The 144,179-nt window shown below is 45.8% G+C and overlaps 1 protein-coding gene across 4 annotated transcripts; it reads right to left on the bottom strand.

Annotated features, from left to right (window-relative positions):
* Positions 1-24,997: 24,997 nt before the first annotated feature.
* Positions 24,998-109,595, bottom strand: ZFP91 (ZFP91 zinc finger protein, atypical E3 ubiquitin ligase). 4 transcript variants are annotated; one of them, XM_073560919.1, is made up of 12 exons: positions 109,516-109,595; positions 108,965-108,996; positions 101,944-102,126; positions 101,667-101,706; positions 101,484-101,572; positions 101,275-101,389; positions 95,148-95,264; positions 52,282-52,332; positions 27,811-27,889; positions 27,584-27,698; positions 27,412-27,511; positions 24,998-26,940 (listed from the first exon to the last, which is right to left on the bottom strand). In XM_073560919.1, the coding sequence occupies exons 1-12, from the start codon at positions 109,578-109,580 to the stop codon at positions 26,535-26,537; spliced, it is 1,392 nt and encodes a 463-aa protein (XP_073417020.1). In that variant the 5' UTR covers positions 109,581-109,595; the 3' UTR covers positions 24,998-26,534. The 4 variants fall into 4 exon arrangements, with proteins under 4 accessions (XP_073417020.1, XP_073417018.1, XP_073417017.1 ...); XM_073560917.1 differs by lacking the exon at positions 109,516-109,595 and adding an exon at positions 109,251-109,509 and having other exon boundaries at positions 101,275-101,373; positions 101,483-101,572; XM_073560916.1 differs by lacking the exon at positions 109,516-109,595 and adding an exon at positions 109,251-109,509.
* Positions 109,596-144,179: the final 34,584 nt, after the last annotated feature.

Genomic DNA, 144,179 nt, shown 5'->3' with positions numbered 1-144,179 from the left:
TAAATCCCAGGGGGCTATTCTGAGTATTGGGATAGGCCTAGCCCTATGGCAGGATTTAATGAATCTGGCTACCCATCTATTTGCTGCCAAGTTACAGTTGTAGAGCGCCCCTAGTGCAGACACCTGAACTTTAAGTGTATTTACTGCTAACCCCAGCTGCAACCCCGATTGTAAAAACTCCAAGATGGCACTAATCGGGGGTTCTTGTTCTAAAGGCTTACCTAGGAACTGTAGGAATTTATTCCATGTTCTGCCATAGATGTTAGTCGTCACCAGTTTCCTACTCTTAAGCAGGGTGGCCACCAACCCGGGGGAGAACCCTCTATCCATTAAAAGTGACCTTTCAATTTCCACGCTGTCAGATGGAATCCTTTGACCTGAGCGTGGAATATTGGGCCTTGAGCTAGTAGGTCTGGGATTTCTGGCAGAACCCATGGATCAGAGAGGGACATTCTTTGCAGTAGAGCAAACCAGGTCCTTTTTGGCCAAAACGGAGCTATTAGAATCACTCTGGCTTGACCGTTCCTGATCTTCTTGACAACTGTTGGGATCAGAGCCACTGGGGGGAACGCATAGGCTAGCCTGAAGATCCACTGAATGTGCAATGAGTCCACTGCCCATGGATTTTTCCTCGGGTTTAGTGAGCAAAACATTTTTGTTTGCCTGTTGTGCTTGTTGGCAAAGAGGTCTATCACTGGTTTCCCCCAAAGCTGCGTTACTTTTTGAAAAATGGACCAATTTAGAGCCCATTCTCCTTGCCTCAGAGTATTGCGGCTCAGGAAATCGGCCTCTATGTTTTCTGCCTCTTATGTGTAAGGCTGTTAAGGAGTGTAGGTGTTGCTCCGCTCTGCCAAGAATGTCGTCTGCTGCCTTCATTAGGGAGTGTGATCTTGTCCCCCCTTGGTGGTTGATGTATGCCACCGTTACTTTGTTGTCCGACATGATGCGGACACTACGACCCCTGAGTAGCAGAATGAAGTGGCTTAGGGCTTTGTTCACTGCCCACAGTTCTCTCAGGTTGGAAGATGCCCCCATTTCTTGAGGCGTCCAGGAACCCTGACCTACGTGATCCCTTAGGTGTGCCCCCCACCCCGAGGAGTTTGCGTCTGTTAGAATCACGTCTGTCGTCTGTCTGTCCCAAGGTATTCCTGAGGCCAGGTTTGTACTATCCAGCCACCAGTTGAGTCTCTGTCTCTAAGGAAAGCTCCAGCCTTCCTTCTAAATGCCCTCTTAGCGATCTTTGTTCTGCTAGTATCTCCCACTGGAGCTGTCGGGTGTGAAATTGAGCCCACCTGACCGCCGGAATACATGACGTCAGGGTACCTAGTAGAGACATCGCCTTTCTCAATGTCATATAAGGTTGGTTTCGGGCAGCCAAAGCCAGGTTCTGTACCTTCTCTATTTTGGCATCTGGAAGTAGACACGCCTGCTGTTCTGAATCCAGGATAAATCCCAGGAAGGTCTGTTTTTTAAGGGGTTGTAGTTTTGACTTTTTGAAATTTATTATCCACCCTAATTCCTGTAGGGTGTCGGTCACGCGGCTCACCTGTGCTGTGCAGTGGTTTTCTGAGCTGCCAACTATAAGGAAATCGTCCAAGTAGGGTATTATGACCGTATCGTGAATCCGGAGGAAGGCTGTTACCTCGGCTATGACTTTGGTGAAAACCCTCGGGGCTATAGATATGCCAAATGGAAGAGCTCTGAATTGAAAATGCCTCAGTACACCTTGGATATAAAGAGCTACCCTCAAGTATTTTTGGTAATCTGGATGGATAGGGATGTGATAATATGCATCTTCAAATCGACTACGGCCATAAAAAAATTTTGATGTAGTAGCTCTATGGCCGTAGCCACTGACTCCATCTTGAAGGTCTGATTCTTTATCCACCGATTAAGCCCTCTGAAGTTTATAATCGTCCTGAACGATTGATCCGGTTTCTTTATCAGAAAAAGGGGTGAATAGAACCCCCTTCCCTCCTGTGTACCTGGGACTTTGTAAAGGACCTGCTTGTCAATCAGGTTCAGGATCTCTGCTTCCAAAGCCAACTGTTCTTCGGTCGCCTTCCTGATAGGGGTAATGACAAATACGGCTTTTGGCTGTCAAACAAAGGGGATTCTCAGGCCTTCTCTTAAGATGCCCAGGATCCAGGTATTGGAGGAAGTCTTTTCCCAGGCCTGGGAAAAGAGTGCCAATCTCCCCCCCCACTGGAATATTGGCGTCATTGTGGTGATTTCTTTGAGGTGGAGGTGCCCCCACCAAATATAAATCCCGACTCTTTTTTCCTCCCATCTTCTCCTGTCAGCCGGAGGATGCCCTCTATTGAATCTTCCCCTCCGAAAGGGCTGTCTTCTCTGTTCTGTCGGGAACCTGGGGAAGCCTTTTTTCCTATCGCTTGCCTTTTCCAGGATATCGTCTAAGTTCTTCCCGAATAAGAACCGACCATCGCAGGGGAGAGAGCACAGTTTAGCTTTAGACTGCAGGTCACCTTGACAGCCTTTAAGCCATAACGCGCGTCTGGCTGCGTTTGATAACCCTGCCGCCCTAGCTGTCAACCTCAGAGTCCGCTGAGGTATCTGCCAAAAAAGCTGCTGCCCCATGCAAGAGATACATATCCGCCAATATCTTCTCTCTTGGGACCTTTGATACTAGCTTCTCTTCTAACTGCAGCAGCCAGATCATCAGGGAGCGTGCCGTGCAGGTGCCTGCTATCGCCGGCTTTAATCCTCCTGCTGTCGCTTCCCATGCATGTCTCAAATACGAATCCGCTTTTTTGTCTAGCGGGTCCCTAAGAACCCCTGAGTCTTCCAGGGGCAGGGCCGATCTTTTAGAAGACCTGGATACTGCTGCGTCTATTTTTGGGACCTTGTCCCATATCTCCGCATCTTTGTGCTCAAAGGGGTATGTCTTAGAGGTGTGGGGAAGGGCCCTTGATTTTTTTGGGTTTCCTCCACTCTCGCTCAATAAGCGCTTGGATCTTTTCGTTCACTGGAAAGGTCCGTTTTTTGCTCTCCTGACGCCCCCCAAACATAACATCCTCTAGGGTTTTAGCCGCTTTCTCTTCCTGTAGGCCCATTGTGGTTCTAATGGCCTTCAGGAGAGCATCCGTGTCTTCTACAGGGAAACATGGCTTACCCCCCCGTGTCACTGTCTGGGGAGTCTGAAGAGGATGTCTGTTCTGTTTGAGATGAGGCCGATGAGGAATCTGAGGGAGAACTAGGGGGATTCTTCCTACCTTTCCTCCCTTTTTTCAATAGGGTCTTAATTGAACCCTCCATTTCCGACCTAAGGGCCGATATCAGATTAGCTGCGAAACTAGGTGCTTCCTCTGCCATGGTCCGCTGAAAGCAACTGGCGCAGAGGTCTTTCTGCCAGTCTCTTGCTAGGGGAGTTTTACATATAGCACAGTCCCTATTATTCTTCTTACTTCACGCTTTTTTGCGCTTTTCCTACGGGGTGAAACATACAACAGAGAATCCCTATTAACATAAATGCTAGCATTCACAAAGATGACTCACCACCTGTAAACAAGGGTACCGGACTTGGAGGCTGCGTCAGAGCACGTGACCTGTGCTCTCTGGACCTTGAGGAATCTCCCGACCTGCGGCTGGGGCGGCTGCTGCTTGAGCGGCTTCCATGTTTGTGGCTGGAGGGTTGTGAGGGAGGCAGAGACAAGGACTTCTCCTGCTCTGACTCCATTTTGCCTGCCTGCCCTGCCGCTGGTCCTCGTTTAAATGCGGCCTTCATCCTGGTTGGTGTCTCCTTCCCTCCCCCCTGCGACCGCCCGCTTCAGATGGCCGGCGTCACACCCGGCGCCATGACACCGTCGCCTCTTGCTGACGTCAGCCGGCGCACCCACAATCATCTGCGTGTTAAATGAACGCGATTGTGCGGTTTTAACTGTTTTTATAATTGCACTACATGTTGTTTGTTTTGGATGATTAATAAAAAGTTTATTATCTTGTATTTTGTTATACCTTATTGGTGATCCCTCCTCTTTACATGCCTCTTTTCTGGTTTATGCTCTTGCTGACGTCAGCCGGCGCACCCACAATCATCTGCGCCGCCGATGTCAGCGTCTATCCCCTGCCAGATGCCTCGGGGATCGAAATGCGGGCGCGCGCGAGGGGAGGGTGGCACGGTGGGGGCTCCCAGGAGCCACCGGGATCCCACCTGCGCCCACACGAACCCAGTGCCAAGGGGGACACCGGGGACTGTGCCTCCAGTACCCGACGGCCGGCGCTACAGGTAAGATACCTGTTCTTCCCGCGCCGGGACGGGCCTGGGTCCCTTTTTTTTTTCGTTCTTCGCCCATGACAGGCACCGCCGACAGTGGGATTCCTTCCAGGACAGGAACCCAACTGAAGCGGGGGAGAGGTGCCGCCCCTTATATCTCAGTAGGTTCCTGTCCTGGCGGGGAGGATCCCTCTCTCTCAGGTGTGCTGTCATGGGTGAAGGGAAAAAGGGAATTATCACCCACTCAAAACCAAGCAACAGTGACAAATAAATCCACCAACCGTCTACTCAAATAACGGTCAGCAATAACCTTCAACCATGCAGCAAAAGCTACTCTGATGATGTGGGTTAGCCAGGGCCCAGATTATATAGGGGATGGGAGTGGCTAACAGTGAACAGCTGAGAGCTCTCAACAGAGCAGATTAACCCCTGCACTGCTCAAAGAAATTTAGACCATTCAATATGCAGGTGAAGTGCTTCTATTCAGCACAGGAGTAGGAGAAATCAGACACTGTGGTCTTCTGGCTCCTCTGTCGCGATAACCCCGTGACACTTATAAGTGAGGATTAGCATTAGGTTAGGGTCCTGGAAAATGAAGAACACCTTACCATGGCTTCCAGGTACACATAAATTGGCCATTTTATGCGGTAACCTTTATCAATTTTTCATATTTCTAATGCAGCAATGCAATTCATTTTTCATATTTCATGTTTGCATGCTATGGCGCTACAGTGTGCTTCCTTTTTTGTTTGAAAGATTAACAATGTGTCTCATATAACTCAGATTAACCCTTGGTACTGGTATAGTACTCCCCCTATAGAGACATCTAAACAAAACAAGAGATATATACACAATACACACCATATGCCATTTGGTGATCAAACCACACTACCCAGTACTCCAACGTGCGTTTTGCGTGCAGCTTCGTCAGTGGGTACTGGAGCAGTGTTGCTTGCTGGAAAATAAGGTATATACTATGTTCACATCACTTTAGGTCAATCCACTTTAATGGGCGCATGCCAGCTGTCCATTGCTCTGTCACCCGCCGTGGCTTGTCCCGGAGTTCGGATTGGATGCCGGGCAGGAACGGCAGCGATGCACAGTGGACATGTGCACCAGTGGGAACTCTAAAGCACCTTTTTTTAAGTGGCCTACATTGCAAATAGTCCGGAGTATCCCCTTTTCATCACAATACAGTGTTCAAAAGGCCTAGATTACTTCCATCATACTGATAATAGTGTTATTATGCTTTATTGTGTATATATCGCAGTATTATGATTTTTTTTTACTTGATTAGAGAAAAGATCACCATTTAGAGTGTCTATTAAATATTACAGCTATTGTTTTATGTGGATAAATGATAAATATTTTTTATTATTCATTATAACAAAATTAATAAAAATATATATAGATGATACATAAAAATAAGAACAAAAATATAAAAAAAAGTAAAATGAAAAATAAAAACAATTTATAATGAAAACAAATAAATAAATATAAATACAAAATATAATAATGCTAAAAAAAAGTTTTTGTATTATATGGAGAATCAGAATAGAACCCTTAAACTTTACATTCAATGGAGGTAAGTACCCAAAATTAGATTCATTACATTACCAGAACCTAAAACTATACTAAGTAAGAATCTCCGATCCAGCCTATAGTTCAGAAATGCAGCCCATTCATCGTCCTATTCTCATATTCTATTATATAATGATACAAAAAAGCATTAATCCAAAATGTCTCAGTAATGGCAATGAAAACTATGAACAACATAAACCCAAACATCCACAGCAATGTCAAGAATCAAGTAAGGAATGGAGCAAAGTTCACAAGCTCGTTAAGGCCTTTTGACTTGACGGTATGCGGAGTAATGATCCATTTGAATTCCCTTTGCTCCACTAATTTTTTCATATTACCGCCTCTGGCTTCCAAATGCATCTTGTCAATTTCTCTAAAACGTAAGAGGTGCCAATTACAGTTATGATGTTCGTTGAATTGTTTCGGGATATTTCTTAATTTTTCTATTCATCTGCTTTTGCTGCATTTTTAATTTCCCGTTTATGTTCCAAGATTTTAAGTCGGATTTCCTGAGAGGTAAGTCCAATATAAATAAGCTAACATGGGGAAGCAGCCCAGTTAAAAATGTCCATAGACTGACAGCTAAAGGGATGGAGAATTTAAAAAATTTGTGAATTTGTGGAATCACAGAAATCAGTGTCCCGGTCAATTTATGGAGAGGCACCACAAGGGCCACATGAGTAGCAGCCCTATTTTGCAACTGGGAATTTTGAAAGAAAGGTCTGTGAAGGAGGGGCTTGCAAATAGTGCATAGATCCCAATCCAACGAGCACTTCATCGCATTCAAACAGTCCCTCACTACTTTCAAGGCCACACTCGCTGCAGCAAAACAAACCTACTTCTCATCTCTCATTTCCTCCTTATTCAACACTTTCAATTCTTTCCTCCATTCCCCAGCACCTCCTCCCTCGCCACTCATCTCAGCTGAAGACTTTCCCTCATTCTTCCAGCAGATTGATAACATCAGAGAAAGCTTTGGCCTACAGTCCCCATAGACCCTCCTCCTCCAAAACCAACTTCTCCACCATAACAGAAGATCGACTCTCCAATCAACTCCCAAGATCACATCTCACCACCTGTGCATTTGACCAGATCCCACCCCACTTCATCCCTAACCTCACCACAGTCTTCAACCCAACCCTAACCATCTCATCAACCTATCACTAACTGGTGTTTTCCCCTCATGCTTCAAACATGCCTCAATCACACCAATCCTCAAAAGGCCTGCTCTTGACCCATCTTTTGTATCTAGCTATCACTTCTCCCCTATGCCTCAAAACTACTATAACATGTCCGTCTTGAACTGTCCTCCAGCCTCTCTTCCTGCTCCCTCTTCGACCACTTAAAATCTGGCTTCCGACCGCATCACTCCACTGAAACTGCACTAACTAAAGTCACCAATGACCTATTAACCTCCAAAACCAAGCGATACTACTCTGTCCTCCTCCGCCTCATGGACCTGTCCTCTGCCTCTGATACAGTGGACCATTCCCTATTAACACGCAGTGACAGTTTCGTGCCGACAGCGGTCACAGACAGCTGACAGACACGGCAAGAGGTGCGGGGACCCATGTTGTCGGTCCCCGCACCCAGAACGCTGTGATTGGTCAATCTGACTGACTGATCACAGCATGAAATGCTGAAAATTCAGCATCTCCCACCCGGTCAGTGCAGGAGCTCAGTGCTGCGGTGGCTGAGCTTCCTGCACTAACAGCCAGGAGCGGCATCCACGTCCGTCCCTGGCTGTTAACCCACTGATTGCTGTGATCATGCATGATCGCAGCGTTCAGGGGGGAGGCAGAGGGTCGGGGGTTCCCTCTGTCTTCAGATCAGCGTCCCCGCGATGTAGTCGCAGGGCCCGATCTCTGCCATGATGACCCGGGGTTGTCATGACAACCCCCGGGTCATCCAGCTACGGAAAGCCTCTGACACCATGCTTACAGCATGGTCTCAGAAGCATTCGGCATAGGCATAATACATTGCAATGGAAATAGTGGAATAAAACGCGATAAAAAAACGAATGATAATAAAAATAGTATCACTGAATGCGCCATCTTGTCCCACAAAAAACAAGCCGCCATACAGTTCTATCAGCGGAAAAATAAAAAAGTTAAAGCTCTCAGAATAAAGTGATGCAAAAATATTTTTTCTATAAAAGTTTTTATTGTGTAAAAACGCCAAAACATAAAAAAAATAGAATTAGACTTACCGGTAATTCGGTTTCTAGGAACCTTCCACGACAGCCACCTTGGAGGTTGTCTCCCCGCCCTAATAGGGTACAGGAACACAAAGAGGTTAAATAACCCTCCCCTTCCTGCTACTTCAGTGTTTTTTCTGACATACTAGCATGAATAGTTACCGCCAGTAAAGCAGGAATCATCAGTCAAATATATCATATAGGGAGGGAAATTAGTGCTGTCGTGGAAGGTTCCTAGAAACCGAATTACCGGTAAGTCTAATTCTATTTTCTCTAGTCACCTTCCACGACAGCCACCTTGGAGTAATGCCAACGTTAATTTTTTAGGGAGGGACTACGGCTTGCAAGACGCGTCTGCCGAACGTCAGATCCCTATCGAAATCCAGTCTATAGTGTCTGGTAAAGGTGTGCACAGAGGACCAGGTGGCAGCTCTGCATATCTGCTCTGACGACGTATTTCCTCTTGCTGCCCAGGACGTAGCGACTGATCGAGTGGAGTGGGCTTTTAGCGACTCTGGAGGAGAGATATGCTTTGAAGAATATGCCAGGGAGATGGACTGCTTGATCCAGCTATCGTGTTCTTTGCCGCTTTCTTCCCTTTGCTTCTTCCCGAATACTGAAGGAACAGGTTCTGATCGATTCTCCAATCCTTGGTTGCTTCGAGGTAGTGGAGAACCACCCTGCGAACATCCAGGGTATGAAACCTTCCCTCTTTCGGATTCGAAGGATTTGGGCAAAATGAGGGCAACACAATATCCTGGCTTCTATGAAAATCTGACACCACCTTGGACAAAAAGGAGGGTTCTAGATGCAGTACTATACTGTCTGAATTGAGTAGGAGGTAAGGTTCCTGTACTGAAAGGGCCTGTAACTCCCCCACCCGTCTGGCCGATGTGATTGCTACCAGAAACACCGTTTTGAGTGTAAGTATTTTCAATGAGATTTCTGACAGGGGCTCAAACGGGGCCTGTGTTAGGCTATTGAGTACTAAATTAAGATCCCAGAGGGGAACCCGATTAGGAAGTGAAGGGCGAATCCTGTCTGCCGCTACCATGAACCGCTTGATCCAGCGGTGTCTGGCTAGGTCTTGGTCAAAGACAGCACTAAGGGCAGATACCTGTACTTTTAACGTACTTGGAGTAAGCCCTAACTCTAAGCCCTTTTGTAGGAAATCTAGTATTTGGGCAATATTTGGATGGAAGGGGTTAGGGGCCCCCGGGAGGCACCAGGAGCAAAATTTCTTCCATATCTTGCCGTAAATTTCATTTGTCACCGGCTTTCTGCTTTTTTGAAGAGTCTGAATCACCTCGTCTGATAACCCTTTAGCCTTCAGAATATTGGCCTCAATAACCAAGCTGCTAGATGCAGCTTGGTCGGGTTCGGGTGTAGTAAGGGACCCTGAAACAGGAGGTCGGTGTTTTGGGGTAGGAGCAAGGGACCCTCTTGGGCCATGTCCAACAGAGCGCTGTACCAGCTTCGTCCTGGCCACATGGGAGCCACCAGGATCGTTGTGACTCCGTCTGCTCTGATCTTTTGTAACGTCCTTGCCAGCATCGGGATTGGGGGAAAGGCGTAGGCCAGTCTGAAGACCCATGGATGGGCAAATGCATCCGTCCCCCGGGCTCCATACGTGGGACTGAGGGAAAAGAAGGTCGCCGTCTTTGCATTCTGCGCATTCGCGAACAGGTCGACTTCTGGGTCTCCCCATCTTGAGGCTAGGGATTGGAAGACCTCCTGGTTCAGACACCATTCTCCTGGATGGACGTCTTTCCTGCTCAGGAAGTCTGCTTGGATGTTTTCCGACCCCTTCAGATGTATCGCGGAAACGGATAATAGGTTTTTCTCTGCCCAGAGGAAGATTCTTGCTGCTACATTCTTTAGACTGGCATACCTTGTGCCCCCCTGGTGTTTGAGATATGCCACCGTGGTCACGTTGTCGGAGTATATCCGAACATGATGGTTCTTGACCAGGGCCAATGCGGCTTTCAGTGACTCTTCCACTGCTGTCAATTCCCTTAGGTTTGATGATCCGGATTTTATGTTCTGGGGCCACTGCCCCTGAAAGTATGAGTCTCCGACCACCGCCCCCCAACCTCTCAGGCTGGCATCGGTACATAGTACCTTTAGAGGAAGTTGATCCCAACTTATTCCTCGTCTCAGGTTCCGGTAATTCAGCCACCACCAAAGGCTCGTTTTTACATGTCCTGGAAGAGGTATCCTCTTTGATAGGTTGTTCGGATACTTTTTCGCGTTCATCAGGACATATGATTGGAGGACTCGCGTATGAGCTTGTGCCCAAGATACCGCCTGAATGCACGCTGTCAGGGAACCCAAGATGGACATGGCGTCCCTCAGTGTTGGCGCCCTCTGGTCTCTAAACCGGATTATTTTCTGCCGAAGGTCTCTATGCCGCTCTTCGGGGAGATAGGAGGTTATTTCTGCTGAATCCAAGAGGATCCCCAGGAATTTCCTCCTCGGGGAAGGATAGAGGGCCGACTTTTGGAGATTCGGTATCCACCCCAGGCCTTCGAGTATTTGTAGGGTACTTGATACGTCCTGCTTTAGCCGGATTATTGATGGTGCGACGATCAGCAGATCGTCTAGATACGGCACGATGCATATCCCTTGAAGTCGGATAGAGATGACAGCTTCCCTCATTATCTTCGTGAACACCCTTGGTGCTGGGGATACCCCTAACGGCAGGGCGTTGAACTGGAGGTGATGGATTCCTTGGTTGTGGGAGATCGCGAACCTCAGGAGCTTTCGGTGGTCTGGATGAATGGGGACGTGATAATACGCATCCCTCAGGTCTGTCGTGGCCATTTGCCAGTTTCGTCCAATCAGCGGAATCGCTGAGCTCACAGATTCCATCTTGAACCTTCGGTACTTGATGAAGTGGTTCAGGGGCTTTAGATTTATTATGAGCCTGTGTTTTCCTGAAGGTTTTCTTATCAGGAACAGGCGAGAATAATGCCCCCTGCCCTCCTCTTGCGGAGGTACATATGAGACCACTTTTTCCCGTAGAAGTTCTTCTATCTGATGCATCAATATTTGCTGCAGAACTGAGGACTGTGTCGGAGTAATTCTTAGGGCGTGGGGGGGGGGTGCTCGAACTCCAGCTTCAGCCCATACTGTATCGTGTGCAGGACCCACTGGTTTGAAGTCGTGGCCTGCCATTGGGCGAGAAACTGTGTGAGTCTACCCCCTACCCGGGAGTCACTGCTTCTCCGGGGACTGCTGCTGTTGGGGCACAAGGATGTTTCTCCCTTTACCCCCTGTCGGGTAGCTCCATCGACCCGTTTTGCCCTTTCCCCTGAATGGCCTCTGGGAGGTCTGCTCTCTTGAGGGACGAAAAAAACGCCTCTTGGTGGATTTCAGTTCCGGCAATGCTTTATTCTTGTCCGAGGCTTTCTCTAGAATGTCATCTAGGACCGGCCCGAACACGTGGTGTCCTTGGAAAGGGATAGCACACAATTTTGTCTTGGAGGTGATATCACCCCCCCATGACTTCAGCCACAAGGCTCTCCTGGCCGAGTTTGATAGGACAAGGGACCTTGCTGCCACCTGTACCGTTTCTCCTGAGGCATCCGCTAAATATCCTGTTGCCTTCTGGAGAATTGATAGGGAGTCTAGGATTTCCTCTCTTGGGGTACCCGCCGATATGTGGTCTTCCAACGTGCGTAGCCAGAAAAACAAAGATCTGGCTACGCAGGTGGATGCAATATTTGCCTTGAGCAGGTTCGTGGAGGCCTCCCAGGACTTTTTAAGATGGCTCTCTATTTTTCGATCCATCGGATCTTTTAATTGGGAGGCATCCTCAAAGGGTAAGGACGTTTTCTTAGTGACCCTAGACACTTGAACGTCTATTTTAGGGATCTCCCAAATAGAGCTATCACCCTCTAGGGGAAACCGTTTTTTTAGCTCAGAGGGCACCGTAAGTGTCTTCTCGGAGGAAGACCACTCCTGAGCTATTAAATCCAGTATGACCTCATGAACCGGGAAACCCCTTCTACCTCTGGGTTTTAACCCTCCAAACATCTCATCCTGGACTGAGAGTTTGATCTCCTCCTCCTCTAATCCCATGGTATTTCTCACCATGGATACTAACTCCTCCATATCCTCCGAGGAGAAATAATATTTTTTAGCATCATGACTGGAGGTGGACGTGGAGCCCTCATTTTCCCAGACATCCTCCGATCCGGACGAACGGACCTCTCCCGAGTCTGAGTCAGCTTCCACAGGTGCTCTCTTCCGCTTTTTTGGGGCCGGGCCCTGGGCCGCGGGGGTCTGGGCTGCTATGGAGGTCTGCACCTCCTGTCTGATGAGAGTCTTTATGCTGTCAAACAGGGAGGGTTGCTCGGTACGCAGGATATTTTGCGTACAGGGTTGGCATAACTTCTTCCTGTAGTCAGAAGGAAACCTGGCACCACAAATACCACACTTGCGGGGATTTTTAGGGACCGAGGCCTCGTCTTCCTGCAAGAAGAGAGGCTCACTCAGACCTGGGCCACCATAGTTTGACAGAGAAGGGACCAGCCCTGCTACTCACTGTAGGAGGGGGAACGCTGGGCTCCGCAGATGCTGCAGCTGAGGGTTCACCATCCATGCTGAACACACCACAGACACACTGCGCTTACCTGGAGCTGCTGCACCCTTTTGAGGGTGTTGCCGGCGTTCCATCCTGTGGTGCTCCTCCCCTGTCCCTGGGGAGGACGCTGGTCGACCCCCGCCGCCATTGGAGGCTTTCCCCGGGTCCCCCGGGTGCCAGCGCGCGTTTCCCCCTTACAGGACGCCGGAGGCCGCAAACGGGAAGTGCACGTCACCGCAACTTCCGGTTCACTGCCCGCCCCCTCTGGCACGCGCGCCGGCCTCCTCCTGCAGCGCTGGAAGGAGGGAGGATACCGGGGAGCTGTGCAGGACCCCGCAGGCACCATACCGCCCCGCTTTACCCCGGAGGGCGCGGGAGGGGCGGCAATGTCCCGAGTCACACCGCGGTGGAGACGGGAGCAGCATAAGGAGGAGGAGAGGTGAACCCCACGACCTCGGCTGCCCAGCTTCAGTGAGTATCCAGGGCTCCGCTCGCTGGTCATGGCAGCCCCTTGAGACCTCTTCATGCCCCGATAGGGGACAGCAAAAACACTGAGGTAGCAGGAAGGGGAGGGTTATTTAACCTCTTTGTGTTCCTGTCCCCTATTAGGGCGGGGAGACAACCTCCAAGGTGGCTGTCGTGGAAGGTGACTAGAGAAAAACTATTTAAATGAGGTATCGCTGTAATCGTAGTGACCCAAAGAATAAAGCTGCCTTATCAATTTTACCACACGCGGAACGGAGAAAAAAAAACAATTCCTGAATTGCTGGTTTTTGTTGATTCTGCCTCCACAAAAATCAGACTACAAAATGATCAAAAAACATCATATGCCCAAAAATGGTACCAATAAAAACGTCAGCTCGTCCCGCAAAAAACAAGCCCGCACATGACTGTCGGCCGAAATATGGAAAAATTATAGCTCTCAAAATACGGCAATGCAAAAACTTCTTTCAAAAAATTCTTACAAAAAAGCGTCTTTTAGTGTGTGACAGAAGCTAAACATGAAAAAACTATACAAATCTGGTATCGCTGTAATCGCACCGACCCGAAGAGTAAAGTCGCCTAATCACTAATACCGCACGAGGAACGGCGTAAAAAATAAAACCAATTCTTCACCTTCTGTGGATTTGTTAATTCTCCCTCCCAAAGATCGCAGAAAGGCGATCACAGCGGTTTACCCCCACATCTGGGGTATCAGCATACTCAGGACAAATTGCACAACAACTTTTGTGGTCTAATTTCTCCTGTTATCCTTGGGGCAAAAAGATCATTTTTGTGAAAAAAAAAATGTTTTTTTTATTTTCACGGCTCTACATTATAAACTTCTGTGAAGCACTTAGGCAATATGATGCCCGCAGACCATTCCATCAAAGTCTGCATTCCAAAACGGCGCTCCTTCCCTTCCAAGCTCTGCCATGTGCCCAAACAGTGGTTCCACCCCACATATGGGGCATCAGCGTACTCAGAACAAATTGCACAACTTTTGGGGTCATATTACCCTTGGGAAAATAAAAATTTGGGGGCAAAAAGATCATTTTTGTGGAAAAAAATTATTTTTTAACTTTACGGCTCTACGTTATAAGCTTCTGTGAAGCCCTTGGGGGTTCAAAGTGCTCACCACACATTTAAATAAGTTCCTTGGGGGGTCTAGTTTCCAAAATGGGGTCCATTATGGGGGGTTTCCACTGTTTAGGTGCATCAGGGGCTCTCCAAACGCGACATGGCGTCCGCTCTCGATTCCAGCCAATTTGACATTCAAAACCTCAAATGATGCTCCTTCCCTTCTGAGCACTGCCGTGCACCTAATGACTGGTCTTCCTCCACACATGGGGTATCGGTGTACTCAGGAGAAATATTGTGGTTCATTTTCTCCTGATACCCTTGACAAAATAAAAAAAATTGTGTCCGAAGTAAAAAATTTTGGAAAAAAAGCTTAATGTTCATTTTTTTCCTTCCACATTGCTTCAATTCTTGTGAAATACCTAAAGGGTTAATAAACTTCTTGAATGTGGTTTTGAACAACTTGAGGGGTACAGTTTTTAGAATGGTGTCACTTTTGGGTATTTTCTGTTATATTGACTCCCCAAACACACTTCAAATGTGATGTGGTTCCTAAAAAATGGTTTTGTAAATTTTGTTGGTAAAATGAGAAATCGCTGGTCAACTTTTAATCCTTATAACGTCCTAATAAAAAAATTATGTTTCCAAAATTATGCTGATGTAGAGTTGACATGTGGGAAATGTTAGTTATTAACTATTTTGTGTGACATCACTGATTTAAGGGTACAAAAATTAAATGTTTGGAAATTGCAAAATTTTCAAAATTTCTGACAAATTTCCGTTATTTTCATAAATAAATGCAAGTTATATCGAAGAAATTTTACGACTAACATGAAGTACAATATGTCACGAAAAAACACTCTCAGAATCAGCGGGATCCATTGACGTGTTCTAGAGTTATAACCACATAAAGTAACAGTGGTCCGATTTCAAAATTAAGGCCTGGTCATTAACCTACAAAGTGGCTTGGTCCTTAAGGGGTTAAAAACCCTAACCATAACATACAAAGCCATCCACAACCTGTATCCTCCATACATCTGCAACCTAGTCTGCTGGTACTTACCTGCAAGCAATCTCTGATCCTCACAAGATCTCCTTCTCTACTCCCCTCTTATTTGCTCTGATCCACAATCGCATACAAGCTTTCTCCCGCACATCCCCCCTACTCTGAAACTCCCTACCACAACATATCTCTCGCCTACCATGGAAACCTTCAAAATGAAACTGCAAACCCACCTCTTCCCACAAGAGTATAACCTGCAGTAAACACCAGTCCTCTGCACGACCAACTCTACTCTCATCTACTGTATCCTCACCCATCCCTTGTGGATTGTGAGCCCTCTCTCCTCCTGGACCAGTCGTGACTTGTATTGTTTAAGATGACTGTACTTGTTTTTATTATGTATACCCCTCCTCACATGTAAAGCACAATGGAATAAATGGATCTATAATAATAAATAATAATAGCAACTCCAGTAGGTCATTAAGTTTTTGACCTTCTAGGTGTGATGGAAGGATTAGGAGACAAAATGTTATTCAAGGTGGCATCCAATAAAAGAATTGGCCAATATGGTTTACAAATATCCGTCATTTCTTTCCAGTGTGCATGGTAAGGTATAATTAATCTTACCTGGTTGTTGATGTTATGTTGGGCTGGTCTTAGAAGCTGGTTTCTTGGAGTGCCTTTTGCTCCTTCAAAGTCATGCTGCATAATGTCATTTTTGTAATGCCTGTCTTTTTAATTCAGATGCTTGATCATCAAAAAGCTTGTCCGTTGAGAAAATACGATGTGCTCTAAGGAACTGTCTTGTTGGTATTGATTTTAATACCTGTTGAGGATTAAATGACCTTGCACTCGGTAATGCATTGACTGCTATTTTTTTGCCTATGAATATCGGTTTTAACCCCTTCCTGACATCCGACGTACTATCCCGTCCATGGGACCCGGGCCCCTATGCCCATGGACGGGATAGTACGTCTACCGCGATCAGCGGCGCCCACTTGGTGAGCGCCGCTAATCGCGGCCGGGTGTCAGCTGATTATCACAGCTGACACCCGGCACAATGTGTCAGGGGCGGTCACGGACCGCCCCCCGACACGTTAACCCCTTGCACACCACGATCAAACATGATCGCGGTGTACCGGGGGTTAAAGGGAAGCATCGGCAGGGAGGGGGCTCCCTCCGTGCTTCCCTGAGCCCCCCACGGCAGCGCAATGTGCAGCGCTGCTGCCGGGGGCTCCTTTCCTGCAGGCTCCCGAATCCAAGATGGCGACAGGGGCCTTCGGGGGCCTGCAGGAAGCTGGCTTCCTCAGTGCCTGCAAAGCACAGGCATGAGGAAGCCTTGTGCACTGCCTGTGACAGATCGCTGATCTGTCACAGTGATCTGTGATGTGACAGATCAGCGATCTGTCACAGAACAGTGATGTCCCACCTGGGACTATTTAATAAAGTAAGAAAATAAAAATAAAGTGCTAAAACAATTTAAAAAAAATAGCCAAATAAATTACAAAAAAAAAAAAAAATATTCCCCCAAATAAATCCATTTTTTGAAAATAAAAATAAAACAAAACAATAAAAGTACACATATTAGGTATCGCCGCGTCCGTAACGACCCGCCCTATAAAACTGTCCTATTAGTTAACCCCTTTAGCGAACCCCTTAAAAAATAAAAATAAAAAACAAAGCAAAAAATAATGATTTATTATCATACCGCCAAACAAAAAGTGTAATAACGCGCGATCAAAAAGACGCATATAAATATCCATGGTACCACTGAAAACGGCATCTTGTCCCGCAAAAATCGAGCCGCCACACAGCATCATCAGCGAAAAAATAAAGTTATAGCTCGCAGAATAAAGCGATGCAAAAATAATTATTTTTTATATAAAATAGTTTTCATTGCATAAAACCGACAAAACATAAAAAAAGACCTAAATGAGGTATCGCTGTAACCGTACTGACCCGAAGAATAAAAACGCTTTATCAATTTTACCGCACGCGGAACGGTGTAAACGCACCCCCCCAAAAGAAATTCATGAAACGCTGTTTTTTGTTCATTCTGCGTCCCAAAATTCGGAATAAAAAGCGATCAAAAAATGTCACGTGCCCGAAAATGGTACCAATAAAAACGTCAACTCGTCCCGCAAAAAATAAGACCTCACATGACTCGGTGAATCAAAATACGGAAAAATTATAGCTCTCAATATGTGGTGATGCAAAAACTATTTTTACAATAAAAAGCGTCTTTTAGCGTGCGACAGCCGCCTGTATTGTAAGGGCTCCAATGGATTGTGATGAATAAAAAAAATGCTCACACAAGAATTGAATTTACTAAATTGATTTACTTAATAAATGATAAGATTAAATAATAAATAATATAAAACTATAAATACAAATGCATTAATCAGAAACAAGCATTATTCATACGTTACATTATTCAGATAGACGTCAACCAGTCATCCTCCATGAGCCAAGAGAGAGAGAACATGTGTCCTAGTTCTTTTAAAATGTCCAGCTAAAAGGTGTGTCCAGCCCCACCATATGGGGAATGATGTCACAAGTCTATTGTCCATTGGCTATAAACACATCCCCTCAATACCTGTTTTAACCAGTATATAATACAGGAAGCTAGAAGGGGCCTCATGTGTGCCACATGGCAGAAATACAGCAAGCTGGAGGAGGGGATTCGGAGCACAAGATAACCTAATTATGGCAATGAAGGTCCTTTGTTGGTAGATAAGTGTAAACCAGTTATTTGCTCTGCTTGGACAATTTGACCATCTGGTTGAAACAAGTTTCAATGACCTTCTTGGAAGGTTCAAAGAGCTGATTGAAACTATATCAATAGTTGGTATTAATTAATTGGAGTGTTGAAACCATTAAAAATAACTCATAGTATACACCGCCAAACATAAAAACCGCCATAAATAGTAAATCAAACCCCCCGTTATCACCCCCTTAGTTAGGGAAAAATAATAAAATAAAAAAAATGTACTTATTTCCATTTTTCCATTAGGGTTAGGGCTAGGGCTGAGATTAGGGTTAGGGGTGTGTTGGGGTTCGGGTTGGAGTTAGAATTGGGGGTTTCCACTGTTTGGGCACATCAGGGGCTCTCCAATTGCAACATGGCATCTGATTTCAATTCCAGCCAATTCTGAGTTGAAAAAGTCAAATGGTGCTCCTTCCCTTCCAAGCTCTGACATGCGCCCAAACAGTGTTTTACCCCCACATGTAGTGTATCAGCCTACTCAGGACAAATTGCAAAACAATTTTTGGGGTCCAATTTCTCCTGTTACCCTTAGGAAAATAAAAAATTGGGGGCAAAAATATCATTTTTGTGGAAAAAAATGTTTTTTTTATTTTCACGTCCGAGCGTTATAAAATTCTGTGAAGCACTTGGGGGTTCAAAGTGCTCACCACACATCTAGATAAGTTCCATGGGGGGTCTAGTGTCCAAAATGGGGTCACTTGTGGGGAGTTTCAATAGTTTAGGCACATCAGGGGCTCTCCAAACGCACATGACACCCGCAGACCATTCCATCAAAGTCTGCATTCCAAAACGTCACTACTTCCCTTCCGAGCCCCGACGTGTGTCCATACAGTAGTTTTCTCCCACATATGGGGTGTCAGCGTACTCATGACAAATTGGACAACAACTTTTGGGGTCCAATTTCTCCTGTTACCCATGGGAAAATGAAAAAATTGGGGACTAATTGATCATGTTTGTGGAAAAAATACGATTTTTTTATTTTCTTGCCCGGGCATTATAAACTTCTGTGAAGTCCTTGGCGGTTCAAAGTGCTCACCTCACATCTAGATAAGTTCCTTAGGGGGTCTAGTTTTCAAAATGGGGTCATTTGTGGGGGGTTTCCACTGTTTAGGTACATTAGGGGCTCTCCAAAGGCAACATGACACCCGCAGACCATTCCATCAAAGTCTGCATTCCAAAACGTCACTACTTCCCTTCCGAGCCCCGACGTGTGCCCATACAGTAGTTTTCTCCCACATATGGGGTATCAGCAGACTCAGGACAAATTGGACAACAACTTTTGGGGTCCAATTTCTCCTGGTACCCTTGGGAAAATAAAAAAATGGTGACTAAAAGATCATGTTTGTGGAAAAAATACGAATTTTTTATTTTCACGCCCGGGCGTTATAAACTTCTGTGAAGCACTGGGGGGTTCAAAGTTCTCACCACACATCTAGATAAGTTCCTTGGGGGGTCTAGTTTACAAAATGGTGTCATTTGTGGGGGGTTTCCACTGTTTAGGTACATCAGGGGTTTTCCAATCGCGACATGGTGTCCGATCTCAATTCCAGCCAAAAACGTCAAATGGCGCTGCTTCCCTTCCGAGCTCTGCCATGCGCCCAAATAGTGGTTTACCCCCACATGTGGGGTATCAGCGTACTCAGGACAAATTGCACAATAACTTTTAGGGTCCTGTTACCCTTGGAAAAATAAGAATTGAGGGTGAAAAGATCATTTTTGTGGAAAAAATATGATTTTTTAATTGTACGGCTTTATGTTATAAACTTCTGTGAAGCCCTTGGGGGTTCAAAGTTCTCACCACACATCTAGATAAGTTCCTTAGGGGGTCTAGTTTCCAAAATGGTGTCATTTGTGGGGGGTTTCCACTGTTTTGGTACATCAGGGGTTTTCCAATCGCGACATGATGTCCGATCTCAATTCCAGCCAAAAACGTCAAATGGCGCTGCTTCCCTTCCAAGCTCTGCCATGCGCCCAAATAGTGGTTTACCCCCACATGTGGGGTATCAGCGTACTCAGGACAAATTGCACAATAACTTTTAGGGTCCTGTTACCCTTGGGAAAATAAAAATTGGGGTGAAAAGATCATTTCTGTGGAAAAAATATGATTTTTTAATTGTACTGCTGTACGTTATAAACCTCTGTAAAGCCCTTGTGGGTTCAAAGTTCTCACCACATATCTAGATAAGTTCCTTGGGGGGGGTCTAGTTTCCAAAATGGGGTCACTTGTAGGGGGTGTCCACTGTTTAGGTACATCAGGGACTCTCCAAACGTGACATGGCGTCCGATCTGAATTCCAGACAATTTTGCATTGAAAAAGTCAAACGGCGCTCCTTCCATTCTGAGCTCTGCCATGCGCCGAAACAGTCGTTCCCCCCCCACATATCAGGTATCAGCGTACTCAGGACAAATTGCACAATAACTTTTGCAGTCCAATTTCTCCTGTTACCCTTGGTTTTTACCAAGGGTAAAAAAATTGAACCTGAAGTACTTTTTTTGTGAAAAAAAGTTAGATGTTCATTTTTTTTTTAAATATTCAAAAAAATTCCTGTGACACCCCTAAAGGGTTAATAAACTTCTTGAATGTGGTTTTGAGCACCTTAAGGGGTGCAGTTTTTAGAATGGTGTCACTTTTGGGTATTTTCTATCATATAGACCCCTCAAAGTGGCTTCAAATGTGATGTGGTCCGTAAAAATAAAATGGTGTTGTAAAAATGAGAAATCGCTGGTCAACTTTTAACCCTTATAACTTCCTAACAAAAAAAAATTTGGGTTCCAAAATTGTGCTGATGTAAAGTAAACATGTGGGAAATGTTAGTATCAAGTTTTTTGTGTGCCATATCTCTGTGATTTAAGGGCATAAAAATTCAAAGTTGGAAAATTGCGAACTTTTCAAAATTTTCGCCAAATTTCCGTTTTTCTCACAAATAAACGCAAGTTATTTGAATGAAATTTTACCACTAACATGAAGTACAATATGTCACGATAAAACAATGTCAGAATCACCGGAATCCATGGAAGCGTTCCAGAGTTATGACCTCATAAAGGTACAGTGGTCAGAATTGTTAAAATTGGCCCGGTCATGAACGTGCAAACCACCCTTGGGGGTGAAGGGGTTAATAGTACCGTCATCATCCTTTAGGATTTCCACATCCAAGAAGTAGTGATGAGCGAGTATACTCAATGCTCGGGTTTTCCTGAGCATGCTCGGATGTCCTCCGAGTATTTTGGCGTCCTCGGGGATTTAGTTTTCGTCGTCGTCTCAGCTGCATGATTTACGACTGCTATACATGAGTGGAATGCTGTTTGTAAGGGAATTCCCACATGTATTCAGCCTGCCTACAAGTCGCAAATCATGCAGGTAAGACAACAATCTCCGAGCATGCCAAAATACTCGGAGATCACCCGAACATGCTCGGGAAAACCCGAGCAACGAGTATACTCGCTCATCACTACCAGGAAGTCAATTTCTACAGGACTTGATGTATAAGTTAAATGGATGTTGCGTTTGACATTCAGCGTTTGGAAGAAACGCTCCAGATGATGTTGTTCCCCTTGCCAGATAAGAAAAATATTGTCTATGAAACTAACCCACATATGGACTGCACCCTGGCCTCCTTTGCAAAATACTGTTTTTAAAGGTTTTATATGGGGATCGTTTTATGTATTTTTTGTAGTGTTGTGTCTAATTGATGTAATAAAGATTGAAATTATATATTAAATCGATTTGGTAGATATTTATTGTATTGCTTGGTGGTAAAAGACTTGAAGCGTCCTCCCCAGAGCCTAGAAGAGGTAATTTACATGAAGTGATAATTATTTATCCACAACACCACATCTGATATGAGACATAGGCAGGACTGTTTTCAGCAGTCTATAGCATGTATGCCAATAGTAATGGTTTACATAGGTCAGATGTGTTGACCAAACGAAAGTGCAACACTTTCTAGAAGTAAAATATCAGATATACAGTTATATTAAAAGCCCTTCTGATTACACAGACGAAAAATGTGTGCAATCTAGCAATCTGCTAGAAAGACAAAACATGGAGTGGTCTGGTTCTGTAGAGAGAGGCGAATACACGTGCAACTTCTTTCTCCCTTAGTAAAAATATAAGAACCCCTCTATACCTGATAACCAAAGAGCACGAATCCTCCTTGGTTGCACAGATGATTGATTTTTTTTTAAATCTAAACGTTCAAAATCTTGCGTGGATTAATATATCTATATACCTTACATTTGGTTGTGTATACTGTTACAAAATCTCAAAATTCCCAAGATAAAATTAAATAGATATTTTTAACCCCTAACCTAAACTCATAATTCCTATAGCTGCTCTTCTTCCTTTACTTCCTGTGATGTTTCAATCGTAGGGAGTCTCAAACAAGATGTCATCAGGAATAAGGCCCTGAAAGCACTTGTCCCTTTTATCACCTTCTCCACCCCCAGAACAGATTATTAGGGGGTTGTACCGAGGTCACTTACTACTGTCCCCTGATGACATCTGGAATCAGTTGCAGTCACCACCGTGGCCGGTAGTTTCTCTGAAACAGGATGTCATCAGGAGGCGGTGGTAAAAGCAGGGCAAGAAACATCGACACTGCCTCCGATGACGATTAGTTTCACGGCGGTGATGGAAGCCTTGGAGCAGCGCTAGTGTGACTCACCGTGACTATCATATAAAAGCAAATAACAAAAGTAGTTAGCGATTAAAAATAGATCTTGATAAATAGCATTTTAGGTATCGGCCAACCGCTTTAACATGCTAGCTACTAGCAGCCACCAATAAAAAGGGTCTATGGTGTACTGCTCAGTAGTAATAAAGGATACAGTCAGCAATTTAATTAGATTCTATGGCTATACAGAGAACTTGAAGCTTAGTTTCAGAAAATCAGAGTCTTAGAACATTTCCAGGTCATGTTCTATCTTTTTGCTAAGTGAGTTTTATAGAGAACCAGTCACTGGATTATTACATGTCAACCAGAACACATCCTCCAGTTGTGCGGCAGCACTGATTCTAAGAGTTAGTCTTTTTCTTTTCCTGTCCCACCCAATTTCTGGATCCAAAGTAATGGTGATTCAGCCAACTGGGCATATACAGTTGTGGCCAAAAGTATTGACACCCCTGCAATTCTGTCAGATAATACTCAGTTTCTTCCTGAAAATGATTGCAAACACAAATTCTTTGTTATTATTATCTTCATTTAATTTGTCTTAAATGAAAAAACACAAAAAGAATTGTCCTAAAGCCAAATTGGATATAATTCCACACCAAACATAAGAGGGTGGACAAAAGTATTGGCACTGTTTGAAAAATCATGTGATGCTTCTCTAATTTGTGTAATTAACAGCCCCTGTAACTTACCTGTGGCACCTAACAGGTGTTGGCAATAACTAAATCACACTTGCAGCCAGTTGACATGGATTAAAGTTGACTCAACCTCTGTCCTGTGTCCTTGTGTGTACCACATTGAGCATAGAGAAAAGAAAGAAGACCAAAGAACTGTCTGAGGACTTGAGAAACCAAATTGTGAGGAAGCATGAGCAATCTCAAGGCTACAAGTCCATCTCCAAAGACCTGAATGTTCCTGTGTCTACCGTGCACAGTGTCATCAAGAAGTTTAAAGCCCATGGCACTGTGGCTAACCTCCCTAGATGTGGACGGAAAAGAAAAATTGACAAGAGATTTCAACGCAAGATTGTGCGGATGTTGGATAAAGAACCTCGACTAACATCCAAACAAGTTCAAGCTGCACTGCAGTCCGAGGGTACAACAGTGTCAACCCGTACTATCCGTCGGCATCTGAATGAAAAGGGACTGTATGGTAGGAGACCCAGGAAGACCCCACTTCTTACCCCGAGACATAAAAAAGCCAGGCTGGAGTTTGCCAAAACTTACCTGAAAAAGCCTAAAACGTTTTGGAAGAATGTTCTCTGGTCAGATGAGACAAAAGTAGAGCTTTTTGGGCAAAGGCATCAACATAAGAGTTTACAGGAGAAAAAAAGAGGCAAAGAAAAAAAACATGATCCCTACAGTCAAACATGGTGGAGGTTCCCTGATGTTTTGGGGTTGCTTTGCTGCCTCTGGCACTGGACTGCTTGACCGTGTGCATGGCATTATGAAGTCTGAAGACTACCAACAAATTTTGCAGCATAATGTAGGGCCCAGTGTGAGAAAGCTGGGTCTCCCTCAGAGGTCATGGGTCTTCCAGCAGGACAATGACCCAAAACACACTTCAAAAAGCACTAGAAAATGGTTTGAGAGAAAGCACTGGAGACTTCTAAGGTGGCCAGCAATGAGTCCAGACCTGAATCCCATAGAACACCTGTGGAGAGAACTAAAAATGGCAGTTTGGAGAAGGCACCCTTCTAATATCAGGGACCTGGAGCAGTTTGCCAAAGAAGAATGGTCTAAAATTCCAGCAGAGCATTGTAAGAAACTCATTGATGGTTACCGGAAGCGGTTGGTCGCAGTTATTTTGGCTAAAAGTTGTGCAACCAAGTATTAGGCTGAGGGTGCCAATACTTTTGTATGGCCCATTTTTGGAGTTTTGTGTGAAATGATCAATGTTTTGCTTTTTGCTTCATTCTCTTTTGTGTTTTTTCCATTTAAGACAAATTAAATGAAGATAATAATACCAAAGAATTTGTGATTGCAATCATTTTCAGGAAGAAACTGAGTATTATCTGACAAAATTGCAGGGGTGTCAATACTTTTGGTCACAACTGTACCACAGAAGTTGTCTTTCTCCTTTATGACAGAAGTGGCATAACTTTGGACAGAGAGGCTCAGAAAAAAAACGAAAATGTTCCAAACTCAGTTGAAATTGAAGGAGGCACTCAGATTAAGGCCAGAGTCAGAAAAGCATATCAAAAATTGTTAGGATTTCCATCCAGAAAATATTACAATATTCATCCACATTGTCATCCGTGTGTCCATGTTTATGCCCATGATCCATTCGTTTTTATACATCAACAGTTAAACTGTACATGATTAAATGCAATTTCCTTGGTTAATAATGACAATGTATCCATGAGAACTCTGGGGATACGGGACAAAAACAGAGCAATTCATGTTGGTAGGTGCTTTATTTTAAAAAAGAAAAAAAAAGAAAAGAAAAAACATGCACAAACCTTTGCCTGGGTTTCTTTAAGATAGCAGAGTAAAATGAATAACAAATAAAAACCAAAAGGGAAAAAAAAACAAAACTTTGCACCTTGCAAGTGATAAATCAATACTTTAATTATACTGATCATTTGCTTCCTAAAGCTCAAATATTTCATCAGACTATGGTGCATTTTTATTGTATTCAATACATACAGAATACAAAAATTGTATGGCATCCAAGAGCCAATCAAAAAGCTCTAGCAGCCAGCTTATATCTTCAAGTAGTCAGAAAGAGGGGCACTTTTCAAAAGAAGGAAACAACTTCAAATTTTTACAACAGTTTTTGGCGCTCACAGTGCCCGAGGGTTACCTATGTGGCCGAAATGACGTTCACTTTTCTATTTTTTTTTGTATATACTAATATATATATATTTATATAGATATATATTCAGACATGACCATTTTCTCTGGATTTTTACATGCCTGAATTTCAACTCACACCCATTCAGGACACAATAATCTGAGAACAATAAAAGCAGACACACACCACCAGCTCCAAACGAGTAAAATACTCAAACAAGTAAATCAAATCTATTTTTTTTTTCATTTAAAAAGTGAACAGGAAGAGTAGGTTTAAGTGCAAGGTGTGAATGGAGGATGAAGAGGATGAAAATGTAAAAGTGCTGAAAAAACAAGTCGCCAAAACACAAACTGATAAATTGTGTCTAACAAGATGGGCTTTGAGCTATGTTGCAACAGCGGCTCTTGATTAGACAATGTGAACTAAATGAATACTGTGCAATGTACAACTTTTCCCCTCTTTATAAGGGTTCAATGCTTCTCGAAGCATGAGGTGTCCTTTCTGGGCAAATAACTAAAATGGAAAGGACATTTATGGATAAGTGCAAGCAAGCAGATAGGATAGTGAGTGGGATAGGACCAAAAAGAACCATTTTAGGCAAACTACCCTCTTTGAATCATTCTAAAGTGCAAAATTTCACTTGTATGAGGGACAAAAATTAACAAGTGAATAAAAAAGAATGGACAATGGGTCACAGATTACAAATAGACCGCAAGGAGCGCTCTAAGTAACACTAGCAGCTTTGCTTGGGGGAATAGGGCTCCATTTAGAGACAGAAGAGCTCTTTTTTTATTCTTTAAACATATTATTATGTACAGTGAGAGTGCACAGCACAGCACCTGAGGAGGGAGGTCAGAACGGATGGGGAAGAAAAACAAGTAAAAATGTGCTACATGGGCAGAAACAAGCAAAGAAAATGAAATGATGTCAAACCAGAAGAACAAAACCAGACCATCTGAAAGATGAAGAAATTAGTTGAAAACACCATGGGCAAAACTTTGAGCCCACCATTCGTGTATGCAAATATTACAAGGACATATAGAAAGCACTGAAGGGATGAAACAGCCAGCCAGCTGGGGGGAAGGGCAGAGGGCAGGGAAACAGTCTAGGTGCTGTGAAGGGACCATATTCTCCTGCTCTAGGGTCCTGCAGAGTCCGAATCCTCAATAAGAACCTCTGTTGTAGTACTCAGTCCTGCTGCTGGCCGGGTAGTGCAGGGGACAAGAACCTTTGAGCCAAGAGTAGAGAGAAAGGTTTGGGCGGGAGCAAGGCCGTCTTGTACAACTGAGGTTGTAGTAGCAGGAGCATCTGTCACCAGCAGTTCATTGTTGGTGGTGATGAGAGAGCCAGAGTTGGCCGCCAGGGCTTCAGCTATGAGAATCTCAGGATGACTCTTGGCTTTGTGGGCCACAACACTGTCCTTCTTTTCAAACTTCTTCCCACAGATTCCACAAGAAAACTGGTAGAAAGAGTCAGCGTCATGTTTCTTCATGTGCCAGTTCAAGGAGGCTTTCTGTCTGCAGGTGAAGCCGCAGAACTCACATCTAGAGATGGGGATGAGTGAGAAGACAATAAACATATGCAGCTATAGGTCAAAGGGGATGAATCATTTAAATGGAATCTGTCACCAGGTTTTGCTACCGAATCGGAGAGCAGCATGATGTACAGGCCGAGAGCCAGATTACAGCATTGTGACACTTACTGGGCTGCTTGCTGTATTTTTTTTAATAAAATCACTGATTTATGTGCTGCAGATCTACCAGTTCTGACCCCGAGCTCTGTATAACCCTGCCCACATCACTGATTGTACACTGTGCATAGGAAGAAAGATGACCACATGACCACAGGACTACTAGTCCTCAACTTATAATTCCCTGCTGATAAAACAGTGATTTTATCAAAACTACAGCAAGCAGCTCAGTAAAAAACACATTACTGTGCCTCTACATCATGCTACTCTAGATTAGGTGGTAAAATCCTGGTAAGAGATTCCTATTAAGGGGCCAGTAACTCACTGCAAGGGTTTTTCTCCTGTGTGGATCATTCGATGTACAGCCAGGTTGTGGGAGCTCTTGAATGCTCGAGCACAGTATTCACAGATATAATCCCTCTGGTCTAATAACAGAACCAGTGTTAGAAACAGAAGTACTCGGTATCAGATTCCTCCATTGTACAAAAGCTATTTACCTGTATGATGCTTTGCATGTCGCATCAGTTGTTTCTGAAGGCGAAAAAGTCTCCCACATGAGGGGTGCGGGCAGACATATTTCTTCTTCAAAAGGTGCTGATATTTAATGTGGTGCTACAGAATAAAGGAAAAATTCTTACTAGACACCACAAAGCACGAGCACGGGTTTCATTGTCTGCTGCATGCTGCAGGTAGTAGACCTTGTTCCCCAAAGATCCGATCTTACTTGCAAGTATCTGGGGTGCGCCAATACTGTTCCGCATCCCTCCATCTCACAGCGCACGTACTGCAGAGGAGGTTTCTTCCTGAGAGACAAATAACAGAAATCAGCAACTATTTATCTGCAATTATTAAGGGGATTTCCCACTGCTTGAACAAACCCTTCTTAAATACTATATTCCCCCATATATGTATATCTGCAGCCCATTATAGCTCATTCCAATGAGGACCAGCTGCACTACATGTATTTTACTGCATTTTTTGAGTATGTTTTTATCCAAGGAATATGTAATCAGAACATGTGAAATTTGTCATTTACATACATTATGTTAAGAGACCGCTATTCATGCAGAGAAACACTAATATACCTTATAACAATGTCTATGAAGAGGAAGCCAGCAGGGAACCTGGGAAGCATTGGGAAGGGAATGGTGAGGACCAATAAGATATCTCTTTAGTTTTTTACACCATTCTGACCTTTATTTTATGTTTTTATTGATTCCAAAGAGGATAATTCCTTTACCCTAGAACAGAAGCCTTAACAGGTCAGAACCTCAAATAAAAAGGAATCGACATATTATCACTAATGCCTGCAGAAAAGTAACTGGGATTGAGCTGTGTCCCTTAATAATAGACTTAGTGACAAAGATTTTACAAGCCATACAGAAGGCCACAAGACATCCAAAAGCAATCACTGGGGACAGGAAAGGAATGAAGAAAACACAATCAACCATCTAACTATCCTCAAAGTTCCAACCATTTGAGGATACAAGAGTGTGCACCCTATAAAATTTGGTAAAGGTGTGGAGGTCAGACCAGATGATCCCTTTATACACCAGGAGAGAAGAGGACCAATAGTGCAGCACCCAATAGCTGCTCAAATGCTGAACCATATTGCAAGGTAGATAATGGTGGTAGCATTGGTGAGAAACTGGAGAGTCTGTCAGTGGTAGTTATCCACTTGTTCTTAAGATCTTTGAGAAAAGATAGAGCCAGCATTTGGAATGGAAATTATACCTAATTTTTTCCACGGTTTATAGCAGACTTTGTCACAGTCTGAAGGATTGAAAAGGATTTTGGCATTTTAGCCCTACAAAAGTGAACCAGAGTCCTTAACCTGTTTCCTAGACTGCCACAACAATTGCTGCGATAGAAGCCATTTTGCAACTCTATTTGGGCTCAAGATCTAGATTAGAGTCTGAGGCCACCCAATCAGATAAATCCTTTTCCTATTCAAAAAAGATGTCAGACCAAGAGCGAACTTCCAGATGAGAAGACAAATAAGATGGCAACAAAGAGTGGAGGCAGTGATCACTGAACATGGGCCTTGTTCTGAGGTCTGCAATTGGTAGGTTATCAAACTGAGGTTCTGTTAGAACCTCAAGGAACGCGATTGCTTGGCTAGATAGTCAAAAATTGCATAGCATGGATCTTAACATATTATGGTTTGCTTGTAGCCAAATACAACACAAATGGAACATTAAAAAATGGAATAATAAAAAAAGGAACTGATCAAAAAGACTTACAAAGTACAGATACCTTAATTTGCTTTAGTTTGGATTCCCCAGATTATGAACATAACTTAAATGACTGTCCTTCTGCCTTTTCTTTCTGAGGAGCTTGAAAGTCCAATTCCAGCTTTTTTTATTTCACAATTTGTTAGCCATCATGTATGTAGAGTGTGTACATTAAAATACTTAACGATTGTGGTCTTCAGCCATTTCCAGGGCTACCCCGGTCCCTCTACTGCATCATGTGACTGTATCTCTTTGTTGCAGGCTCACACTGCAGACTTTTATTTATTTTTTTAATGCAAGTCTATGAAAGCCTTCTTCTGGGTCTCACATACTTACATTGAGAAAGTGATTTCCGATCCACACAAAAATTCTGTTGAGAGCAGGGTGGTCACAACTGCAGTCACATGACTAAGGAGAGGACCGCAGCAGTGCTGGAAATGACAGAAGACGACGAGCATTAAGTATTTTGATACACACTGAACACGTGTTACTGATAGCTAAAAATGGACAAATTAATAAAAACACTGAGGTGGGAAATTAAATAAAGTGGCATTTCATAAGGTGGGGGCTGGCGCAAGCAGACAAAAGGGCCATGGCTGGGCAAGTAACAGAGGAGCTAAATGGCTCTGTTCCACTTTTCCTTATTGGAGGAGGGAAAGGTAAAAAAAAAAAAAAAAACAGCACTGTTTAGCCTCCCCATAATAAGGAACATGAATATCAACACTGTTTCCTACCTAAAATGGAAAAAAGAAATAATTCATTAAAATAAAAAAAGAGAACAGAATTCTGATACTTACAAATTCTAACCTAAAAAGTGACCAACTCAGTATTTACAAGAGCATTACAATCTGCACAGAAGATGCTAACACTTTAAGTTAAAGTGAACCGGTTATCAGGATTTTGCCAAGTAAACTACAGCCATAGTTAGACTGACGCTGTTATGCTGATTAAAATTATACCAGTGGTAAAGAAATCCATCTTGCAGTTCTTGTTTAATCGGTGTTTGAAGTTTTGAGTTAATGATATGTTCATGCTTCGGGGCGGTCTGTAGGCAAGGCTTTTTTATGCTCTGGCTTCATCATTATTCTGGGCTTAACTCTTAACGACCAGTGGGATTTTTGGTTTTGCATTTTTTGCTCCCCTTCTTCCCAGAGCCATAATTTATTTTTCTGTCAATATGGCCATGTGACGGCTTGTTTTTTGACGGGACGAGTTGTACTTTTGAACGACACCATTGGTTTTACCATGTCTTGTAACAGAAAACGCGGAAAAAATTTCAAGTGCGGTGAAATTGCAAAAAAAGTGCAATCCCACACTGTTTTTTTGTTTGGCTTTTTTGCTAGGTTCCCTAAATGCTAAAAGTGACCTGCCATTATGATTCTCCAGGCAAGTACAAGCTTATAGACACCAAACATGTCTAGGTTCTTTTTTTATCCAAGTGATAAAAAAAATTCCAAAAGTTTGCTAAAAAAAAATTGCGCCATTTTCAGAGACCCGAGCGTCTCCACTTTTCGTGATATTGGGTCGGGTGAGGGCTTATTTTTTGCATGCCGAGCTGACGTTTTTAATGGTACCATTTTTGTGCAGATACCCGTTAACTTTTTTTTTTCCAAAAATGTTACTTTAGACCCAAATTTTTGCTATTTTCACAAGGGTAACAGGAAAAAATGGACACCAAAATTTGTTGTGAAATTTCTCCTGAGAATGCCGAATATGTGGGAGAAAACCACTGTTTGGGCACACGGCAAAGCTCAGAAGGGAAGGAGCACCATTTGACTCTGACTGTAATATGTGCTAGAATAATTAGCAGATGCCATGTCAAATTTGGAGAGCCTCTGATGTGCTTAAACAGAAGAAAACGCTCGCAAAAAAATAAATAAAATCACATTTTTCCCAATGTTCCATAGCCCAATTTTTTTTTTTTTTTCACAAGCGTAACAGGAGAAAATAGACCCTAAAATTTGTTATGTAATTTCTCCTGACTATGCCGGTACCCATATGTGGGAGAAAACTACTATTTGAGAGCATGGCAGGGCTCAAAGGATGAAGTGACAGAGATTTTGATGGAATGTTCTGCAGGTGTCATGTTGCGTTTGGAAAGCCCCTGATGTGCCTAAACAGTGGAAACCCCCCATAAGTGAACCCACCATTTTGGACACTAGATCCCTCAAGTAATTTATCTATATATGAGGTGAGCGCCTTCAACTCCCATGTGCTTTACATAAGTTTATAACGTTGAGCTGTAAAAAAAAAAAAAAAAAAATTCCACGAAAATGTTCTTTGGGCACCAAATTTTTATTTTCACTAGGGTAACAGGAGAAAATGGACCTCAAAAATTTTTGTGCAATTTCTTCACCAGTACCCCATATGTAGTCGTAAACTACTTTTGAAGCACAATGCAAAGCTCATAAGTGAAGAAGCGCCATATTGGAGTTCAGGTTTTGATGGACTGGTTTGAGGGTGCAATGTCACATTAGTAGAGACCCTGAGGAGATAGAACAGCAGAACCTCCGATAAGTGACCCCATTTTACAACTACACATCTCAATGAATTCATCTAGGGGTGCAGTGATCATATTGACACCACAGATGTGGCACAGAATTTTATACCATTAGGCAGTAAAAAAATAATTAGCCCCAGATTTTACATTTTTACAATGGGAAATGGGTAAAAATGGCACCCAAATATGTCCCACAATTAGCCACACTGCGAGACTCAGGGACGGAAAGCTATTTGCCTCCTAGAGTTCATATTTTCCTAGAATAGTTTGCAGACTCCATATACACAGCTCCTAAGTGCTAGAAGAGCAGAATCTCCCTTCAAGTGACCCCATTTTTGAAATTATACCCCTTTGGGAGTTTATCTACAGGTGCAGTGACGATTTTGACTCCAAGGGTATTTTCCAGAAAATAGCAGCAGCGGATGTTGATGAGTGCAAGTTGCATACTTCCATTGCAGGGACCAGTATATTGTAGTCACCAGTACTTTGTAGTGACTAGTATGTTCTGGTGCCTAGCTCTGGCTTCTGGATACTACAGAAATGACAAACATGTGGACGGCTAAATGTGGTTTATACACACTGGGGCTCAGAAGGGAGAGGGGCATTTGGATTTGGGAGTGCTGAATTTCTTTTGGTGGGTGAGGAGCTATAGTGCTTTTACAGAGCCTTTGTACTACCAGTAACGTAGAAGGAATGTATTTCTATTGACAGATGATGGCACTGAGTGGGGACTTGCTTTTTTGTGGACAGAATTGAAGCTTTTGTTGGGAACATTTTACATAACATTTATTATCACATTTATCCGGCGCTCTACGCTGAGCACTTAGGCTAGTTTCACACTAGCGTTTATTCCACGCAGCGCACGGCGCCGCTAATCCCCGCCCCCTGCCAGCTCCCTGCCCGCTCTATCCGGTCATCGCCGCCTACTATCGCACATGGACGCTTGCGATCTGCGCACCGTATCATTAGCATAGGGTGCGCAGATCGTGCGCTGGCCATGCGCTAGTAGGATTTTGGCATGCGCTGCGCACTTTTGAAGGTGCGCCGTGCACGCCGAAATGCAACATGCTGCGTTCGGCGCACACGGGCGCACCTTCAAAAGTGCGCAGCGCACGCCAAAATCCTACTAGCACACGGCCAGCGCACGATCTGCGCACCGTATGCTAAAGATAGGGTGCGCAGATCGTAAGCGTCCATGTGCGATAGTAGGTGGCGATGACCGGATGGGGCGGGCAGGGAGCCGGCAGGGGGCGGGGCTTAGCGTGGAATAAACGCTAGTGTGAAACTAGCCTTACATCGGGGTTTAAATCTAAATGTTCAGATGAAACCCCCGAGGAATCCATTCACTATAGTGAGGCAGCAGAGTTACGTTCGACTCAGTCTGTCCTTTGTTCAGTGGTGTCCTTCTTATCAGAAGTGCACAAAACTGTGGCAGACGGCACTTTTATACATGTTTAAAATGACACTCACTGCTGGTCTACAGGTCAGACAAAGTCTACAGTGTCTCCATCGGCCTCATAAGGAATCTTCCAACGGGAGTTCCATCTAAAACACGTTTTTCAGATAACTACACGGAATCTAATGTGTAAGCACTCAGACAGCAGGATACATGTGAGCCAGGCCTTACTGCGATCTTTGGGAGGCAGAGTGAAAAAATCAACAGCAGGTGAAGAATTGGTTCTATTTATTTTTTATTCCGTTCCTTGTGTGATATAAGTGATTTGACTATTTTGTACTTCAGATCGGTGCGATTACAGCAATACCAGATTTATATATATTTATGTTTGGCTGCTGTCACACACTAAAAGACGCTTTTTATTGCAAAAACAATTTTTGTATCCTGTAATTGCAGAGCAATAAATTAGCGTCTTACATGGAGGGAGGAGTTGTGTAAGCTCCTGCTCTGAGCAGCGTCCCTGGTTGATCCCGTTGCCATCCTTCGGTCACCATGGGGACTATTGGGCACAACGCGAACGAAATCGCGTTGTGCTGATGGGAGCTACACTCAAGAAAGGGGAACCACCCACCTATGTGTGAAGAAATAGTTAATATTGTAAAAAGACTAATTTTGATGTCAAATGCATGAGAGGACGGAAAACAATCACGTTTAAAGTCAGTATTTACAAATTGCAGTAAAAAATATATAAAACAGAGCAGATAGTGACTGTTATATATTTTTCATATATATATTTTAGAACAGTCATTACCTGCTTTATTTTATATATTTTTTACTGCGATTTGTAAATGTTGACTTTAAATGTGATTGTTTTCCTTCCTGTCATGTTTTAGGTCTTAACTACCGTATACCTTTTGATTTTTATGCCAATATTAGCATTTTACAATAATAACAATTTGTTCACACCCAGGAGGCCAGTTCCTCTTTTTTAAGCGTTTGTGTTTTTTCCTTAGTATTTAAACTCCATTTCCCGGTTATACTGATTGTGCTGTGTAGTTTGTTTGTGAAAAAGAGCTCGGTTCGAGAACAAATTCCAAAAAAAATAAAAATTACTATTCCACTTCGGAACGGCTTCCTTTATACAGCAGCGCAGTCTATTCTAAAACGTCAATAATCTTTTTCTATTAACCCCTTCCCGACCTTTGACGCCACATAGGTGTCGTGAAAAGTTGTGCCAGGGGGGCTTTGTACTTCACCACAGGGGGCGTGGCTTAGCCCTCACATGGCTACGATTGCTCTGATTGGCTGTTAAAAGTGAAACAGCCAATCAGAGCGATTGTAATATTTCACCAATTAAATTTGGTGAAATATTACAATCCAGCCATGACTGATGCTGAAATAGCATCTGCCATGGCTAGAGACACCGATCAGACCCCCCATCGACTGACGGTACCGATCGGCCACTGCCACCGACTGACGGCGCCGATCGGCTGCCGTTGTCATGATCTGCTCCCCGCCTTTCCTCCACACCTTCTGATCACCCCCCTTACACTGCACAGTGCCTCTGAAGTCCCTCTGGCCGTCCCAGATCATGGAGGCGCCATCCTGGAAAATGGCGGGCGCATGCGCAGTGTGCCCGCTGGAATCTGCAAAGCTGCAGATTCATTCATTTATTTTGATCACTGTGATAAACTCTCACAGTGATCAAAATAAAAAAAAAGTAAATCACCGCCCCCCTTATTACCCCCCCATAGGTAGGGACAAAAAATAAAATAAAGAACATATTTTTATTTTTCCATTAGGGTTAGAATTAGGGTTAGGGTTGGAATTAGGGTTAGAAATAGGGTTAGAATTATGGTTACTGTTGGAATTGGGGTTACGGTTGGGATTAGGGTTAGGGTTGGGATTAGGGTTAGGGTTGGAATTAGGGTTAAGATTAGGGTTAGGGGTGGGTTGGGGTTGGGATTAGGGTTAGGGGTGGGATTAGGGTTGTGGTTAGGGTTATGATTAGGTTTGGGATTAGGGTTAGGGGTGTGTTGGGGTTAGGGTTGGAGATAGAATTGAGGGGTTTCCACTGTTTAGGCACATCAGGGGGTCTCCAAACGCGACATGGCGCCATTTATTCCAGCCAATTTTGCGTTCAAAAAGTCAAACAGTGCTCCCTCTATTCCGAGCCCCAACGTGTGCCCAAACAGTGGTTTACCCCAACATATGGGGTATCAGCATACTCAGGAAAAATTTCACAAGAACTTTGGGGGTCTAAATGTCTAAATTCTCCTGTTACCCTTGGTAAAATAAAAAATTGGGGGCTAAAAATTATTTTTGTGGAAAAAAAAATTATTTTTTATTTTCACGGCTCTGCGTTATAAAGTTCTGTGAAGCACTTGGGGGTTCAAAGTGCTCACCACACATCTAGATTAGTTCCTTGGGTGGTCTAGTTTCCAAAATGGAGTCACTTGTGGGGGGTTTCCACTGTTTAGGTACATCAGGGGCTCTGCAAACGTAACACGACGCCCACAGACCATTCCCTCAAGTCGGCATTTCAAAACGTCACTACTTCCCTTCCGAGCCCTGACGTGTACCCAAACAGTGGTTCCCCTCCACATATGGGGTACCAGCGTACTCAGGAGAAACTGGACAACAACTTTACGGGTCCAATTTCTCCGGTTACCAATGTGAAAATAAAAAATAGTGGGCTAAGAAAATAATTTTTTAAGGAATAAAAAAAATATTTTTATTTTCACGGCTCTACGTTATAAACTTCTGTGAAGCATCTGGGGGTTCAAAGTGCTCACTATGCATCTAGATTAGTTCCTTAGGGGGTCTAGTTTCCAAAATGGGGTAATTTGTGGGGGAGCTCCAAAGTTTAGGCACACAGGGGCTCTCCAAACATGACATGGTGTCCGCTAACGATTGGAGCTAATTTTCCATTCAAAAAGTCAAATGACGCTCCTTCCCTTCTGAGCCCTGCCGTGCGCCCAAACAGTGGTTCCCCCCCATATATGGGGTAACAGCGTACTCAGGACAAACTGGACAGCAACTTTTGGGGTCCAATTTATCCTGTTACCCTTGGGAAAATAAAAAATAGCGGGCTAAAAAATAATTTTTGAGGAAAAAATAATTTTTTATTTTCATGGCTCTGCATTATAAGCTTCTGTGAAGCACTTGGGTTTCAAAGTGCTCACTACACATCTAGATAAGCTCCTTGGGGGTTATAGTTTCCAAAATGGGGTCACTTGTGGGGGGTTTCTACTGTTTAAGCACATCAGGGGCTCTGCAAACGCACATGACGCCCGCAGAACATTCCATCAAAGTCTGCATTCCAAAATGGCGCTCCTTCCCTTCTGAGCTCTCCCATGCTCCCAAACAGTGGTTCCCCCACATATGGGGTATTGGTGTACTTAGGACAAATTGCACAACAACTTTTGTGGTCCAATTTCTCCTGTTAGCCTTGTGAAAAAAAAAAATACCGGGCTAAAAAATCATTTTTGAGTGAAAAAAATTATGTTTTATTTTCACTGCTCTGCGTTATAAACTTCTGTGAAGCACTTGGGGGTTCAAAGTGCTCACCACACATCTAGATAAGTTCTTTCGGGGTTCTAGTTTCCAAAATGGGGTCACTTGTGGGGGAGCTCTAATGTTTCGGCGCACCGGGGTTCTCCAAATGCGACATGGTGTCTGCTAAAGATTGGAGCTAATTTTCCATTCAAAAAGTCAAATGGCGCTCCTTCCCTTCCGGGCCCTGCTGTACGCCCAAACAGTGGTTTATGACAACATATGAGCTATCGGTGTACTCAGGAGAAATTGCCCAACAAATTTTAGGATCCATTTTATCCTGTTACCCATTTGAAAATGAAAAAATTGATGCTAAAAGAAAATTTTTGTTGGAAAAATTAAAATGTCCATTTTTTCCTTCCACGTTGCTTTAGTTCCTGTGAAGCACCTGAAGGGTTAATAATCTTCTTGAATGTAGTTTTGAATAGATTGAGGGGTGCAGTTTTTAGAATGGTGTCACTTTTTGGTATTTTCTGCCATATAGACCCCTCACAGTGACTTCAAATGTCAGGTGGTCCCTAAAAAAAATGGTTTTATAAATTTTGTTGTAAAAATGAGAAATTGCTGGTCAACTTTTAACCCTTATAACTTTCTAACAAAAAAAAAATTTTGTTTCTAAAATTGTGCTGATGTAAAGTAGACATGTGGGAAATGTTATTTATTAACTATTTTGTGTCACATAACTCTCTGGTTTAACAGAATAAAAATTAAAAATTTGAAAATTGCGAAATTTTCAAAATTTTCGCCAAATTTCTGTTTTTTTCACAAATAAACGCAAAAATTGTCGACCTAAACTTACCACTAACATGAAGCCCAATATGTCACGAAAAAAACTGTCTCGGAATCTCGTTAGGATGCGTTCCTGAGTTATTACCTCATAAAGGGACACTGGTCAGAATTGCAAAAAATGGCCTGGACATTAAGGTCAAAATAGGCTGGGTCATGAAGGGGTTAATTGTTGCATGTTATATAAATGACAGGTATATCTGAAGATGTGGTGTAGATATAGATGTTTGTCTAGCACACGTAAAGGACAATTGATGCAGTTTGCACCAGAGAAACTTATGGTTGCTCAAAAATTCTACAAATTTGACATTTTAATGCCAGCTCCACCAAGTTTTGAAAATAATCTGCAGCTTAATGGGGAGAAAAGCATCAAGTTCAGGTGACAAATTCATCCTAGTTTAAAACACAAAATTGGTGTATATTACAAAAGAAATAGAACACAATACTTATGCTGATACATGGCAGCTAAAAGATGTGCTGAATGATTACAACGGGCTCTTACAAAATTGGTATGCAAAATGTCAGTTTTGAAGAATCAGCCCATTAATGTATCCTGAGCCACAAAGTCGTGGACTATAAACCTGCTACTATAGAGTCAAATATGATGTAGAAATACTTGGCACTCATACAGTTGTGCTCAGAAGATTGTATATCCCAGCAGAATTTTTTCCTTCTTGGCCTTATTTCAGAGAATATGAATGATAACACCAAAACTTTTTCTCCACTTCTGGTTAGTGGTTGGGTGAAGCAATTTATTGTCAAACTACTATGTTTTCTCTTTTTAAATTACAATGACAACCCAAAACATCCAAATGGCCCTGATCAAAAGTTCACCTACCCTGGTGATTTTGGCCTGATAACATGCACAGAAGTTGACACAAATGGGATTGAATGGCTACTAAAGGTAACATCCTCACCTGTGACCTGTGACAAATGCCAGCAAAATTGTTCGGGATGCATAGAAAAACCCACAAATAACATCAGCTGAAATACTGAACTCTCTGAAAACTAGTGGTGTCCCTGGTCCAAGATGCACAAAAAGGAGGCACTAGAAGAAAAATGGGTTGTATGGTTGAGTTGCCAGAAGAAAGCCATTACTTCGCAAATGCCACAAAGTATCTAGCCTACAATACACAAAACAACACAGAGACAAGCCTCAAAACTTCTGGAACAAGGTAATTTGGAGTGATGAGACCAAAATTTAACTTTTTGGTCACAACCATAAACGTTACATTTGGAAAGAGGTCAACAAGGCCATTCCTACTGTAAGCACGGAGGTGGGTCGCTGATGTTTTAGGGATGTGTGAGCTACAAAGGCACAGGAAACTTGGTCAAAGTTGAAGGAAAGATGAGTGCAGCACGTTATCAGCAAATACTTGAGGCAAATTTGCAATCATCAGCCCGGAAGTTGCGCATTGGATGTACTTGGACGTTCCAACATGACAACGATCCAAAACACAAGGCCAAGTCGACCTGTCATTGGCTACAGCAGAACAAAGTTAAGGTTCTGGAGTGGCCATCCCAGCCTCCTGACCTCAATATCATTGAGCCACTCTGGGGAGATCTCAAGAGCTGCGTTCATGCTATACAGTCTAAGAATTTACAGGAACTGGAGGCTTTCTGCCAAGAAGAGTGGGCAGCTTTACCATTTGGGAAAATAAAGAATCTCATCCACAACTACCACAAAAGATTTCAAGCTGTCATTGATGTTACAGGGGGTAATACACGGTATTAAGAAATGGGGTATGTGAACTTTTGATCAGGGTCATTTGGCTTTCTTCTGGCGAATCAACCATGCAGCCCATTTTTCTTCAAGTGTCTCCTTATTGTGCATCTTGAAACAGCCACACCACTAGTTTTCAGAGTATGTCAGCTGATGTTATTTTTGGTTTTTGCATCCTGAACAATTTTGCTGGCATTTGTCACAGGTCACAGGTGAGGATGTTACCTTTAGTAGCCATTCAAACCCATTTGTGTCAACTTCTATGCATGCTATCAGGCCAAAATCACAAGGATATGTAAACTTTTGATCAGAGTCATTTGGATGTTTTGGGTTGTCACTATGATTTAAAAAGCAAAAACACAGTAGTTTGACAGTAAATGGCTTCACCCAGCCAATAACCATGAGTGGAGAAAAAGTTTTAGTGTTATCCTTCATATTCTCTGAAAAAGGCAAAGAAAGCAAAAATTCTGCGGGGGTATGTTAGCTTTTGAGCACAACTGTATAGGTGTGTTCAAGAACTTATTTATTGAATTAGGAAATTCCAGAAAAATGAGACATTTCGGTCAATACCTGACCTTCATCAGTCATCTAGATAGAGGAGATCTGTGTGGAAGCGTGCTGTGTGAGGGTCTGCAGTGTCCACTGCTAAGGCAGGAAGCGCAGCAGAGTACCAGCTAACACAGCAATGAAGTAAAATGAAATAGGTAGCTATACTGATGTAGATGGCAGAAGATACATTTTGGCTAGCAGAGTTGTGTACAAGAGCATGCAGTGCACAAAAGAATAGAGTGAATTCTACACTTAGATTAGCCAAATATGTCAACTATATGTGGTGCATGCAGTTGAATTATCAACTTAAGCATTGTAGGGCTAGTCATTAACACACAGGACAGGGAGGGACGGTTTGCAGCACTGAAGAAAAATTGCCATAGGGAAAGGAAAAGGGAGGACTAGAATGTGAAATAAAATATAACCTTTAATGGTAAACACTAAAATAATGTGATTAAAACCAAAATAACTACAGTGTATATCTTCAAATGGTGAACATTAGAGTTGAGCGACTTTGGTCGGATCGGGTTTCATGAAACAAAATTTGTTTCAGATGAAACTGGTCCGACTAGGGCAAAAAAAAGTCGGAGTTTCGTCCGAAACCCGACCCCAATGCAAATCAATGGGAAATAAAAGTCGGCATTGAGCGGATGACATTCATCCACTCAATGCCGACTTTTATTTCCCATTGACTTGCATTGGGGTCGGGTTTCGGACGAAACTCCGACTTTTTTTTGCCTTAGTCGGACCAGTTTCATCTGAAACAAATTTTGTTTCATGAAACCCGATCCGACCAAAGTCACTCAACTCTAGTGAACATATATATTGGACCACTATTATGTATCATAGGTAAGAATTTATAGTGACAGGAGATTATAATTCATTCCTGTCTAAATGGAGATTTGGTCAATGTCCCTTAATTGAATGATCATTAATTCCATATGGACAATCAGTGATTGTGGAAACGGTGTATGTATCTCCGAGTGTGAAAGGTACAACTGGCCAGTATCTGGATACGCTATCCTGATGCTTGCCCTCTCTTGGTTAGGCCCCCTTCACATGTCCGTTTTTATGTCCATATGCGATCCGTTTTTTTAAGAACCACAAATACGGACACACGCACACCCATTCGATAGTGGTGCGCATGTGTCAGGTTTTTCAAATGGGCCGTTTGTCCATGTGAAAAATTCACAGACATGTCAGTTTTTGGACAAAATGGGTGCTGCACACGTGCACACTGATGACAAAAAAATAACGTAGGGTCCACCTATAAATTCAAACCAGCAAAGGTAAACAGACAGCTATGGATTGATTTTACTAGCCTGGGAAGGGATCAGAGATATTGCTTCCACCCCCCTACCAGGAAACCAACATCAGTCCTCAGTCTCCCCAGAAATAAAATGTGCCAAGTGGGGTAATAGGGTTGAGGTTGATGTCAGCCTTGTATTATCAACTGACATCAAGCCCCAATAACTAACCCGATAATAAATTTATTTCCAAGCACACAGCAAGATTAAAATCCTTTATTTGAAATAAAAATTAACACCGTTTTAGAGAGTTATTTAAAAATAAAAAAAACAAAGTTATACGCACCTTACACCTATTTCATTCAAGCCCCTGTCCCTTGTAAAAGACAGAAAATAATAAACAGCCATAATACTAACCTTACGTCAAACACTAGAAGTCCCAGAAATTTCAAGCTCCCCCCTGAAGTCCTGAAAGAGGGTCAAATGACCCTTATGGGGGTTTTACACTAAGCGATATCGCTAGCAATATCGCTAAAACGTCACTGGTTTTGTGACGTTATAGCGATATTGCTAGCGATATCGCTATGTGTGATACTTACCAACGACCCGCTCCCCCGCTGTCCATCGCTGATCGCGTGAGATTGGGCGGCTCCATTTCTCGTCGTCAGCTTCCTGCTGGGGCTTCCTGCTGTGACGACAAGCGACGCGTGGAGGCGGGCGGGAGGACGTCAGGATCGCTTTGTGTGAAAGTTGAGTATCGCGCGCTGCATCGCTGCTGCATCGCTGTGAGATCTTTCTGTGTGAAAGCTCACTAGCGATCATTTAGCGATGCACCAGCGATCCTGACCGGGTCGGATCGCTGGTGCATCGCTAAATGTAAAAGGGCCTTTAGTCCAAACTGACAACTCTGATGGCTCCAATTAGCATCCTTTCATTTTTAAATGTGGCCATTGCCTGAGGAATCTGCAGGGGGCAATTATGTTGATCCACCTCAACAAAGGTCTTGTAAGAGAGTGCAAACAAAAGAATGTAAGCTGCTCCTGAGTGTGTCTGCCCACCCCCCAGCTGCATTGTCCTTTTGTGCTGTGGGGGATAGATAGGTGACTCCTTCACCTTTTTTGTTCACAAGAAACAAAATGCAGAGAAGGCACACCATTCAACAGGCATTGGAACTGATCCTGAGCAACACCAACCCTTCAACCGGATTCGGACTCTGAGATGTCTTCAGGTTAGATTTTTCAAATTACCTATTTATTTCCTGACCATCTTTTTTATTTATTATTATTATTATTATTTATTTATATAGCACCATTGGTTCCATGGTGCTGTACATGAGAAGGGGTTACATACAAATTACAGATATCACTTACAGTAAACAAACTAACAAACACAGACTGATACAGAGGGGAGAGAGGACCCTGCCCTTTCGGGTTTACATGCTACAGGATGGTGGGGAGAAGGTAGGTTGGGGGGTTACAGCAGTTCCAGTGATGGTGAGGCGGTAGGTCCAGTAGTGGTGAGGAGGCAGCGGGGATCACTGCAGGCTTTCCTGAAGAGGTGGGTTTTCAGGTTCCATCTGAAGGATCCAAGTGTGGTTGATAGCCGGACGTGTTGGGGCAGGGAATTCCAGAGGATGGGGGCTATTCGGGAGAAGTCTTGGAGGCGGTTGGGTGAGGAGCAGAGCCTTGGGGGACTCCAACAGAGAGAGGGTGGGATGAGGAGGTAGTGTGGGAGTGGGAGACGCTGAATGTGCGGTTTGAAAGGTATGAGGAGATCCAGGATAGGGCTAGGTCTTTGATGCCAAAGGAGGAGAGGATCTGTAGTAGGAGGCAGTGGTCAACTGTGTCAAAAGCAGAGGACAGGTCTAGATGCAGGAGTATAGAATATTGTCCGTTTGCTTTGGCTGTAAGTAGATCATAAGTGATTTTGGTCAGGGCTGTCTCAGTAGAACCAAAACAAAATGTTAATTTGAAATTATTTATCTTGCAGATGATGAGACTCCTCCTCTACCAAAAAAGAGAGCTCGGTTGGCGAGTGAGCCGACAGAGACCGCAAAAGATGGCACAGTGTGGCGTGAAGTACAAGTGGGGAAACGTCTCCATTTCACCCCAATAGAATCATACCCTACAGATGGAGAGCCAAGTGCTAAGGCCAGACAAAGTGTCCGGAGTCGCCTTCAGAGCTTCCTCTGTTTTATCACTCTTGACATGCTTCGTAGCATTCAAGAATGGACTACTCAACATGCACGTCACACGGAGCAGGTGGATTGGTTCATGGGTCTCCCGGAACTAATGGCATTTATTTCAGTCATTATTTTGCGGGGGGTGACCAAGGTTCCATCACTACGTGACAGCTGGTCAGCAAACCTGGCAAACCCAAGGATCATTGCAACCATGGCCCGAAACCGCTTCCAAGACATCATGCAACACCTACGCTTTGATGACATGTTCACATGCAGTGAGCGAGCGGAGACCGTCCTACAACCCTGGTCGACACATCACTATTGATGAACAGCTTTTCCCGTCAAAGACTCGCTGCTGTTTTCTGCAATACACTGCAACAAAACCAGACAAGTTTGGCCTCAAGTTTTGGGTTGCTTGAGACTTGAAATCAAAGTACATCTGTAATGTCCTCCCATATCTTGGCAAGGACCCCAGTCGTCCCAGCGGGGAGAGACTGTCCGAAACTGTAGCGATGAGGCTGATGGAACCATTCATGGACAAGGGCAGAACTGTAACCACGGACAATTTCTTTACATCATTGTCACTTGCACAACGACTGCTTAGCCGGAAAACCACTATCCTCGGCACAGTCAACAAGAGTCGCCGGGAAATTCCTCAATCTGCTAGACAGATGGACCGCACTGAATTCACCACTCAGGTGTTTTCAACCACTGGTGCCACACTGACAGTGTATGCACCCAAACGAAAGAATGCCGTCTACATTCTCAGCAGCATGCACAGCGTGGTTGAGACTGAGGATACCAACAAAAGGAAGCCAAACACGGTCACACAATACAACCACACAAAGTGCGGTGTGGATGTAATGGACCAAATGGTGCGGGAGTACAGCGTGCGTGTAGGAACACGGAGATGGCCAGTCACCGTGTTCTACAACATGATTGACATGGCAGCACTGAATGCGCATGTTCTTCTGCAAAAGAGTTGGTGGCTCTCATGTGAGTGAAAAGAAGGCACGCCAGGAGAAACTCCTTCGGCAACAACCTTCCACACCCAGCCCTGGCAAAAGGGCGAAGTGTCAGGTCAACCATCGATGCACGAACAATTGTGCAACTGAGAGACGTGTTGACTGCTACAAATACACGTGTGGCAAATGTACCAGGGACATACCCAGGCAGTGCCAGGTATGTTCCGACAGTGCAGACAGACTGCTCGGTGAGTGCTGAAATGCTAGTCACACAAGAAGGACATGCCACTCACACACACACATGCAGCCCCGCCACTGTAGCCTATTGTAAATATGTGTGGAATTGTTTTATTCCTTGTATTTTTTTATTTTTATATAAAAAATAAAAAGCATGGAGACAAATAACAGTTGTTCTTTTGTATATTTTTCACACTGAAATTTCAGTCCTCTTGACTTAGACACAAATGCTTCTGGTCATTACTCACAGCTGTACCTTGCTCTAAAATTTCTAATTCTCTATTTAAAATATATAAAAAATGATTCATTGTTTCAGTGCTTTTTTGCTCAAATAAAACTAAACTAAATACAATATATATATATATACATATACACACACATAGCTGTGTGACTGTGCACTATATGGTGCTACAGGCCCCTCATAGCAGTGTGACTGTGCACTATATGGCGGTACAGGCCACCCATAGCAGTGTGACTGTGCACTATATGGTGCTACAGGCCCCTCATAGCAGTGTGACTGTGCACTATATGGTGCTACGGGCCCCTCATAGCTCTGTGACTGTGCACTATATGGCGGTACAAGCCCCTCATAGCTCTGTGACTGTGCGCTATATGGCGGTACAGACACCTTACAGCTGTGTGACTGCACTATATGGCGGTACAGGCCCCTCATAGCTCTGTGACTGTGCACTATATGGCGGTACAGGCCCCTCATAGCTCTGTGACTGTGCACTATATGGCGGTACAGGCCCCTCATAGCTCTGTGACTGTGCACTATATGGTGCTACAGGCCCCTCATAGCAGTGTGACTGCAGTATATGGCGGTACAGGCCCCTCATAGCTCTGTGACTGTGCACTATATGGCGGTACAGGCCCCTCATAGCTCTGTGACTGTGCACTATATGGCGGTACAGGCCCCTCATAGCTCTGTATATATATAAAAAATGATTCATTGTTTCAGTGCTTTTTTGCTCAAATAAAACTAAACTAAATACAATATGTATAGTCTTTATATTGTCAAATACAATAAACTGAATAGAACTAACTAGAAACTAAATGGTTAAACTCAATGGAAAACAACCTCCTGTGGTACTACAGTAGTGGCCTTAATTACATAAAAAAGACGGTGATTATAGGATGTTAGATAAAATCCTTCAGGTCATTCGACCCGTCTCTGGGTTCCAAAGGTAGAAATGTTAAATGACCCCTCTCTGGGACTTCTAGTGCTAATCCATTGAAGCATTGTCCACTGTAAAAAAAATAAATAAAAATAATAAACAACCATATCTCTCACCTGTACGAAGTGAAGATTAGCAATACTGACCCACACCGTAATCCATCTCTGTGATATCTGGTTTACAACCTGAACGGTGGCATGATGTGACCATCTAGGTAGAAAACCACGAGTGGTTTCCAAACTCAGTTCCCTGTGAGTTGGGATAATGAACTGAGTTGACCTCAATAAGATCACTGTGAGAATTTTCTCATGTTGCTTGCGGTGATCTTATTGAGGTCACCGCAGTTCATTGGGCCGGTCACAGTGATATGTCGGTGGGAATGCACCTTCAGTGATTGGCAGTAATCACTATGATGTAACTGCTCGTCAATGAAGCTGTGCTCGCAGCACCTCATTAACTCAGTTTTCTGCCTGGATGATTGCATCATGCCACCATTTAGCTTGTAAACCAGATATCGCAGAGATGGATTACGGCTTGTGACAGTATTGTTACTCTTCAATTCAGGTGAGGGATAAAGTTGTTTATTATTTTTGTTGTTTTTACGGGGACAATGGCTTTGATGGATTAGGAGCAAGAAAACGATTATGGTTGTTTATTTTCTGTCTTTTACACGGGACAAGGGGACAAAATAGATTGTTGATTTTTATTTCAAATAAACACATAGCAAGAATAAAATCCTTTATTTACAAACTTATTATAGGGTTAGTAATGGGGGCGCTTTATAGACGCCTCTCCATTACTAACCCCTGGGCTTGATGTTAGCTGGGTTGGGCTTGATGGCTCACATCAACCCCAACCCTATTACCCCACTTACCACGGCCACAGGGCAAGTGGGAAGATCGAGGCAAAGCACCAGATTTGGCACATCTTAATAGCCTGGGAACCTTATGGGATATTGTCCCTTACCTCAGATTATTAACATCTGCCCCAGCCATGGGTCTTCCCTCTGCTGGTTATTAAAATTGCACGGGAGCCCACACCGTTTTTTAATTTACTTCTTTATCTTACATAGGAGTTAAGGGCCCGTCACACTAAGCGATATCGCTAGCAATATTGCTATAACGTCACTGGTTTTGTGATGTAGCAGCGATATTGCTAGCGATATCGCTATGTGTGATACTTACCTCCGACCGGCTCCCCCGCTGGTTAGCGCTGATCGCGCGAGAACGGCCTGGGCCGTTTCTCGTTGTCTGCTTCCTGCTGTGGAGACGAGCGACGCGTGGACGCGGGCGGGAGGACGTCTTCATCGCCTCGTCTGACAGGTAAGTAGCGACCGCCGACCGCTGCTATGGCGCTGGTGAGATCTGCCTGTTTGGCAGCTCACTAGCGACCACTTAGCGATGCACCAGCGATCCTGACCGCATCATATTGTTGTCGGGATCACTGGTGCATCGCTAAGTGTGACAGTACCTTTACACAGTTGCTGCTAAATACAACTCCCATCATTGTTGCTTGGTCTCAGAGCAAGGAGACAATGATGAGAGATGCCTTCAGCCGCCGGCGCCTAGGATCAGAAAAACTGATCTGCTTTTCCCCGGCACAGAGTAGATGTCACACGGACGGCACACAGATGTGACACACAGACAGCAAACTGATACACGGACATGGACCACGGATCTCACTAGTGCTGTTTTTTTCTGTACAGGAATTACCAGAGCATGGGAAGGAGTCCTTAAGCTGACAGTCCCTCATAATCCTTACACTATAGATTCGATACAGAGCCCCTGTGACACGTTTCGCCGATGGTGTTGGCTTTTTCTAAGGGCGGAGTCGGACACCTAAGCAGTCTATTTATGCACAGTGCAATGATTGAAAGGTAAATTAAACAATGTGCAATGTTCCTTATGTAGAATACAGTGTAATAATTCTAACAGCAACATTTTTTACATAAGGAATATTGCAAATTGGCACATTACTGAGATCGCTGCTTCTTCCACTCATTCACTCTCAGACTGACAGCCTGGCACCCTGCCTGTGTTATATTGCAGGGATCCTTATCTAACAGAGCAGCATGTCACTGAGATCTCTGCTATGTTTACTCTTTCACTGCCAGAACTATCAGGGCATTGTATGAGTCTCAATATGGAGCACAAATGAGAGGAACTTCTAAATATATGAGACCCACAATTGATTACTATTCTAAAAACTGGTTATATTAATTCATGAACTATATTAAATATTTCATCAGGCAATAACTGTATAGGTAGTCATATGATTACCAGCTATATTATTCCATACTAGTTAGTTCTATTATGGAAATGATATAATACATTGGTACTCATAGACCAACATATAGGTGCATCTCACAAAATTAGAATATCATCAAAAAGTTAATTTATTTCAGTTCTTCAATACAAAAAGTGAAACTCATAGATTAGATAGATCACTCTGTTTGTAATTACTCTATTTCAAGTGTTTACTTCTGCTAATGTTGATGATTATGGCTTACAGCCAATGAAAACCCAAAAGTCATTATCTCAGTGAATTAGACTACTTTAGAACACCAGCTTGAAAAAAATGATTTTAAAATCCTAAATGTTGACCTACTGAAATGTATGTTCAGTAAATGCACTCAATAATTGGTTGGGGCTCTTTTTTTTTATCAATTACTGCCTCAATGTGGTGTGGCATGGAGTCGATCAGCCTGAGGCATTGCTGAGGTGTTATGGAAGCCCAGGTTGCTTTATTTTTCTAATTTACTGAGATAATGACTTTTGAGTTTTCAGTGGCTGTAACACATAATCATCAACATTAACAGAAATAAACACTTGATATAGATCTGTTTGTAGTGACACTATGTAATATATGAGTTTCACTTTTTGTATTGAATAACTGAAATAAATTAACTTTTTGATGATATTGTAATTTTGTGAGATGCACCTGTATATACTTGCCCTAAAAATCCATTACAGTGGGATGATTGTCCATATGGAATTAATGACCATTTAATTAAATGACATTGACTAATACCCTATTTATATAGGAATAAAATATAATTTCTTGTCACTATAAACGGCTTATAGCAACTATGGCTTTTTTGGTGGTGTGGAAAAACTCTTTAGGCATTAAATAGGTTTACTGCACACTCTAGAACTGAAGAAAAACCTAGTGCTGGGAAATGTAGTTATAGACGATAAGAACAGAATTCAGCTATGTAAAGCTGGATGTACAGAAGGGCAGCTACACACATGGTCAAAATTGATGGTACCCCTCGTTTAATGACAGAAAAACCCACAATGGTGACAGAAATAACTTTAAACTGAGAAGAGTAATAATAAAACTATGAAAATGAACAAATTGAAGTCAGACATTGCTTTTGATCCACGCTTCCACAAAATTTAAAAAAAAAATGAAATTCATGAAATAGGCCTGGACAGAAATGATGGTACTCCTGAAAATAATGTGACAAAAGGGACATGTAGGTGTGTCCACTAATTTGCATCAAAGGTGTCTACAATACAAGTTGTCTCAGGAGATTAGAAAGAAAATAGCAGCTTGATGTTCCTGTGACTACAGTTGCACATATTATTCAGAAATTTAAGCTCCATGGGACTGTAGCCAACCTCCATTGACGTGGCTGCAGGAGGAAAATTGATGACAAATCAAAGACAGATAATACAAATGGTAACAAAAGAGCCCAGAAAAACTTCTAAACAGATTAAAGGTGAACTTCAAGCTCAAGGAACATCAGTGTCAGCTCGCACCATCCATCGTTGTATGAGCCAAAGTGGACTTTCATGGGAGATGACCAAGGAGGACACCATTGTTGAAAAAAAAATCATAAAAAATCCAGACTGGAATTTGCCAAACTACATGTTGACAAGCCACAAATGTTCTGGAAGAATGTCCTATGGACAGATGCGACAAAAATTGAACTTTTTGGCAAGGCACAACAGCTCTATGCTCAGAGATGGAAAAATGAAGCATATCAAGAAAAGAACACTGTCCCTACTGTGAAACATGGAGGAGGCTCTGTTATGTTCTGGGGTTGCTTTGCTGCATCTGGCACAGGGTGTCTAGAATCTGTGCTGGGTAAAATGAAATCTCAAGACTATCAAGGGATTCTAGAAAGAAATGTGCTGCCCAGTGTCAGAAAGCTTGGTCTCAGTCGCAGAGCTAAAAACTCCAAAGAATGGCTAAGAGGAAAACATTGGACTATTCTGAAGTGGCCTTCTATGAGCCCTGACCTATTGAACATCTTTGGAAAGAGCTGAAACATGCCGTCTGGAAAAGGCAACCTTCAAACACGAGAAAACTGGAGGAGTTTGCTCTTGAAGAGTGGGCCAAAATACCTGTCAAGAGATGCAGAAGTCTCATTGACAGGTACAGGAATCGTTTGATTGCAGTGATTGCCTCAAAAGGTTGTGCAACAAAATATTACGTTAAGGGCACCATTATTTCTGTCCAGGCCTATTTCATGAGTTTTATTTTTTAAATTCTGTGGAAGCATGGTTGAAAATCAATGTCTGACTTTCATTTGTTCATTTTCATAGATATTTGATTCAAGTTATTTGTCAGATTCAAGTTATTTCTGTCACCATTGTGGGTTTCTCAGTCATTAAACGAGGGGTACCAACAATTTTGACCACGTGTCTAGAGATGAAAAAAAAACCAAAAAGGTACAAAAAACTTTATGCTGGACTTAGTTACTATTTACAATAGGAATGCATTTATTTTGATTTGTTAAATATAATTCAAATGTGGGATTAATGTTTTAATTCTGTGCTAAACCAGCAATCCTTCCATACACTATCTGGAGGGAACAACAATAGACGAGATAACCTGTGACTCTTACATTCTTGTTAGGCTCTTCATTCACCATTCATAAAAAATAAAAGTGACAGTTCATATGTGCTCATTTATTGAATATTGTATCAAGCAGTCATCTGACAAATTGCTGAGAAAATTCCACCACTTTAAACTCTAATTGGGCTATATTAGCTTATTTGTAGGATAGTCAGTATTTTATCCACACTCAGCTCAGCCTGTATTTCCAGCATAGGCCGCCACGTTGATTAACCATGTAGTCAGAAGGCACAACCTAAGGATCCTACTTAGCTTTGCTGCATTCCCTATAAAGTTAGACCACATTCCAGCTCTACAATTAATGGTTCAGGAGAGCAGGAAGGGGTCAGACTTATGGGGGAAGAGGAATTTCAAGCAATGTCAGCCTAAACCAAAATAATATTCAATATAGCAAAACCAATATAGAAGGATGCTGTCACGCCGTTCCGACATACTCACCCGGCCTCCACTCCCACGCCATCTCTGCATACTCACCCGGCCATCGCTCCCACGCCGCAGCCCCTCGCCGCTCGACAGCCACGGCGGTCACCTCTGAAAGGCGCGCGGCCGACGGCATCTTTGCATGCAATATGCATGCGCCATAGGCCGTGGCCACGCCTCCCTTCTGCTTCTTGTGCTCCTGCTATGCCCTGACCCGGAAGCACCCCCTGACCAATGGCAGACCAGACAGGGGCATATCAGGCCGCTTCCCCCTGAGGGAGGCGCCTGATCGTTGTGTTTCCTAGCACACTGGGCCTCGCTTCTTCGTGTGCTCTCTGCAGTCTCACAGTCCTGTTCTCGTGTGCTCCCTGCAGCAGCCTCGCAGTCCTGCTATCCGTGTCCCCTGCTGTACTCCGCAGTCCGACTCCAGTGCTGCCTCCGGTGTTCCTGTTCCATCCAGCTCCAGTCCTTCCGTCCTACTCCAGTTCTGCCTCCGGTGTTCCTGTTCCATCCTGCTCCAGTCCTTCCATCCTACTCCAGTCCTGCCTCCGGTGTTCCTGTTCCATCCTGCTCCAGTCCTTCCGTCCTACTCCAGTCCTGCCACGGTGTTCCTGTTCCATCCTGCTCCAGTCCTTCCGTCCTACTCCAGTCCTGCCTGCGGTGTTCCTGTTCTAATTCTGTCTCCTGTGTTCCTGCTCCAACCATCCTTCCACGTTCCAGTCTACAGTCTTACTCCACTCCTGTCTCCTGTGTTACAGCTCTGTCCTGTCATCTACACTTCAGTCCCACACTCCTACTCCAGTCCATCCTGAATCGCCCCTCTCGGTACCGGCTATCGTGGTACTCGATCCCCTTGGCCTGCTCCTAACGGTCCATGTATAAGGGCCGGTTCCACCTGGCAGCTCGCCCGGGGCCCCTCGGTGCCACGGCCCAGAGGGTCCACTCCTGGAGATTCCGGCTCCAGACCAGCCACGCTAACACATGCAAGTGTGTCCTAAGCCCAGTTCAACCAGTTGGGTTCCTTACAATATCCAAAATAAAGTTCGCCATCCTCCAGCATGAAGTTTCTTTTTATTGATAATGCAATTTATCCCACACAATGTTGTGAATAACATATGGGCCAGTTTTTTCAATTGAAAAAGACCCCATTGTGTGGTTTGAAACTTTGCATGGGATACGTAATTTTAAAATCAATAAAAGATTTTTTCCAAATAGGGGCAAACTTTAGTATTTTGTTCTATGTAGACTGAAAAAGCAGAGAGTGATCACTCCGTGACAAAAACACAACAAATTAAGGAATTAAAGGGCAATTCAATGAAATATAATGTAATTCAATGTAATGTAAGAACCTACTCACCGCCTTTTTGGTAGTCTTGGAGTTTTATCATCTTTGCGCCGTCGTCCTCGCCTTCATAAAAAGGGAAGAAAAAGAAATACAATGCAACGGCTTGATTATAAAAAAAAGAGTTCAGATGAAAAGTGATAAATGTATTAGGATACAACTGAACAGCAACAACTGAAATGCCAGCCTTTTTTGTTACTTGTATTCCAAAAGTCAAGTAAATGAGAGCTGGACTGCGGTATCTAAATATAGCCACTTCAAAGTGTACAGAACCATGTAAAACTTTAGCCACCTCTGGTTAACATGACACATTTGTGCATGTGTCTCTGAATAGTAGACCAATGTACCACAACTTCAGAGTCTGCTAAATATTTCTGAAGGGTTCAGATTTGCATCTCCAGCATGCCTACGAGCATCTCTTACTGAAATTTTTTCTGGTCTTTCAGACCTTATCTTGACCTCCAATGTTCCAGTGAACTGCCATTTCTTAATTACATTTTGAAATGAGGAAAGGGCAACTTGAAAATGCTTTGCTATCTTCTTAGCCCCTACTAGATGTCAGTGGACAGTGTTAAATTATGCAACCATTTGACGAACATAACTGTAACAGGAAAATTGTGCATTTATGTAAAAATGTGATTGGATATATTTTACTGAAAAAAGTGGGCTCCAGCTGTCTATGGTAATTTGGTTCATTAAGAGGCATCAATAATATCATGCTAAGGAGGTATTCACACGTTGTGGATGCACTTTTCAGAAATTGCAACATAGCTGCAGCGTGTCACGGCACAGTAGCAAGTGTGGTGTAGTAACCACTATGTCCGCTAGGGGGCGCTGTGTGGAGGTTCCAAGGAAGAGGATGAGTGGCAGAATCCTGAAGGATGGTTGTGTATCTCAAAGTGGGTGGCTTTGAGATGGAGACTTAGTTATGAGTAATGATCAGCAATGGTATTGCTGAGGTGTTATTTCAAGGTATAAGGGAGAAGTCTCTAGGTAACTTGGGAGTTGGGCGGGCCAGTTACCTACAAACCCACCCAAGGGTGTGTCTGAAAACGCCTGTTGTAAAAGGCTATGTGAATGCCTGAAGGACCTGTGATGAGGTCATAGTCACGTGACCCGGTGGGCGTGGCTATGGACCATATAATGTGGCCAGGGTAGGTCACATGTGGTGAATGCTGGGTCCCAATCAGGTCCTGATTGGTCCAGTTTGGAAGGTCTCGTGCAAAGAGATGTCTGTCTTCCTAACAGCACGTGTGGTCGCTGTGTAATGGCTGTCAGAGCCTGAGAGTTCCCTGGAGGGATATGGACATCTGCAGCGTGAATGAAGCAGCCGTGAGAGAACCCTGACGGGGTGAGATAATACTGAGGCTGAAGGGCCTGTATGCTGGACATTTGCATAACCTGTGATATAAGGATTACAGAGTGAAACTCTATGGACGCTATGCAGTTGTTATGAAGTTATGTTGCCTCTATGATGGTTTATGGTGTTTAATAAACCGCATGGACTGTGTTATGGCTTATGAAGACCCGTGCTGGATCTGTTTTTGTTCGCTGCAAGCGAGAATCCCCTAAGTAAATGACAGCGCTACCTCACACAAGATAAGCAAGATATCCTGGGGCTAGAGGCTCCTTCCCTATCCCTAATGCTAGGGGTACTCTAGTTATCCCTGCTCCCCGGATTACTCCTGATGGTGAAGACGCTGGGGCTACATGCCATACTGAGCTTCTGAATCAGCCCTTATCTGTCCCCTCCCCCACCCAGGGAAGTGGGGAGTAGTTGTGCATATGAATACTCAAAACCAGACTAACATGAGAAAAAGGAACAGGGATAAATGAAATCATACAAATATGCACTCACAAATAACAAAGTGGAACACCAGGAAGTAAAGGTAGGAAAAACAACTAGGAGAGGATGCGGATATGTTCCCAGACAAATCACCATACAAGTGTCTCCTGAAAACACTACAAAAATGCCTCCACAGAGAACCAATATCTCCAACTCCAGGCAGTATAGTACAAACTCTGGCAATGCCAGCTTGCCAGAGGCGAGTACAGTATTTTTTGGACTATAAGACGCACTTTTTTCCTTCAAAATTTTTGAGGAAATTGGGGGATGCATCTTACAGTCCGGATTTACCTTATGTGGATGAGGGGAAAGGTGGGGTAAAGCGGCAAAGGAGGAGGTTTTAGGAGTCAGGAATCCACAGCAGTCACGTATGCCCGCTATTAAAGAGAATAAATATTCACTGCTCTCCATGTCCATAGTCCCTCCCACCTCTATGCATTGAAACCTGCACAGTAAGGTGGGTGGGACTATAGAAGAGGAGAGCAGTGAATATTCATTCTCTTTAATAGCGGGCACACATGATCACCCAGTCACTGCAGGAAGTCTGTGGCTGCGGCTAACAGTATGCCTGCTATTAAAATATTCACTGCTCTCTACTCCCATAGTCATGGGTGTGGGGAGCAGTGAATATTCCGGCAGCTGACCTCTGTGTGTGGGGAGGGCCGGCGTTAAGGGCAAGCAGAAAAGACAGCTACCTAGGGTCCCCGCTCCTCCAGGGGCCCCCAGCCAGTGGTGTGCTGTTAATAGCGGCGTACCACGCGACCTCTATGGAGCCTGTGAGCAAGAGGGGCCAGGTGCGGCCCCACCCCTTGCAATCAACTTGTCCAGTTGAAAGTAGTGGTGGAGGAGAGAGCATCAGATCACGCTCCCTCTCCCATCACTCCCCCACTGCCTCTGCGTGTGCCAGCAGTGGAGCTGATGAGATGCTCTACAGAAGCCAGAGCAGCAGGGGAACGAGGAGGAGAGTTAAAGGGGTTGTCCGGGCTTTTCACATAATCTCAGTGCATATCTGGGCTGCAGAATGCTGACAATAAGTAATTTACTTTACGTCACTAGTTTGCATGGTTTTGTAGATATTTTTAACAGAACGTCTAAGGCGGGGTGTGTTATGACATTGAAATGACAACTGGTCGTTTCCTCCTACGCTACTAAAAACATGTCCTCTGTAGCAACAACCCCACCCTCCATAGCTACAGGCCCTCCCTGTCCACATAAAGAAGCCCTCCTCACACAGTAACAAATCCTCCCCGCCGCTCCATTCCACCCCCTTCCCCCCAGCCGCTCCATTCCCCCCCACCACGCCAGTCCGTCTCACCCGGTCTTCACATTGCCGGTGAAAGTGCAGCAGGGAAGGGGCGGGTCATGTGACAGGCTCTGTGCACGTCACTTCAGCCTGCCTGTCACATGACCCGCTCACTCCCGGCTGCAGCTTTCACCGGCAATGTGAAGACCGGGTGAGACGGACCGGCATGGTGGTGGGGGCAATGGAGCGGCAGAGAGGGGGGAATGGCGCAGAATGGAGCGGCGGGGAGGATTTGTTACTGTGTGAGTAGGGCTTCTTTATGTGGACGGGGAGGGCCTGTAGCTATGGAAGGTGGGGTTGTTGCTACAGAGGGCATGTTTTTAGTAACACAGTAACATAGTTATTAAGGTTGAAGGGAGACTTTAAGTCCATCTAGTTCAACCCATATCCTATCCTAACTTGCCCTAACATGTAGCGCGCAGGAGGAAACGACCAGTTGTCATTTCAATGCCATAACACACCCCGCCTTGTACGTTCTGTTAAGAATATCTACAAAACCGTGCAAACTAGTGACATAAAGTAAATTAGTTATTGTCAGCATTCTGCAGCCCAGATATGTACTGAGATTATGTGAAAAGCCCGGACAACCCCTTTAAGTATTGTGTGTGTGTACGCGTGTATATATATACACATTATAGTATGTGTGTGTGTGAGGGGGGGCTGCACTGTACTGTGTGCGTAGGGGGGGGCTGCACTATACTGTGTGTGTAGGGGGGATGTACTATACTGTGAGAGAAGGGCTGCATTATACTCTGTGTGGGCTGCATTATAGTGTGTGTGGGGTGCTGCACTATGTTGTGTGGTGTGTTTATGTGGGGAGGCTGCATTATAAAGTGTGTGTTGCACTATACTGTGTGTTTGGGGGGGCTGTATTATACTCTATCAAGGAACATGGTCAGTGCATTCTACTATATGTTCTATATGGGCCCTGCTGTATCAAGGACTATCTGTACCCATCATTCTTCCTCAGCTGGTGTAAAGAGGCAGGGAACCAAGCTTCGAACGACTTCAATATTGTCAATCACGCTCATTTAATGGCCTGCTTACAAGCTAAAATCAGCTGCTTGCATCACAACAGAACACCACGGTGCGAGGGAGTGGAGGGAAGGTAAATAGAATTGCTTATTTCTTTTATGTGTGCAGCCTGATCGGGGACATATATACCATGTTGGGGGACCATATATACCATGATGGGGGAGTGCATGGATACCAGGATGGGGACCATGTATATCAGGATGGGGATGGGTGGGTCATGTATACCTGAATGGGTGGGTCATGTATACCTGAATGGGTGAACATGTATACCAGGATGGGGGTCATGTATACCAGGATGGCGATGGGGGGCCATGTACACCAGGATGGGGATCATATATACCTGCATGGGGACATATATTTTATATATACTGTGTATATATATACAGTGGGGAAAAAAAGTATTTAGTCAGTCAGCAATAGTGCAAGTTCCACCACTTAAAAAGATGAGAGGCGTCTGTAATTTACATCATAGGTAGACCTCAACTATGGGAGACAAACTGAGAAAAAAAAATCCAGAAAATCACATTGTCTGTTTTTTCTTCATTTTATTTGCATATTATGGTGGAAAATAAGTATTTGGTCAGAAACAAAATTTCATCTCAATACTTTGTGATATATCCTTTGTTGGCAATGACAGAGGTCAAACGTTTTCTGTAAGTCTTCACAAGGTTGCCACACACTGTTGTTGGTATGTTGGCCCATTCCTCCATGCAGATCTCCTCTAGAGCAGTGATGTTTTTGGCTTTTCGCTTGGCAACACGGACTTTCAACTCCCTCCAAAGGTTTTCTATAGGGTTGAGATCTGGAGACTGGCTAGGCCACTCCAGGACCTTGAAATGCTTCTTACTAAGCCACTCCTTCGTTGCCCTGGCGGTGTGCTTTGGATCATTGTCATGTTGAAAGACCCAGCCACGTTTCATCTTCAATGCCCTTGCTGATGGAAGGAGGTTTGCACTCAAAATCTCACGATACATGGCCCCATTCATTCTTTCATGTATCCGGATCAGTCGTCCTGGCCCCTTTGCAGAGAAACAGCCCCAAAGCATGATGTTTCCACCACCATGCTTTACAGTAGGTATGGTGTTTGATGGATGCAACTCAGTATTCTTTTTCCTCCAAACACGACAAGTTGTGTTTCTACCAAACAGTTCCAGTTTGGTTTCATCAGACCATAGGACATTCTCCCAAAACTCCTCTGGATCATCCAAATGCTCTCTAGCAAACTTCAGACGGGCCCGGACATGTACAGGCTTAAGCAGTGGGACACGTCTGGCACTGCAGGATCTGAGTCCATGGTGGCGTAGTGTGTTACTTATGGTAGGCCTTGTTACATTGGTCCCAGCTCTCTGCAGTTCATTCACTAGGTCCCCCCGCGTGGTTCTGGGATTTTTGCTCACCGTTCTTGTGATCATTCTGACCCCACGGGGTGGGATTTTGCGTGGAGCACCAGATGGAGGGAGATTATCAGTGGTCTTGTATGTCTTCCATTTTCTAATTATTGCTCCCACAGTTGATTTCTTCACTCCAAGCTGGTTGGCTATTGAAGATTCAATCTTCCCAGCCTGGTGCAGGGCTACAATTTTGTTTCTGGTGTCCTTTGACAGCTCTTTGGTCTTCACCATAGTGGAGTTTGGAGTCAGCCTGTTTGAGGGTGTGCACAGGTGTCTTTTTATACTGATAACAAGTTTAAACAGGTGCCATTACTACAGGTAATGAGTGGAGGAAAGAGGAGACTCTTAAAGAAGAAGTTACAGGTCTGTGAGAGCCAGAAATCTTGATTGCTTGTTTCTGACCAAATACTTATTTTCCACCATAATATGCAAATAAAATGAAAAAAAAAACAGACAATGTGATTTTCTGGATTTTTTTTTCTCAGTTTGTCTCCCATAGTTGAGGTCTACCTATGATGTAAATTACAGACGCCTCTCATCTTTTTAAGTGGTGGAACTTGCACTATTGCTGACTGACTAAATACTTTTTTTCCCCACTGTGTGTGTATATATATATATATATATATATATATATATATATATATATATATATATATATATATATATACACACACACACACATACAAGGATGAGTGATGTCAGGACAGAATTGGGGAACAATCCCCCTATAAGGGTCAGAAGCAGATAACCCTCCTCCCATAACAGCGCTCCACATTTTTTGCTTCAATTTTTTTTTTTTATATTTTCCTTATCTAAAACCTAGTTATGCGTTTTGGTCCGGTGCATCTTATAGTCTGAAAAATACGGTATATATATAGCAGAGGGGAGTGGCCAACACTGAACTGCTGAGAGCATCAAAGGAAAAAAGCCTACAGGAGCTCTCCACACAGAAGATTAACCCTTGCACTGATAGGAGAAACCTGCACTGTTTAACCCCTTTCGAACAGATGACGTACTATCCCGTCCATGTGCCCTGGGACTTAATTCCCAAGGACGGGATAGCAGGGCTGTGGAGTCGGAGTCGTGGAGTCGGAGTTAGTTTTGGTTGGAGTCGGAGTCGGTAGAAATGTACAGACTCAGACTCCAGCTTTGAAAAAAATGTATTAATATTTCATAATTGAACTTTCATATAAATTTTATAAATGTTACTCAAATATATATGTTCTATCAAACTATGAACAACAGTGATAAGCAGTTCTGCTGGAGATAGAGACATTTCTTACTTCTTGTGTGTCACTGTTCTCCACTGCCCTTATCTAATCTTATACTTGGTTAACCTCATGCTGCCCCAACCCCCCAACTTACAATGTATGAAACTGAAAGTGAAAATGTGTTGCAAATTCTTAGTAGTAAAGCTCCTCCTCTAGACTAGATCATACTAGGTGTGCGTCTTCCAAGCATCTCACAGCTGCCTGCTACTCAGAAGAGGAAGACTGTAAGAAGTATTATCCTTTCAACAAACTTTGCATCAGTTAACTGTGAGTACATGAGGAATAATAACAGTATTACTGACCACTATATCAGTTGTACGACCTGGCAATAATTTTGTACAATTGTTTTTAGGAAAAACAATTGTCATTTGGATTGTGAATGCAGAATTAAAAACCTGAGAATGTCAAACAAGCATCACATTAAATCAGCTGTATTTGAACATTTCACCATCACTCAAGATAGAAAACATTATGTCTGTCAGTGTATGACAAATGATCCAGACGAAAACAAATGTTGTGAAGCCAAGATTCAGGCATTCATGCATATTCAGGCAAAGATAAAAATGCTCCTTCCAGAGCTTCTAATCTAAAGAGACATTTACAGCGCTTTCATCCAGAAGTACTGAAAGCAGTGGATGAGAAAGACTGCATCCAAACCAATGAACCAGTGCCCAGCTCTTCCAGCCAAACAAAGGAGCAGAGAACTTTGCAGCCATCAGTTGCAAGATATTTTGTCAGTGACAAAGTTACTGTGACAATGACAGTAGATACATTTAAAAAACAGATCATAGAGCTTGTTGTAAAGGATAGTGTGCCTATTTCATTATTTTCACGACCAGCTTTTATGTGTCTGAATGGGGAAATGGCCCGCAAGCTTGGTGTTTCTCTGGAGAGAGAGAGTATTAGAAAATTAGTAATCGAAGAAGCTTTTAAACAAAAGGAAGAACTTAAAAAAAACTCTCAAGGGACGCTGTTATGATTGAGTCACCGTAGGAGGCAAAAACAGAAATACAAGCTAAGTCCAGAAAACCAGAGAAGTTGGCAACTATCAGATTGCAGACCCCTGAACCTATCAACACAACTAGCAGTAGCCGTGGGGGGTTCCTACGATGCCCTAGACCCCTCGATCACAGCCGGAGAATTAAATAGGCCTAAAGAAAGAAAGGGGAAATCTAAACTGCCCCAGAGCAGACCCCAAAGCAATAGGCAGCCCCCAACATATAATGACGGTGAAGCAAGATGAAAACACTAACACAGACAGAAAGATAGACTGAGCAAAGTCGGGGCCCAAAACTACCTAGATAGGAAAGGACAGGAAGGCTGCTGTCTGCAATCTGCCAAAACCCTATCAAAGACAAAGCCAACAAGCTGATATGAAAAAGACCCTGAAGCAGCTAGGCTTCAAAAACTAAATCAGCACTCAGGTATTTTCAGAAGACAGAGCTAAAGGAATTCAGCACACCCCAGCAGGGAATGGCAGAAATCCAGAAAAACAAAGCAAAACAAAGTCAGAGCACAAATGCAAAAAGCCGAGCAGCAAACTTAGCTTTAGAGGAGCAGGAATTCAGACTGGTCTCCAAGGATCCCACAGAGAAATCACCCGCAGGGCAGAAGGGTGTCGTCAGCCTTATATCCAGTCAGTAACTCCACTCAGCCAATCATCATCATCAGCCTCAGGTGTTTGATAATCAGGCTCACTACCTTTCTTTACCAGAAGAGGGAGTTCCTCGGGCCTCAGTAGTGAAGGGGAAAATGAACTCACAACAGGACGCTTTCTGTTTCTTAAAATAGATGCCTGCACACGTCACAGAGTGAACTATTTTGCCATCAATGTCCGATTTCTTTGTGACAAAAATGAAATAGTTACCAAGACATTGGCAGTAAAAGACACCAAAGCTCATCACACCAGTGAGTTTCTCCAGGTCTTGGTGGAAAAGGTTCTGCAAGACTATGAACTTAAAAAAGAGCAAGTTCTTTCTGTCGTAACTGACAATGCTTCAAATATGATAAGTACTATTAAGCTAATGAATGAGAGTAATGATGGTGACCAGCAGCTAGAAGAACATTCTGGGTCCACAGACACAGAAATGTTTGAAATAGAGGAACACAGTATTGTAACTGAGGAGCAAACTGAAGTTGCTTCAGATGAACAGCAACATGATAGTTTAGATGATCTTGTTGAAACTGTGTCAATATGTTCTTTCATTCATCACATGCGCTGTGTTGTACATACGCTACAGCTGGCTATAAGAGACAGTCTGCAAGAAGGACATGCTGCTGCACTGATTGGCAAGGTGAGAAAATTGGCTACTGTTGCCAGAACCCCTAAAGTTGACTCAATTTTGAAGAGACGTGCTGGAAAAGGGGCAATTATTGATCAAGCCACACGATGGGGCAGTACTTACTTAATGATTCAGCGCTTGGTTGAACTGAAAACCTTTCTTGAAGACATGGCTAACCCTCAACTGACGCTAAATGAAAGTCAGTGGAATCAGGTGACTGAGCTGGAAAAATTGCTAGAGCACCCATTTACAGTGACTAAAAAATTACAAGCAGAGGACTTAACTCCAGGTATTTTCTTAAAGGAGTGGAAGAACCTGATGTTTCGCCTGTCCCAAAGAGGAGGGTTAATTGCAAGTGGCATTGCTACATCAATGAAACGGAGAGAGGAGCTACTATTACAAAATAACATTCTTTTGGCAGCTGTTTATGTAGACCCAATGCATCAGATTCTTCTAGATGATCAACAGCTAAGTAAAGGAAAAGAAGCTCTGTTTGAAATAGCAGTAAGGATGAAAGGGTTGCAGAACAGTCAGGAGGAACAAGAAGAATTTGGTCGTCCTGCCACATCTTCACCCTCATCATCAACTGAAGAATTTAATTTCGAAAAATATTTGGATCACAAGGACCGTGCAAAGCGTTCCCGCATAGAAGAAGAGTCATCCCCATCAAGGAACACAGCCAGTACATTTCAGCAGAATTTTTCATGTGCACTAAAAGAAATTGAGACATTTGACCGTTCATCAAAAATAACAGTGCAACAAGCGATTCCTCTGTATCCTGACATTGTCAGAGATGTTGCCCGAGTGGTTACTGCTTTGCCACCAACACAAGTTAGTGTAGAGAGGTTGTTCTCTGCTCTCAAAATAATTAGATCAGATTTGAGGGCATCCATGAAGGAGGATCTGACAGAGGCAATACTTTTTCTGAGGACAAATGTATAGATTTCTTCTTATTAACTGCATAAAAGTGTTTATTGCATATTTACTTACAGTTTAGAAAAGTTTATAAAAGTTATTTGCTATATTCTAATTGTATTCTAATAAATGTAGTTTTTGCTCTAAGTGGTCTGATTACTTATATGATGGTGAGAAACTGAATAAGGACGATGTTTAATATTTTACAACAGTAAATTTGTTGTAATGAATTGGCCATTTATGAAGGAGTCGGAGTCAGAGCCTGATAAAATCCAGGAGTCGGAGTCGCAACTGTGGCTTACCGACTCCACAGCCCTGCGGGATAGTACGTCATCATAGATCAGCGGCGCTCACGGGGGAGCGCTGCTGATCACGGCCGAGTGTCAGCTGATTATCACAGCTGACACCCGGCACTACGTTTCAGGAGCGGTCATGGACCACTTCCGGCACATTAACTCCTGGCACACTGCGATCAAACATGATCGCAGTGTACCGGGGGGCATAGAGAAGAATCACGCAGTGAGGGGCTCCCTGCGTGCTTCCCTGAGACCCTCGGAGCAACCGATGTGCTCGCCTTGCTCCGAGGGCCTCCTACCTGCAGGCCCCCGGATCCAAGATGGCCGCGGCGGCCTTCGGGGTCCTGCAGGGAGGCGGCTTTCTCAGTGTTTGCTGAGAGCAGGCGCTGAGAAAGACTCCAGCAGTGCCTGCTTTTTAAATAATAAAAAAAAAACAATAAAAGTATACATATTTAGAATCGCTGCGTCCGTAAAGACCCGCCCTATAAAACTGTCCCACTAGTTAACCCCTTTAGTGAACCCCTTAAAAAATTTTTAATTTTACGGCTGTACGTTATAAACTTCTGTGGAGCCCATGGGGGGGTTCAAAAAAATTCCTGTGAAGCACCTGAAGGGTTAATAAACTTCTTGAATGAGGTTTTGAGCACCTTGAAGGGTGCAGTTTTTAAAATGGTGTCACTTTTGATTATTTTTATCATATAGACCCCTCAAAGTGAGTTCAAATGTGATGTGGTCCCTAAAAAAAAAAAAATGGTGTTGTAAAAATGAGAAATCGCTGGTCAACTTTTAACCCTTATAACTTCCTAAGAAAAAAAACATTTTGGCTCCAAAATTGCGCTAATGTAAAGTAGACATGTGGGAAATGTTATTTATTAAGTTTTTTGTGTGCCATATCTCTGTGATTTAATGGCATGGAAATTCAAATTTGGAAAATTGCAAAATTTTCAAAATTTACACCAAATTTCCGCTTTTTTCACAAATAAACGCAAGTTATATCAATGAAATTTTACCTCTATCATGAAGTACAATATGTCACGAAAAAAACAATGTCAGAATCACCAGAATCCATGGAAGCGTTCCAGAGTTATTACCTCGTAAAGGGACAGTGGTCAGAATTGTAAAAATTGGCCAGGGCACTAACGTGCAAACCACCTTTAGGGGTTAATATGAAGGTGAAGAGCTACTAATCACTGCAGGGGTACGAGAAATCAGACATTGCGGTCTTCTGGCTCCTCTCTGTAACGGTAAACCGGTGACACTTTTTCTTTTTTAAATTGTGGGCAAAACAGTACTTTTCAGAATGAGAAATAGTATGAACAATGTGTTGTGTTTTCTGGTGTGGTGAATAAGATCTCATACCTCGAAAGATAGGGAGAAGTAATATTTAAAAGGATATTCTTATGCTTGTTCACTTGTTTTTTTTCTATCTGTGGTCATTCTTCTGCAATGGTAGCTTTTACCTTACATATTGTACAGCTTGTTTCCATGGAGCTTGGCTATTTGATGCAATGTAAAGCATTTTCATTCCTGAAGAGGAGTCAACTCCTAACATCCCAGTAAGCTCTCTCGAGTCCCCTAACTTATGTACAGCAGTTGTGTGCTCACTCCCTCCCCATCAACTCCTGAGCAAAAGGTGGAGGGAGAGGGATTCTTCAAAATTCTTATTAGTCCTGTAAAATCCATTCCTCATCAGCTTATAATCAGAATAGGTACTTTCCAGAGCAGTTCTCCCAATCCTTTTAAAAGCCTTGTTATATTTATATGAAAATAGAATACACGTAGACCAAATACTGACAGACTATTACAGAGCTCCCGACCAAAACTGTTACTCAAGGAGGAGCACACGCTCCCCGAGTAACCAAGAAGTAAGGAAACTGCATAGCTCTGTGCTGCTCAAGAGGCAACTGAATATACTCCTTAAAATGCTACCAAAACATGTCAAGATTCGCTTTGTCATTTTAATGTAATTGCTTTATCTGCATATGAAGATTTAAAACAAGAAACCCCTAAAGTTCTTCTTGTGTCAACCATTTAACCAAAAACATTCCACCCACCCATCTTTATTCCAATATGTACATTAGAATCCACCATTTATTTCCATGACATGCTGCACTGGCATGTTTATACTTATGTAGTGTCAAAACCTATGCTGTTCAGATTCTATGGCCATGTTTGCATGTTGCTTTGTTGCTGCTTTTTTTTTCTACAGTCAAGGCCTGATCTTTTGGCAGTAAAAAAGCTGCAGGCAAAAAGCAGGTTTTGATGCTTTTCTTGTTGCATTTTTTAACATCCCAAAGTTCAACTTTGCTTCCACCATACAAGCATGACCAATGCAAGATGTTAGGCCACCAATGCAAGATGTATGTAACACCAAAATACATTTTTTGGGGGAAAAAAATGGGAATTTGATCAAATTATTTATTGGAAAAAGATTTTTATGCCTGAAAAAAAAAACCTGACTATTCTGAACAAAAATGTTCATGACTTCATGAAAAAAATACAGAATTGCAAATATAAACACAGTGGGGGGTTGTGTTGATGAATTGGTCAGGAATAGTTTACCAAAGACATTGGCAGTCCATTTTGTAGCTCAGGCAACATTTACTTTTACACATCAAACAATACCTGATCAATTCAATGTCCAATCAATTGAAATGCTCTGGCTAAACTAACTTTACGCATCACTAATTTAAGTAAACTCTACTAATCCTAAGCCATTCTCAGGTCAGGAGACCAAGACTTGAGAAAAATCACAAAAATAAATGGGTTTCACATTCTTTTGCACCTGCGCTTTTTTTTTTTTTTTCACTAAAACCGCATCAAAAACTGATGGCAACGTTTTTGCTGCTTTTTTGCACTTATCCATTGATTTCTCTAGGTGGAAAAATGCTGCAAAAACACTGAAAGAATTGACATGTTGCAGTTTTCAAAAAAGCAGCAGCAAATAGGTGTTTTTTTCTTTTTTGGTGTTTTTTCTCTTTGATTTATAAGTCAGTTTTTTTAATAAAATTTTTCGTTTGTGCAGAAGAGACTGAATACGGCTATTAAGGGAATGGATTGATTGCAGTACCAAGACAAGTTACCCATCTCCTGATAGGGGTGGTCCAAAACCAAAATTGAATTTCATCCTAAATGACTATTTAATCCAATCACTTTTCTAATATACTTTAATCAAAAACTCCCTACCATTCGCTCTACTCTCTCTTCCTGCTTTTTTCTTTCTTATTTATGGTTTGATGACATTTCATTTTATAATTCCCAGTGCGTGCTGGGATAAAGAAATGGAATAACATATCAGGGAACCCATGCGGTGGTCACTACTACAGCCAGTCCCCACCCTTAAAGGGGTTGTCCGGGCTGTTCACATAATCTCAGTGCATATCTGGGCTGCAGAATGTTGACAATAAGTAATTTACTTTCTGTCACCAGTTTGCAGGGTTTCCAAGATATCATCTCTTGCTTCTAAGAAGAACGTCCGGGGGGGTGTTCTGGCACTGAAATGAGAACTGGTCGTTTCCTCCTCACTAGTTTCACTTTCCATAGATCAGTGTTCAGCATGTGTCTGGGGGAGGATCAGCTGCTCTCTGCACTGAGGCTGCTAGAGGGGGAGGATTTGTTACTGTGTGAGGAGGGATAGGCTTGTTCATGTGGACAGGGAGGGCCTGTTGCTATGGAGGGTGGAGTTGTTGCTATAGAGGGCATGTTTTTAGTAGAGTAGGAGGAAATGACCAGTTCTCATTTCAATGCCACAACACCCCCCCCCCTGGACGTTTTTCATAGAAGCAAGAGATCATATCTTGGAAACCGTGCAAACTGGCCACAGAAGGTAAATTACTTATTGTCACCATTCTGCAGTCCAGATATGCACTGAGATTATGTGAAAAGCCCGGACAACCCCTTTAAACAAAGTGGCATCGGTGACCTAAGTTACAGGGGCTGGGCTAGACCCTGCTCTACTAAGTATGCATGGGCTGTAAATTTCAACAAATTCTGGGTTCCTTAGATCTCCTACTAATTACTTTTTTAGCCTATGCTTTCTTTTGTATCTGTACTATGGACTGTGTGATCAGGAAAGACCAGTGAGCGCCTGTCTCCTGAGCCGCATTGTGGGGGTGATCTCTTAATTTAAGATTATAAGCGATTGCCTGTCCCTGACCTAATAAATATAAGCTAAGTGCATGCATAAAAGAGAGACACCAGACAGAGTCAGATGTATGCTCCTTACGCGGTAAAAGCTGGCACACAACTGAACTTTATTAGTAGAACAAAGAGATCATGTAACAGGCAGGAAAAGGGCGTCGCACAATCTTCTGAACAACTATGGTGCCAGTCTGTGATTGGTCCATGCTAAGTCCACTCCATATATAGCCTCTTGGTGTATTCACTTCGCATTCCAAGGATTCCTTCCAGGGCGTTGTTCCATGCTATAGACACCATTTTGCCACATTACAACTGAACAACCTTATGCAAGGTTAATAATTGATTTCATTAGCCATTCTCTCCTTCACAGCATTCTTCTCAAGAAGGGAAGTGGGGTTAGGGAAAGGGTTTAAATGATCGGTGTAATCATTAGGGAAATGAAATGTGAAAAGGTTTCATTAATAATTAATCCTGCAGAACTCAGATCCAGGAATTTTAGGGCTTTTCAGGTGGAACAGAACTTTTAGATGGGCGTTAAACAAGTGATATTTAACCCAGGGCTGTGGAGCCGGAGTCGTGGAGTCGGAGTCGGTGCTCATTTTGGTGGAGTTGGTATAAAATGAACCGACTCCGACTCCTAAAATATATAATAAATTGGGTACAGTAGTTCAATGCAGAATACGCTGAATATTTTTTCATAGGAATTTGGGAAAGTTATGAAATGTCCTATAAATGACTGTTCTATTCCTGATCTAAGGCTACATTCACACACAGCGCTTTTCCTGTGTTTTTTGAGGATACGTTTTTCAGTTGCAAAAGCAGATCAGCTTTTTAAAAAAACCGCATCACCTGAAAGGTTTTTGAGCTCATAGATAATGTTTTCAATAGCAAAAGCAGATTAGAAATCCATATCTGTCTATCCATATCTGTACCAAAAAGAATGAAAGCCGGATAGCACACAGACTAACACTCCTTTTTTTTTTAGCACCAGTCAGGTACACCTCATAGCTGCCCAAAAGGACGTCCAGGACAGGCATTGCTCGTCTTCAGTAACATCAACATCAACTGATAGTTGGAATAAATAGACTGCATTCATCGCCACATCTTCTTAAGGTGCAGGCTTTATTTTCAAGTGTAGGGGTGTGAAGTATGAGGTTCTGCAGCAGCTGAGGTGTGCAATATGAAATTCTGCGGAACAGTATGAGATTCTGCCCCCCCCCCCCCAGGTTTGATCCTGGCTACGCCCATAGTGTGAATGTAGCCTGAGGATCTAGGCTTTATCTTAGCCGAGATAAGTCATAGTGTGTGTGTATATATATACATACACACACAGTACAGACCAAAAGTTTGGACACACCTTCTCAATCAAAGCGTTTTCTTTATTTTCATGACTATGAAAATTGTAGATTCACTCTGAAGGCATCAAAACTATGAACACATGTGGAATTATATAATTAACAAAAAAGTGTGAAACAACTGAAAATACTGTATGTCTTATATTCTAGGTTCTTCAAAGTAGCCACCTTTTGCTTTGATTTCTGCTTTGCACACTCTTGGCATTCTCTTGATGAGCTTCAAGAGGTAGTCACCGGAAATGGTTTTCACTTCACAGGTGTGCCCTGTCAGGTTTAATAAGTGGGATTTCTTGCCTTATAAATGAGGTTGGGACCATCAGTTGTGTTGTGCAGAAGTCTGGTGGATACACAGGGGATAGTCCTACTGAATAGACTGTTAGAATTTGTATTATGGCAAGAAAAAAGCAGCTGAGTAAAGAAAAACGAGTGGCCATCATTACTTTAAGAAATGAATGTTAGTCAGTCCGAAAAATTGGGAAAACTTTGAAAGTGTCCCCAAGTGCATTGGCAAAAACCATCAAGCGCTACAAAGAAACTGGCTCACATGAGGACCGCCCCAGGAAAGGAAGACCAAGAGTCACCTCTGCTGCGGAGGATAAGTTCATCCTAGTCACCAGCCTCAGAAATTGCAGGTTAACAGCAGCTCAGAATAGAGACCAGGTCAATGCCACACAGAGTTCTAGCAGCAGACACATCTCTACAACAACTGTTAAGAGGAGACTTTGTGCAGCAGGCCTTCATGGTAAAATAGCTGCTAGGAAACCACTGCTAAGGACAGGCAACAAGCAGAAGAGACTTGTTTGGGCTAGAGAACACAAGGAATGGACATTAGACCAGTGGAAATCTGTGCTTTGGTCTGATGAGTCCAAATTTGAGATCTTTGGTTCCAACCACCATGTCTTTGTGCGACGCAGAAAAGGTGAACGGATGGACTCTACATGCCTGGTTCAAACCGTGAAGCATGGAGGAGGAGGTGTGAGGGTGCTTTGCTGGTGACGCTGTTGGGGATTTATTCAAAATTGAAGGCATACTGAACCAGCATGGCTACTACAGCATCTTGCAGTGGCATGCTATTCCATCCGGTTTGTGTTTAGTTGGACCATCATTTATTTTGCAACAGGACAATGGCCTCAAACACACCTCCAGGCTGTGTAAGGGCTATTTGACCAAGAAGGAGAGTGATGGGGTGCTACGCCAGATGACCTGGCCACCACAGTCACCACACCTGAACCCAATTGAGATGGTTTGGGGTGAGCTGGACCGCAGAGTGAAGGCAAAAGGACCAACAAGTGCTAAGCATCTCTGGGAACTCCTTCAAGACTGTTGGAAGACCATTTCTGGTGACTACCACTTGAAGCTCATCAAGAGCATGCCAAGGGTGTGCAAAGCAGTAATCAAAGCAAAAGGTGGCTACTTTGAAGAATCTAGAATATAAGACATATTTTCAGTTGTTTCACACTTTAATTATATAATTCCACATGTGTTAATTCATTGTTTTGATGCCTTCAGAATGAATCTACAATTTTCATAGTCATGAAAATAAAGAAAACTCTTTGAATGAGAAGGTGTGTCCAAACTTTGGTCTGTACCGTATACATGTATACAGTGTATTACATATTTACAATTTATTACAGTTTTTTGTGTTCTAAAGTTGTATTCCAATAAATAGATATTATGTTCTATCTAAATATCTTGATTATTGGATCATAGAAATGATTAAATGTCTGATGTTCACATTGTACTACAATAAATTTTTCACTTAAATATAAGCAATATATGTGGGAGTCGGAGTCGTGGAGTCAGAGTCGCAGGTTTGGCTTACCGACTCCACAGCCCTGATTTAACCCCTTCACCTTCACGACCAGGCCAAATTTTACCATTCTGACCTCTGTCACTTTATGAGGTAATAACTCTGGAACGCTTCAATGGATCCCATTGATTCCATGACACATTGTACTTCATGACAGTGGTAACATTTGTTCAATATGCCTTGAGCTTATTTGTGAAAAAAATCGGTAATTTGGTGATAATGTTGCAAATTTTCCTATTTTTTATGCCCTTAGGCTGGTTTCACATTTGCGTTTTTTTGCGCTGGAAAAAAACGCATATGTGCGCATGCGTTTTTCCCCTATATTTAACATGGGTGCGCATACCTGCGCGCTGGCATGCGCACGTATGCGATTTTCATGCGCTGCGTTTTTTTGGGGTGTGCGTTGGTATTTTCCAGACGCAGCATGTTGCATTTTTTGGCCCTGCAAAAAAGCGCATGCGCACGTATGCGCACGTTTTGCGCTAAAAATGGCCATTATAGCCTGTGGGTGCGCATATGTGCGCATTGGCATGCTTATGTATGCGTTTTTTTGCACATGCGTTTTTTTTTGTTAACCATGGAATTTAGGGGTTTGGGTTAGAGTTAGGGTTAGTTAAAGGGGTTTAGGGTTAGGGTTAGGGTCAGGGTTAGGGTTGGGGTTAGGGTTAAGTATGGTTTGGTTAAGGGTTAGGGTCAGGGTTAGGGTTAAGTATGGTTTGGTTAAGGGTTAGGGTCAGGGTCAGGGTTGGGGTTAGTTAGGGTTTGGGTTAGGGTTAAGTATGGTTTGGTTAAGGGTTAGGGTCAGGGTTAGGGTTAGTTAGGGTTTAGGGTTTGGGTTAAGTATGGTTTGGTTAAGGGTTAGGGTCAGGGTTAAGTATGGTTTGGTTAAGGGTTAGGGTCAGGGTTAGGGTCAGGGTTAGGGTCAGGGTTTAGGGTTTGGGTTAGGGTTAAGTATGGTTTGGTTAAGGGTTAGGGTTAGTTAGGGTTTAGTATGGTTTGGTTAAGGGTTAGGGTCAGGGTTAGGGTCAGGGTTAGGGTTAGTGTGAGGGGCCACCTAATGTTGGAAAAAAACGCAAACGCGGTAAAAACGCACTAAAAACGCATACAAACGCATAAAAACGCTGCGTTTTTTTCATGCATGCTCATAAAAATGCTTGAAAAAAACGCAGCAGTTGTATGCTTTTGTATGCGTTTTTTCAATGCGTTTTTTTGCGGGAAAAACGCGCTGCAAAAAAAAGCAAGTGTGAAACTAGCCTTAAATCAGAGTTATGTCACACAAAATAGTTAATAAATAACATTTTCCACATGTCTACTTTACATCACTAATTTTTGAACAATATTTTCTTAGGCAGTTAGAAGGGTTGACCAGCGATTTCTCATTTACAAAACTTTTTTTTTTTTTTTGGGACCACATCACAATTGAAGTGACTTTGTGGGGGCCTATATGACAGAAAATACACAAATATGACAATTCTTAAAAAAAAAAAAAAAAAACATGCCTCAAGGTGCTCAAAACCCCATTCAAGAAGGTTATTAACCCTTCAGATGCTTCACAGGAATTAATGGAATGTGGAAGGAAAAAAAAACATTTTACTTTTTTCCACAACATTTTATTACTTTAGACCCAATTTTATTTTTATTTTCGCACAGGTAACAGTAAAAAATGGACTCCAACATTTGTGGTGCAATTTCTCCTGAGCATGCAAATACCCATATGTGGGGTAAAACCAATGTCTGGGCACACGGCAGAGCTCGGAAGGGCATTTGACTTTTTGAACACAAAATCTGATGGAATAATTAGCGGACGCCATGTCACCTTTAGAGAGCCCCTGATGTTCCTAATAAGTGAAACTGCCCACCTGACACCATTTTGGAAACTAGACCCCTCAGGGAACTTATCTAAATGTGTGGTGAGCAACTAATACCCCCAGGTGCATCACAGAAGTTTATAGCGTTGAGCCTTAAAAGAAAAAAAAACAAAAAAAAAAACAAAAAACACATTTTCCCACAAAATCATTTTTTTATCCCCAAAATTTGAAATTTCACAAGGGTAACAGGAGAAATTGCACCAATTTGTTCAGAAATTTCCCCTGAGTGCACAGATACACCATTTTTGGGGGTAAACTACTGTTTGGGTGCAAGGCAGGGCTCAGGATAGAAGCAGTGACATTTTGGAACACAGACATTGATGGAATGGTCTGTGGGTGTAATGTCAATTTTGGAGAGGCCCTGATGTGCCTGCCTAAACAGAGGAAAAACGCCACAAGTGAAACTAGACCTCTCAAGGAATCTATTTAGATGTGTGATGAGCACTTTGAATCCCCAGGTGCTTCACAGGAGTTTATAACGTTGATCTGTGAAAGTGAAAAAATATATTTTTCCCATAAAAATATTTTTTCATTTTCACAAGGATTGCAGGAGAAAATGTAACCCAAACTTTGTTGCCCAATTTCCCCTGTGTACGCCGATACCTCATATGTGGTTAAAAACTATTTTTGAGGCACAGAGCGAAGCTCATAAGGGAAGAAGCGCCATATTGTTTTTCAGATTTTGCTGGACTGGTTTGAGGGTGTCATGTCACATTGGGAGAGCCCTTGAGGTGCCAGAACAATAGACAACCCCATAAGAGACCCCATTTTACAAACTGCACCTTTCAATTAATTCATCTAGGGGTGTAGTGATCATATTAGACATCAGAGGTGAGTCACATAATTTTATACCATTGGGCAGTGAAGAAAATAAGTACATTTTTACCACCAAAATTTTGTTTTATCCCCAGAAATTAAACATTACACTGGGAAATGGGCGAAATGGCATCAAGATTTGTCCCACAATTTCTGCTGAATGTAGAAATACCTCATTCAGTATGTCAGACCGGAGTAGCAGATAGCAGAGCTACGCCGGTCTGTCTGCGCCGCTCTGCCTCCACCTCCCGCCCTGCCTGCAGTGCACGCTGGTATCTAGGGTAAACATCGGGTTTCTAAGGGCCCCACGGCCCTTAGAAAACCGATGTTTACAGCGATCAGCTAACAATGTCCCAGCGATCCCATCCACGTCGGATCGTTGGTGGGATCGCTGGGACATCGTTATGTGTAACGGTACCCTTATTCTGAACTCTGTCTGGCCTCTGTTTAACAGCATTTTTTTCAGAAGTGTACAAAACTGTGCTAGCCTGCAAATTTATGAACGCCTAAAAAGACTGACACCGCTGGATCATAGGCCAGACGGCATCCAGTGTCTCCATTTGCCTCATTATAGGGAATCTTACTTCCAGGGATTCCATCTGAAATTAAGTGTTTCAGAGATTTACATGGAAACCCCGATGTAAGCACTCAGCGCAGGATTAATGTGAGCTGAGCCTTACGGCAATCTTTCGGAGTGTAAGGTAGCACTCACTGAGGGTATTAGGGAACACTCACTAGGCTGCAGATAGACCAGGTCCGGCACAGGCTTTTCTCATAAATCATAGTCCATACGGTTTATAGTGCAGCATAAACCATAAGCAGCAACAGGTTTATATCAACCAGCATAATGTTCATGACAGAGCTCTGCTCTGTTAAACCTGTGGTCACATAGGTTGTGCTATGTCCGGTACGCAGGCTCTCGCCTAAAACACAGTTAGCTCCCCCAGTCCGGGTTACCTTCTTAGCCGTTTTTCATTCAGGACGTCCATTCCTTCCTGGGGACTGTCCCACACAAACACACCAATATACGCAGGCCTCACCAGGTCCGCGGGCTCAGCATGTGCTGTTCAGGAGGACAGCAGAGCCTCTAGCACATTGGCCTTCCGGGACCTTCCACACGTGCTCCAATCAGATCCAGGCACTCTCTCATGTGACCTACTCTGGTCACCTTATATCAGGGGTCTCAAACTCAATTTACCCGGGGGCCGCTGGAGGAAGAATCTGGGTGAGGCTGGTCCGCATCAGGTTTTCCACAAGAAAAGCTCTTACAAAAACATTCCAATGTTATTAAATGTCTTTATTTTTTCATCTTATTTTGTGTTAAAAAAATAAATTAACAAAATCATAAGAAAAAAATAAATCAATCAGTAATAAATAAATAAAATGAAAATGATAAAAATACAGCAGATATAGAAGACTGAAGAAACCACATATAGTTGCTGACTAGAGAAATGTAATTATTATTCTTCAGATTCAGATGTCTGCATTAACAGTTCTTTAACATTTAGCTTTCTGAACATGAATGGAATATTGAACAAACTGTTTTGAACATGGCTTCTTCTGCCTACTTCTTGCTGCTAGAGACCTGGCAGCGCTTACTCTAGCATAGCCGAGCCACTTTTGGCTTAAGGGAGGAAGCAGTTGAGACCCTCAGTAGGGCTTGAAGATGCTCATCAGTAAGTCTGGACCTGTACTTGGACTTATTGAAGTTCAAGGTAGAGAAGAGCTTTTCGCACAAGTATGTGCTCCCAAAAAGACACATGGTCCGCTTGAACATTCGGGAAAGCTCAGGGAAGCTGGGGGGAAATTCTCTCAAAAATTGCCCGAGCTTGTCTGCTTTTCCACTCACCTCCCTGAACTTGGCTTTGAGTTCAGAGTTGCACTGCAGGTCAATGAGCTCCATTTGAAGCACAGGAGGGGCATCTTGCACATCAAAGGAGAAGGGGTCCGCAGAAATTTGAGATGTGGCTCTGTACGTCTTGCAGTCTGCAAATCTGTGATCAAATTCCTCCTGTAGCTTCAAAATGACACCCATATACTCCTCACCACTGAATGGTGTGCCTGCTTCCATAAGTGCCTTGCATGATGGGAAATGGCAAAGGTTTGTCTGAGAAAGCTGGGCTTTCCATAACATAAGTTTTGTAGCGAATGCTCTCACGTTGTCATAGGCAGCACCGACAAGTTGCCCCTGGCCTTGTAACTTGTTGTTTAGTACAATAAGCTCATGTGTGTTATCAACAAAAAAAGCTAAGTCCATGAGCCATTTTGGATCACTTAGCACAGGAACAGCAGCCCCATCTTTCTCCATGAAGGCTTTCATTTCCGCTCTCAACTCAAAAAATCTCTTCAATATGTTTCCCCTGCTGAGCCAACGTACCTCGGTGAAGTAGAGCACATCCCCATATTCTGACTCCATTTCCCCCCCCCCAAAAAAAAAAAAAAAAAAAAAAAAAAAAACGGATTACTTACCGGTAATACTCTTTTGTAGAGTCCACGACAGCACCCACTGAGAGAGGGGATCCGCCCCCCGGAACAGAAAACCTACAGAGAGATAAATGGGGCGGTCCCCCTCGCTCCCTCAGTTTGTGTTACCGAGAACAACGGAGGAACCGCCATACATGTTTTAGTCAATTTGTTTGGGCGATTCATCTATCTTACCCCTACATCGTTTATGTTCGCTAAGCTTAACCACGTATTAAATTCTAATTACAATCTCCGCCACCAAGGAGACCCATGTGAAACAAAAATTTTACGGGAGGGAAGTGAGCGGGTGCTGTCGTGGACTCTACAAAAGAGTATTACCGGTAAGTAATCCGGTCTTTCCTCTTCGCCACGACAGCACCCACTGAGAGATTTCCAGAGATAATCACCTGGGAGGGCACACCGTGTTAAGGACTGATCTACCGAAAGACAAATCCTCGGTAGAGGATAAATCTAGTCTATAGTGACTATAAAACGTAGATGGAGAAGACCAGGTTGTAGCCTTACATATTTGTTCAATTGGGACGTTTGCCCTCTCGGCCCAGGAGGATGATATGGCTCTGGTAGAGTGCGCCTTAATCCCCAGCGGAGGTTCTTCTCCTTTAGCCAAATATGCCATTGTGATCGCATCTCTAATCCACCTGGATAGTGTGCCTGTTGTAACTCCAGACCCCTTTCTGTTGCCCTGGAAGGAGACAAAAAGAGACCTACTCTGCCTCCAGGGACTGGTCCTATCAAGGTAGGCTAGCACAGCTCTTCTCACATCTAAGGTGTGATATTTCACCTCGTCCTGGTTTGACGGGTTTTCGTAGAAGGAAGGTAGGCATATCTCCTGAGACCTATGAAATTTAGTTACCCGTTTGGGAAGGTAGGACGGATCTGTCTTCAAAATCAGTCTGTTTCGTGTTATTGACAAGAACGGAGGGTCTATGGATAGAGCATGAAGATCACCTACTCTTCTAGCTGATACTAAAGCCACTAGTGTAGCAGTTTTCAATGAAAGGCACTTCACTGATGCTGAATCTATGGGTTCAAACGGGGCCTGAGTAAAGGCATCCAAGACCAGAGTAAGGTCCCATGCAGGAAGCCGAGGAATATGCACTGGTTCTGATCGTTGACAGGCTGAAACAAAACGGGTCACCCATCTATTTGCTGCCATGTTATAGTTAAATAGGGCTCCTAAGGCCGATATATGGACTTTAAGAGTATTTACTGAGAGGCCCAATTCTCGGCCTCTTTGAAGAAACTCTAAGATGGCCGTAATGGGTGGTTCACCGGCTAGCTCTGCTGGGTGAAAGGTCAGGAATTTCCTCCACACCTTAGCGTATATTCTTGTTGTAGATTCTTTTCTACTTTGTAGCAGGGTATTAATCAGGTTTTTCGAAAAGCCTTTCTGCTTTAATAGTTCCCTTTCAAATTCCAGGCCGCTAGGTGTAGGGCTTTGACCTGTGGATGGTAGCAGGGTCCTTGCGAGAGAAGATCCTGGTGCAGCGGCAGGATCCACGGGTCGGTTACTGACATGGCTCTCAGCCATGAAAACCACGGCCTTTTGGGCCAAAACGGGCCATCAAGATGACCCTCGCCCTCTCTTGTCTTATTTTCCTGACTACTGTTGGTAGCAGAACCATTGGAGGGAAGGCATAGGCTAGCTGGAATGTCCAGGGTGCTTGGAGGGCATCTAGAATGTCTGGGTTGTCTGACCTGTAGAGCGAAGCAAACCTTCTTACGCGTCTGTTGGCTCTGGTCGCAAACAGGTCTATCTCTGGTCTGCCCCATTCTGTCGCTATTGTCTCGAAGACGTGCCTGCTGAGGACCCACTCGCCCTGATATAGGACCTGGCGACTGAGATAGTCTGCTTGAGAGTTGTCCACTCCTCTTATGTGGAGCGCCGACAAGGAGTGAAGATGTACCTCGGCTACTTCTAGGATCTTTTCCGCGATAGACATCAACGGTCCCGATCGCGTACCTCCTTGTCGGTTTATATAGGCCACTGCGGTGGTATTGTCTGTCTGGACCCTCACGTGGGTTCCTCTTAACTGCGGGAGAAATTGAGACATCGCATAGTAAATTGCTTTTAGCTCCTTTACATTAGAGGAGGTTTCTATTTCATGTTTACGCCATCGGCCTTGCATCATGTGCTCCTCCAGGTGGGCCCCCAAACCTAAGGGGCTAGCATCCGTGGTGAGCACCTTGGAGGGAGTTACCCACCATTGCACTCCCTTTGACAAATTGGTAGGATTCAACCACCACTTTAGGGAATTAACCACTTCCGGCGATAGGGACATCCTCCCTTCCAACCGTCCCTGCAGTCTGTTTCCTGCAGAATAGCCCACTGTAGCTTTCTGGAGTGGAACTGAGCCCATTGCACCGCTGGGATGCACGATATCAGGGACCCCAGCAAGGACATACCCTGTCTCAATGATATTACGGGTCTTCCTATAGTATTTTGTATCTTATTGATTATGGCCACCGCTTTAGCGACTGGTAGAAAGCATTTCTGACTTACGGAATCTACTTGCAGGCCTAGGAACCTCTGACAGGTCACTGGTTCTAGCCTGGACTTCTCCCAGTTGATTAGCCAGCGTAGTGTTTGTAAGGATGAGATAATCTTAGCCATTCTTGTTTCGCACTGAGAAACAGAATTCCCTACTACGAGCAGGTCGTCCAAGTAAGGGATCACTAGGATGTCATTCAGTCTTACATACGACATCACCTCCAGCATCAATTTGGTAAATACCCGAGGAGCCATGGATAGCCCGAATGGCATTGCCGCAAACTGGAAATGCTGAATCCGACCCTTGAACCAGACCGCTACCCGCAGGAACTTCTGGTGCTCTCGGAATATGGGGACATGGTAATAGGCATCCTTTAGGTCCAAGACTGCCATATAACACCTGGGAAACAAAAGTTTTATTGCAGAATTTATTGACTCCATCTTAAATGGCCTCAGCCTCAAGAAGGTATTAAGCTTCTTTAAATTTATTATAGTCCTGAAAGAGCCATCTGGTTTTGGGATTAAAAATAGAGGAGAATAAAAGCCCATTCCTCTTTCGTCCCTTGGGACCTCTATCAGGACCTGTTTAGTTAGTAGTACTGCAATCTCCATCTCTAGTGCTTCCTGCTGTATCTGGGATTTCATGGAAGTCAATAGGAAGAGGTTCGGTGGATGCCGAACGAATTCTAGTTTTAGGCCCGATGAGACGATATCAATGGCCCATGGGTTGGATGTTACCTTCCCCCATTGGTGGCTGAATTTCAGTAGTCTGCCACCTACCGGTGTACTGGTATTAGCGGAACCTGTCTCCTCTGAAGGGACATTTCCCGAATAGATTGCCCCTTTGTTTGGGGTCCTTATTTCCCCTGCGATCCTGGGGTTTAAAGTCTTTCTTTTTGCCAAACGGCGGTTTTCTGTAGGCCCTCCTATTAAAGGGAATATACAGGTTAGGAAAACCTTTCTTTCTCTCCCCCGCTTTTGTTAAGATCTCGTCCAGTTCCGTGCCAAATAGGTACTTACCCTGGCAGGGTATAGCACACAGTTTAGTTTTTGTTTGCGTGTCTCCTTTCCACCCCTTCAACCATAAGGCCCGCCGGCCTGCATTGGTTAGTCCTGCTGCTCTAGCGGATAAGCGGATAAACGGAGAGAGTCCGCTGAGGAATCGGAGAGGAAGGCAGCTGCTCCTTTAATGAGGGGCATAGAGGACAGGAGTTTATTCCTGGCCACTCCATTTTTAATATTGTCCTCTAGGTCATTCAGCCACACCAACATTCACCTTGCCGTACACGTGGCTGCTATTGCGGGCTTAAAAGCTGCTGTACATGCTTCCCAGGATCGTTTAAGGAGTGTATCGGTCTTACGATCCAATGAGTCAGCCAAAGTTCCTGAATCCTCTACCGGCAGGGAGGATCTACGAGAGGTAGAGGCCACTGCCGCATCCACCTTGGGGGCTCTCGACCAAGCCGTCTATTCCTCGTCGTCAAAAGGGTATTTACGCTTTGACGTTAAGGGGAGGAAGGTTCTCTGCCCGTTTCTCCCACTCCCTTTTTACTAGCTCTTTTATAGCTGGGACCACTGGGAATGCTCGGACCTTTCTACGGGAAATGCCTGCAAACATTATGTCTTGCGGAGTCTTGGGGTCCCTACTCTCTGGTAGCCCCATGGTATTCCGGACAGACTTAACCAAGTTACTGACGCTATCCGTAGGGAAGCATGTCTGCTCCTCATCCTCTGAGGAAGGGTATTCCTGGGATCTATCAGAGTCTAGATCCCCGGTTTCTGACGGTGAGTTTGACGCCGGCGAAGCTCCCCCTCTCGGTGAACCTATTTCTCTCACGGAGGAGTGACCTCCCAGACTACTGGAGCTGCCTAAGGCCCGTAGCTCTTCTCTAATTATCGCTCAGATATCCTCTTTCTTCCGCGAGGATTCGTCCTGTAAGGCCTCCTCAATACACGACTGACAATTTCTTAGGGTGGCCGTCTGGGAGGGGCTGAGAACATAAGGCACACTCTCTATTTTTCGCCTTCTCCGTTCTTTTGGCCTAAAAAAAGGGGGGTGTGGACCAGAAAAAACGAACATCAGTTATTTATTCTGACTAAAAACACTCACCCGTGAGTTTCGTCAGTAAACTACCGGCTGCGGGGTCCGCGACTCAGGCCTAGGCGAGGCGTGGGACGGTTTTTTCTCTTTACGTTTTTTCTCTAAGGGCTCGTCTTGTCTGGAAGGTCCGCTAGATTCCTTCCTGGAGCTGCCACTTCTTCTGGTGCTACTACTTCTCCTTGTAGTACCGCTTTGTCTGCTGCCATGTGGGGATTCCACTGGCTGATTTAACGGGAGCGAAGCTGGGTCATCTATGGATGACATGACTGCGCATTGGCGCTGTGCTCGTGGCTTCTTTTTATAGGTTTTCTTATTGATGCTCCACCATTTTTTTTTTTTTTTCTCTCTGCCCCATCTGCGCATGCGCGGGCGTTTCCCCACGATCGTCGCCTCCTGTGTTGACCCCGGAAGTTGTCATACCACTTCCGGGTCGCCTCTGCCTGGGAGCGCCGCTGGAAGTCTGATGCAGCGGCCGCCGGACAGTGACACCCACGCACCCGGCCGCACCCCTTGCCGCAGGTATGATCCCCAGTAGCGCTGCCTGTCACAACGCTCAGGCTCTTCTGCTTTCTCCCGGGGGGGGCGCACGGCCACCATCCCGGATATGCCCTCATGGCATCTGTAATGCGCTCGCCCCTTCCTGAGGGGGGCGCTCAGGCTCTTCTGCTTTCTCCCGGGGGGGGGCGCACGGCCACCATCCCGGATATGCTCTCATGGCCTCTGTAATGCGCTCGCCCCTTCCGGGGGTATACGCCCAGTCCCCTCAGTGAGCCTTGGCGAAGAGGAAAAAAAAGCACAAAACCTTCTGTGGTTTAAGCCCCTGGATCTGATTTGGTTGATGCATTTCACAACGAAAGACATCACATTGTCAAACTTCAGGCATTTGCTGCAAAGGGCCTGCTGATGGAAAATGCAGTGCAGAGCAATGACCTCCTCCAAACCTTCCTCTTCCAGTTTTTTTTTTTAAACAAGTGCCACCAGTCCATTTTTCCTCCCTGTCATTGATGGCGCTCTATCAGTTGTTATTTCAACAAACCTCCTCCAAGGTAAACCGGCATTCTCAATGGCATCACACAGCTGGTGAAATATCTCCTGAGCGGTGGTCTGGCCATGCATTGGAATCACTGTGAGCATCTCCTCTATGACTTCAAAATTGTCATCAACACCACGTACATGGATTGCGAGCTGGGCAGTGTTGGTGATGTCTGTGGTCTCATCAAGAGCGACTGAGTATACACAAACATTTTGCTTTCTCACACAGTTGATCATAAATGTCACTTGACAGGTCAGAAATGCGCTCTGCTACGGTGTTGGCAAAAAGGCTGATGTTGCTAAACTGACCTTTCTTTTCTGGACAGACAATACTTGCAGGCTGTAATATGCACTTTTTTACAAATTCATTTTCTTTGAATTACTTTCCTGCTTTAGCAATCATCTCACTAACCACGTAGCTAGCTTGGACTGCTGCAGCATTCTCTTTGGTTGCTTTCTTAAAGAAATCTTGCTGCCTCAGTAGGATATCTTTTAAGATTAGCAACCCGGTTGGCTCTTTCATCTCCCTGGTATTTTGCATACCCCTAAGCATGTCTAATAATAATAATAATAATAATAATAATAATAATAATAATAATAATAATCTTTATTTTTATATAGTGCTAACATATTCCGCAGCGCTTTACAGTTTGCACACATTATCACTGTCCCCGATGGGGCTCACATTCTAAATTCCCTATCAGTATGTCTTTTAGAATGTGGGAGGAAACCGGAGTGCCAGGAGGAAACCCACGCAAACACGGGGAGAACATACAAGCTCCTTGCAGATGTTGTCCTTGGTGGGATTCGAACCCAGGACACCAGCGCTGCAGCGCTAACCACTGAGCCACTGTGCCGCCCGTGTCTAGTTATGTAATGACGTTGTATTTTTTGTGCACTGCAACTTTCTCTGTGCAAATAAGACACTTCGGGATGCCCCTGTGCTCAACAAAGAAATATTGCACTTCCCACTTTTCCTGAAATTGTCCGTGCTCATCACCAACCTTACTCTTCACTGCAGGCTTTGAAAAAGACATGTTTGGGGCTGTGTAATAGATAATTCCACTTGGTGTTACTGTTTCAGTGTTAGCCGATGCGTCTTTTCCGTTTTTTTCTGTCCCGCTGAGCAGCAACTTCCGCTGCCGCCTCCGTTCCTGAGCCCGGGGTAAGTTCGCAATAAGGTCGGCTGATGTCCTGACTCCGAGGGCAATATACCGCTCCGCCCCACCGCTTATTCTGAACCCGGCACACCTGAGTATGTGGGGCGGTCCGGTCCCTGCTTGGCTGTTCCTGCTGCATGTGTTGTGAGTGTAACTCATACGCCTTGCCTGCTGACAGCAGGCTGCTGTGACTGTCTAGCCATCATCATGCTCACCTCCTCCTGCTGCAGCTCCGACATCATCTTCCTGTATGAGCGCGCAGTCACACATCACGTGGTACCGCTCATTAAGCTCATGAATATGGGCGCCACGCCTATGAGTGGAGTGGCGTCCATATTCATGACCTTAATGAGCGGTACTACTTGTGACTGGGATTTCACATGCGAGACTCGGCCGTGTTTCTCGCATGTGTGATTCCGGCCGAGGTGAGGGCCGCAAACTATTGTTCCGAGGGTCCATGAGGTGAGGGCCGCAAACTATTGTCCCGAGGGCCGCAGTTGGCCCGCGGGCAGTGAGTTTGAGACCCCTGCCTTATATGGTCCGTAGCCACGCCCAACATATCACATGACTGTGACCTCATCGCAGGTCCTAACCCAGCCATACACATACATGCTTAATATGGGCATTTAGCCACATGCCCCTGGGTGGGTGTGTAGGTTACTGGTCCCACCGTCTCACCAGCCACCTGGAGGCTCTCCCTGACACTGTAACAAAACCTCAGCAGTACCTCTGCTGATTAACACATGATCAAGCCTCCATCCCTGGGCCACCCCCTCTGGGATACATAACGGTCATTTACCATCCTGGCATTCATCCAATTTCCATTAACCCAATAGATATGCCTGTGTGCATGGCCCATACAGCGCCCCCTAGCTGTCACAGCAGTCACTGCACCACAGGAGGCAGAATGAAAAAAAAAAAAAAAAAAAAAAAAAAAATCAACAGCAGGTGAAGAATTGGTTCCATTTATTTTTTATGCCGTTCCTCATGTGGCATAAGTGATTAGACCACTTTATTCTTCGAGTTGGTGAAATCTCAGCAATATCAGATTTATATAGTTTTTTTCTGTTTGGTGCTGTCACACAAAAAAAGTCACTTGTGAGGGCTTGTTTTTGAGGGACAAGTTGACGTTTTTATTAGTACTTTTTTCAGGAATATGACTTTTTTTTATGCCATTCCGCGTATAGTGAAATTGATAAAGACAGATTTACGCAATAAAAACTATTTTAGAGAAAAAAGAAATATTTTTGCATTGATGTTTTCTGAGAGCTATAACTTTTTTTGTTTTTCTACTGATAAGCCACCACACAGCTCTGTTTTTTTTGTGGGACAAGGGGCTAGCTGGTGGGACAGTTTTATAAACAGGGGGTTTTTTTGGTCGTGGCGATACCAAATATGATTAGTTTTTTTTCCATAAAAATATTTACTTATGGGTACAATATACAGTGGGGAAAATAAGTATTTGATACAATGCCGGTTTTGTAAGTTTTCCCACCTACAAAGAATGGAGAGGTCTGTAAATTTTATTGTACAGTTCAACTGTTGAGACAGAAATAAAAACAAATCCAGAAAATCTCATTGTATAGTTTTACATATTTAATTTGCATTTTAATGCATGAAATAAGTATTTAATAAAATAGAACAGAACTCAATAGTTAGTACAGAAACTTTTTCTTGCAATTACAGAGGTCAGATATTTCCTGTAGTTCTTGACTAAGTTTGTACACACTGCAACAGGGATTTTGGCCCACTCCTCCATACAGATCTTCTCCAGATGTCAGGTTTCGGGGCGGTCGCTGAGTTTCAGCTCCCTCCAAAGATCTTCTATTGGGTTCAGGTCTGTCTATGACACTCCAAGACCTAGAACTGCTTCTTATGGAGCCACACCTTAGCTGCCCTGGCTGTGTGTTTCAGTTCATTGTTATGCTGGAAGACTCAGCCACAATCCAACTTCAACACGCTGAGAGGAGGTTGTTGGCCAGAATCTCGCGATACATGACCCCATCCACATTCCCTTCAATATGGTGCTGCCGTCTGTCCCCTTTGCAGAACAGCAAGGCGTTCTCGGGGCTGTACTCATCTTCTTTCTCCAAATACGGCGAGTGGAGATTATATCAAAAAGTTCTATTTTGGTTTCATCTGACCACATGACCTTCTCCCAAGTCTCCTTGGGATCATCCAAATGGTCATTGATGAACTTCAAACGGGCCTGGGCATGTGCTGGGATGAGCAGAGGGACCATGCATGCCCTGCAAAATTTGAATACGTGACGGCGTAGTGTGTTACTAGCGGTAATGTTTGAGCCTGTGGTCCCTGCTCTCTTCAGGTCATTGACCAGGTGGTCCCATATAGTTCTGGGCTGATTCCTGACCTCTCTCAATCTTTCTTATCCGAGGCGAGAACTTGCATGGAGCCCCTGACCAAGGAAGATTGAAAGTCACCTTGTGTTTCTTCCATTTTCTAATAATTGTGCATACAGTTGTTGCCTTCTCACTAAGCTGCTTCTTTATTGTCCAGTAGCCCATCCCATCCTGGTGCAGGTCTACAATTTTGTCCCTGGTGTCCTTACAGCCATCGTGGAGAAGTTGGTGTGTGACTGATTATGTGGACCAGGGGTGGACATACCGCATGTGCAACTCCAGGAATCCTTCTTACACTTCCTGCCCGACATAGCAGCGCGGCTGGATGACGTCAGCATTTGTGTCAGATAGAAAGCTGCCGGTGACAATGATGCTGCGGCTGCTGGAAGGGAAACTTGCAGGCATGTGAGCCGTGGTGTGTGTATATGTATATATGAGAAGGTGGTGGAGAGGGCAATGATAGAAGTGGTGGGGAGAAAAATGATGGTGTTAGAGAGGGCAATGATGGGGGTGGTGGGGAGAAGGCAATGATGGAGGTGGTGCTTCTTCCCAAAATAGTTCTGGCATAATTTGGAGGTGTGCTTTGGGTCACTGTCGTGTTGTAGGATGAATTTGGCTGCAATCAAGCTCTGTCCACAGGGTATGGCATGGCGTTGCAAAATGGAGCAATAGCCTTCCTTATTCAAAATCCCTTTAAACTTCTACAAATATCCCACTTTACCAGCACCAAAGCAACCCCAGACCATCACATTACCTCCACCATGCTTTACAGATGGCATCAGGCACTCTTCCAACATCTTTTCAGCTGTTCTGCGTCTCACAAATGTTATTCTGTGTGATCCAAACACCTCAAAATTGGATTCATCTGTCCATAACACTTTTTTCCAATCTTCCTCTGTCCAATGTCTGTGTTCTTTTGCCGATATTAATCTTTTCCTTTTATTAGCCAGTCTCAGATACGGTTTTTTCTTTGCCACTCTGCCCTGAAGGCCAGCATCCCGGAGTCGCCTCTTCACTGTAGATATTGACATTGGTGTTTTGCGTGTACTATTTAATGAAGCTGCCAGTTGAGGACCTGTGAGGCGTCGATTTCTCAAACTACAGACTCTAATGTACTTGTCTTGTTGCTCAGTTGAGCAGCAGGGCCTCCAACTTCTCTTTCTACTCTGGTTAGAGCCTGTTTGTGCTCTCCTCTGAAGGGAGTAGTACACACCATTGTGGAAATCTTCAGTTTCTTGGCAATTTCTCGCATGGAAAAGCCTTAATTTCTGAGAACAAGAATAGACTGTCGAGTTTCACATGAAAGTTCTTTTTTTCTGGCCATTTTGAGAGATTAATGGAACCAACAAATGTAATGCACTAGATTCTCAACTAGCTCAAAGGAAGCTCAGGTTTATAGCTTCTCTAATCAGCCAAACTGTTTTCAGCTGTGCCAACATACTTGCACCAGGGTGTTCAAGGTTATTCTATCCATCTATTAGCCTTCTTACACACAAAGTACCATAAGAACACTGGAGTGATGGTTGTTGGAAATGGGCCTCTATACAACTATGAAGATATTGCATTTACAAACCAGACGTTTGCAGCTAGAATAGTCAGTTACCACATTAACAATGTATAGAGTGTATTTCTGAATCAGTTAAATGTTAGCTTCATTGGAAAAAACTGCTTTTCTTTAAAAAAAATAAGATTGCTAAGTGACCCTAAACTTTTGAACGGTAGTGTATTTTTCCCCACTCAGTGTGGGTGAAATACCCGGTAAGAATTGACATTATGCAGATTTTAATCTCATGCAAATCTACAAGGAAAAAATAAGCAGCGTGTGCATGAGACTTCAGGAATCTCATTAAATTTGTTTTTACTGTAAAACCTTGCATATTTTCTGCGTGCACATAGCCTTAAAATTAATTGGGGAGAGTCACAGAGACTAAATAATTTATATTATTGGGAGTCAAAGATTATAATTAATGGGGGGCACAGGGCTGCTTATCACTTTATATTTTTAATGGTGGGGTAAATATCTGTATTTGGGGGTGGGAACACATTTATGCATACAATATCTGTGACCGTGTTATTTGCATGTCTACTAAGATCATCGTGACAAGATGATTCGTGGCTGGGGGATGACGACATGAAGGTCTGACCAGATCGAGAAGAAACAGACGAAAATGGCTCTAATTAGATGAGACATCAGCGGTAAGTAGGGTAGCATGGTGGCTTAGTGGTTATAACTGCAGACTTGCAGCGATGGGGTCCTGGATTCAAATCCCACCAAGGAAGTTTGTATGTTCTCCCCGTTTTTGCGTGGGTTTCCTTTTGGTACTCCGGTTTCCTCCCTCATTCCAAAGTCATACTGATAGGGAAACTAGATTGTGAGCCCCATTGAGGACAGTGCCAATAATGTCTGTAAAGTGCTGTGGAATTAATGGCGCTATATCAATGAGTAAAATAAGTAAGTGCCTGGATGTAAACTTTATTCTGCATCTGCACTGTGTGACGTGGAGTGATAACGTTTTTTGTAAAATCCCTTATTCTACATTCTCACATTTGTGTGAAATGTCTGTGTGCTTCCAGTTTTTATCAGATGGCACACAGACTCAGTGTTTTATAGGTTCATTCACACATACATGAAAATGACGGATCTGAGAGTTAGATCTGTCAGGGTCAGAGAATGTCCTGTTCTGATCCGATTTCGAAGGTTCAGAATAGGGCATGCTCAATGCATCTGTAAAAGCTTGCAGCAGCACACTGACACTGCACAGACACAGGAATGTAGCCTTATTATTTATTGCACAGTCCCTTAGTATATAGTGTACTCACTTACAGTTGTGGCCAAAAGTATTGACACCCCTGCAATTCTGTCAGATAATACTCAGTTTCTTCCTGAAAATGATTGCAAACACAAATTCTTTGGTATTATTATCTTCATTTAATTTGTCTTAAATGAAAAAACACAAAAAGAATTGTCCTAAAGCCAAATTGGATATAATTCCACACCAAACATAAAAAAGAGGGTGGACAAAAGTATTGGCACTGTTCGAAAAATCATGTGATGCTTCTCTAATTTGTGTAATTAACAGCACCTGTAACTTACCTGTGGCACCTAACAGGTGTTGGCAATAACTAAATCACACTTGCAGCCAGTTGACATGAATTAAAGTTGACTCAACCTCTGTCCTGTGTCCTTGTGTGTACCACATTGAGCATAGAGAAAAGAAAGAAGACCAAAGAACTATCTGAGGACTTGCAAAACCAAATTGTGAGGAAGCATGAGCAATCTCAAGGCTACAAGTCCATCTCCAAAGACCTGAATGTTCCTGTGTCTACCGTGCGCAGTGTCATCAAGAAGTTTAAAGCCCATGGCACTGTGGCTAACTTCCCTAGGTGTGGACGGAAAAGAAAAATTGACAAGAGATTTCAACACGAGATTGTGCGGATGTTGGATTAAGAACCTCGACTAACATCCAAACAAGTTCAAGCTGCCCTGCAGTCCGAGGGTACAACAGTGTCAACCTGTACTATCAGTCAGCGTCTGAATGAAAAGGGACTGTATGGTAGGAGACCCAGGAAGACCCCACTTCTTACCACGAGACATAAAAAAGCCAGGCTGGAGTTTGCCAAAACTTACCTGAAAAAGCCTAAAACGTTTTGGAAGAATGTTCTCTGGTCAGATGAGACAAAAGTAGAGCTTTTTGGGCAAAGGCATCAACATAGAGTTTACAGGAGAAAAAAAAAGGCATTCAAAGAAAAGAACACGGTCCCTACAGTCAAACATGGTGGAGGTTCCCTGATGGTTTAGGGTTGCTTTGCTGCCTCTAGCACTGGACTGCTTGACCGTGTGCATGGCATTATGAAGTCAGAAGACTACCAACAAATTTTGCAGAATAATGTAGGGCCCAGTGTGAGAAAGCTGGGTCTCCCTCAGAGGTCATGGGTCTTCCAGCAGGACAATGACCCAAAACATACTTCAAAAAAGCACTAGAAAATGGTTTGAGAGAAAGCACTGGAGACTTCTAAGGTGGCCAGCAATGAGTCCAGACCTGAATCCCATAGAACACCTGTGGAGAGATCTAAAAATGGCAGTTTGGAGAAGGCACCCTTCAAATATCAGGGACCTGGAGCAGTTTGACAAAGAAGAATGGTCTAAAATTCCAGCAGAGCATTGTAAGAAACTCATTGATTGTTACCGGAAGCGGTTGGTCGCAGTTATTTTGGCTAAAGGTTGTGCAACTAAGTATTAGGCTGGGGGTGCCAATACTTTTGTCTGGCCCATTTTTGGAGTTGTGTGTGAAATGATCAGTGTTTTGCTTTTTGCTTCATTCTCTTTTGTGTTTTTTTCATTTAAGACAAATTAAATGAAGATAATAATACCAAAGAAATTGTGTTTGCAATCATTTTCAGGAAGAAACTGAGTATTATCTGACAGAATTGCAGGGGTGTCAATACTTTTGGCCACAACTGTATGTATAACATAGCCCCTTAGTATATAGTGTACTCACTTATGTACAGCAGTCCCTTAGTATATAGTGTACTCACTTATGTATAACAATCTTTAGTTTCATCTTTTATTATAACACTGTCCCTTATTACATACTATCTTATCTAGTTATATATAGTGCAGTCCCTTATTATATAGCTTCCTCTGCTGTTATGTACAGTGCTGTGTCTTACATAGTGTATTCTTGTTATTTTTGTTGTTCACAGCGCCCTCTTTTACTACAATCCCCTCTTCCCCTCTCTTGTTAGATATAAAATGTCTGCAGATTGGGCAGCTGGTGACCAGAAGACCAGTCCAGGTGATTCTACAAAGTATTGACTCAGCAGGGTTAAATAAAAATGCACAATTTTCAGATTTATATTTTTTAAATATTTAGGCTATGTGCCCACAGTAGCGTTTTAAACCTGACATAACCGGACTCCTTCCCAGAAAACGTGCGCTTTTTTCCGTGTGTTTTTTGCACAAAAAAATGCGCGTTTTTGATGCGTTTTTTTCCGCGTGTCTTCTGGATCATAAGAAATAGCTAAAAACGCGGACTAAGCCGCAAAATTAATGAACATGCTGCGTTTTTAGCAGCTAACGCTTAGCGGTAAAAAACGCATCCATTGGCACAAAAAGGCCAAAAAGCATTAAAATGAATGGGAAGCTTATTTTAAGCGTTTTTGAAGTGGTTTGACCCCTAAAAATGCTTCAAAAATGCTTAAAAAAACGCTACTGTGGGCACACAGCCTTACACTTCTCAAATACTTGATAGTGTGTTGGTATATCACATAAAATTCAAATAAAAATCATTTAAGTTTGTAGATGTAAAGTGAATTAACTCACAGTGCTAGTGGTGATTTCATTGAGGTCACCACAGTTTATCGGACCGCTCACAATAAGCTGGTCTTGGGAACAGCAGCTTCAGTGACCGGCGATAACCTCTGTCACCTTTCGCCATTGAATCTACGTGCTCCTGGATTTCAGCCTGAACAGTCGCATCATTCCACTGTTCAGTTTGAAATCCAGATTAGGCAGAGATGGATTACGGCATGGATCAGTATGGATTATCTTCTCGTCGGACAGGTGAGGAATATGCTTATTATTTTTTGTCTTTTACAGGGTACATGGGCTTTGATGGATTATAGGCATATAAGGTGGGTACAACTTTGTTTTGTCTTTTAATAAATTTGTAAAACAGGGTGTCACGCACCCGCTTCTCAGCACGTAACTTGGGTTTGCCTGCAAGGCTTAATCTATCTCCTCTCACTCAGTCCAGCATTCACCATTTGCCCTATGCTGCAATGGGAGCATAAATCACACCCCGACACAGACCACGCACCCCCGCTTCATTCACGCTGCCACCAATCACTGAACCCCCCTTGTGATGAGTCCCGGAAGTACAACAGTCTACCAATCAGCAGGGTCACACACGCTAAGGCTATGGATTTTTTGTAGAGCATACAAGGTTCAAACTTATTAAAGTTTTAAGCTTTACTAGGAAAGGTACAGTGCTCACAATAAAAGGATATACAAAATATGGAAATAAAAAGAGACATACAAATAGCAAAATAGTTATAAAAACAAAATGGAGAAACTTACAGAAATACCTAAACCTTGCAGTCTGGTATTCTGCTCCCTGAGGGGGGGGGGGGGGATTAATATGAAATGGATCACATCAGCTTGGCTGTCCCTCAGTCTGTGAATGGGCAATATCCAAGAAGTATGGTTTCTCCTTGTGGCTTTAAGTCTCCTCATCTCGGCATGCTTAGCATGTCATTCTCCGCAAGGAGAATCGATATTTCTTGGATATCGGTCAGACGCCTCTCACACAGCCAAACCAGATCTCACACTCTGCACTGATGAGGACTAGTACCCTGAAACAGTGTCTGCAAATTGAGATTCTGGTTTGGCTTTTTTATCCCAAATCATGTAACACGGCTCGTTAAAGGGTCGACATTGACTGTTAGGATTAGTACTTCCAGTAGGTGGCACTAGAGTTCTAGTCCTCTTCCTCCTGCAGAGACAATTTGTGTAAGGGCCTAATTTATAGGTTTAGCCTGCAGATCAGATTTTTTAGAACAACCCCTCATGTTAATACTCTAAATCCTGGTTTGTGACTGGACCACAGCTACTTTACTAATGAATACATTATTTTTTTTTTTTTAAGGTTCTTGGCTTAGCTTTTCTTTCCCATAGTAAATACAAATTGTCAGTCTGCAAATACAGTAGGTCCCATTTGGCATCTGCCCTTAAGACATCAGAGGGATGAAATGTCCCAATTCTGTGTGTTCTCAGGAAAGCCCCCTGGGGTCGGAGACCAGGAAACTGCCTTTTCTCAGGAGAACATATGTGTGACCTTTGTGAAGAGCTGCAATCTGGAAACATGCTAGGTAACTGCCGGCCATACATATTTTCACTACACAGGATGTGGAGTTTTATTTCAAATAATTGATTTTATTCTTGCTGTGTATTTATTTCAAAACTTACTATGGTGTAGTAATGGGGGCGTCTTATAGACGCCTCTTCATTACAAACTCATGGGCTTGATGTCAGCTGACAATACAAAGCTGACATCAACCCCAACTCTATTACTTCACTTGTCACCACCACGGGGAAAGTGGGAAGAGTAAGGTTAAGTGCCATCTTATGGATGCACCTTTTCTGGGGTGGCTGAGGGCTGGTGTTGGTAGCCTGGGGGGAGAAGGAAACAATATCTCTGGCCTCTTCCCAGGCTATTAATATGAACCCACAGCTGTCTGCTTAGCCTTTGCTGGTCTTAATTTATAGGGGGACCTTACGTCATTTTCTTTTCTGGGATACCCCGTAAACTCACCAGTAAAGGCTGAACAAACAGCTGTAAACTGTTATTAATAGCCTGGGAACCTTTTGGGATATTGCCCTTTTTCTTAGATTTATTACAATCAGCCCCCGGCTGTGGGCTTTCCCTCTTTAAGTTATGAAAACTAACACAGGAGCCCATGCCATTTTTTAATGTAATTCTTGATTTTACAAAGTATGTACACAGTTAAAAACATATTCAAATCACTCCCTTTATTCCCCATTAAAAACCAAGATAATATAAAGGAAAAATGCCGTCCGATCTATTAAAATATAGAAATAATTAACCCGATCAGTAAACACTATAAACAAAAAAATTCAGTAATGCTAAAATTAGGTTTTTTGGTTTTTGCAATACCTAAAAAAATGCTCTAAGAAGCGATAAAAACATCTATCCCAAAATGGCATTAATAAAACATCTTGTCGTCTCTCCCTGCAAAAAATAAATCAGCAACACAGCTCCACTGAAAAGACAAAAATTTATGGGATCAGGAAAATGGTGATAACACTCCAAAAAGTTTTTTGGGAAAACTTTTAATAATTTTATCACCACTAAATAAAGAAACAGGACTTCTTTGGTATTCCCGTAACTGTACTGATGAGCAGAATCATACTGCACGGTCAGTTTACCACAAAATGTACATCGTAAAAGCAATTCCTAAAAAACCTATTTTCCTGTACACTATGTGGTAAAATGAATGCTGTCTTTCAAATAGGTATGGCTATGGGAAGGAAGGGAGGAAAAAATGAAAAAGCAAAAACAGAAATTGGCTGTGTCGAGAAGGGTTTAACCCCTTAGGCCTGTTTCACACCAGTTGTTTGACGTCAGTTGAAATCCGCCAAAATGTTAAAAAACTGATCCGTTTGACAACAAACGGATGCACCGGATCCTTTTTTGTGACGGATCCGCTTCAGCCACCAATGTCTGAAATCTAAAGCAATAGGAAGAGAGAGAGAGAGATTTTCTGCTGCCAGAACAGGTTTTGGAGTTCTTCCAGGCATGCTCAGTATAAAAAGCGGAATCCGTTGGCGGATTCCGTCAATTAACAGTTTGCAATGGATCAGTCTCCCATAGGCGTCCATTATAACGCATGGCGGACAGTGACGGATCCGTTGCTATCCGCTGTTTTAACGCAGACAAAAAAAGGTTTATTGTCCGTCCACTCCAGACAGCGGACACCAAAATTATGATGGATCCGTCAAAAAATGGATGCAACGGACCATCTGTCAAAATCTGCCGCTAATGCAAGTCTATGGGAAATAAGGCGGATCCGCCAAAAAAAATGGCAGATCCGTTTTTTTCTAAAAACGGCGGATTTTGACTGACTTCAAACAATTGAAGTGTGAAACAGGCCTTAATGACCAAGTCAATTTTTACAATTCCAACCAGTTACTTTATGTGGTTATAGCTTTGGAACACTTCAACCTATCCCACTGTTCTGAGACTTTTTTTTCTGACATATTGTACTTTATGTTAGTGGTAAAATTTATTTGATATAACTTGCGTTTATTTAGGAAAAAAAATTGGAAATTTGTCAAAAATTTTGAAATTTTTAATTTTTGTGGCGTCACATAAAATAGTTAATAAATAACATTTCCCACATGTCTACTTTACATCAGCACATTTTTTTTTTTGTTAGGAAGTTATAAGGGTTAAAAGTTGACCAGTGATTTCGAATTTTACCAACAAAATTTACAAATCCATTTTTTAGGGACCACCTCACATTTGAAGTGAGTTTGGGGGGGTCAATATGACAGAAAATACCCAAAAGTGACACCATTCTAAAAACTGCACCCCTCAAGGTGCTCAAAATCACATTCAAGAAGTGTATTAACCCTTCAGATGCTTCACGAGAACTAAAGCAATGTGGAAGGAAAAAAAAATGAACATTTTACTTTTTTCACAAAAAAAATTACTTTGGGACCAATTTTTTTTAATGCTCACAAGGTTATTAGGACAAAATGGACCATAAAATTTGTTGTGCAATTTCTCCTGAGTATGCCGATACCCAGTATGTGGGGGAAAGCCACTGTTCTGATGCACGGAAGGGAAGGAGCGTCATTTGACTTTTGGAATGCAAAATTTTATGGAATAATTAGTGGATGCCATGTCACGTCTGAAGAGCCCCTGATATGCCTAAAGAGTGGAAACCCCCCCACAAGTGATACCATTTTGGAAAATAGACCCTTTATGGAACTTATTTAGATGTGCATGAACCCACATGTGCTTCACAGAAGTTTATAACGTAGAGCCGTGAAAATTAAAAATAAAAAATAAAAAAAATTTCCCACAAAAATCTTTTTGAGCTACAAATTTTGTATTTTCACAAGGGCAAAAGGAGAAAATGGACCCCAAAGTTTGTTGTGCAATTTTTCCTGAGTAAGCTGATACTCCCGCATGTGGGGGAAACCACTGTTTGGGCGCATTGGAATCAATGGTGGGCACCATGTCACGTTTGAAGACCCCTGATGTACCTAAACAGTGGAACTCCTAATTCTAACTCTAACCCTAACCCCAGCACACCCCTAACCCTAATCCCAACCCTAACCATAACCCTAACCCCAACAAACCCCTAACCATAACCCTAACCCCAACAAAAACCCTAGCTTCAATCTTAACCTTAGCCCCAACCCTAACCCTACCCTAGCCCAACCCTATTCCCCAACCCAATCCTAACCCTACTCTAACCCACACTAATCCCAACCCTAGCTCTAGCCCCAACCCTAGCCCTAATGGAAAAATAGAAATACATTTTTTTTTTATTTTTACATAACTATGGTGATAAAGGGGGGGGGGTTGATTTACTATTTTTTTTTTTTATTTTGATCATGGTTATAGGGTCTATCACAGTGATCAAAATGAACCAATAGAAAAATGTACTATTGTTACCAGGCGCCGTCCAGTAGATCTCGGCTAGCGCACTGCGCATGTGCTATTTTTTCCTGGAAGATGCAGACGGCCGAAGGGCAAGACGGGGGATGCAGAAGAATCCAGGGACACTGGAGGTACCAGGGGGCTCGGGGGACCCCATTTCTCTCTCCTCTAATGTGCTAGATCATTTTTTGCAGTCACCGTTATTCCGTGTATAACAGTGAACGCAACACTGGGGGTCGGTAAAAACTGACCTGAATCATGTTCTCTGGGGTCTCAGCTACCCCCGGTAACCGAGAATATCCAACGCTGGGGGGCGCTATAATCTTATTTCTCAGTGCCATTAAAAAGCGGCGCTGAGGAATAAGTACCCTTGACTGCCGACATTAAAAGACCTATCGGTGGTCATTAAGGGGTTAACCGTGGGAACAACTGTTCATAGCAACACTTTTTTAAGCAATTGGGAGAGCATTTATTGAAGCTGTGTGCTCTAAAGGATAATGAAGTAATTTCTTCTGAATTTATGAAAAAATATATTTTGCAAAATTAAAGGGTATCGGTCAGGAAACAAAAAACGGTACTCAACGGTGGCTAAAATTTAAACACACGTTATCAATAATCCACAGGATAGGTGATAACTTACTGATTGGGAAGGGTCCCGTCGGCTGAGACAAGCATCGATTAGTAGAACAAGGAATTTTATAATTAGGCACTACCATTTATACTGTCACTTACTTCCTAGGGGCTTCTGGCTCAGGGACAGGGTTCTCTTCCTTCACTTCCATTTTTACTTCTACAGGGGCTGTCTCTTCTCTGGAACGCGGACCTCGACGTCTGGAGCCAGTAGGTGACCTAAGAAAGAATTTTAGCCATGCACAGTTTAATAACTGCAGTAGCACTACACAAATAGAGAAAATAATTTATTAGTTATACCTTTCTAAACTGTGCTGTAATGAGCAAAAGTAACATGGGACCAGAGCAAGATAAGGTATGGTTGCTTGGGGTTGACCCCCAAAGTCCAAAGCACTATCAAAAGTGAGGTGTTTAAAGGGTGTTTTTAAGACATTATTAAGACATTAATGGGAGAAGAAAGGATCAATGCAATAAGGATAAGCATTGCATTGATCCTTTCTTCTTCCATTCATGTAAATGTTCCTTTTATGCAGGGTGTAGCTCCTGATTTAGTATTACCGTATATACTTGTGTATAAGTCGACCCAAGTATAAGCCGAGTCACCTAATTTTGCTACGAAAAACTGGGAAAACGTATTGACTCAAGTATAAGCCTGATATGCATTGTCCCCTCATCCCCATCATGGTATGCATGGCCTCCTCATCCCCATCCTTGTCTGCATGGTCCTCATCCCTGTCCCAATATGCACGGCCTCCTCATCCCCGTACTTATCTGCATGGTTCATCATCCCTGTCCTGGTATGCATGGTTCCTCATCCCTATACTTGTATGCATGCCCACCCCATGAGAAAAGCATAAAAAAAAACCCTCCTATTTACCTTCTCTGCGGGCCCTCACAGCATCTTGTTCCGGTGCCAGCAGCTCCTGCAGCCGGCCGATCATGTGTTTCCACTCATTAAGGGAATGAATATTCACTAGGGTGACCGCAAAAAATCGATGTCGGAATTTTGTCCGTCTGGACCCCACAAAACGATTCCCCTTTCCAGATATTGAGATAGCCAAAATTTGAGCTCGATCAAACGACGTTAACCCGTGCCGCTCGTCGCTCAAAGTTTGAAAAAATCCAAATTGAGGTATTTTAAGATTTAGGTATTTTGCATAGTCTGTTAGACTATAAAGAATGTGACAACAACATTGCAGAAATAGCCCTGACCAAATTTTCGAACCATTTGTGGTATTTGAATGCAGAGTTGGTGGGATTATCGTTTTTTGATCCCACCATTACAGACAATGAAAAGTTGTTAATGGCTAATAAATTGCTCAGTAGCACAGATGAACCATCAGAGCACGCTAGGGTTGTAAATCCAAAAGTTAGGAAAGAAAAATTAAAAGAGGTAGGAAGTAACCGACTTTAACGACCTTCTGACAAAAGATGAAGAACAAAAGCAATATGTCCTGCAAGTTGTAAGCAAATGCCGAGCATTATATTCTGACGTTTCAAAAACTACTTTAACAAAAGCTCTAGAATAGATTAGATAACTATGTAAAATTATCAACTCATGTAAGTTAGCGTGCTCTGATGGTTCACCTGTGCTACTGAGCAATTTATTAGCCATTAACAACTTTTCATTGTCTGTAATGGTGGGATCAAAAAACGATAATCCCACCAACTCTGCATTCAAATACCACAAATGGTTCGAAAATTTGGTCAGGGCTATTTCTGCAATGTTGTTGTCACATTCTTTATAGTCTAACAGACTATGCAAAATACCTAAATCTTAAAATACCTCAATTTGGATTTTTTCAAACTTTGAGCGACGAGCGGCACAGGTTAACGTCGTTTGATCGAGCTCAAATTTTGGCTCTCTCAATATCTGGAAAGGGGAATCGTTTTGTGGGGTCCAGACGAACAAGATTCTGACATTTTTTCCCCCCCATATGAGATCCGGTCACCCTAATATTCACCTCTCTCCACTCAGTGGGACACGTGATCACACGGCCGCCTGAGTTGCTGGAAGTCAAAATAGATGCCACGAAGTCAGGCAGGGAAGGCAAGGAGGAGGTTTTTTGGCTTTTTTTTTTTTTTTTTTTTTTACAGCTGCTGGAAGCTGGCGACTGCCGCTGTAACTGTGCGTGCTATAAGAGAAATGAATATCCATTGCCAGTGCAACCGCCTACCTCTCACTGCGATTAATTTCACTGCGTATAATTAATGTCCTGAAGGCTATACAGACCAGTCTGACAAAAATTTCTAAACTAAAGCAGCATCTAGAGTGCTCATACACAGGATGAATATTACAAGAAACAGGTAATGTCAGTTAAACAACCCTTATTTCAGCTGGAGTAACTGATCATTAATGTGCATGGTGAAGAGTCCACTTTCCCCCAATGACAGATGTCAGCGGAAGGAAATGTTGGGTTTGCTGGCTGTCAACATGCCTGATCCTTCATCCTTACAGAGGACAAGCTATTTCCAGATGAGGCTCTCCCATAAAATGACCGTGTACATGTATGTAGAGGACCAAATGTGCATAGTGCAGCAGTTACCTACGGTGGACGGCCAGAAGTGGTTGGTAACTATACAGATTGCAGACCCCTGATCTTACCACACAAAGCCGTGGAGTGTGCCTACGATGAACCTAGACGCCTCGTCACGGCCGGAGGACTACATAAGCCTAAAGCAAGAAAAAGGAAAACTGCCCCAGAGCAGACCCCAAAGGAATAGATAGCCCCCAAACATGTATTGACGGTGAAACAAGATGAAGGCACAAACACAGGCAGGAAAATAGGCTGAGCAAATGATGGGGCCCAAACTAACTGGACAGGAAAGGAAAGGGAAGACACTGTCTGCAACCTGCAAAAAACCCTATAAAAATAATTTCCAACACTTCTGATCGCAAAATTAACCCTGAAGTCACTAGACTTCTCCCACTATATCAGCACTCTGAAATATTCTGAGACAGAGCAAAAAGAGACCGAACTAGTAAGGGACAAAAAGCCAATTGGCAAAATACTGATAAATAAGAGTGGAAATTCAGCTCAGCCCCCAGCCGGGGCTGGCAGACCACACAAAAAACTGAATAGACCAACAAAATCAAGTGTGAACATTAGCAGAAAAACTTAGCTTTAGATGACTGGAACAGAGCTGAAAACCAAGAGCTGACAAGCCAGAAGGAATCACCAGCAACTGAATAGGGCGTCGGCTGTCTTAAATCCAATCTGAGAATCCTGAGATCCAATCGTCATCCTCATTCTCAGGTGGCAGATCTCCACCGATCAAACCAGCCGCACCACCTCCCATCACCACCAGAGGGAGTCCAGAAGGGGAACTCACAACTGGTGAACCAGAGAATGAACTCACAACAGGAGACAATGGGAAAAGGAGGATAAGGAAAGTTGCCTGTAAACATGCCCGATTATTTGTTTTAACAGAAGACAAAATACCACGGGATGAGTCTGGCACCAAGAATACTCCCTTTTATCTATTGAACTGAGCATGCACGTGCGTGAAGGGTTGAATGATAAAGATAACAATGGTGTTCAACCAACTTCAGACTTTGCAGTGCTCTTAGATCTTCATGTCCAGTTCCTTTTATGAAGCCTTTCCCTTCATGGCCTAGTTCACTAACAAAAATGCATCAATTTATGGGAAAATACAGCTGTGGTGGAAAGCAGCAGCTGGGGCTATATTTCTACACTTTGCAGGCTACACTTCTCCCTGTTAGTGCACATCTGGGGTCACGTATCACAGGGCTTTGTCAGCTAGTACGTTTCCTCAACAGACACATTTATCAAAAATAGCATCATGGCATCCCCATTCTGACTGTACTCACTTTAACCCCTTTGAGACCTTGCCCTTTTTCATTTTTGCGTTTCTGATTTTTGCTCCTCTTCTTCCCAGAGCCATAACTTTTTTATTTTCAATCAATGTGGCCATATGGGGGTTTGTATTTTGTGGGACGAATTGTACTTTTGATCGACACCATTGGTTTTACCATATTATGTACTCAAAAATGGGAAAAAAATTCCAAGTGCGGTGAAATTGCAAAAAAAAAGGACAATTCCGCAACTTTTTTTGGATTTTGTTTTAGCCATGTTTACCAAATGCCAAAACTGACCTGCCATTATGATTCACCAGGTCATTATGAGTTCATAGACGCCAACATGTCTTTAGGTTCTTTTTTATTTAAGTGGTGAAAAAAAAAAATCCAGTTTGTTTAAAAAAAAAAAAAAAAAATCATGCCACATTCTTTGTGATCTCGGGTTGGGTGAGGGCTTATTCTTTTGCGTGGAAAGCAGACGTTTTTAATTATACCATTTTGGTGCAGATACATTCTTTTGATCGCCCGTTATTGCATTTTAATGCAAAGTCGCAGCGACCAAAAAAACGTAATTCTGGCATTTTAACTTTTTTCTCGCTACGCCGTAGCGGTCGAGTTAATTTTTTTTTTATTGATCGGGCGATTCTGAACGCAGTGATACCAAATAGGTGTATGTTTGATTTTTTTATTGTTTAATTTTGAATGGGGCAAAAGGGGGGTGATTTAAACTTTATTTTTTAAAAAAACATTTTTTGTTACTTTTGGCATGCTTCAATAGTTTCCATGGGAGACTAGAAGCTGCAATAACCCGATAGGCTCTTTTACATACAGGCTATGATCAGATCACCTGTATGTAGCAGCAGAATTGCTGACTTGCTATGAGCGCCGACCACTGGGCAGCGCTCACAGCAATCCGGCACTGACAGCCATAGAGGTCTCCAGGAGACCTCCTGGTTCTCATGCCAACCCACCGGTGACATGCTATCACGTGACAGGGATCACCAGTGGGTGCCACGGGGGTCACCAGTAGGCGCCAGGAAAGCCTAGAGAGGCCCAGCACCTGCACACTGCAGTACTTTGCTCTGTCCTCAATAGGGCAGATACGTTCGCCTGCGCAGGAGCACAATGCCGGGGAGCAATGAAGCAAGCAAGAGGGCGGCATCGCAAGAAGATGGGATGAGAGGCGCCGGATCTGGACCTGCGACACCTATTGGCCCGGATCGCCCCCCCTGGGTGAGTATAATAAAACTTATTCTTCTTCACTTGCAGGACTGAGGGCTTATCTACAGCATGATAGAATGCTGTAGCTAAGCCCTTAAAGGCAGTGGCCGTATCTTATAGAGGCCAAATCAGGTGACAGGTTCCCTTTAACCCCTTCACGACATGCGCTGTACTAGTACTGTGCAAGTTGTGTCTCCCCCTTTGATGTGGGCTCCGGCATTTTTTTAAAATGTTTTTAAAAATATAAAAAAAATAAATCACCCCACTTTCACCCCATTTGTAATAAAACAACCAAAAAAAAACAAAAATACACATATTTGGTATTGCTGCTTTCAGAATTGCCCGATCAATATAAAAAAGGATTAACCTGATTGCTAAACGGCATAACGAGAAAAAAATTCAAATCCCCAGATTTGCCGCAACACCGCATTAAAATGCAACAACGGACGATCAAAAGATCGTATCTGTACCAAAATGGTATCATTAACAATGAAATATTGAGACGCTACGGGTCTTGGAAAATGACGCAATTTATTTATTTTTTTTAACAAACTTTGGAATTTTTTTTCACCTCTTAAATAAAAGAGAACCTTGACATGTTTGGTGTCTATGAACTCGTAATGACCTGGAGAATCATAATGGCAGGGTCAGCATTTAGTGAACATAGTAAAAAAAAAATCGTTGTGGAATTGCACTTTATTTGCAATTTTACCGCACTTGAAATTTTTTTTTCGAGTACACAACATGGTAAAACCAATGGTGTCGTTCAAAAGTACAACTTGCCCCACAAAAACCAAGCCCTCACTTGGCCATATTGATGGAAAAATAAAAAAAGTTATGGTTCTGGGAAGAAGGGGAGCGATAATCAGAAATGCAAAAACGAAAAAGGGTTGAGGCATGAAAGGGTTAAAGGGAACCTGTCATGTAAAAAAAATAATCTCTTTTTATTCCTCACCTTGCCAGGTGCTGTGGTATGATCACACCATGTCCCTGCTCGGTAAGACACAGCCATTACACAGTACAAAGCAGGGGCACATTTATAAGATTATATCAGCACAGGAACATTTTATTTACACACATCCAATTGTGGATCTGTTATTCCAAGATCTAATGATTAAAACGTACTTTCTTAATAGAACAACCTCCTTTAATTCAAAAGGATGGTGGCACAGCAGAAGCACCAAGTACCTGTTCAGTTGTGGCCTGTAACTCTTATCCCTGGGATCATCTTTATAACCAATCTCTTCTTCACTTATCAACTCATCTTCATCATCGTCATCATCTTCACTGAGAAGCAGAAGTCAGTAAGGGGAAGTAAGAAGGAAGATTATAGAAATAAAAGAAGCCGGAGACAGATGGTAAAGTATGGATCATGGCCATTGATAATGTCCAATACCTTTCTATATGAGGGGGTCTGTAGGTTTCATCAGTGGGATCATCTTTATATGGAGTCTCCTCCTCACTTATTAACACATCTTCCTCATCACTGAAAAAGAGCACAAAAAAGCAAAGAACAAGCAGAAATCAAAACGTTGACACCAATAAATGATACTAACACAAAAGTTTAGCAGACATATTACCTGATTCCAGCTGTATACGATGAAGGTCCTTCATTGATCTCTGAAAGATGAAAGTCATCAAGAATAAATGTCCTTATGATTGCATTCATGGCCACAGTAATACCCATGCTGTGCTCATTATTTTAAGAACAAAGAAATTAAGCGTTAGCCATGTTACCACATCCCCTACAAAACGTTCTGTGGTTTATACAGAAAACTCATGCCAAATGGGAGCGATATTTTCAGAATATTCTACTTTACAGCCATCAACAGTATGCCATCGCTTTCATTTTCTTACCGTAGACTAGATCTTGGTCAGGCTCGGTCTTACAGATGAGCTCCAAAGTAGGGGAGTCTGTTTGTGTGCTGACACCTTCCTTCACAACTGTCCGCTTCTCCTCCCCGTCCAGGTGGGAGTCAGGAATTAATATGGGAGGCTCTCTCTCTTGTACGCCTACTTCCTCCACCTCACACTTTGGTGCTGAGAGGTGAGGTAAAAATACGGAAAGCGTGAGAGAAGAAACACAGTAATGATGAATAACAACACTAAGCAGTGGAGAGAGCTACGGGGTCTTCAAGAGGACCGGTCACAGGGTCAATATTGTTTGCACTTACTTTATCTTCGCTACAACCCCAAGTATTCAGATTTTTTTTAACTTCGCATATGCGTCATAGAGGCCTATATCTCTGGAATAGTATGGTGGATTTCAAAGAAATAAAAACAGAAATACTTAGGGAAGCAGCGGAAATAAAATATGAGCAAAAACTGGCCACTTTTGGCAGGTCCTTTAATACCCACTAAATACAATGGACCTCACAGTTTCAAGTATTAGATAAGAGAAGAAGGTCTTGTTGCCTATAATACTGTCCTGATTTAATTTTTCCCTTAAAGAGTAGAAAATGCCAAACATTTAAATAATATCAAGCCATTTATTGGTTAACTGTATTTGTAATAAAGCTGGGTGGTGAAAATGCCAAGGTCACTTGCTTTGGACTACAACCCATGTAAGCAGAAATAAAAAAATCCAAATTAGTTGTCAGCCAGCTTACTCAGAAACAGATAAACTGAATATTATACACAGAGGTGGGCTTCATTACAGCCTAGTAATCCACTTACAGACTCCTCATCATTTAGATCTGAATGTTACAGGGGATTCCGAATCGCAAAGAGGGCATGGATTAACCCCCCATACAGATGGGAACCATTGAAGACAACCATTATAGGCAGCCATTAAGAAAGCCTGGCTTTCCGAGGTCCACTTTCTGTAGCTACCAAAGTTTTACAGAAATAATTTTATTTTATAAAAGTATTAAGGAGCATTTTGGCCTGACTACTGTGAAGAAAATTAAAGAAAAAAAAAAAATGAAATATTCCGTAATCATCTATGACTAAGTTGCATTTCAGGATTGCAGAGCGGCGCTGGAAGAAAACAAATTCACAAGATGACTTCACCACACTCAAACAGGCAACACTCGATTCAAATCTGACCTCACCTCTGCTAAACAGGCCTACCTCACAACCCTCGTATCTTCCCTATCTTACAACCCAAAACAGTTATTCAAAACTTTTAACTCCCTACTCCGCCCACCACTGCCTCCTCCAACATCCCTCATCTCTGCCGAGGACTTTGCCACACACTTCAAAAAAAAAGATTGACCAAACACGGCAAGTCTTCATCGCTCAACCACCACAACCCCTTTGTATACCAGACCAATGCCCAAACCCCATAACCTCACTCTCCAACATCACTGAAGGGGAGCTTAATCGTCTCTTCTCCAAATCGCACCTCACAACCTGTGCACTCAACCCCATCCCATCCCACCTCACCACCACACTTATCCCATCCCTAACCCACCTCTTCAACCTATCACTAACGTCCGGTACCTTCCCTTCTGCTTTCAAACATGCCACAATCACGCCTATCCTAAAAGCCAACCCTCGACCCAACCGCTATGTCCAGCTATCGCCCAATATCGTTGCTCCCATTCGCTTCCAAACTCCTGGAACAGGACATCCATGCTGAACTTTCCTCCCACCTCTCATCTAACTTGCTCTTTAACAATCTACAATCTGGTTTCCGCCCCCATCACTCCATTGAGACAGCCCTGACCAAAATTACTAACGACCTACTTACTGCCAAATCAAATGGACAATACTCTATACTGCTTCTAGACCTGTCCTCTGCATTCGACACAGTTGACCACTGCCTCCTACTACAGATCCTCTCCTCCTTCGGCATCAAAGGTTTTGCCCTATCCTGGATCTCCTCATACCTTTTCAACCGCACATTCAGCGTCTCCCACTCCCACACCACCTCCTCATCCCACCCTCTCTCTGTTGGAGTCCCCCCAAGGCTCTGTTTTAGGACCCCTACTCTTCTCAATCTATACACGTGGTCTGGGGCAACTCAAAGTCCACTACCACCTTTATGCTGATGACACTCAGATCTACCTCTCTGGCCCAGACGTCACCTCTCTGCTGTCCAGAATCCCAGAGTGTCTATCAGACATATCCTCCTTCTCCTCCTCTCGCTTCCTCAAGCTCAATGTGGACAAATCTGAACTCATCATCTTTCCTCCATCTCACAGATCTTCCTTACCCGACCTAGCTATAACAATTAATGACATCACACTTTCCCCGGTACCAGAAGTCCGCTGCCTCGGAGTAACCTTTGACTCTGCCCTGTCCTTCAAACCGCACATCCAAGCTCTTTCTACCTCCTGTTGCCTCCAGCTCAAAAATATTTCCAGAATCCGTCCTTTCCTCAACCCTCAATCTACTAAAATGCTTGTGCACGCCCTCATCATTTCCCACCTCGACTACTGCAACATCCTTTTCTGTGGTCTCCCTGCTAACACCCTCACACCTCTCCAGTCCATCCTTAACTCTGCCGCCCAACTAATTCATCTCTCTCCTCGCTACTCCTCCGCTTCTCCCCTCTGCAAATCTCTTCACTGGCTCCCATTCCCTCAGCGTATCCAGTTCAAATTACTAATACTGACCTACAAGGCCATCTATAACCTGTCTCCCCCATATGTCTCTGAACTAAACTCCCGATACCTTCCCTCATGTAATCTCCGGTCCTCCCAAGACCTCCTTCTCTCCTCCACACTTACTCGCTCCTCACCCAACCGACTCCAAGACTTCTCCCGAATAGCCCCTATTCTCTGGAATTCTTTGCCCCAACAAGTCCGACTATCAACCACATTTGGATCCTTCAGACAGAACCTGAAAACCCACCTCTTCAAGAAAGCCTACAGCCTGCAATGACCCCGCTACCTCCTTCTCTCTCACCACTACCGGTGATATCACCTCAACCAACACCGGAACTGCTGCAACCCACCAACCTACTGTCTCCTTCCCCACCATCCTGTAGCATGTAAGCCCGAAAGGGCAGGGTCCTCTCTCCCCTCTGTATCAGTCTGTCATTGTTAGTTTGTTTACTGTAAGTGATATCTGTAATTTGTATGTAACCCCTTCTCATGTACAGCACCATGGAATCAATGGTGCTATATAATAATAATAATAATAATAATAATAATAATAATAATATCAGCTATTTTTTCCACGCCAAAGTTTGGTATCTCACACACAACTAAAAAAATGTTTTCAAATTCTTGAATTTCAAACTAGCGCTAAGGAGACATGATATAATGACGGAAGCTTTCTCCAGGATTGTCCCCCAATATTAATTGAACTGGTTGTATGCCACCCTCATCATAATCAAGAACTGGGCCATGTAGATAATAATGAGCACGACCCTCATCTCAGCATCACTGATGAGATACGGATAAGTGCCAAATTATCACCTATAAATAGGATAGTTAATAACCTGCTGGTCACTAGAGATCCTCATTGCTGAAGCCACCACCAATCTTGATAATGGGGCTTTCTGGAGTGCCCAGTTTTCATTGATTGATGGTCACACATGCCCACCATCCTTTATTCATTGCCTATTGGACTGCTGAGATAGGTGATAGCACAGTGTCTATCTCTAGCAACTGCATAGAAAATCAAGCGGTGGTGGGCATGTGAGACCACCTCTACATGCAAACGTGACACTCAAGAGCCAAGTTGTCAAAAATGGTGGAATCCCCAGCAGCTAGCTACTTATCACCAATTTATGGGATGGATGATAGCTTGAACTTTTGGTACAACTCCTTACTGTCATTGAAAAAAGTAACTGTACCTCTACCATTAAGTCTTCATATGGCAAGAGCTAGTAGCAACTGACCCACTAACAATAAGCCCAGACAACCTAATTAAAGACCTCCTAAATCCAAGTACGTTCCATCTCTGCCCATACAGCCTGATGGACAGCTGCAGCTTGTATTAAGCAGTGCGAGATTGCCGCAGCAGACAGGTGGAAGAAAACAGAGACGTTAGGTGGGCGAAGACTCGATTTAAAAAGAATTTGTCAATAAGTTCAATTCCCCCAAACTGCATTTACGGGAATGCAGGTCTTTGAAATGTAAGTCAATCAACCCTTTCATATCTTCTGTTACTGCATTTCCAAGTAATCGTAATTTCAATTCATATGCAAATGAGAAATTAGGTGCTCTGGGTGTGGCAAGACACAGGACTTCAGAAGCCACTGCCTCCCAATGTTGTGCACCTGCCAAGCACCTGATAGATAACGCATGGTCTCACTGTCAGAGGCTCCTGTGTGCTGGGTCACTCCCAGAGCACTTAGGTTATGTGCACACGTTGCAGATTCTGCTGCGTTGTACAGTACCATTAATGTCTATGAGAAATTAAAAACGCTGTGCACATGCTGCGGATTTTCTGCGGATTAAGGGTGTGTGCACACGCTGCGGAATGCTCTGCGGATTTTTCCGCGCAGATTTAGTAAAATCCACAGGTAAATGCGCAGGTCAGAAGAATTGACATGTCAATTCTTTCTGCGGATTTGAAACAGCAGCAAATCTGCGTGGAAATTCTGCAGCAGGTGCACTGCGGTTTTCATTTTACATAGAAAATAAAAGGTACTGTACAACGCAGCAGAATCCGCAGTGTGCACACACCCTTAAATCCGCAGCATGTCAATTCTTTGTGCGGATCTGCAGCGTTTTGACACCTGCTCCATTATAGGAATCCGCAGGGGAAAACTGCACCAAATCTGCAGGTAAAACACAGGTCATTTGACCTGTGGATTTACCTGCGGATTTGGAAAAATCTGCAACATGTGCACATATTCTTAATGCCTCATTTGCATATTAATAAAAATATCAATTACTAGCGAATACAGCAACAGATAGAAGATATAAAAGGTCTTGATGGAATTGTAGTTTAAAGACCTCAATATCATATGTGGGCTGTGTTGGACTTACTGACAGATTACCTTCAAACTTCCATATGTAAAATGTGTTGTCAGATTTCATTACGAGGTCAATATGAAATATACAGCCATTATGAAATTAATTTTCACAGTAAGTATACCAGCCCCATCAGATATGCAAGATCTATTAAGCTCCTTAAAGGAACATGTCACCAGAAAAAAATGATATTAACGTGCAGATACCTGGTTAATCTGCAGATTAATAGCGTTACTAACCTGCCTGGTGCCCGCACATAGCCAAACGCTATGGGGAGAAAGTGAACTTTATTCTCCCCGGCAGCATTCTGTTTAGTCACCGCTCTGAGTATAGAGAGCTGCAGCTGTGACTGACTGACAGCCGGCCCCAATGCAGAGCCAGTGTCAGCCAGTCAGTGGCGGGGGCGCTGTTACTGTCGCCGCTCTCTATACTCAGAGAGGTGACTGAGACAGAATGCTGCCGGGGAGAATAAAGTTCACTTTCTCCTCACAGTGTTCAGATGCGTGCAGGTACAGGGCAGGTTAGTAACGCTAACGTATCTGCAGGCTAATAGCGTTTTGCTGCTGACAGATTCCTGTCAAGTATGCACACAATATTCATTATTGCGTTTCTTCCTCCCCTTCTTCCCAGAGCAATAACTTTTTAATTTTTTTCAGCCAGATAGCAGTGTGAGGGCTTGTATCTGTTCGGAAGACATTGAGTTATGAATAAAACATTCGATTCTAATACACAATGTACTGAAAAGTTCCTAGCGGGATGAAATGCTAAAAAAAAAAAAATGCAATTGCAACATTTTTTTTTTTTTTTTTCGTTTTAATGGTATTCATTTCATGGTGAACACCTGGACACTTGATTATCCCAGTCAGTACAATTCTGGCGATACTAAGTTTGTATAAAAAAAAAACAAACAAAAAAAAAAAAACAGTTCATAAAAAATAAATAAATAATATTGATTTGTGTCGCCGTTTTGCGAGACCCACACTTGGGCTATGTGAGGGCTTGTTTTTCTGCATGATGATACATGTGTTTTGACTGCTTTTTATTTCATTTCTTTTTTTATGGAGGACTGGTGACTGAAATACCCCAATTCTGACGGTTTGATTTTTTCTCTCTTTATGACTTTGTGTATTTTATGTTCTTTATAAACCTGACAATACCACCTAGTTTTACAATTTATTTTTAAAATAAAAAGTCGTTTTGAAAGTCAGAAAGAAGGGAGAGTTGATTTTTTGCTATAACTGAAATAAACTTTTTTTCTTTCGATTTTTTTACATTATCTTACAGTCTCCTCGGGGCATATGAACCTGCCGATCATCTGATCACTTCCATTATATACCGCAATGCCATAGTATGACAGTATATAGTGAGGATCATGGCTGAGCTCCACATGCGTGCCAACATGGCATTGATGGGTGCCTTCATCCTTGGTAACCCATCGCATGGAGCCACTGCACGCAAGCACAGGATAAATTTCCATGCCGCTTTTAGAAGGCGACAGCGGCATCTACATGGTCACCAGCAGCAATCGGAGCTTGGTTATGCAACGTAGCCAGCATCTACTGCGTGTGGCATCAGCAATGACCAACCTGTATGTCCTTATGCATTCAAGGGTTAATCATGTATGCCGCTTTTACAGCACAATTTGGTGACAGATGCGATTTAAAGGGGAAGGATCTTTATATGTGCTAGTTGTACACAGAGCTGCAGGGTAGTGGTGCCAATCTGACGCTCCTGCCAATGATGTGGTCACTCCCACAGGGGCGTGATACCGTGGAGAGAGGGCCGACTAGTCACAGCCCTCATAGGAAACAGACAATAAAAATGCTTTTTTAAAGCCTGGAAAAGGAAAATGGGACAAGATATACTGCAAAAATCACAGGCATTTAAGTAAAGCCCAAACTATATGGAGCCAGGCCAATGCGCAAGGAGGCGAGGAAGGTCCACCGGGAAAGCGGCTTCCGCACGTAACATGGGACACAGCGGCAGGAACATGCCCAACGTACCTTTATTGGCCAGCATGTCGTCGTCCAGGAAGCTGGAAGTGGAAAGCACAGGGGTTAGTGCACATCCTACTATGCAGACAGCGCTGCCCCCCATAGCACGAGCAAGGCATCACACTAGTGACCAGGATGTGGGGCGCACCCTGCACACCTCACAAATGCAAATCAGCACTGCAGCCACGCCCAATATGTTAATAAACACGCCCACAACCTTTCAGCCTGCCCCGGCCTCGCCCTTCCCAACACTGCTGTAGATTCCAGAGCAGCCCCTCTGCCGTGACGTCTTCACCTGTGCCTGCCCCCAAGACCTAGCTCCTCCTCCTCCCCAGGCATTTCCCGGCGGCTTCTCCTCCTCCGCGGACACTCCGCCTTCCTTCGGCGGGAGGAGCCCCCAGACACAATCTCATCTTCCACGGCCGCCCCCTCGGCCCCTGCTGCCCGCTTCGGGCGGCCCCGCGGCTCCGGCCCTCCCGGCATCCGTCCGTCAGCCAGTTCGTTCTCTGTATGCTGCATTGCGCAGGCGCGGAGCTCCCCCTCCGGGTCAGCGCACTTACGTCACTTCGCGTGTACACCCCTTTTGCTTACGGCTTGGGACCGACTGCGCTTGTGCGAAACGCATACCGCTTTCGCCTGCAACGCACTGCGCATGCACAACAGTTTCAATGTCGCTAAGCTTGAGCTGTGCTGCCCCCACTTCGTTCAGTTACGGAAAAGCTGATTGGACGGTCCTTGAGGAGGTGGGGAGATTGAGCTAAAAATTAATACGCATGCTCTGATCCAATAAACGATGTGCTTTGCCTTCTGGGAGTTGTAGTTTCATGAAAGTTTCAGCGTTTTTTTTTAACTAAAATAACTTTGTTGCAAATAGGCAATACACGGAACTTGCATGCGTATTGAAAATGAGTGCTGTAGGGAAGAAGAGAATGCGCGAGCTTGTGTGTGCGGAATCTGCCTGTGTGCAGCAGTAGCAGTGTGTGTAGTATCTGGCTGAGGACAGTATGAGCCTGTGTATGCAGCTGTGGCTTGTGTGTGCGGAATCTGCCTGTGTGCAGCAGTAGCAGTGTGTGTAGTATCTGGCTGAGGGTAGTATGAGCCTGTGTATGCAGCTGTGGCCTGTGTGTGCAGAATCTGCCTGTGTGCAGCAGTAGCACTGTGTGTAGTATCTGGCTGAGGACAGTATGAGCCTGTGTATGCAACTGTGGCCTGTGTGTGCGGAATCTGCCTGTGTGCAGCAGTAGCAGTGTGTGTAGTATCTGGCTGAGGACAGTATGAGCCTGTGTATGCAGCTGTGGCCTGTGTGTGCGGAATCTGCCTGTGTGCTGCAGTAGCAGTGTGTGTAGTATCTGGCTGAGGACAGTATGAGCCTGTGTATGCAGCTATGGCCGTGTGTGCGGAATCTGCCTGTGTGCTGCAGTAGCAGTGTGTGTAGTATCTGGCTGAGGACAGTATGAGCCTGTGTATGCAGCTGTGGCCTGTGTGTGCGGAATCTGCCTGTGTGCTGCAGTAGCAGTGTGTGTAGTATCTGGCTGAGGACAGTATGAGCCTGTGTATGCAGCTGTGGCCTGTGTGTGCGGAATCTGCCTGTGTGCTGCAGTAGCAGTGTGTGTAGTATCTGGCTGAGGACAGTATGAGCCTGTGTATGCAGCTATGGCCGTGTGTGCGGAATCTGCCTGTGTGCTGCAGTAGCAGTGTGTGTAGTATCTGGCTGAGGACAGTATGAGCCTGTGTATGCAGCTGTGGCCTGTGTGTGCGGAATCTGCCTGTGTGCTGCAGTAGCAGTGTGTGTAGTATCTGGCTGAGGACAGTATGAGCCTGTGTATGCAGCTGTGGCCTGTGTGTGCGGAATCTGCCTGTGTGCTGCAGTAGCAGTGTGTGTAGTATCTGGCTGAGGACAGTATGAGCCTGTGTATGCAGCTGTGGCCTGTGTGTGCGGAATCTGCCTGTGTGCTGCAGTAGCAGTGTGTGTAGTATCTGGCTGAGGACAGTATGAGCCTGTGTATGCAGCTATGGCCGTGTGTGCGGAATCTGCCTGTGTGCTGCAGTAGCAGTGTGTGTAGTATCTGGCTGAGGACAGTATGAGCCTGTGTATGCAGCTGTGGCCTGTGTGTGCGGAATCTGCCTGTGTGCTGCAGTAGCAGTGTGTGTAGTATCTGGCTGAGGGTAGTATGAGCCTGTGTATGCAGCTGTGGCCTGTGTGTGCGGAATCTGCCTGTGTGCAGCAGTAGCACTGTGTGTAGTATCTGGCTGAGGACAGTATGAGCCTGTGTATGCAGCTGTGGCCTGTGTGTGCGGAATCTGCCTGTGTGCAGCAGTAGCACTGTGTGTAGTATCTGGCTGAGGACAGTATGAGCCTGTGTATGCAGCTGTGGCCGTGTGTGCGGAATCTGCCTGTGTGCTGCAGTAGCAGTGTGTGTAGTATCTGGCTGAGGACAGTATGAGCCTGTGTATGCAGCTATGGCCGTGTGTGCGGAATCTGCCTGTGTGCAGCAGTAGCAGTGTGTGTAGTATCTGGCTGAGGACAGTATGAGCCTGTGTATGCAATTGTGGCCTGTGTGTGCGGAATCTGCCTGTGTGCAGCAGTAGCAGTGTGTGTAGTATCTGGCTGAGGACATTATGAGCCTGTGTATGCAGCTGTGGCCTGTGTGTGCGGAATCTGCCTGTGTGCTGCAGTAGCAGTGTGTGTAGTATCTGGCTGAGGACAGTATGAGCCTGTGTATGCAGCTATGGCCGTGTGTGCGGAATCTGCCTGTGTGCTGCAGTAGCAGTGTGTGTAGTATCTGGCTGAGGACAGTATGAGCCTGTGTATGCAGCTGTGGCCTGTGTGTGCGGAATCTGCCTGTGTGCTGCAGTAGCAGTGTGTGTAGTATCTGGCTGAGGACAGTATGAGCCTGTGTATGCAGCTGTGGCCTGTGTGTGCGGAATCTGCCTGTGTGCTGCAGTAGCAGTGTGTGTAGTATCTGGCTGAGGACAGTATGAGCCTGTGTATGCAGCTATGGCCGTGTGTGCGGAATCTGCCTGTGTGCTGCAGTAGCAGTGTGTGTAGTATCTGGCTGAGGACAGTATGAGCCTGTGTATGCAGCTGTGGCCTGTGTGTGCGGAATCTGCCTGTGTGCTGCAGTAGCAGTGTGTGTAGTATCTGGCTGAGGGTAGTATGAGCCTGTGTATGCAGCTGTGGCCTGTGTGTGCGGAATCTGCCTGTGTGCAGCAGTAGCAGTGTGTGTAGTATCTGGCTGAGGACAGTATGAGCCTGTGTATGCAGCTGTGGCCTGTGTGTGCGGAATCTGCCTGTGTGCAGCAGTAGCAGTGTGTGTAGTATCTGGCTGAGGACATTATGAGCCTGTGTATGCAGCTGTAGCCTGTGTGTGCGGAATCTGCCTGTGTGCAGCAGTAGCAGTGTGTGTAGTATCTGGCTGAGGACAGTATGAGCCTGTGTATGCAGCTGTGGCCTGTGTGTGCGGAATCTGCCTGTGTGCAGCAGTAGCAGTGTGTGTAGTATCTGGCTGAGGACAGTATGAGCCTGTGTATGCAGCTGTGGCCTGTGTGTGCGGAATCTGCCTGTGTGCTGCAGTAGCAGTGTGTGTAGTATCTGGCTGAGGACAGTATGAGCCTGTGTATGCAGCTGTGGCCTGTGTGCGCGGAATCTGCCTGTGTGCAGCAGTAGCAGTGTGTGTAGTATCTGGCTGAGGACAGTATGAGCCTGTGTATGCAGCTGTGGCCTGTGTGTGCGGAATCTGCCTGTATGCAGCAGTAGCAGTGTGTGTAGTATCTGGCTGAGAAGAGTATGAGCCTGTGTATGCAGCTGTGGCCTGTGTGTGCGGAATCTGCCTGTGTGCTGCAGTAGAAGTGTGTGTAGTATCTGGCTGAGGACAGTATGAGCCTGTGTATGCAGCTGTGGCCTGTGTGTGCGGAATCTGCCTGTGTGCAGCAGTAGCAGTGTGTGTAGTATCTGGCTGAGGACAGTATGAGCCTGTGTATGCAGCTGTGGCCTGTGTGTGCGGAATCTGCCTGTGTGCAGCAGTTGCAGTGTGTGTAGTATCTGGTTGAGGACAGTATGAGCCTGTGTATGCAGCTGTGGCCTGTGTGTCCGGAATCTGCCTGTGTGCAGCAGTAGCAGTGTGTGTAGTATCTGGCTGAGGACAGTATGAGCCTGTGTATCCAGCTGTGGCCTGTCTGTGTGGAATCTGCCTGTGTGCTGCAGTAGCAGTGTGTGTAGTATCTGGCTGAGGACAGTATGAGCCTGTGTATGCAGCTGTGGCCTGTGTGTGCGGAATCTGCTTGTGTGCAGCAGTAGCAGTGTGTGTAGAATCTGGCTGAGGACAGTATGAGCCTGTGTATGCAGCTGTGGCCTGTGTGTGCGGAATCTGCCTGTGTGCAGCAGTAGCAGTGTGTGTAGTATCTGGCTGAGGACAGTATGAGCCTGTGTATGCAGCTGTGGCCTGTGTGTGCGGAATCTGCCTGTGTGCAGCAGTAGCAGTGTGTGTAGTATCTGGCTGAGGACAGTATGAGCCTGTGTATGCAGCTGTGGCCTGTGTGTGCGGAATCTGCCTGTGTGCAGCAGTAGCAGTGTGTGTAGTATCTGGCTGAGGACAGTATGAGCCTGTGTATGCAGCTGTGGCCTGTGTGTGCGGAATCTGCCTGTGTGCAGCAGTAGTAGTGTGTGTAGTATCTGGCTGAGGACAGTATGAGCCAGTGTATGCAGCTGTGGCGTGTGTGTGCGGAATCTGCCTGTGTGCAGCAGTAGCAGTGTGTGTAGTATCTGGCTGAGGACAGTATGAGCCTGTGTATGCAGCTGTGGCCTGTGTGTGCGGAATCTGCCTGTGTGCAGCAGTAGCAGTGTGTGTAGTATCTGGCTGAAGACAGTATGAGCCTGTGTATGCAGCTGTGGCCTGTGTGTGCGGAATCTGCCTGTGTGCAGCAGTAGCAGTGTGTGTAGTATCTGGCTGAGGACAGTATGAGCCTGTGTATGCAGCTGTGGCCTGTGTGTGCGGAATCTGCCTGTGTGCAGCAGTAGCAGTGTGTGTAGTATCTGGTTGAGGACAGTATGAGCCTGTGTATGCAGCTGTGGCCTGTGTGTGCGGAATCTGCCTGTGTGCAGCAGTAGCAGTGTGTGTAGTATCTGGCTGAGGACAGTATGAGCCTGTGTATGCAGCTGTGGCCTGTGTGTGCGGAATCTGCCTGTGTGCAGCAGTAGCAGTGTGTGTAGTATCTAGCTGAGGACAGTATGAGCCTGTGTATGCAGCTGTGGCCTGTGTGTGCGGAATCTGCCTGTGTGCTGCAGTAGCAGTGTGTGTAGTATCTGGCTGAGGACAGTATGAGCCTGTGTATGCAGCTGTGGCCTGTGTGTGCGGAATCTGCCTGTGTGCTGCAGTAGCAGTGTGTGTAGTATCTGGCTGAGGGTAGTATGAGCCTGTGTATGCAGCTGTGGCCTGTGTGTGCGGAATCTGCCTGTGTGCAGCAGTAGCACTGTGTGTAGTATCTGGCTGAGGACAGTATGAGCCTGTGTATGCAGCTGTGGCCTGTGTGTGCGGAATCTGCCTGTGTGCAGCAGTAGCACTGTGTGTAGTATCTGGCTGAGGACAGTATGAGCCTGTGTATGCAGCTGTGGCCGTGTGTGCGGAATCTGCCTGTGTGCTGCAGTAGCAGTGTGTGTAGTATCTGGCTGAGGACAGTATGAGCCTGTGTATGCAGCTATGGCCGTGTGTGCGGAATCTGCCTGTGTGCAGCAGTAGCAGTGTGTGTAGTATCTGGCTGAGGACAGTATGAGCCTGTGTATGCAATTGTGGCCTGTGTGTGCGGAATCTGCCTGTGTGCAGCAGTAGCAGTGTGTGTAGTATCTGGCTGAGGACATTATGAGCCTGTGTATGCAGCTGTGGCCTGTGTGTGCGGAATCTGCCTGTGTGCTGCAGTAGCAGTGTGTGTAGTATCTGGCTGAGGACAGTATGAGCCTGTGTATGCAGCTATGGCCGTGTGTGCGGAATCTGCCTGTGTGCTGCAGTAGCAGTGTGTGTAGTATCTGGCTGAGGACAGTATGAGCCTGTGTATGCAGCTGTGGCCTGTGTGTGCGGAATCTGCCTGTGTGCTGCAGTAGCAGTGTGTGTAGTATCTGGCTGAGGACAGTATGAGCCTGTGTATGCAGCTGTGGCCTGTGTGTGCGGAATCTGCCTGTGTGCTGCAGTAGCAGTGTGTGTAGTATCTGGCTGAGGACAGTATGAGCCTGTGTATGCAGCTATGGCCGTGTGTGCGGAATCTGCCTGTGTGCTGCAGTAGCAGTGTGTGTAGTATCTGGCTGAGGACAGTATGAGCCTGTGTATGCAGCTGTGGCCTGTGTGTGCGGAATCTGCCTGTGTGCTGCAGTAGCAGTGTGTGTAGTATCTGGCTGAGGGTAGTATGAGCCTGTGTATGCAGCTGTGGCCTGTGTGTGCGGAATCTGCCTGTGTGCAGCAGTAGCAGTGTGTGTAGTATCTGGCTGAGGACAGTATGAGCCTGTGTATGCAGCTGTGGCCTGTGTGTGCGGAATCTGCCTGTGTGCAGCAGTAGCAGTGTGTGTAGTATCTGGCTGAGGACATTATGAGCCTGTGTATGCAGCTGTAGCCTGTGTGTGCGGAATCTGCCTGTGTGCAGCAGTAGCAGTGTGTGTAGTATCTGGCTGAGGACAGTATGAGCCTGTGTATGCAGCTGTGGCCTGTGTGTGCGGAATCTGCCTGTGTGCAGCAGTAGCAGTGTGTGTAGTATCTGGCTGAGGACAGTATGAGCCTGTGTATGCAGCTGTGGCCTGTGTGTGCGGAATCTGCCTGTGTGCTGCAGTAGCAGTGTGTGTAGTATCTGGCTGAGGACAGTATGAGCCTGTGTATGCAGCTGTGGCCTGTGTGCGCGGAATCTGCCTGTGTGCAGCAGTAGCAGTGTGTGTAGTATCTGGCTGAGGACAGTATGAGCCTGTGTATGCAGCTGTGGCCTGTGTGTGCGGAATCTGCCTGTATGCAGCAGTAGCAGTGTGTGTAGTATCTGGCTGAGAAGAGTATGAGCCTGTGTATGCAGCTGTGGCCTGTGTGTGCGGAATCTGCCTGTGTGCTGCAGTAGAAGTGTGTGTAGTATCTGGCTGAGGACAGTATGAGCCTGTGTATGCAGCTGTGGCCTGTGTGTGCGGAATCTGCCTGTGTGCAGCAGTAGCAGTGTGTGTAGTATCTGGCTGAGGACAGTATGAGCCTGTGTATGCAGCTGTGGCCTGTGTGTGCGGAATCTGCCTGTGTGCAGCAGTTGCAGTGTGTGTAGTATCTGGTTGAGGACAGTATGAGCCTGTGTATGCAGCTGTGGCCTGTGTGTCCGGAATCTGCCTGTGTGCAGCAGTAGCAGTGTGTGTAGTATCTGGCTGAGGACAGTATGAGCCTGTGTATCCAGCTGTGGCCTGTCTGTGTGGAATCTGCCTGTGTGCTGCAGTAGCAGTGTGTGTAGTATCTGGCTGAGGACAGTATGAGCCTGTGTATGCAGCTGTGGCCTGTGTGTGCGGAATCTGCTTGTGTGCAGCAGTAGCAGTGTGTGTAGAATCTGGCTGAGGACAGTATGAGCCTGTGTATGCAGCTGTGGCCTGTGTGTGCGGAATCTGCCTGTGTGCAGCAGTAGCAGTGTGTGTAGTATCTGGCTGAGGACAGTATGAGCCTGTGTATGCAGCTGTGGCCTGTGTGTGCGGAATCTGCCTGTGTGCAGCAGTAGCAGTGTGTGTAGTATCTGGCTGAGGACAGTATGAGCCTGTGTATGCAGCTGTGGCCTGTGTGTGCGGAATCTGCCTGTGTGCAGCAGTAGCAGTGTGTGTAGTATCTGGCTGAGGACAGTATGAGCCTGTGTATGCAGCTGTGGCCTGTGTGTGCGGAATCTGCCTGTGTGCAGCAGTAGTAGTGTGTGTAGTATCTGGCTGAGGACAGTATGAGCCAGTGTATGCAGCTGTGGCGTGTGTGTGCGGAATCTGCCTGTGTGCAGCAGTAGCAGTGTGTGTAGTATCTGGCTGAGGACAGTATGAGCCTGTGTATGCAGCTGTGGCCTGTGTGTGCGGAATCTGCCTGTGTGCAGCAGTAGCAGTGTGTGTAGTATCTGGCTGAAGACAGTATGAGCCTGTGTATGCAGCTGTGGCCTGTGTGTGCGGAATCTGCCTGTGTGCAGCAGTAGCAGTGTGTGTAGTATCTGGCTGAGGACAGTATGAGCCTGTGTATGCAGCTGTGGCCTGTGTGTGCGGAATCTGCCTGTGTGCAGCAGTAGCAGTGTGTGTAGTATCTGGTTGAGGACAGTATGAGCCTGTGTATGCAGCTGTGGCCTGTGTGTGCGGAATCTGCCTGTGTGCAGCAGTAGCAGTGTGTGTAGTATCTGGCTGAGGACAATATGAGCCTGTGTATGCAGCTGTGGCCTGTGTGTGCGGAATCTGCCTGTGTGCAGCAGTAGCAGTGTGTGTAGTATCTAGCTGAGGACAGTATGAGCCTGTGTATGCAGCTGTGGCCTGTGTGTGCGGAATCTGCCTGTGTGCTGCAGTAGCAGTGTGTGTAGTATCTGGCTGAGGACAGTATGAGCCTGTGTATGCAGCTATGGCCTGTGTGTGCGGAATCTGCCTGTGTGCTGCAGTAGCAGTGTGTGTAGTATCTGGCTGAGGACAGTATGAGCCTGTGTATGGAGCTGTGGCCTGTGTGTGCGGAATCTGCCTGTGTGCTGCAGTAGCAGTGTGTGTAGTATCTGGCTGAGGACAGTATGAGCCTGTGTATGGAGCTGTGGCCTGTGTGTGCGGAATCTGCCTGTGTGCTGCAGTAGCAGTGTGTGTAGTATCTGGCTGAGGACAGTATGAGCCTGTGTATGCAGCTGTGGCCTGTGTGTGCGGAATCTGCCTGTGTGCAGCAGTAGCAGTGTGTGTAGTATCTGGCTGAGGACAGTATGAGCCTGTGTATGCAGCTGTGGCCTGTGTGTGCGGAATCTGCCTGTGTGCTGCAGTAGCAGTGTGTGTAGTATCTGGCTGAGGACAGTATGAGCCTGTGTATGCAGCTGTGGCCTGTGTGTGCGGAATCTGCCTGTGTGCTGCAGTAGCAGTGTGTGTAGTATCTGGCTGAGGACAGTATGAGCCTGTGTATGCAGCTGTGGCCTGTGTGTGCGGAATCTGCCTGTGTGCAGCAGTAGCAGTGTGTGTAGTATCTGGCTGAGGACAGTATGAGCCTGTGTATGCAGCTGTGGCCTGTGTGTGCGGAATCTGCCTGTGTGCTGCAGTAGCAGTGTGTGTAGTATCTGGCTGAGGACAGTATGAGCCTGTGTATGCAGCTGTGGCCTGTGTGTGCGGAATCTGCCTGTGTGCAGCAGTAGCAGTCTGTGTAGTATCTGGCTGAGGACAGTATGAGCCTGTGTATGCAGCTGTGGCCTGTGTGTGCGGAATCTGCCTATGTGCAGCAGTAGCAGTGTGTGTAGTATCTGGCTGAGGACAGTATGAGCCTTTGTATGCAGTTGTGGCCTGTGTGTGCGGAATCTGCCTGTGTGCTGCAGTAGCAGTGTGTGTAGTATCTGGCTGAGGACAGTATGAGCCTGTGTATGCAGCTGTGGCCTGTGTGTGCGGAATCTGCCTGTGTGCAGCAGTAGCAGTGTGTGTAGTATCTGGCTGAGGACAGTATGAGCCTGTGTATGCAGCTGTGGCCTGTGTGTGCGAAATCTGCCTGTAGGCAGCAGTAGCAGTGTGTGTAGTATCTGACTGAGGACAGTATGAGCCTGTGTATGCAGCTGTGGCCTGTGTGTGCGGAATCTGCCTGTGTGCAGCAGTAGCAGTGTGTGTAGTATCTGGCTGAGGACAGTATGAGCCTGTGTATGCAGCTGTGGCCTGTGTGTGCGGAATCTGCCTGTGTGCAGCAGTACCAGACTAGCAGTGTGTGTAGTATCTGGCTGAAGACAGTATGAGCCTGTGTATGCAGCTGTGGCCTGTGTGTGCGGAATCTGCCTGTGTGCTGCAGTAGCAGTGTGTGTAGTATCTGGCTGAGGACAGTATGAGCCTGTGTATGCAGCTGTGGCCTGTGTGTGCGGAATCTGCCTGTGTGCAGCAGTAGCAGTGTGTGTAGTATCTGGCTGAGGACAGTATGAGCCTGTGTATGCAGCTGTGGCCTGTGTGTGTGGAATCTGCCTGTGTGCAGCAGTAGCAGTGTGTGTAGTATCTGGCTGAGGACAGTATGAGCCTGTGTATGCAGCTGTGGCCTGTGTGTGTGGAATCTGCCTGTGTGCAGCAGTAGCAGTGTGTGTAGTATCTGGCTGAGGACAGTATGAGCCTGTGTATGCAGCTGTGGCCTGTGTGTGCGGAATCTGCCTGTATGCAGCAGTAGCAGTGTGTGTAGTATCTGGCTGAGGACAGTATGAGCCTGTGTATGCAGCTGTGGCCTGTGTGTACGGAATCTGCCTGTGTGCAGCAGTAGCAGTATGTGTAGTATCTGGCTGACCACAATATGAGCCTGTGTATGCAGCTGTGGCCTGTGTGTGCGGAATCTGCCTGTGTGCAGCACCAGACTAGCAGTGTGTGTAGTATCTGGCTGAGGACAGTATGAGCCTGTGTATGCAGCTGTGGCCTGTGTGTGCGGAATCTGCCTGTGTGCAGCAGTAGCAGTCTGTGTAGTATCTGGCTGAGGACAGTATGAGCCTGTGTATGCAGCTGTGGCATGTGTGTGCGGAATCTGCCTGTGTGCAGCAGTAGCAGTGTGTGTAGTATCTGGCTGAGGACAGTATGAGTCTGTGTATGCAACTGTGGCCTGTGTGTGCGGAATCTGCCTGTGTGCAGCAGTAGCAGTGTGTGTAGTATCTGGCTGAGGACAGTATGAGCCTGTGTATACAACTGTGGCCTGTGTGTGCGGAATTTGCCTGTGTGCTGCATTAGCAGTGTGTGTAGTATCTGGCTGAGGACAGTATGAGCCTGTGTATGCAGCTGTGGCCTGTGTGTGCGGAATCTGCCTGTGTGCAGCAGTAGCAGTGTGTGTAGTATCTGGCTGAGGACAGTATGAGCCTGTGTATGCAGCTGTGGCCTGTGTGTGCGGAATCTGCCTGTATGCAGCAGTAGCAGTGTGTGTAGTATCTGGCTGAGGACAGTATGAGCCTGTGTATGCAGCTGTGGCCTGTGTGTGCGGAATCTGCCTGTATGCAGCAGTAGCAGTGTGTGTAGTATCTGGCTGAGGACAGTATGAGCCTGTGTATGCAGCTGTGGCCTGTGTGTGCGGAATCTGCCTGTGTGCAGCAGTAGCAGTGTGTGTAGTATCTGGCTGAGGACATTATGAGCCTGTGTATGCAGCTGTGGCCTGTGTGTGCGGAATCTGCCTGTGTGATGCAGTAGCAGTGTGTGTAGTATCTGGCTGAGGACAGTATGAGCCTGTGTATGCAGCTGTGGCCTGTGTGTGCGGAATCTGCCTGTATGCAGCAGTAGCAGTGTGTGTAATGTCTGGCTGAGGACAGTATGAGCCTGTGTATGCAGCTGTGGCCTGTGTTTGCGGAATCTGCCTGTGTGCAGCAGTAGCAGACTATCAGTGTGTGTAGTATCTGGCTGAGGACAGTATGAGCCTGTGTATGCAGCTGTGGCCTGTGTGTGCGGAATCTGCCTGTATGCAGCAGTAGCAGTGTGTGTAGTATCTGGCTGAGGACAGTATGAGCCTGTGTATGCAGCTGTGGCCTGTGTGCGCGGAATCTGCCTGTATGCAGCAGTAGCAGTGTGTGTAGTATCTGGCTGAGGACAGTATGAGCCTGTGTATGCAGCTGTGGCCTGTGTGTGCGGAATCTGCCTGTGTGCAGCAGTAGTAGTGTGTGTAGTATCTGGCTGAGGACAGTATGAGCCTGTGTATGCAGCTGTGGCCTGTGTGTGCGGAATCTGCCTGTATGCAGCAGTAGCAGTGTGTGTAGTATCTGGCTGAGGACAGTATGAGCCTGTGTATGCAGCTGTGGCCTGTGTGTGCGGAATCTGCCTGTATGCAGCAGTAGCAGTGTGTGTAGTATATGGCTGAGGACAGTATGAGCCTGTGTATGCAGCTGTGGCCTGTGTGTGCGGAATCTGCCTGTGTGCAGCAGTAATAGTGTGTGTAGTATCTGGCTGAGGACATTATGAGCCTGTGTATGCAGCTGTGGCCTGTGTGTGCGGAATCTGCCTGTGTTCTGCAGTAGCAGTGTGTGTAGTATCTGGCTGAGGACAGTATGAGCCTGTGTATGCAGCTGTGGCCTGTATGTGCGGAATCTGCCTGTATGCAGCAGTAGCAGTGTGTGTAGTATCTGGCTGAGGACAGTATGAGCCTGTGTATGCAGCTGTGGCCTGTGTGTGCGGAATCTGCCTGTGTGCAGCAGTAGCAGTGTGTGTAGTATCTGGCTGAGGACAGTATGAGCCTGTGTATGCAGCTGTGGCCTGTGTGTGTGGAATCTGCCTGTATGCAGCAGTAGTAGTGTGTGTAGTATCTGGCTGAGGACAGTATGGGCCTGTGTATGCAGCTGTGGCCTGTGTGTGCGGAATCTGCCTGTGTGCAGCAGTAGCAGTGTGTGTAGTATCTGGCTGAGGACAGTATGAGCCTGTGTATACAGCTGTGGCATGTGTGTGCGGAATCTGCCTGTGTGCAGCAGTAGCAGTGTGTGTAGTATCTGGCTGAGGGCAGTATGAGCCTGTGTATGCAGCTGTGGCCTGTGTGCTGCAGTAGCAGTGTGTGTAGTATCTGGCTGAGGACAGTATGGGCCTGTGTATGCAGCTGTGGCCTGTGTGTGCGGAATCTGCCTGTATGCAGCAGTAGCAGTGTGTGTAGTATCTGGCTGAGGACAGTATGAGCCTGTGTATGCAGCTGTGGCCTGTATGTGCGGAATCTGCCTGTATGCAGCAGTAGCAGTGTGTGTAGTATCTGGCTGAGGACAGTATGAGCCTGTGTATGCAGCTGTGGCCTGTGTGTGCGGAATCTGCCTGTGTGCAGCAGTAGCAGTGTGTGTAGTATCTGGCTGAGGACAGTATGAGCCTGTGTATGCAGCTGTGGCCTGTGTGTGTGGAATCTGCCTGTATGCAGCAGTAGTAGTGTGTGTAGTATCTGGCTGAGGACAGTATGGGCCTGTGTATGCAGCTGTGGCCTGTGTGTGCGGAATCTGCCTGTATGCAGCAGTAGCAGTGTGTGTAGTATCTGGCTGAGGACAGTATGAGCCTGTGTATGCAGCTGTGGCCTGTGTGTGCGGAATCTGCCTGTGTGCAGCAGTAGTAGTGTGTGTAGTATCTGGCATTATGAGCCTGTGTATGCAGCTGTGGCCTGTGTGTGCGGAATCTGCCTGTGTGCTGCAGTAGCAGTGTGTGTAGTATCTGGCTGAGGACAGTATGAGCCTGTGTATGCAGCTGTGGCCTGTGTGTGCGGAATCTGCCTGTATGCAGCAGTAGCAGTGTGTGTAGTGTCTGGCTGAGGACAGTATGAGCCTGTGTATGCAACTGTGGCCTGTGTGTGCGGAATCTGCTTGTATGCAGCAGTAGCAGTCTGTGTAGTATCTGGCTGAGGACAGTATGAGCCTGTGTATGCAGCTGTGGCCTGTGTGTGCGGAATCTGCCTGTGTGCTGCAGTAGCAGTGTGTGTAGTATCTGGCTGAGGACAGTATGAGCCTGTGTATGCAGCTGTGGCCTGTGTGTGCGGAATCTGCCTGTATGCAGCAGTAGCAGTGTGTGTAGTATCTGGCTGAGGACAGTATGAGCCTGTGTATGCAGCTGTGGCCTGTGTGTGCTGAATCTGCCTATGTGCAGCAGTAGTATTGTGTGTAATATCTGGCTGAGGACATTATGAGCCTGTGTATGCAGCTGTGGCCTGTGTGTGCGGAATCTGCCTGTGTGCTGCAGTAGCAGTGTGTGTAGTATCTGGCTGAGGACAGTATGAGCCTGTGTATGCAGCTGTGGCCTGTGTGTGCGGAATCTGCCTGTATGCAGCAGTAGCAGTGTGTGTAGTATCTGGCTGAGGACAGTATGAGCCTGTGTATACAACTGTGGCCTGTGTGTGCGGAATCTGCCTGTGTGCTGCAGTAGCAGTGTGTGCAATATCTGGCTGAGGACAGTATGAGCCTGTGTATGCAGCTGTGGCCTGTGTGTGCGGAATCTGCCTGTGTGCAGCAGTAGCAGTGTGTGTAGTATCTGGCTGAGGACAGTATGAGCATGTGTATGCAGCTGTGGCATGTGTGTGCGGAATCTACCTGTGTGCAGCAGTAGCAGTGTGTGTAGTATCTGGCTGAGGACATTATAAGCCTGTGTATGTAGCTGTGGCCTGTGTGTGCGGAATCTGCCTGTATGCAGCAGTAGCAGTGTGTGTAGTATCTGGCTGAGGACAGTATGAGCCTGTGTATGCAGCTATGGCCTGTGTGTGCGGAATCTGCCTGTGTGCAGCAGTAGCAGTGTGTGTAGTATCTGGCTGAGGACAGTAGGAGCCTGTGTATGCAGCTGTGGCATGTGTGTGTGGAATCTGCCTGTGTGCAGCAGTAGCACTGTGTGTAGTATCTGGCTGAGGGCAGTATGAGCCTGTGTATGCAGCTGTGGCCTGTGTGTACGGAATCTGCCTGTGTGCTGCAGTAGCAGTGTGTGTAGTATCTGGCTGAGGACAGTATGGGCCTGTGTATGCAGCTGTGGCCTGTGTGTGCGGAATCTGCCTGTGTGCTGCAGTAGCAGTGTGTGTAGTATCTGGCTGAGGACAGTATGAGCCTGTGTATGCAGCTGTGGCCTGTGTGTACGGAATCTGCCTGTGTGCTGCAGTAGCAGTGTGTGTAGTATCTGGCTGAGGACAGTATGAGCCTGTGTATGCAGCTGTGGCCTGTGTGTGCGGAATCTGCCTGTGTGCAGCAGTACCAGACTAGCAGTGTGTATAGTATCTGGCTGAGGACAGTATGAGCCTGTGTGTGCGGAATCTGCCTGTGTGCAGCAGTAGCAGTGTGTGTAGTATCTGGCTGAGGACAGTATGAGCCTGTGTATGCAGCTGTGGCCTGAGTGTGCGGAATCTGCCTGTGTGCTGCAGTAGCAGTGTGTGTATTATCTGGCTGAGGACAGTATGAGCCTGTGTATGCAGCTGTGGCCTATGTGCGCGGATTCTGCCTGTCTGCTGCAGTAGCAGTGTGTGTAGTATCTGGCTGAGGACAGTATGAGCCTGTGTATGCAGCTGTGGCATGTGTGTGCGGAATCTGCCTGTGTGCTGCAGTAGCAGTGTGTGTAGTATCTGGCTGAGGACAGTATGAGCCTGTGTATGCAGCTGTGGCCTGTGTGTGCGGAATCTGCCTGTGTGCAGCAGTAGCAGTCTGTGTAGTATCTGGCTGAGGACAGTATGAGCCTGTGTATGCACCTGTGGCATGTGTGTGCGGAATCTGCCTGTGTGCAGCAGTAGCAGTGTGTGTAGTATCTGGCTGAGGACAGTATGAGCCTGTGTATGCAACTGTGGCCTGTGTGTGCGGAATCTGCCTGTGTGCAGCAGTAGCAGTGTGTGTAGTATCTGGCTGAGGACAGTATGAGCCTGTGTATACAACTGTGGCCTGTGTGTGCGGAATCTGCCTGTGTGCTGCAGTAGCAGTGTGTGTAGTATCTGGCTGAGGACAGTATGAGCCTGTGTATGCAGCTGTGGCCTGTGTGTGCGGAATCTGCCTGTGTGCAGCAGTAGCACTGTGTGTAATATCTGGCTGAGGACAGTATGAGCCTGTGTATGCAACTGTGGCCTGTGTGTGTGGAATCTGCCTGTGTGCAGCAGTAGCAGTGTGTGTAGTATCTGGCTGAGGACAGTATGAGCCTGTGTATGCAGCTGTGGCCTGTGTGTGTGGAATCTGGCTGTATGCAGCAGTAGCAGTGTGTGTAGTATCTGGCTGAGGACAGTATGAGCCTGTGTATGCAGCTGTGGCCTGTGTGTGCGGAATCTGCCTGTGTGCAGCAGTAGCAGTGTGTGTAGTATCTGGCTGAGGACAGTATGAGCCTGTGTATGCAGCTGTGGCCTGTGTTTGCGGAATCTGCCTGTATGCAGCAGTAGCAGTGTGTGTAGTATCTGGCTGAGGACAGTATGAGCCTGTGTATGCAGCTGTGGCCTGTGTGTGCGGAATCTGCCTGTGTGCAGCAGTAGTAGTGTGTGTAGTATCTGGCTGAGGACAGTATGAGCCTGTGTATGCAACTGTGGCCTGTGTGTGCGGAATCTGCCTGTGTGCAGCAGTAGCAGTGTGTGTAGTATCTGGCTGAGGACAGTATGAGCCTGTGTATACAACTGTGGCCTGTGTGTGCGGAATCTGCCTGTGTGCTGCAGTAGCAGTGTGTGTAGTATCTGGCTGAGGACAGTATGAGCCTGTGTATGCAGCTGTGGCCTGTGTGTGCGGAATCTGCCTGTGTGCAGCAGTAGCACTGTGTGTAATATCTGGCTGAGGACAGTATGAGCCTGTGTATGCAACTGTGGCCTGTGTGTGTGGAATCTGCCTGTGTGCAGCAGTAGCAGTGTGTGTAGTATCTGGCTGAGGACAGTATGAGCCTGTGTATGCAGCTGTGGCCTGTGTGTGTGGAATCTGGCTGTATGCAGCAGTAGCAGTGTGTGTAGTATCTGGCTGAGGACAGTATGAGCCTGTGTATGCAGCTGTGGCCTGTGTGTGCGGAATCTGCCTGTGTGCAGCAGTAGCAGTTTGTGTAGTATCTGGCTGAGGACAGTATGAGCCTGTGTATGCAGCTGTGGCCTGTGTTTGCGGAATCTGCCTGTATGCAGCAGTAGCAGTGTGTGTAGTATCTGGCTGAGGACAGTATGAGCCTGTGTATGCAGCTGTGGCCTGTGTGTGCGGAATCTGCCTGTGTGCAGCAGTAGTAGTGTGTGTAGTATCTGGCTGAGGACATTATGAGCCTGTGTATGCAGCTGTGGCCTGTGTGTGCGGAATCTGCCTGTGTGCTGCAGTAGCAGTGTGTGTAGTATCTGGCTGAGGACAGTATGAGCCTGTGTATGCAGCTATGGCCTGTGTGTGCGGAATCTGCCTGTGTGCAGCAGTAGCAGTGTGTGTAGTATCTGGCTGAGGACAGTAGGAGCCTGTGTATGCAGCTGTGGCATGTGTGTGTGGAATCTGCCTGTGTGCAGCAGTAGCAGTGTGTGTAGTATCTGGCTGAGGGCAGTATGAGCCTGTGTATGCAGCTGTGGCCTGTGTGTACGGAATCTGCCTGTGTGCTGCAGTAGCAGTGTGTGTAGTATCTGGCTGAGGACAGTATGGGCCTGTGTATGCAGCTGTGGCCTCTGTGTGCGGAATCTGCCTGTGTGCTGCAGTAGCAGTGTGTGTAGTATCTGGCTGAGGACAGTATGAGCCTGTGTATGCAGCTGTGGCCTGTGTGTACGGAATCTGCCTGTGTGCTGCAGTAGCAGTGTGTGTAGTATCTGGCTGAGGACAGTATGAGCCTGTGTATGCAGCTGTGGCCTGTGTGTGCGGAATCTGCCTGTGTGCAGCAGTACCAGACTAGCAGTGTGTATAGTATCTGGCTGAGGACAGTATGAGCCTGTGTGTGCGGAATCTGCCTGTGTGCAGCAGTAGCAGTGTGTGTAGTATCTGGCTGAGGACAGTATGAGCCTGTGTATGCAGCTGTGGCCTGTGTGTGCGGAATCTGCCTGTGTGCTGCAGTAGCAGTGTGTGTATTATCTGGCTGAGGACAGTATGAGCCTGTGTATGCAGCTATGGCCTATGTGCGCGGATTCTGCCTGTCTGCTGCAGTAGCAGTGTGTGTAGTATCTGGCTGAGGACAGTATGAGCCTGTGTATGCAGCTGTGGCATGTGTGTGCGGAATCTGCCTGTGTGCTGCAGTAGCAGTGTGTGTAGTATCTGGCTGAGGACAGTATGAGCCTGTGTATGCAGCTGTGGCCTGTGTGTGCGGAATCTGCCTGTGTGCAGCAGTAGCAGTCTGTGTAGTATCTGGCTGAGGACAGTATGAGCCTGTGTATGCACCTGTGGCATGTGTGTGCGGAATCTGCCTGTGTGCAGCAGTAGCAGTGTGTGTAGTATCTGGCTGAGGACAGTATGAGCCTGTGTATGCAACTGTGGCCTGTGTGTGCGGAATCTGCCTGTGTGCAGCAGTAGCAGTGTGTGTAGTATCTGGCTGAGGACAGTATGAGCCTGTGTATACAACTGTGGCCTGTGTGTGCGGAATCTGCCTGTGTGCTGCAGTAGCAGTGTGTGTAGTATCTGGCTGAGGACAGTATGAGCCTGTGTATGCAGCTGTGGCCTGTGTGTGCGGAATCTGCCTGTGTGCAGCAGTAGCACTGTGTGTAATATCTGGCTGAGGACAGTATGAGCCTGTGTATGCAACTGTGGCCTGTGTGTGTGGAATCTGCCTGTGTACAGCAGTAGCAGTGTGTGTAGTATCTGGCTGAGGACAGTATGAGCCTGTGTATGCAGCTGTGGCCTGTGTGTGTGGAATCTGGCTGTATGCAGCAGTAGCAGTGTGTGTAGTATCTGGCTGAGGACAGTATGAGCCTGTGTATGCAGCTGTGGCCTGTGTGTGCGGAATCTGCCTGTGTGCAGCAGTAGCAGTGTGTGTAGTATCTGGCTGAGGACAGTATGAGCCTGTGTATGCAGCTGTGGCCTGTGTTTGCGGAATCTGCCTGTATGCAGCAGTAGCAGTGTGTGTAGTATCTGGCTGAGGACAGTATGAGCCTGTGTATGCAGCTGTGGCCTGTGTGTGCGGAATCTGCCTGTGTGCAGCAGTAGTAGTGTGTGTAGTATCTGGCTGAGGACATTATGAGCCTGTGTATGCAGCTGTGGCCTGTGTGTGCGGAATCTGCCTGTGTGCTGCAGTAGCAGTGTGTGTAGTATCTGGCTGAGGACAGTATGAGCCTGTGTATGCAGCTATGGCCTGTGTGTGCGGAATCTGCCTGTGTGCAGCAGTAGCAGTGTGTGTAGTATCTGGCTGAGGACAGTAGGAGCCTGTGTATGCAGCTGTGGCATGTGTGTGTGGAATCTGCCTGTGTGCAGCAGTAGCAGTGTGTGTAGTATCTGGCTGAGGGCAGTATGAGCCTGTGTATGCAGCTGTGGCCTGTGTGTACGGAATCTGCCTGTGTGCTGCAGTAGCAGTGTGTTTAGTATCTGGCTGAGGACAGTATGGGCCTGTGTATGCAGCTGTGGCCTGTGTGTGCGGAATCTGCCTGTGTGCTGCAGTAGCAGTGTGTGTAGTATCTGGCTGAGGACAGTATGAGCCTGTGTATGCAACTGTGGCCTGTGTGTGCGGAATCTGCCTGTGTGCAGCAGTACCAGACTAGCAGTGTGTATAGTATCTGGCTGAGGACAGTATGAGCCTGTGTGTGCGGAATCTGCCTGTGTGCAGCAGTAGCAGTGTGTGTAGTATCTGGCTGAGGACAGTATGAGCCTGTGTATGCAGCTGTGGCCTGTGTGTGCGGAATCTGCCTGTGTGCTGCAGTAGCAGTGTGTGTATTATCTGGCTGAGGACAGTATGAGCCTGTGTATGCAGCTGTGGCCTATGTGCGCGGATTCTGCCTGTCTGCTGCAGTAGCAGTGTGTGTAGTATCTGGCTGAGGACAGTATGACCCTGTGTATGCAGCTGTGGCATGTGTGTGCGGAATCTGCCTGTGTGCTGCAGTAGCAGTGTGTGTAGTATCTGGCTGAGGACAGTATGAGCGTGTGTATGCAGCTGTGGCCTGTGTGTGCGGAATCTGCCTGTGTGCAGCAGTAGCAGTCTGTGTAGTATCTGGCTGAGGACAGTATGAGCCTGTGTATGCACCTGTGGCATGTGTGTGCGGAATCTGCCTGTGTGCAGCAGTAGCAGTGTGTGTAGTATCTGGCTGAGGACAGTATGAGCCTGTGTATGCAACTGTGGCCTGTGTGTGCGGAATCTGCCTGTGTGCAGCAGTAGCAGTGTGTGTAGTATCTGGCTGAGGACAGTATGAGCCTGTGTATACAACTGTGGCCTGTGTGTGCGGAATCTGCCTGTGTGCTGCAGTAGCAGTGTGTGTAGTATCTGGCTGAGGACAGTATGAGCCTGTGTATGCAGCTGTGGCCTGTGTGTGCGGAATCTGCCTGTGTGCAGCAGTAGCACTGTGTGTAGTATCTGGCTGAGGACAGTATGAGCCTGTGTATGCAACTGTGGCCTGTGTGTGTGGAATCTGCCTGTGTGCAGCAGTAGCAATGTGTGTAGTATCTGGCTGAGGACAGTATGAGCCTGTGTATGCAGCTGTGGCCTGTGTGTGTGGAATCTGGCTGTATGCAGCAGTAGCAGTGTGTGTAGTATCTGGCTGAGGACAGTATGAGCCTGTGTATGCAGCTGTGGCCTGTGTGTGCGGAATCTGCCTGTGTGCAGCAGTAGCAGTGTGTGTAGTATCTGGCTGAGGACAGTATGAGCCTGTGTATGCAGCTGTGGCCTGTGTTTGCGGAATCTGCCTGTATGCAGCAGTAGCAGTGTGTATAGTATCTGGCTGAGGACAGTATGAGCCTGTGTATGCAGCTGTGGCCTGTGTGTGCGGAATCTGCCTGTGTGCAGCAGTAGTAGTGTGTGTAGTATCTGGCTGAGGACATTATGAGCCTGTGTATGCAGCTGTGGCCTGTGTGTGCGGAATCTGCCTGTGTGCTGCAGTAGCAGTGTGTGTAGTATCTGGCTGAGGACAGTATGAGCCTGTGTATGCAGCTGTGGCCTGTGTGTGCGGAATCTGCCTGTGTGCAGCAGTAGCAGTGTGTGTAGTATCTGGCTGAGGACAGTATGAGCCTGTGTATGCAGCTGTGGCCTGTGTGTGCGGAATCTGCCTGTGTGCAGCAGTAGAAGACTAGCAGTGTGTGTAGTATCTGGCTGAGGACAGTTTGAGCCTGTGTATGCAGCTGTGGCCTGTGTGTGCGGAATCTGCCTGTATGCAGCAGTAGCAGTGTGTGTAGTATCTGGCTGAGGACAGTATGAGCCTGTGTATACAACTGTGGCCTGTGTGTGCGGAATCTGCCTGTGTGCTGCAGTAGCAGTGTGTGTAGTATCTGGCTGAGGACAGTATGAGCCTGTGTATGCAGCTGTGGCCTGTGTGTGCGGAATCTGCCTGTGTGCAGCAGTAGCACTGTGTGTAGTATCTGGCTGAGGACAGTATGAGCCTGTGTATGCAACTGTGGCCTGTGTGTGTGGAATCTGCCTGTGTGCAGCAGTAGCAGTGTGTGTAGTATCTGGCTGAGGACAGTATGAGCCTGTGTATGCAGCTGTGGCCTGTGTGTGTGGAATCTGGCTGTATGCAGCAGTAGCAGTGTGTGTAGTATGTGGCTGAGGACAGTATGGGCCTGTGTATGCAGCTGTGGCCTGTGTGTGCGGAATCTGCCTGTGTGCTGCAGTAGCAGTGTGTGTAGTATCTGGCTGAGGACAGTATGAGCCTGTGTATGCAGCTGTGGCCTGTGTGTGCGGAATCTGCCTGTGTGCAGCAGTACCAGACTAGCAGTGTGTATAGTATCTGGCTGAGGACAGTATGAGCCTGTGTGTGCGGAATATGCCTGTGTGCAGCAGTAGCAGTGTGTGTAGTATCTGGCTGAGGACAGTATGAGCCTGTGTATGCAGCTGTGGCCTGTGTGTGCGGAATCTGCCTGTGTGCTGCAGTAGCAGTGTGTGTATTATCTGGCTGAGGACAGTATGAGCCTGTGTATGCAGCTGTGGCCTATGTGCGCGGATTCTGCCTGTCTGCTGCAGTAGCAGTGTGTGTAGTATCTGGCTGAGGACAGTATGAGCCTGTGTATGCAGCTGTGGCATGTGTGTGCGGAATCTGCCTGTGTGCTGCAGTAGCAGTGTGTGTAGTATCTGGCTGAGGACAGTATGAGCCTGTGTATGCAGCTGTGGCCTGTGTGTGCGGAATCTGCCTGTGTGCAGCAGTAGCAGTCTGTGTAGTATCTGGCTGAGGACAGTATGAGCCTGTGTATGCAGCTGTGGCCTGTGTGTGCGGAATCTGCCTGTGTGCAGCAGTAGCAGTGTGTGTAGTATCTGGCTGAGGACAGTATGAGCCTGTGTATGCAGCTGTGGCCTGTGTGTGCGGAATCTGCCTGTGTGCAGCAGTAGCACTGTGTGTAGTACCTGGCTGAGGACAGTATGAGCCTGTGTATGCAACTGTGGCCTGTGTGTGTGGAATCTGCCTGTGTGCAGCAGTATCAGTGTGTGTAGTATCTGGCTGAGGACAGTATGAGCCTGTGTATGCAGCTGTGGCCTGTGTGTGTGGAATCTGGCTGTATGCAGCAGTAGCAGTGTATGTAGTATCTGGCTGAGGACAGTATGAGCCTGTGTATGCAGCTGTGGCCTGTGTGTGCGGAATCTGCCTGTGTGCAGCAGTAGCAGTGTGTGTAGTATCTGGCTGAGGACAGTATGAGCCTGTGTATGCAGCTGTGGCCTGTGTTTGCGGAATCTGCCTGTATGCAGCAGTAGCAGTGTGTGTAGTATCTGGCTGATGACAGTATGAGCCTGTGTATGCAGCTGTGGCCTGTGTGTGCGGAATCTGCCTGTGTGCAGCAGTAGTAGTGTGTGTAGTATCTGGCTGAGGACATTATGAGCCTGTGTATGCAGCTGTGGCCTGTGTGTGCGGAATCTGCCTGTGTGCTGCAGTAGCAGTGTGTGTAGTATCTGGCTGAGGACAGTATGAGCCTGTGTATGCATCTGTGGCCTGTGTGTGCGGAATCTGCCTGTGTGCAGCAGTAGCAGTGTGTGTAGTATCTGGCTGAGGACAGTATGAGCCTGTGTATGCAGCTGTGGCCTGTGTGTGCGGAATCTGCCTGTGTGCAGCAGTAGCAGACTAGCAGTGTGTGTAGTATCTGGCTGAGGACAGTATGAGCCTGTGTATGCAGCTGTGGCCTGTGTGTGCGGAATCTGCCTGTATGCAGCAGTAGCAGTGTGTATAGTATCTGGCTGAGGACAGTATGAGCCTGTGTATGCAGCTGTGGCCTGTGTGTGCGGAATCTGCCTGTATGCAGCAGTAGCAGTGTGTGTAGTATCTGGCTGAGGACAGTATGAGCCTGTGTATGCAGCTGTGGCCTGTGTGTGCGGAATCTGCCTGTATGCAGGAGTAGAAGTGTGTGTAGTATCTGGCTGAGGACAGTATGAGCCTGTGTATGCAGCTGTGGCCTGTGTGTGCGGAATCTGCCTGTGTGCAGCAGTAGTAGTGTGTGTAGTATCTGGCTGAGGACATTATGAGCCTGTGTATGCAGCTGTGGCCTGTGTGTGCGGAATCTGCCTGTATGCAGCAGTAGCAGTGTGTGTAGTGTCTGGCTGAGGACAGTATGAGCCTGTGTATGCAGCTGTGGCCTGTGTGTGCGGAATCTGCCTGTATGCAGCAGTAGCAGTGTGTGTAGTATCTGGCTGAGGACAGTATGAGCCTGTGTATGCAGCTGTGGCCTGTGTGTGCGGAATCTGCCTGTGTGCTGCAGTAGCAGTGTGTGTAGTATCTGGCTGAGGACAGTATGAGCCTGTGTATGCAGCTGTGGCCTGTGTGTGCGGAATCTGCCTGTATGCAGCAGTAGCAGTGTGTGTAGTGTCTGGCTGAGGACAGTATGAGCCTGTGTATGCAGCTGTGGCCTGTGTGTGCGGAATCTGCCTGTATGCAGCAGTAGCAGTGTGTGTAGTATCTGGCTGAGGACAGTATGAGCCTGTGTATGCAGCTGTGGCCTGTGTGTGCGGAATCTGCCTGTATGCAGCAATAGCAGTGTGTGTAGTATCTGGCTGAGGACAGTATGAGCCTGTGTATGCAGCTGTGGCCTGTGTGTGCGGAATCTGCCTGTGTGCAGCAGTAGTAGTGTGTGTAGTATCTGGCTGAGGACATTATGAGCCTGTGTATGCAGCTGTGGCCTGTGTGTGCGGAATCTGCCTGTGTGCTGCAGTAGCAGTGTGTGTAGTATCTGGCTGAGGACAGTATGAGCCTGTGTATGCAGCTGTGGCCTGTGTGTGCGGAATCTGCCTGTATGCAGCAGTAGCAGTGTGTGTAGTATCTGGCTGAGGACAGTATGAGCCTGTGTATACAACTGTGGCCTGTGTGTGCGGAATCTGCCTGTGTGCTGCAGTAGCAGTGTGTGTAGTATCTGGCTGAGGACAGTATGAGCCTGTGTATGCAGCTGTGGCCTGTGTGTGCGGAATCTGCCTGTGTGCAGCAGTAGCAGTGTGTGTAGTATCTGGCTGAGGACAGTATGAGCCTGTGTATGCAGCTGTGGCATGTGTGTGCGGAATCTGCCTGTGTGCAGCAGTAGCAGTGTGTGTAGTATCTGGCTGAGGACATTATAAGCCTGTGTATGCAGCTGTGGCCTGTGTGTGCGGAATCTGCCTGTATGCAGCAGTAGCAGTGTGTGTAGTATCTGGCTGAGGACAGTATGAGCCTGTGTATGCAGCTGTGGCATGTGTGTGCGGAATCTGCCTGTGTGCAGCAGTAGCAGTGTGTGTAGTATCTGGCTGAGGGCAGTATGAGCCTGTGTATGCAGCTGTGGCCTGTGTGTACGGAATCTGCCTGTGTGCTGCTGTAGCAGTGTGTGTAGTATCTGGCTGAGGACAGTGTGAGCCTGTGTATGCAGCTGTGGCCTGTGTGTGCGGAATCTGCCTGTGTGCAGCAGTACCAGACTAGCAGTGTGTATAGTATCTGGCTGAGGACAGTATGAGCCTGTGTGTGCGGAATCTGCCTGTGTGCAGCAGTAGCAGTGTGTGTAGTATCTGGCTGAGGACAGTATGAGCCTGTGTATGCAGCTGTGGCCTGTGTGTGCGGAATCTGCCTGTGTGCTGCAGTAGCAGTGTGTGTAGTATCTGGCTGAGGACAGTATGAGCCTGTGTATGCAGCTGTGGCCTATGTGCGCGGATTCTGCCTGTCTGCTGCAGTAGCAGTGTGTGTAGTATCTGGCTGAGGACAGTATGAGCCTGTGTATGCAGCTGTGGCCTGTGTGTGCGGAATCTGCCTGTGTGCTGCAGTAGCAGTGTGTGTAGTATCTGGCTGAGGACAGTATGAGCCTGTGTATGCAGCTGTGGCCTGTGTGTGCGTTATCTGCCTGTATGCAGCACTAGCAGTGTGTGTAGTATCTGGCTGAGGCAGTATGAGCCTGTGTATGCAGCTGTGGCCTGTGTGTGCGTTATCTGCCTGTATGCAGCAGTAGCAGTGTGTGTAGTATCTGGCTGAGGACAGTATGAGCCTGTGTATGCAGCTGTGGCCTGTGTGTGCGGAATCTGCCTGTGTGCAGCAGTAGTAGTGTGTGTAGTATCTGGCTGAGGACATTATGAGCCTGTGTATGCAGCTGTGGCCTGTGTGTGCGGAATCTGCCTGTGTGCTGCAGTAGCAGTATGTGTATTATCTGGCTGAGGACAGTATGAGCCTGTGTATGCAGCTGTGGCCTGTGTGTGCGGAATCTGCCTGTGTGCAGCAGTAGCAGACTAGCAGTGTGTGTAGTATCTGGCTGAGGACAGTATGAGCCTGTGTATGCAGCTGTGGCCTGTGTGTGCGGAATCTGCCTGTGTGCAGCAGTAGCAGACTAGCAGTGTGTGTAGTATCTGGCTGAGGACAGTATGAGCCTGTGTATGCAGCTGTGGCCTGTGTGTGCGGAATCTGCCTTTGTACAGCTGTAGTAGTGTGTGTAGTATCTGGCTGAGGACATTATGAGCCTGTGTATGCAGCTGTGGCCTGTGTGTGCGGAATCTGCCTGTGTGCTGCTTTAGCAGTGTGTGTAGTATCTGGCTGAGAACAGTATGAGCCTGTGTATGCAGCTGTGGCCTGTGTGTGCGGAATCTGCCTGTATGCAGCAGTAGCAGTGTGTGTAGTATCTGGCTGAGGACAGTATGAGCCTGTGTATGCAGCTGTGGCCTGTGTGTGCGGAATCTGCCTGTATGCAGCAGTAGCAGTGTGTGTAGTATCTGGCTGAGGACAGTATGAGCCTGTGTATGCAGCTGTGGCCTGTGTGTGCGGAATCTGCCTGTATGCAGCAGTAGCAGTGTTTGTAGTATCTGGCTGAGGACAGTATGAGCCTGTGTATGCAGCTGTGGCCTGTGTGTGCGGAATCTGCCTGTGTGCAGCAGTAGTAGTGTGTGTAGTATCTGGCTGAGGACATTATGAGCCTGTGTATGCACCTGTGGCCTGTGTGTGCGGAATCTGCCTGTGTGCTGCAGTAGAAGTGTGTGTAGTATCTGGCTGAGGACAGTATGAGCCTGTGTATGCAGCTGTGGCCTGTGTGTGCGGAATCTGCCTGTATGCAGCAGTAGCAGTGTGTGTAGTATCTGGCTGAGGACAGTATGAGCCTGTGTATACAACTGTGGCCTGTGTGTGCGGAATCTGCCTGTGTGCTGCAGTAGTAGTGTGTGTAGTATCTGGCTGAGGACAGTATGAGCCTGTGTATGCAGCTGTGGCCTGTGTGTGCAGAATCTGCCTGTGTGCAGCAGTAGCAGTGTGTGTAGTATCTGGCTGAGGACAGTATGAGCCTGTGTATGAAGCTGTGGCATGTGTGTGCGGAATCTGCCTGTGTGCAGCAGTAGCAGTGTGTGTAGTATCTGGCTGAGGACATTATGAGCCTGTGTATGCAGCTGTGGCCTGTGTGTGCGGAATCTGCCTGTATGCAGCAGTAGCAGTGTGTGTAGTATCTGGCTGAGGACAGTATGGGCCTGTGTATGCCGCTGTGGCCTGTGTGTGCGAAATCTGCCAGTGTGCAGCAGTAGCAGTGTGTGTAGTATCTGGCTGAGGACAGTATGGGCCTGTGTATGCAGCTGTGGCCTGTGTGTGCGGAATCTGCCTGTGTGCTGCAGTAGCAGTGTGTGTAGTATCTGGCTGAGGACAGTATGAGCCTGTGTATGCAGCTGTGGCCTGTGTGTGCGGAATCTGCCTGTGTGCAGCAGTACCAGACTAGCAATGTGTATAGTATCTGGCTGAGGACAGTATGAGCCTGTGTGTGTGCGGAATCTGCCTGTGTGCAGCAGTAGCAGTGTGTGTAGTATCTGGCTGAGGACAGTATGTGCCTGTGTATGCAGCTGTGGCCTGTGTGTGCGGAATCTGCCTGTGTGCTGCAGTAGCAGTGTGTGTAGTATCTGGCTGAGGACAGTATGAGCCTGTGTATGCAGCTGTGGCCTATGTGCGCGGATTCTGCCTGTCTGCTGCAGTAGCAGTGTGTCTATTATCTGGCTGAGGACAGTATGAGCCTGTGTATGCAGCTTTGGCCTGTGTGTGCGGAATCTGCCTGTGTGCTGCAGTAGCAGTGTGTGTAGTATCTGGCTGAGGACAGTATGAGCCTGTGTATGCAGCTGTGGCCTGTGTGCGCGGATTCTGCCTGTGTGCTGAGTAGCAATGTGTGTAGTATCTGGCTGAGGACAGTATGAGCCTGTGTATGCAGCTGTGGCCTGTGTGTGCGGAATCTGCCTGTGTGCAGCAGTAGCAGTGTGTGTAGTATCTGGCTGAGGACAGTATGAGCCTGTGTATGCAGCTGTGGCCTGTGTGTGCGGAATCTACCTGTGTGCTGCAGTAGCAGTGTGTGTAGTATCTGGCTGAGGACAGTATGAGCCTGTGTATGCAGCTGTGGCCTGTGTGTGCGGAATCTGCCTGTGTGCAGCAGTAGCAGTGTGTGTAGTATCTGGCTGAGAACAGTATGAGCCTGTGTATGCAGCTGTGGCCTGTGTGTGCGGAATCTGCCTGTGTGCAGCAGTAGCAGTGTGTGTAGTATCTGGCTGAGGATAGTATGAGCCTGTGTATGCAGCTGTGGCCTGTGTGTGCGGAATCTGCCTGTGTGCAGCAGTAGCAGTGTGTGTAGTATCTGGCTGAGGACAGTATGAGCCTGTGTATGCAGCTGTGGCCTGTGTGTGCGGAATCTGCCTGTGTGCTGCTGTAGCAGTGTGTGTAGTATCTGGCTGAGGACAGTATGAGCCTGTGTGTGCGGAATCTGCCTGTGTGCTGCAGTAGCAGTGTGTGTAGTATCTGGCTGAGGACAGTATGAGCCTGTGTATGCAGCTGTGGCCTGTGTGAGCGGAATCTGCCTGTGTGCTGCAGTAGCAGTGTGTGTAGTATCTGGCTGAGGACAGTATGAGCCTGTGTATACAACTGTGGCCTGTGTGTGCGGAATCTGCCTGTGTGCTGCAGTAGCAGTGTGTGTAGTATCTGGCTGAGGACAGTATGAGCCTGTGTATGCAGCTGTGGCCTGTGTGTGCGGAATCTGCCTGTGTGCTGCATTAGCAGTGTGTGTAGTATCTGGCTGAGGACAGTATGAGCCTGTGTATGCAGCTGTGGCCTATGTGCGCGGATTCTGCCTGTCTGCTGCAGTAGCAGTGTGTCTAGTATCTGGCTGAGGACAGTATGAGCCTGTGTATGCAGCTGTGGCATGTGTGTGCAGAATCTGCCTGTGTGCTGCAGTAGCGGTGTGTGTAGTATCTGGCTGAGGACAGTATGAGCCTGTGTATGCAGCTGTGGCCTGTGTGTGCAGAATCTGCCTGTGTGCAGCAGTAGCAGTGTGTGTAGTATCTGGCTGAGGACAGTATGAGCCTGTGTATGCAGCTTTGGCCTGTGTGTGCGGAATCTGCCTGTGTGCTGCAGTAGCAGTGTGTGTAGTATCTGGCTGAGGACAGTATGAGCCTGTGTATGCAGCTGTGGCCTGTGTGCGCGGATTCTGCCTGTGTGCTGCAGTAGCAATGTGTGTAGTATCTGGCTGAGGACAGTATGAGACTGTGTATGCAGCTGTGGCCTGTGTGTGCGGTATCTGCCTGTGTGCAGCAGTAGCAGTGTGTGTAGTATCTGGCTGAGGACAGTATGAGCCTGTGTATGCAGCTGTGGCCTGTGTGTGCGGAATCTACCTGTGTACTGCAGTAGCAGTGTGTGTAGTATCTGGCTGAGGACAGTATGAGCCTGTGTATGCAGCTGTGGCCTGTGTGTGCGGAATCTGCCTGTGTGCAACAGTAGCAGTGTGTGTAGTATCTGGCTGAGAACAGTATGAGCCTGTGTATGCAGCTGTGGCCTGTGTGTGCGGAATCTGCCTGTGTGCAGCAGTAGCAGTGTGTATAGTATCTCGCTGAGGAGAGTATGAGCCTGTGTATGCAGCTGTGGCCTGTGTGTGCGGAATCTGCCTGTGTGCAACAGTAGCAGTGTGTGTAGTATCTGGCTGAGGACAGTATGAGCCTGTGTATGCAGCTGTGGCCTGTGTGTGCGGAATCTGCCTGTGTGCTGCAGTAGCAGTGTGTGTAGTATCTGGCTGAGGACAGTATGAGCCTGTGTATGCAACTGTGGCCTGTGTGTGCGGAATCTGCCTGTGTGCTGCAGTAGCAGACTAGCAGTGTGTGTAGTATCTGGCTGAGGACAGTATGAGCCTGTGTATGCAGCTGTGGCCTGTGTGTGCGGAATCTGCCTTTGTGCTGAAGTAGCAGTGTGTGTAGTATCTGGCTGAGGACAGTATGAGCCTGTGTGTGCGGAATCTGCCTGTGTGCTGCTGTAGCAGTGTGTGTAGTATCTGGCTGAGGACAGTATGAGCCTGTGTATGCAGCTTTGGCCTGTGTGAGCGGAATCTGCCTGTGTGCTGCAGTAGCAGTGTGTGTAGTATCTGGCTGAGGACAGTATGAGCCTCTGTATGCAGCTGTGGCCTGTGTGTGCGGAATCTGCCTGTATGCAGCAGTAGCAGTGTGTGTAGTATCTGGCTGAGGACAGTATGAGCCTGTGTATACAACTGTGGCCTGTGTGTGCGGAATCTGCCTGTGTGCTGCAGTAGCAGTGTGTGTAGTATCTGGCTGAGGACAGTATGAGCCTGTGTATGCAGCTGTGGCCTGTTTGTGCGGAATCTGCCTGTGTGCTGCAGTAGCAGTCTGTGTAGTATCTGGCTGAGGACAGTATGAGCCTGTGTATGCAACTGTGGCCTGTGTGTGTGGAATCTGCCAGTGTGCAGCAGTAGCAGTGTGTGTAGTATCTGGCTGAGGACAGTATGAGCCTGTGTATGCAGCTGTGGCCTGTGTGTGCGGAATCTGCCTGTATGCAGTAGTAGCAGTGTGTGTAGTATCTGGCTGAGGACAGTATGAGCCTGTGTATGCAGCTGTGGCCTGTGTGTGCGGAATCTGCCTGTGTGCAGCAGTAGTAGTGTGTGTAGTATCTGGCTGAGGACATTATGAGCCTGTGTATGCAGCTGTGGCCTGTGTGTGCGGAATCTGCCTGTGTGCTGCAGTAGCAGTGTGTGTAGTATCTGGCTGAGGACAGTATGAGCCTGTGTATGCAGCTGTGGCCTGTGTGTGCGGAATCTGCCTGTGTGCAGCAGTAGCAGTGTGTGTAGTATCTGGCTGAGGACAGTATGAGCCTGTGTATGCGGCTGTGGCCTGTGTGTGCGGAATCTGCCTGTGTGCAGCAGTAGCAGACTAGCAGTGTGTGTAGTATCTGGCTGAGGACAGTATGAGCCTGTGTATGCAGCTGTGGCCTGTGTGTGCGGAATCTGCCTGTATGCAGCAGTAGCAGTGTGTGTAGTATCTGGCTGAGGACAGTATGAGCCTGTGTATGCAGCTGTGGCCTGTGTGTGCGGAATCTGCCTGTATGCAGCAGTAGCAGTGTGTGTAGTATCTGGCTGAGGACAGTATGAGCCTGTGTATGCAGCTGTGGCCTGTGTGTGCGGAATCTGCCTGTGTGCTGCAGTAGCAGTGTGTATAGTATCTGGCTGAGGACAGTATGAGCCTGTGTGTGCGGAATCTGCCTGTGTGCTGCAGTAGCAGTGTGTGTAGTATCTGGCTGAGGACAGTATGAGCCTGTGTATGCAGCTGTGGCCTGTGTGAGCGGAATCTGCCTGTGTGCTGCAGTAGCAGTGTGTGTAGTATCTGGCTGAGGACAGTATGAGCCTGTGTATGCAGCTGTGGCCTGTGTGTGCGGAATCTGCCTGTATGCAGCAGTAGCAGTGTGTGTAGTATCTGGCTGAGGACAGTATGAGCCTGTGTATACAACTGTGGCCTGTGTGTGCGGAATCTGCCTGTGTGCTGCAGTAGCAGTGTGTGTAGTATCTGGCTGAGGACAGTATGAGCCTGTGTATGCAGCTGTGGCCTGTGTGTGCGGAATCTGCCTGTGTGCTGCAGTATCAGTGTGTGTAGTATCTGGCTGAGGACAGTATGAGCCTGTGTATGCAGCTGTGGCCTATGTGCGCGGATTCTGCCTGTGTGCTGCAGTAGCAATGTGTGTAGTATCTGGCTGAGGACAGTATGAGCCTGTGTATGCAGCTGTGGCCTGTGTGTGCGGAATCTGCCTGTGTGCAGCAGTAGCAGTGTGTGTAGTATCTGGCTGAGGACAGTATGAGCCTGTGTATGCAGCTGTGGCCTGTGTGTGCGGAATCTGCCTGTGTGCTGCAGTAGCAGTGTGTGTAGTATCTGGCTGAGGACAGTATGAGCCTGTGTATGCAACTGTGGCCTGTGTGTGCGGAATCTGCCTGTGTGCTGCAGTAGCAGACTAGCAGTGTGTGTAGTATCTGGCTGAGGACAGTATGAGCCTGTGTATGCAGCTGTGGCCTGTGTGTGCGGAATCTGCCTGTGTGCTGCAGTAGCAGTGTGTGTAGTATCTGGCTGAGGACAGTATGAGCCTGTGTGTGCGGTATCTGCCTGTGTGCTGCAGTAGCAGTGTGTGTAGTATCTGGCTGAGGACAGTATGAGCCTGTGTATGCAGCTGTGGCCTGTGTGTGCGGAATCTGCCTGTATGCAGCAGTAGCAGTGTGTGTAGTATCTGGCTGAGGACAGTATGAGCCTGTGTATACAACTGTGGCCTGTGTGTGCGGAATCTGCCTGTGTGCTGCAGTAGCAGTGTGTGTAGTATCTGGCTGAGGACAGTATGAGCCTGTGTATGCAGCTGTGGCCTGTTTGTGCGGAATCTGCCTGTGTGCTGCAGTAGCAGTCTGTGTAGTATCTGGCTGAGGACAGTATGAGCCTGTGTATGCAACTGTGGCCTGTGTGTGTGGAATCTGCCAGTGTGCAGCAGTAGCAGTTTGTGTAGTATCTGGCTGAGGACAGTATGAGCCTGTGTATGCAGCTGTGACCTGTGTGTGCGGAATCTGCCTGTATGCAGCAGTAGCAGTGTGTGTAGTATCTGGCTGAGGACAGTATGAGCCTGTGTGTGCAGCTGTGGCCTGTGTGTGCGGAATCTGCCTGTGTGCAGCAGTAGTAGTGTGTGTAGTATCTGGCTGAGGATATTATGAGCCTGTGTATGCAGCTGTGGCCTGTGTGTGCGGAATCTGCCTGTGTGGTGCAGTAGCAGTGTGTGTAGTATCTGGCTGAGGACAGTATGAGCCTGTGTATGCAGCTGTGGCCTGTGTGTGCGGAATCTGCCTGTGTGCAGCAGTAGCAGTGTGTGTAGTATCTGGCTGAGGACAGTATGAGCCTGTGTATGCGGCCTGTGTGTGCGGAATCTGCCTGTGTGCGGCAGTAGCAGACTAGCAGTGTGTGTAGTATCTGGCTGAGGACAGTATGAGCCTGTGTATGCAGCTGTGGCCTGTGTGTGCGGAATCTGCCTGTATGCAGCAGTAGCAGTGTGTGTAGTATCTGGCTGAGGACAGTATGAGCCTGGGTATGCAGCTGTGGCCTGTGTGTGCGGAATCTGCCTGTATGCAGCAGTAGCAGTGTGTGTAGTATCTGGCTGAGGACAGTATGAGCCTGTGTATGCAGCTGTGGCCTGTGTGTGCGGAATCTGCCTGTATGCAGCAGTAGCACTGTGTGTAGTATCTGGCTGAGGACAGTATGAGCCTGTGTATGCAGCTGTGGCCTGTGTGTGCGGAATCTGCCTGTGTGCAGCAGTAGTAGTGTGTGTAGTATCTGGCTGAGGACATTATGAGCCTGTGTATGCAGCTGTGGCCTGTGTGTGCGGAATCTGCCTGTGTGCTGCAGTAGCAGTGTGTGTAGTATCTGGCTGAGGACAGTATGAGCCTTTGTATGCAGCTGTGGCCTGTGTGTGCGGAATCTGCCTGTATGCAGCAGTAGCAGTGTGTGTAGTATCTGGCTGAGGACAGTATGAGCCTGTGTATGCAGCTGTGGCCTGTGTGTGCGGAATCTGCCTGTATGCAGCAGTAGCAGTGTTTGTAGTATCTGGCTGAGGACAGTATGAGCCTGTGTATGCAGCTGTGGCCTGTGTGTGCGGAATCTGCCTGTGTGCAGCAGTAGTAGTGTGTGTAGTATCTGGCTGAGGACATTATGAGCCTGTGTATGCAGCTGTGGCCTGTGTGTGCGGAATCTGCCTGTGTGCTGCAGTAGAAGTGTGTGTAGTATCTGGCTGAGGACAGTATGAGCCTGTGTATGCAGCTGTGGCCTGTGTGTGCGGAATCTGCCTGTATGCAGCAGTAGCAGTGTGTGTAGTATCTGGCTGAGGACAGTATGAGCCTGTGTATACAACTGTGGCCTGTGTGTGCGGAATCTGCCTGTGTGCTGCAGTAGTAGTGTGTGTAGTATCTGGCTGAGGACAGTATGAGCCTGTGTATGCAGCTGTGGCCTGTGTGTGCAGAATCTGCCTGTGTGCAGCAGTAGCAGTGTGTGTAGTATCTGGCTGAGGACAGTATGAGCCTGTGTATGAAGCTGTGGCATGTGTGTGCGGAATCTGCCTGTGTGCAGCAGTAGTAGTGTGTGTAGTATCTGGCTGAGGACATTATGAGCCTGTGTATGCAGCTGTGGCCTGTGTGTGCGGAATCTGCCTGTGTGCTGCAGTAGCAGTGTGTGTAGTATCTGGCTGAGGACAGTATGAGCCTGTGTATGCAGCTGTGGCCTGTGTGTGCGGAATCTGCCTGTGTGCAGCAGTAGCAGTGTGTGTAGTATCTGGCTGAGGACAGTATGAGCCTGTGTATGCGGCTGTGTCCTGTGTGTGCGGAATCTGCCTGTGTGCAGCAGTAGCAGACTAGCAGTGTGTGTAGTATCTGGCTGAGGACAGTATGAGCCTGTGTATGCAGCTGTGGCCTGTGTGTGCGGAATCTGCCTGTATGCAGCAGTAGCAGTGTGTGTAGTATCTGGCTGAGGACAGTATGAGCCTGTGTATGCAGCTGTGGCCTGTGTGTGCGGAATCTGCCTGTATGCAGCAGTAGCAGTGTGTGTAGTATCTGGCTGAGGACAGTATGAGCCTGTGTATGCAGCTGTGGCCTGTGTGTGCGGAATCTGCCTGTGTGCTGCAGTAGCAGTGTGTATAGTATCTGGCTGAGGACAGTATGAGCCTGTGTGTGCGGAATCTGCCTGTGTGCTGCAGTAGCAGTGTGTGTAGTATCTGGCTGAGGACAGTATGAGCCTGTGTATGCAGCTGTGGCCTGTGTGAGCGGAATCTGCCTGTGTGCTGCAGTAGCAGTGTGTGTAGTATCTGGCTGAGGACAGTATGAGCCTGTGTATGCAGCTGTGGCCTGTGTGTGCGGAATCTGCCTGTATGCAGCAGTAGCAGTGTGTGTAGTATCTGGCTGAGGACAGTATGAGCCTGTGTATACAACTGTGGCCTGTGTGTGCGGAATCTGCCTGTGTGCTGCAGTAGCAGTGTGTGTAGTATCTGGCTGAGGACAGTATGAGCCTGTGTATGCAGCTGTGGCCTGTGTGTGCGGAATCTGCCTGTGTGCTGCAGTATCAGTGTGTGTAGTATCTGGCTGAGGACAGTATGAGCCTGTGTATGCAGCTGTGGCCTATGTGCGCGGATTCTGCCTGTGTGCTGCAGTAGCAATGTGTGTAGTATCTGGCTGAGGACAGTATGAGCCTGTGTATGCAGCTGTGGCCTGTGTGTGCGGAATCTGCCTGTGTGCAGCAGTAGCAGTGTGTGTAGTATCTGGCTGAGGACAGTATGAGCCTGTGTATGCAGCTGTGGCCTGTGTGTGCGGAATCTGCCTGTGTGCTGCAGTAGCAGTGTGTGTAGTATCTGGCTGAGGACAGTATGAGCCTGTGTATGCAACTGTGGCCTGTGTGTGCGGAATCTGCCTGTGTGCTGCAGTAGCAGACTAGCAGTGTGTGTAGTATCTGGCTGAGGACAGTATGAGCCTGTGTATGCAGCTGTGGCCTGTGTGTGCGGAATCTGCCTGTGTGCTGCAGTAGCAGTGTGTGTAGTATCTGGCTGAGGACAGTATGAGCCTGTGTGTGCGGTATCTGCCTGTGTGCTGCAGTAGCAGTGTGTGTAGTATCTGGCTGAGGACAGTATGAGCCTGTGTATGCAGCTGTGGCCTGTGTGTGCGGAATCTGCCTGTATGCAGCAGTAGCAGTGTGTGTAGTATCTGGCTGAGGACAGTATGAGCCTGTGTATACAACTGTGGCCTGTGTGTGCGGAATCTGCCTGTGTGCTGCAGTAGCAGTGTGTGTAGTATCTGGCTGAGGACAGTATGAGCCTGTGTATGCAGCTGTGGCCTGTTTGTGCGGAATCTGCCTGTGTGC

This window comes from Dendrobates tinctorius, unplaced genomic scaffold (assembly GCF_039654945.1).
Source record: "Dendrobates tinctorius isolate UK_male_01 unplaced genomic scaffold, ASM3965494v1 ptg000308l, whole genome shotgun sequence".
NCBI lineage: Eukaryota > Metazoa > Chordata > Amphibia > Anura > Dendrobatidae > Dendrobates > Dendrobates tinctorius.
This window is presented reverse-complemented; position numbering and strand designations above follow the sequence as displayed.

Excerpts from the sequence above, each read along its gene's own strand:
- ZFP91 (XM_073560916.1), bottom strand. The coding sequence starts at position 109,474 with ATGCAGCATACAGAGAACGAACTGGCTGACGGACGGATGCCGGGAGGG. Across the intron at positions 27,512-27,583 it reads ACATGCAAAGCATCATACAG|ACCAGAGGGATTATATCTGT; the intron begins GTAAATAGCTTT and ends TTCTGTTATTAG. Across the intron at positions 26,941-27,411 it reads ACAGGAGAAAAACCCTTGCA|ATGTGAGTTCTGCGGCTTCA; the intron begins GTGAGTTACTGG and ends CCCCATCTCTAG.